Source organism: Hibiscus syriacus, unplaced genomic scaffold, assembly GCF_006381635.1.
Source record: "Hibiscus syriacus cultivar Baekdansim isolate YM2019G1 unplaced genomic scaffold, ASM638163v2 tig00112742_pilon, whole genome shotgun sequence".
In the NCBI taxonomy this organism is placed as follows: domain Eukaryota; kingdom Viridiplantae; phylum Streptophyta; class Magnoliopsida; order Malvales; family Malvaceae; genus Hibiscus; species Hibiscus syriacus.
The window spans coordinates 1-117,867 of NW_024063394.1; the positions used below are offsets into that span (position 1 = coordinate 1).

The following is a 117,867-nucleotide window of genomic DNA, read 5'->3' on the forward strand; positions in this document are numbered from 1 at the left end:
AAAGGAGGATGTGAAGGGATTTGATTATTTCTAAAACACCCTTCTCCTTGTTAGAAAACTTCGCGAACCTTTTGCTGGCTCACTTTACTTTTATCTACTCCCCTCCATCCAACACACTATGAGATATTTTCCTTGATTCCCTGAGCGCCTAAAAAATAAGATTAAATGAAAATGTTCTTGGGCAGGTTATCAGGACTCTCCGATTCAGAAAGCTGACAACTTATGAGATATTTTCTAGCTTCATATGCTGATCAATATAGTTGCTTAATATTTTTTTTTAAGGTTGTGTTATGATAATACTAAGTCTTAAACCATCTTTTTGGTGAAAAGATTTAAGTGGATACTTTTTTCTCCGTTAAATTACACTTGCTGTCAATAAAATGTCTCCATAGAGCGGATAGGGGAATTGCTGAATTTTGACTTTTCATGAATGACATCCAAGGGCTGCTAAGGATGTCAAATTTGTTTTATTTGCTATTTCTCTCTAATATGCCAGGGAAGGAAAAGTCTGCAGATGAAAAGGAGCAGCCATATAAGTCCTTGCCTTTGACCATTTCATCTGCTCAAGAGTCAGCATATCATATGCACCTCCATTGCCTGATATTGGGAGATCAGTGCTTGGTGAGCAGCCTTTGTTGTATGGCAGTCAAGCAGCAGATCCTGCAGCTGATTTTAGTGATCAGCCTTTAGATTTGCACCTAGGTATAATAATGATCATGAACGACAAATGCAATCCAATTATGCTACTCATCATGAACCATTAGGGAGGCATTGATCCCATTGCTATTTCATCTTCGTTTAACTCCTGGACTCCTCGGTTGCACCTGATGCAGTTTATCCTCCTGTTCTTCCACCTGGATCACAGGTCTTCCTTCAATCCTTCTGTTATTTTTTATTTGCAAGTTTTACTAATACTATCACTGATATAAAATCCATTTCTCAGTGTGATCCGATATCTGCACCTTCCCCCGTTTCTGGACACGCACCTTCATTTCCAAGGTTTCCTGGGCCTAGTTTTCAGCCACACATTCCATCTGCAACTGCTCCATGGTCTTGGTGTGGGACCTCAACTTCATTCTGCTGCAGCCTTTGCTGGTGATATGTATGGAGCCATTTCTGAACGACCTAAAAAGGTATTGAATACTTAACAGTTGACGTCACTGTCTTAAATGTGAAAGCTTTCATGATGTTGTGCGAGTTCTTCTCATGGAATTTTATCCAGGGTCCTGTGCCTAATTGGCTTAAGGAAGAAATATTAAGGAACAAAGCTACTATAGCTAAGTCTTCTCTAGAACATCCAAAAGAAGAAACAGAACCCGTTGAGGATGAAGCTGTTGATAAATCCTTTGCTAAAAATGATCAAGCAGATAGTAAAAGCATTGATTCTTCTAGATCAACTGAAGAAAATGATGATGATCAGGTTTTACTATTGCTGCCTTTAACTCATTTATATCTGAATATGCCATAGATGAGTTTTTCTCGTTAAAATTTGATTTTTTTGAGACATGACCTACTTCATTTTATTTCTTCAGGATTATGTTGAAGCAGCTAGAACTGCAGCTATTAACCAGGAAATAAAACGTGTGCTAACTGAAGTCCTTTTAAAGGTTGCTACTGTTTAAGCACTTATGGTTGTTTTATTGTGTGTTTTTGTGAGTGCGCTGTAGATCTAATTCATGCCTTTGATCAGGTCACAGATGAGTTGTTTAGTGAAATTGCAACCAAAGTTGTTAACGAAGATGACTCAATGGTTGAAGGTAAGTGGAGGCTGGCATCTGGATAATTTTTCCTGGATATTTCTTATGCAAGGACTCAAGTCTAACTTAGTCTTTGATATATATTTTTTCTCATGATGCTATCTTTTCTTAATTTCACCATTTTTTTTAATAACTGCTGAACTGCAGTTGACCACAGCACTGTTGCTTCAATCACAAGGTATCACCATCTTCTTCGCTTGTCCCAACTCCTAAGGCTTCTGCAAGAGTACTGGTTCCAGGTAAAGCGAAAGAATCAACACTGCTGAAGAAAAATCTAGTTCAAGCTCCCCTGACAATGTGCTAGGCCTTGCAAACTATGCCTCTGATGATGAAGATGTAGATGGTAAAACTCAAAGTTCCAGGATGCCAGATTCAAGGGGTAATGATGCTGTTGTGCAGTCCAGCAGTAAGAGCTTTCACAAGACAGTGATGTAACAGATAATGGCAATCCACAGGCGGTACTTGATGAGCACAAGGGAGTTGGAAAGAATTTGGAACTGATATGAAGTCAAATAACAGAAGTGACACTACTGATGATGGTGCAGATAGGAACTATGAAAAACATTCTCTTCCAAGGTGGTTTCTGGATATGAAGTAATATTAATAGTGGAAAGCTGCAAGATGGAAATAATGGTTCTAAGATGAATGATACTTTAGTGGGAGGGGTGACCAAAAAATCTGATTCCAAGCTGCCTGATGAATCTGCTGGTAAAAGATCAACAAAACCTGAATCTCAAAGTAGGGAAACGAGAGTAAAATCAGATAAGAATGATCGACATGAAAGTAGAAAGAGTTCTTTCAGTAAATTCCCTGGTAGTGGTAGGAGTTGGAGGTCATTAAGAGTAGGGTAGAGCAGAAGGGAATGAGAATTACATGAGACAGGATGAGAGGCTTAGAAAGCAAAAGATAGAAGATCGGAGTGGCTCAAAAGAGAAAAGGAGCCTAAATCTGCAGAGAAAGCCAAGGAATCTGATTCAAGAAAAAGATCCAGTCATCATGATACCAAGGATGACAAGAAAGATGCAAGTAGATCTAATAGAGCTGGTGCCAAAGAAGATGTTGGCAGGAAAAGAGAACGGACAAAAGAAGAAGATAGATCAAGACATAAACGTGGAAGTGACTCAAGCAGGCACAAGAGAAGAAGGTCCTTGTCCAGTAGCAGTAGAGGCAGAAAGAGCAAGGATAACTCCAGTGATCATGGTAATGAATCAAGTGATGAAACATCTGACAGTTCTAAGAGGTTCGTCATTGAGATCTAATGATTATTTTTCCTTTTTGCCCTTAAATTGAGCTATTTAGCTTCTTGGTTTCTGTTGTGTACTACAGGAAGTCACGTTCAAGAAAACGGTCATCACCTTCTCCTGTCAAGTCTAGAAGAAGGTAACACATATCGGTACTTGATCACTTCTATTCATGTTTTGCATCTTTTTATGCAGACTGAATCCTTGTCAGGTTTGGTCAGTTCTATTGTTTGCAGATATTGTCATGATAATTAATAGGAACTTAAATTAAAGAAACATCTTGACCTTTTTCAAATGCTACAGTACTGAACTATGACTTTTAACTTTCAGGGTGCATTATCGCCCCATGAAGCACCTTGTTCATATTCTGTTCCATTTCAGTTGTACTTCTGATTATTTCCTTTTCTGCCTGCAAGTTCCTTTGTGATTTTAGTGGATGGTTTCCCCAAGTATAGTTTTTTTAGTTTAAAATTTGTTCCTTGTGTTGTCAAATTATGTGTTTGTTACTTTTCTATATGAATGTTATAGTTTGGTTGTGACTATGGAAACATTAAGTTTTATCCTTCTTCAAGTGACCTTTGTTCCTTTTTATGTTATATCTTAACTCCTTTTATAGCTACACCGATCTTTATTATTATTATTATTATTATTATTCACTCTGACTTCTGTTTGTATTCTCTAATTCTAATTAGATGGAAATTTTGACATCAGTAATGGTGCTATGTTGAATATTCCGAAGCTCTTGATCTTCTATGATTTATTCAATAAGAATCGGTTGTCACTTTCTATTTAACCCTCTTTCCTAAGGGTGTCGTTATTTTCAGTTTCTTATTATTTCTTGAAGGTATCCGTTTTCCATTTATCACCAAAAGAAAACAATAACTAAGTGGCTGGTCATTATCGAGTTTGACTCTGCACAAGGCTGAGCATTTTTCTCGATTTATATATGTTTTAACTTACCAAATCAGTATGATGTATGTTTTCATTTCTAGACAAGTTTCGCGGTCACCACATAGCAAGCATTCTCAGCGCAGGCATTCTCCTATTCTTCTGAGACTACCAGGTATGTTACCACACATTCCGTAGAATTAGATTAAGTGTTTTATGAGACGCACATCAATCGTCAATCCAAACTCAGGTGAAAGTGTCGGAGGTTCGAATCTTTAACTCTTTATGTTTCTCTACTTCGTTTATTTTACAAAACTTCTTTTTGCAGGGGGAGGTCGAGGTCGAGGTCGAGATCACCTGTTCGGCAATAAAGATGCTTGGAACAAAGAGTTTCATTTCATTTAAACAGGTTGACGAGCATCTAAAGACATTTCTGCTCCGTGATATCCGGAACACCTCTAGAAATCTGCAAGTCACTCATTATCCAGCAACAAATGAGATGCATGATGAAGAGGAAACCGAGATAGGTATGCCGTATGATGATATATTTCAATGAATACTTATCCCGATGCTCACGATTCGGTAGTCAAACCCGTGATTTGGTGCTCCCTCATGAAATATTTCGTGCACATATATTCCTTCTCTTTCCATTGCCTAGTTTTTTTTAATCTTTCCCCAGTTTGTGTTGGTCATAGGCATGCAATGTGAACTTTTGTACCATTTCATCTAATTTCAGTTGGCAGCCTGTAGTTTAGCTTTCTAATAACCTTCAACCTGAATTTTATTCATATTAACTCAAAACTTGTTTAAAAACTTCAAATTCAGGACTCGGATTTCGGTTTGAACTGATTAAAGCTCGAGTTTAATTGTTTGATTAAAATCAAGCTCATTTGGTTAGGTTTGATTACGACCATTTATTTGTTAGAAGATTAGATTAATTATTTAAAATTCCATTAAGACCATTTGTTGATCAGACGACCATTTATTATTTATTATTGATTAAAACCATTTATTCGTTACAAGATCGTACGGTCGTCGAAGGAGATTATTGCAATAGAATGTCAAACATTTTGGGGTATTTGAGTTTCATGGAAAATTAATTTGAGAAAAGGGACCGAAATACAAACTTTTTAAGGCCGACCTCGTCGCAAATGAGTTTCATGGAAAATCAAATTCCGACATCGTCGCAAATGGAAAATCAATTGTTGATTGTCACAACTGGCCAACAGTGACGATCAAGGAAGTTGATTTTTATTAAAAGAAAGAAGCAAAAATCTCATCACGTTGAAGACTAACAATAAATCAAACTCAAGTATTTACATTGAAATATTTTTAAACTTCAATGCTAAAATAGATATAAAGTATAAATCTTAGTGACTAAGGATGTAATTTACCCTTATTTATATGGAATCATATTACTAGGGGATTTCTTCTTTACTCTTCTAGAAGGATAAGAAATGGATTCAGCTAATATATATATGAGAGAAATACAGTACCAGTTCGAAGTGCGTCTTAGCTTATGGCCAATCTTCCCCAAGTGCCTAGATTCAACATCCAGGAGGTGAAACTGAGATCATCCTCCGGCGGCCGTAACATGCCGGTGATCGGCATGGGAACGATGGCGGATCCGTTTGATGAAACGGTTTTAAAAGGGCAGTTTCTAGAGGCCATCAGGGCTGGTTACAGACACTTCGACACGGCCTCCCTTTACAAATCGGAGAAGCCATTGGGAGAAGCTATAGCGGAAGCGATTAAAGTTGGGCTTATCAAATCACGCGATGAACTTTTCATCACGTCCAAGCTATGGTGCACTGATGCACATCACGATCTTGTTCTTCCCGCTCTCAGAAATTCTTTAAGGTAAACATTTGGCTCGATCACTGTAAATTTAGCTCTTATCACTATAAAATGATAATTTAACTGATCGAATTATTATAAAATAATTATTGAATTTTATTAAAATATTATAAAATAATCATTAAATTTATCAAAAATTTAGTATTATTGTAACATTGCAATGATTATTTTGTAATAATTTAATTAATTTAATGATCATTTTGTAATTTGTAAAAGCTCTATGGTTAAAACAATCATTTGAGCATAATTTAGTGATCTTTAGTGTAGTTTACCTTAGTTATTATCGTGTATTTGTATACTTTAGAATAAAGGGTGATAACAATTCGGTTCGAGCCAAGTTCCTGCTGTTCAAAAATGTTTGGCCCATTAATTTTCTAAAATAAAAAATCATTTTATATAGTATTCTTTTAAAATCCATAGCTAGAAATAAAATATTTGTTTAGAAACTATAAAATAGAATTTGGTTTAGTTTAAATAATTATCACTCTTAAATAAAATATAAAAAAGAATTTGGTTTAGTTTGAATAATTATTATTTCTAACTTACAAACCGAAAATGGAATAGAATACAGGGTAAACTATGGCATTTAGTACCTAAATTATCATTTTTGGTCTATTTCAGTACTTAAATTGTTAATTTTCCCCAAATCATACAATGTTTAGTTTTCATTTTATTTAAACCCGCCGTACAAGACTTAACTCGTTTAGTACCTAACTATATCGGTTTTGGTATGTTTTAGTACCGCTTCAACTTTTTTTTAAAACGTAACGTTAAATTTTGAATGGGGTATTAAAATGAAACAAGAAGTAAACTTTATGATTTTGAAAAAATGAAAATTTAGTTATTGAAACAGACCAAAAGTGATAGTTTAAGTACTAAACACGTAATTTATCCTAGAATACATTGCATTATTCGAACAAATACCAAATTTTTATTCCATTTTCTCGATTTATTTGTCAACTTTAATGGTCATACAGGGTGCTTGGGTTAGAATACCTGGACCTTTATCTCATTCACTGGCCTCTAAGTGCTAAAACTGGAGAAATTGGATTCCCTGTGCCCAAAGACGAACAACTACCTATGGATTTCAACTCGGTGTGGACAGCCATGGAAGATTGCCAGAGATTAGGCCTCACAAAGTGTATTGGAGTCAGTAATTTTTCATGCAAAAAGCTTGAAAGCATACTCTCTTTTGCTACCATTCCACCGTCAGTCAATCAAGTAAACTCTCTTACTCCCTCCTCTTACTTCACTGTTTTCGGATAAATTTAGAATTACACCTGAAGTTGATTGGTTTGGATGTAGAATGTGCCTTGAGTGCTTTGATTTGCAGTAGTTGTATATATGAAACTTTGATTTTTGACTCGATTTTCTCGTATTTTTATTATTAGGGTAAATTACATGTTTAATCCCTAAACTATTAATTTTGATCCGTTTTAATATTAAACTTTCAATTTTTTTAAATCATACTTAAAGTTTAGTTTTGTTTCATTTTAGTATCTCGCCGTTAAAACTTTAGTTTTTGTTTCATTTTAGTATCATCGTTCAAAATTTAACGATAAGTTTGAAAAAATTGAAAGTTTGGGTATTAAAACGGACAAAAACTAACACTTTAGGCACTAACGCGTTTGATTTGCAATATAAGCAAGCGAGTGGATTGTAAATGGAGAGAATATGTTGTTTTTTCAGGTGGAGATTAGCCCTCTATGGCAACAACAGAAGCTAAGAGAGTTGTGCAAATCTAAAGGTGTTGTTGTAACTGCTTACTCTCCCTTGGGAGCCAAAGGGACTCGATGGGGAACCCACGAAGTTATGGATAATGAAACACTCAAGGAAATTGCTAAAGCTCATAACAGGACTGTTGCCCAGGTTCTAATTTCTTCTTTTCAGCTACCTTCTGCAGTTGCTGATTTTATTTTTTCAGGGTAAAGTACACAAATAACCTTCGATTATAGAGTATTGTTTTATTAAGTCTCAACTATTAAAAGTTTTAAAATTATCCTTCTATTATAGAGTGTTGCTTTGTTGACTTTATCGACTGTTAAAAGTTACAAATGATCAACCGACTATTCATTATGTTCCAAACTTGTTGACTATGATATGAGAAAATTTGATCCTAGAATTTCAAACGATTATTATATCCTAGTCATCATGTTAAAGTCCAACTTAAACTACTATCGATTTTTAATGGAAAATGACGAGTTTGGAACATAAAAATAGTTGGGTCTCATTTTGTAACTTTAATAGTCGAGAGACTTAACAAAGCAATATTCTATAGTCGAATGATAATTTTGTAAGTTTTAATAGTCGATGACTTAATAAAGTAATACCCTAGTCAACAATAACCTAAAGTCAGGAGATCATTTGTGTATTTTACCCTTTTTTTTTAATAGTTTAGGTGATTACGAGATAATATTATTCAGAATTTTCTTAACCTATTGATAATGATGACGCAGCTAATCGAATCCGGTACTGGGAGAATAACCTTCCCTTTTAACCCTTATTTGTTAGTTTTTCATAGATGAAAAACGAAACATACCAATTCGATGCATTTGAGTGGGGATGGATCGAGGGTTACTAGGGATGTGATAGTACATCCTAAAAATTTCATACCTCTATATAGTTCAAGTATTTTTTTTATATTTTCTGTTGATGATCTAATTTCGTACCTTCCAATTTTATAATTTCGCACTCTGAATTTATTATAGAAATTTTCAAGTTCATATTTTCTGACATAGAAAAAATCATGTGTCTTTCTCTGATTCGAGTCGTGACCAATCTTTTCTTGAAGTTGCCTTCATAATCCCAGAAACTTCATTGTAGTAAGCTCATAATCCCTGTTTTACAACAACAAACCTACTAACATTTTGCACTCCTTTTTTTTCTGGAGTTACGGTAAAGAAGTCATCTATCCGATCTGTTGCTTAACCATCCCTACTGTGGATTCCACATGGTATATATGGACTAAAATACTGTCAATTCTCCTTTTTGGAAAACTGACAGGTTTGTTTAAGATGGGCATTTGAGCAAGGGTTAACTTTTGTGGTCAAGAGCTTCAACAGAGAAAGGATGAGGGAGAACCTGCGGATCTTTGACTGGGAATTATCGTCAGACGACTATAAGCGGATCAGTGGAATAAGCAGCACAGATTAATGCCTAAGCCTGAGATGGTATCACCCAATGGACCCTTCAAGTCCCTGGAAGAACTGTGGGATGGGGAAATTTAATCTTCCTAAATTCCCTCTTTTCCACAGCTGTTGGTAACTTTTCTGCTTAAAACTCATCTCGTTCTTGTATATTTTGTTGTGTTATGATCGTGTTCGAGAGATTTTGCACTTGTATAAATTTTGGGTTAAAGTAGACGTTTAGTACTTAAATTATTAATTTTTTTTTTGTTTTAGTATCTAAGCTTTTAATTTTTTTTAAAATCATACATAAAGTTTAGTTTTTTGTTTTTATTTTAGTATCATGTCATTAAAAACTTTAGTTTTTATTTCATTTTAGTATCTCATTTAAAATATAACGTTGAATTTTGAAAAAAAAATGAAAATTTTGATACTAAAGTAGATCAAAATTAATAGTTTAAGTACTAAATGCGTTAAATTTTTAACGATTGGTACTAAAATGAAATGAAAATAATGTTAGTATGATTTTTTTAAAAAAATAAAAAATTTAATACTAAACGGATTAAAACTATAATTTAGGTAATAAAAGCATAATTTATCTTACAATTTTTTTATGTTATTAGTCCGTATAACGTAGATCTTGAGGTATGTTCTCATACCTTGATTTCTAAAAGTAATAATGTTATAATGTGTGTTTCGTACTGTATTTGTAAGGAATTACTATTAAATTTTATTTGATCTGATTCGAAAAATTTATGGAATAATATGTTTCATGAAAATTAAATTAAGAGAAAATTAAAATATATATGATTCATATACATAAGGATTTTATGATCAGTGTCTCTTTTTATATTTCTTTTCTAATATTACTTGGTTCCTAATGAATTCTTTTAGCTTTGATCGCATTTTTTTCATTCAAAAATTCACGTAAATTGTGTTAATTTTTTATTTATAATCGAATATTTGTTATTAACTTATATAATTCGTAATTTTATTTATAAAAGCCCAAAAAATGTGCTACAATGGACAGCCATCCATACCCCCGACAAAATGACGAGCAGAGTAATATTAAATCGAAGTTTTAGATATGGAAACAAATGGTTAAAACTATTGAGTTAATTGATTTTGTAAAATCAAATCGGCTCAAGTGATCATAATCCATTATAATCTATATGATAGAATTGAATAGTTAAAAAATTAACATAACTTATGTTGTTTAGTTCGTTAACCAAACTAACTTGGGTTAGGCAGGTTGAAATTGGAATTAGTGATTTTTGGATTAATAGGTTGGTGGGTTACTTAATTAATTGGGATTTAGGTTTGAACTAGTAATGGCGGGGATTTTAGACAGAGAGCGGAGATAAGGAGTGGATTGGTGGTGAGGACTTGTAAATGTAGGGTGAGGGTGGTGACTGGAATATGGCAGGGGATTTGGTGGTGGTGGAGACTTGTAAATGTAAGGCGAGAACGGTGAATCAACCGATGGCTAAAGAGGTAGCCATTGGTGATGGCGGAGACCTGTAAATGAGATATGGGTATGGTGAATGAATTGGTGGTGAAAGTGACTTGTAGATATATGGGAAGGTACATAGTTGATTGGTAGTGATGGAGACTTATGGATGTAAAAAAGGGGTGGCGAATAGATTGGTGGAGACTTGTAGGCATATGGAGGTGTATAGAGAACTGGCGGTGGTGTTAAACAAACTGGCGATGGTAGTAAGCGAACTGATGGTGATGTAGATTTATAAATGTAAAGAGCTTCATATCCCAAATTTCAAAATTAGGCTGCCAGGATACAGGACGAGACGCCGAAGGAAAGATGGTGACTGACACTTCCAACACGGCGGAGGCAAAATTTATGCTTAAACATTATAAGCAAATGTCATAGCATTCTAATTAATATAAGATCAGGGGGCAATGCTTTCTTTTTCTAAATTTCACTAATATTTTATGCGATGCCGTCCTGGTACTCGAAGATTACAAAATATTCTACCGTCTTTGACAAATGTACCATGCTAAAATAATAACAAAGAGACAGACTCGGTTAAATTACCTGTTGTTTTCGGAGACAAAATCGCTAGTGCTGCAGGTTGGACCCATCATAGGCAGTCCTCATGATGTCAATTCCGAGTCCCCCAACGATTGGACAATACCCTGTCCAGTACTTTTTCCTGGCTACGAACATTTATTGGTTGGTTTGGCACTCGGCCTTTTTCCCTCCCTTATAGCTTTCGAAAAAAAGAATCTTCATTTGTTAAATGCACAGATATGATGCAGTTTCGATGAAGCTCGACAAGAATCATCAAATTATGAGAAGAAGAAAAAGTGGCTATCATGCTTTACACATACAAGGAGATAGGGGATTTTCCCAAAGGTCGTAGTTAGGGAAGGTCTCTTCCGGCAATCCGGTTCGGGTTTGGTGGGTGACGACTACATCTTCTACAAAAGATGCCCATCCCATGTAAGGATCCCCAAAAGATTTAGACATAAGTCCTTTGTCTGGTTTTATTGATTTTTGACGATGACCCATGTACCTTCTAGCCCCAATAATCAATTTAGCAAAGTTACCTCCATGGGTCATTACGAACACGTCAGATTTAAGACAGACCAGGAAGTCAAGTGCAGCTAAGCTTGTTACATGCTTCCGGAAAACCGCCAACTCCTCCTTACTCGCTAACTCTTCCTTGGTAACCTGTTATTCAAGCCTTATGATGAGCATCTTTACCAAGCAACATTTATTTTTCCTTGAAAAGAGAACAGCACATGACAATCAATTTTGTAAGCATCAAGTCGAACTAATCGCATTGCAGGGTCTGAGTCTCTGAGATAATCCCGGTTTGTTAAGTAACATAAGCAAATGTTACAATTTAAAGGCTGCCTGCTACTTTTTTAGTAGAATACGGAGAAGTGGTTCTGGACAATGAGATTTTGTAGGATTCATTTTTAGAAAAGATTAAAAAAGCATGTACCAGATTTGGAAACATGTTCCTTAAGGGTGCCATCCGGTTCTGACCACCATAAACCTGACCAGAAGCAACATAAATTTGAGTCTCCTTGGATATCCCATTGCCCGAAGAATTACAGCAACTTCCCCAGGTTCAAGAGGACAACGACCCTCCTTCCGCTTCTGCAATGCGAGCTGCCATAGATGGGATCCATTCTGCCCAGCCAGTTACTACAAAGATAAGAAATAATCCGGGGCCAAATTTTGACTCTTACCAATCAAACAAGCTGATTATGTAAGTTGTTATGGATCACCTTATAACGTCGAGGCCATTCTTTTTTTCTGTATTCTGCCATTTTAGCTTTCTCCTCCCTAGTCCCAACAAAATCACAGAATGATAGGCCCACCATCCCTTTCTCAAACCTAAGATGTAAAGCCCTGAACGAAACGAGCTTTTGGTTAATTTGGATTCAACATAGCAGCAAATCAGCATATCAATAGTCATAAATGAAATGCTGCATACATGTAAGGATTTGGACTTCCTGTGCGGTTCCTCATCCTGGTGACCAATAAATCTGACATTTGCTCAATTTCGGGAAGAAATTTAAGAGCATGATATTGACTCTACATCTTAACCTGTTGATTTCTGGAGGGACATTATCATACCTGAACATTATCCAAGAGAAATTGGAAAGGAAATACAAAGGGATAAATAGATGATCCCATGTTTCTTATCTGAAAATATATTTTTGAAAGTAGTTGTCACGGGCAGATACATGACATCCATGACTTACCCAAGTCTATCAACAAACGGTTTTAGGGCCATTATTTTCTTCTCTTTGACCCGAGGCAGCACATTGTCAATATAAAATTGAGCTGGTGCATACTTTGGAATGTTCTTCACAGTGCGTCTATAACACATCACAAAACCTCTACAGGTGAATAGAATTTATATTGTAGAAGGTTGGAATAAATCTGTATAAGACATGCCTTATATATCCTCAGATTGTCATATCAAGTTTGAAGTGCAGAGACATCAATAAACCTATGATTGACTGGCTACAAGTTCCAACCCACATATGACATACATTTAGCAGGATGAGGGTCTACAGTGAACAATATGAACAAGGACATGAGCAATATACTATTTTAACATTTTCTTTTCGAAGAAAACCAGAAAAGGCCAAGAAGTTACCATTTTTTCCAAAATTAAATAAAGCCAAAGATAAACACACTCTATTAGTTAATATAAAAAATGAAATGAAAATTCTATTGTGTTGTCTATTAAAGTTCATTATGAAAGAAGTCAATCATTCAAAGTCCCATAGAGGACCCACATTTCCTACCTCTAGCTTTATGTCTACAAGCGCTTCATGTCAATAACTAATTTCACAATCAAAAGGTTGAGGAAATTCTCAATGCTGACACGATTGAAGCAAATCCATAAAAGCAAACAGATTCTAAATTGGCAGTTCAAATCTGGCCAATCATACAAGCAAATCCAGCATGGAGACAAAACAAAGAACCTTGTAAAAATCACCTTATACTTGTAAACAATTCTGATTTGTCAGTAAACCACTCAGGTATATAACGGACAATTCGCACATCATCCTTCAAGTAGTCAATGAAATGATCAACATCAAAAATGTCTTCAAATTTCCTGCAAATGATTTTACAATAGGATATGTATTAAGTTGGGAGCTCTAGTTTAATCTACTTTCTTTCTACTTCATTTCTTCTATGCATATAAGACAATTTATTACAAAGGTTACAACAATTATGTGCGCAAGGCCAATAGCACATGAGGTTATTGAACAAGAAATCACACGTTTTATCTTTCCATATCTGGTCCTGTTTCAACACTGGCAGGATAAGTGTTGCGTTCATAATTTTGGCCACAGCCACTGCGTTGCATATCTGCATTGAATACACAATAAGTTCATAAGTTTGTTGCTCGCCATTGAAGATACCGGATCACTAATATTTTCGGAAATCATTCAGCGAAGTTATATTTAAGAAAATCTAAAAGGTGCTGAGAAATCATCAAACAAGAATAGAACCAAAAATAAGATAAATAAATCATGATAGACCAAACAGCAAAAGAACTTTTAGAAATAATTTTTTCTATAGATTCTCATTTTAGGCGGGGGGTTACTTGTAATCATCTTTGCTCTTTATTTAATTACATATTTTAAGAATTTAACTCCAAAAGAAGTCCACAGGATACAAAAGGCAAGAAAAATCAATAAAATAATAGAATTTTAGTGTCTATAATCATAGGTTTTGATGTTACAGCCATCAGCATGACAACATCATAACACTCTGAAAATGTAAGGTGAGACATGATCTTTAACTTCAAGTCAGTTACACCAAATAAAAGCATCAGTAATTTTATAGTTCAAAAAGGACTTACAACCTCCTACCAACTCCATAAGATATATTTGAAAAATGATAACTCAACTCAATCAGGTTACAAAAAGAAGACAAGAATATATACCGCAATTCTTTGCTGGTTTAGACCACCCTCAGCATGAATAAAAATATAACCACTTGTTTCATTCTCACGAGGAAGATCTGCAGATTAGTTAAAGAGTCAATAAACTAAGTTGTGCTAACATGAACAAGAAATGAAACAACTTGACACGCCTGAAAAATGTTCGAGTGAACTAGGTCTCTATGACCAAAATCTATAACCATGGACTTCTATGCTGCGGCTATATATCTAAATTGTTGGCCAAAGTGCTTTTCTCCAACCCATAACAAAAGTTAGCACACACAATTCAAACTATCAAACATTCCTCAAAAGCATTTAACAAAATATGGGTGATACCAAAAAACACATTACTAATAAAGGAAGCCATAGATACCCGACATTCCACCATCATGGCGCTCAGCACAAGGTTTCCAAGAAGTAGTTGCAGATATAGGATTCTCCCAAAGTGAAGCATTCTCCTTAACCTAAAACCCAAGAAACACAATTTACAAATAGCTCGGGCCACTGTTACAACAAGTAAGAGAAACAACCACAACTAGAACAAGATCCATCAGAAACTTACATGCGGACAGCGAAGAACAATTCCATCTTTTTTACATAAATACGGGGAAGTCTACAAATAGATTGACAGAAAAATTAAAATTAGTGACACAAAAACCAAATCCAAAAAAAAGGCTGGCCTCACAATTCCCATAAAAATAAGCTAAACTTTACTACTTCTACTTAAACAAGCTAGTTCACTCTATCAATAATGATATTTAACAAAATTACAACAATAATACTTTAGAAACTAAAACCAGACATAGAAAAATGAATTGACGAGTAATTTCAACTATTTGAAAACAAAGTGAACCAGTTCCTTACTAATCGCTGTAAGATCGAGTAAACGGAGATCAAACCAGAAACGGCTATGAGAAGGAGCAAGAAAAGCGAGATCCTTGAGGAGTGTTGAGAAAACCTAGGATCATCATTACCGAAAGGGAAAAACGAGTGAATTTGAAATAAAAACGAACGGTCACGGTCTCGTGAAGCATGGCGAGGATGATCATATTCATCTTCGACATCTTGAGGGATGTGATCGTGGATTAGAGGAGAAGCGTCCTCGTCGCGTTTCATCGGAGAAGAAGAGGCTCGGCTCCCGAGCGAGCTGCCCGAGTGCCTCAGCTCAACCATGGCTCGCTTCGGACTGTAATCCAGCTTCAGAGAGCTCGGCTTACGCTTCTTCGACTCGGTTTTAGCGGCTAGTGATGGCGGTCCCGGTGAACGGTGATTATGGTAAGCGACTGCATAATGAAGACCTTTCAAAGTCATATATTTCAACAACTTAACATGGCTGAAAATTGCACCCTTTAGCAAGGGTGTTTTTGTCTGTTTATTTCTTATTGAAAATTAAAGGTTTAAATATACCAAATGTCCATGTATTATTTCAAAATTAAACTTTTATCCTTATATTTTATTTTAACGAAATTAAGCCATAAATATTTTTTTACGGTAAACTACAAATTTAGTATTTAAACTATCAGTTTTAGTCTACTTTAGTACATAAACTTTTAATTTTTTTTCAAAATCATATCTAATGTTTAATTTTCATTTCATTTTAATACCCATCAAGTGACGAAACTAAAGAGAGGCTAGTGGGGGCCATCCTCCCTAAAATTTAAAAATATTATAATTTGTACCCTTAAAATTTTCCAAAAAAAAATAATTTTCCCTCTTAAAAATTTTAAAAATTCAGATTAAATTTACTTTTTTTAATATTCTTAATTAAATCTCCTCCCATAAATTTTAAAAATTCTCATTAAGCTTATCAAAATTTCAACAATTTTTGTTAGACCCTACTTTTTTTAAAAATGTAAACTAAATTCCTCAATTTTACAAAGTTTAATTTAAACCTCTGATTTTTTTTTTAAGTTTTAAGTTCTCCAAATTCTATCACAAAGTTCTGTCATCGTACCCATCATTAAAAACTTAGCACCTTTAGTACCTAAACTATCAGTTTTTGTCCATTTTAATACCTAAACTTTCAATTTTTTAAAACTTAACGTTAAATTTTGAACGATGTACTAAAATGAAACAAAAACTAAAGTTTTTAATGACGGGGTACTAAAATGAAATAAAACTAAATTTTAGGTATGATTTTAAAAAATTGAAAGTTTAGATACTAAAACGTACTGAAATTGATAGTTTAGGTACTAAACGTACAATCTATCCTTTTTTATTTTAGTCTTCTCATGAAATTTATCTAATTTTACATTTAATTGTTGACCTGATAATTATATAAAAGATAAACTATATATGGTTTAAAATGAATAAAAAATATATTAGTCAAATAATAATAATATATTATTTATTGATAAATTTTAAGAGTCAAATTGATAAAAAAAAAATTATAAATGTATAAGTTTAAAAAAGCTATTTTACTTATTTACATTTGCTTAATCAACAATTAATTGTAAATTTCAACATAAATCAGAGAAAGGTCGAGATTTTTAAATAAAAAACAGGGTAGATTATGTGTGTGCTTAATATTTAAACTATCGGTTGTAGTTCGTTTTAATACCTAAACTTTTATTTTTTTAAAATCATACCTAAAATTTAGTTTTTATTTCATTTTAGTACCCGTCGTTGAAAACTTAACACGTTTAGTAGTTTTTGTCCATTTTAGTACCTAAACTTTTATTTTTTTTCAAAACTTAATGTTAAGTTTTTAACAAGGGTTCGAAAATGAAACAAAAAAAACTAAACGTTATGTTTGATTTTAACATATTTGAAAGTTTAGATACTAAAACGGATCAAAACTGATAGTTTAGGTACTAAACACACAGTTTTCCTTAAAAATAATACAAAAGTTCAATTTCATAAAAATAAAATATAAAAACTAATTAAATTCTATAATTATACTGGCCTTTAACATACTTAAACTAAAATTAAACTTAGTTAATAATACATATTTTTGCTAATCATCCAATCTCGAATTAACTCAATCAACAAAAGATAGTATCTTAAAATTCAGTTAGTTTAATTCTATCAAGTTAATTAATTATAATTAGTGGCTGATAATGAAATACAAACTTACAATTTCTCTCTAAAAGAAATCAAATGAGCTCGATAGCTTGAGTCGTTGACTAATTAATTTAGATCAAATATTATATAACCTCTTATAAGATAATCTTTTTATTCTTATTTTTTTTATTTTCAACGTCAAAATTTAAACATTTGATTTTGCTTAAAAAATACAACGTAAAAAGTAACCGATGTATCTATCCACAAAGATCATATACCTTACTTGAATAACCGGGCAAGGTCACAAGGAATCCATAAAAATTTGAGAAACACATGGATCAAGCCATATTTGTAAATAAAGGGATGGTTAATATCCTTAAAGATATTAGATTTGAATATCAGCGACTGCAGAGTATTTGAGCTTTTATTGTCAAATGATTGAGTCTTTAGAACAGATACTACCACTTATAATCACCTTAGATTAATAAAAAATATACATAAACAAACATTAAAGCTTAAAAATTTAAACATCACAATCCAAACAAAAAGTTTAAAAATTTAGAAAAGAAATGCAACTAAAAGAATGTAGTATGTTGATGACCATTTTCTAGTAATCAAGCATCACCTGAGGCATTAACAAAGCGACCTCGGTGGTAAAGGAATTGTTGTTACTTCTTGAGATCTCGAGTTTCAACACTAGGAATGTCAAGGTTGTGAGCATCCATGAACATGAATAGTAGTAATAATAATAAGCATCACTTAAGTCATATATTGTCTTATACTAACCACATATTAATAGTAATAATAATAATAATAAGCATCACTTAAGTCATATATTCATGAACATGAATCTTTATATGAGATGTCTAAAATATTGTTCGTCTCAACGATGATAATTTTCGGGTACTTCAAAGTTAAACCTTACATATCTACATAATTTTTTTTAATTAAACGTTAAATTTTGAACAGAGTATTAAAATGAAATGAAAACTAAACATTAGGTATGATTTTGAAAAATTGAAAGTTTAAATACTACAATGAATAAAACTAATAGTTTATGTACTAACTGCATAATTTACCCAAACAACTCATTGGGCCTCCAAAATCGTCAAAGCCCATTTACCCCTACACCTGAAAACAGCTTCTCTCTTTACACACTCCTCTCCAGCCGAACTCTTTGGTTTCTTATATTTTTATTAAAGCCAATGGTCCTCTCATGTCGATTCTGATCGGTTTGTAACCCATTCAGCTTCATCTGATATGCATTTGAGTCTGATATGTATCACGTTCTGGGCACGCCTCGCCTAATATACCGTGCCCACATCTCGAGGCTCGTGAAAACCGGCCTCATCGACCAAGCCATCAACCTGTTCGACGAAATGACTCGATCAGATTGCCGGGTCTTCGGCATCGACTATAACCGCTTCATCGGCGTCCTCATTCGTCATTCCCGTTTCGACTTAGCCGAACACTACTACTTCCAAATGCTCCCTCAGGGTTTCTCTTTAACTCCCTTTACTTACTCTCGCTTTATCTCCGGTTTGTGCTCCGTGAAGAACTTGAATCTGATTCAGCTTCTTTTGGATGACATGGATAGATTGAATTACGTTCCTGATATGTGGGCTTTTAACATCTATTTGAATCTTCTGTGTAGAGAGAACAAGGTAGAGTTAGCTTTAGATGTTTTTTATAGCATGGAAAAGAAAGGGAGAGACCTGGATGTTGTAACGTATACGATAATCATCGAAGGGATGTGCAAAGCGGGGAAGCTCGATAATGCTATTCGTTTTTGGAGGGAAATGGTTGGAAAAGGCATTAAACCGGATAATAAAGCATGTTGTGCGGTTGTCATTTCGTTGTGTGAAGGTGGAAAGGTTGATATGGCGTATGAGCTTGTTATTGAGGTGATTAAAGGTGGAGATATCAAGTTTAGTTCATTGATCTACAATGCTCTAATTAATGGGTTCTGTAGAATGAAGAGAATCGATAAGGCACAGGCGATAAAGCTGTTTATGACGAATAATGGGTGTGAACCGGATTTGGTTACCTATAATGTTTTATTGAATTATTGTTGTAATGAGCTTATGTTGGAGGAGGCGGAGAAGTTGATGAGGAAAATGGAGAGGAGCGGGATAGGACCTGATGTGTATAGTTATAACCAGATGATTAAGGGTTTTTGTAATGCTAATAGGCTGAATAAAGCATACTTATTGATGGTGAACAAGATGGAGGCGAATGGGTTGGCTGATGCTGTTTCTTATAATACCATTATCAAAGCATTTTGCAAGGGTGGTCATACTAGAAAAGCTTACAAGCTTTTTGAGGAAATGAGTAGGAAGGGGATCGCACCTGATGTGGCGACATTGACGACTCTTATAAAGGCTTTTCTTAATGAAGGTAGTTTTGGTGCAGCTCAAGAACTTATTGATTACATGTCAAGGATGCGTCTGTTGCCCGATCGTATTTTTTATACTACAATTATTGACCACCTATGCAAAAGTGGAAAAGTTGAAAGGGCTTGTGGTATTTTTGATGACATGATAATGCAGGGAGTTAACCCTGATGTGATTTCATACAATGCCCTCATAAATGGGTTTTGCAAGTCTAACAGAGTAACTGAAGCTTTACGTCTATATGAGGAAATGCAAACTAAAGGATTCCCTCCAGATGAAACGACATACAAATTGATAATTGGAGGGCTCATAAGGGAAAAGAATCTCTCTATGGCTTGCAAAGTATGGGATCAAATGATGGAGAAGGGTTTTACTCTTGATGGATCTGTCTCTGAGACACTGATCCATGCTATCCATTCAACAGACTCTGCATGAACTTGGTAATATTTTGCATTTCAAATTCCATTACTTACATCCATGTTTCTTTTGGGTGGTTTCTTCTTCAATTGTTATGGAAATACTTTGATTTTCTTTGAGAGCAGCACATGGTATTAATGATTTTTTTTGACACTACTAGTGCAATGCAATTCCATATTTCTTGATATCCTGCTGGAAGCTGTTTCCAATTCTACCATAGCCTTTTTTTGTACCACTTTTGTAAACTTAAGAATTAGATACTGGACACTCTAAAACGACTTAATATAAAGTAGCCAGAAAACTTGAGATTTTGCATTGCAGGTAGAATACCAATTGACATCTAGATCACTACTGTTACAATGGAATTATCATGTGGTATTTTATTATTAAGTCGCTGGGTTGCAACATCATTTCCAATTGCATGGTAAAGTGTGTCAATTTAATCTCGTGCTTTCTATCAAAAAAAAAATTTAATCTCGTGCTTGCACATTTGCTTGAAAGTTTAGTTAACTGATTTATTTAAGAGCAGCTTAATGGTGGTTATTGCTTCTCTAGAAATAATTATATGTCCCTGGTTGTCAGAGCATGAGTGTTTGGTTGACTCTTGCTTCAGTTCTAGCAACAAAATTGTCTTTTTTTTCACATTTTCAGGTGAATGATTTGGTATTGGCGTTGAGTAGCCATATGGACGGATTGTTGGGTTTAAGCTCTTCTTATGATCCTCTTCTTGCCACTGTTTTCCCTTCCTGCTGCCGCTTAGAAAATAAATCTCAGGTTTGAGCCATTCACTTTCTTGAATATATTTATAGACAAACTGTATACTAATATACTAGCAGAAGAAAATTCTACTTAGTCATTTTTACAATTAAGAATGCTGCTAGGAAAAAATGGTATGTTGCCCATACAATTGGGGGAAGGTCCCTACATTTGAAGATCATCAACAAGTTTCTAGTATGAGAACATGGTTATATCATCAATAAAAGTGACAACTATCCCATCGTACAGATTTCTCTGTTCATACTCTCATCTATATGTTTATTTCACCATTCAATATCCTTCTCTGTGCTTGTGTTTTGCAGGGGAAACTCTACCATTGCTTGAAATTGGACTGGGTGCTTTCAGAAGCTGTGAGCCTAATATTGTATGTTACATCTCTCTGAAACCAGTAAATGCTTTCTCCTCATGATTCAGATATTCAAATGACAATAGGGTAATCCGACTCTTAATTTCTTTTGAAATACCTTTGTCCAACATATTTGGACATGGGTACGTGAATCCGACTCTAGGGACTTTTTAAATATACGGAAAAACTTTAAGAAACATCATGTTTATGTCGTGCATATACCTAACCCTGCCTAGTTGTCAGAGCAGTAGTGGATTCCTTATGCCCATTATGTAAAGGAAGAAACAGAGATAATTTTTCATCTCTTTTTAGGTTGCAAGGTGGCAAGGGACGTATGGAATCGGTTCATAAGGTATTGGGAAATTACAATAGTGTTCCCAGGCAATATCTCTTATTTTCTAATTTCTTGGCACAATGAAGCAAATGCCAAGTCAAGTGTGATATGGAAGTTCATTCCGTTTGCTGTGTTTTGGTCCATATGGAAAGCCAGGAATGAGACAATCTTTCGGAACCGCTCTATTGATGCTGTGATGTTATTATTCTTAACAAAGTTTCGACTAGTGTCATGGTTTAAGGAATGCCATCCTTCGCCAACCATCCCTTTTGACAGCCTGGTCAGCAACCCATCTCTGGCTGACAACACGTCAGTAGCAGCTAGCCAAACTACGTTGATTGAGAGATGGTCGCCACCACCTCCTGGTTTTATCAAGGTAAACATGGACGGAGCTACGAAGAACTCTTGCAGAGGAGGTGACATTGGTGGATTGTTCCGAAATCAGAGTGGGCTCTGCCTAGCTTCGTTCTCAAAGGCTGTTGGGCAAGGACCTCCTATCCTGGCAGAGTTATTAGCTATTAAACAAGGCATCTCTATGTTCTTGGATATGGATGTTAGCAAGAAGAACAGGATGATTGTGGAGAGCGACAGTAAGATAGCAGTAGAATGGATAAAAGACCCTCTTTTATGTCCTCCTTTCTCTGAGATGGTAAAAGGCATTGTATCTATCATCAAGGAAAGGGCTTTTGTACTTCGTTGTGTTAGGAGGAGTGTAAATGTGAAAGCAGACGAATTAGCAAAACAAGGGATAGGGTAGAAAAGTCTGTTCTCCAGGGGGTTGTGTATCATTGGGAGGTCTTATCCGACCATTGATTGAGGGAGGGATTCTTCTTGTTTAGGAGAGTTTGATTGATGATGTTGTACTTGATATCCTTGTATTGATTTCATGTGGTAATAAAATCCGAGATACTCTTTTCCTCCTTCCGCTACTTTTCGGATACTTTGACTGTATTCTAAAAAGCATGAAGGGTTTTTAACGAGACCTCCAACTCTTATAAAAAAAAAAAAACCTGCCTGGTTTTTTCATCTCCTCTTTCTTCAGCTGGAATCTGTCTCATTGTCAAATCTACATTGACCATTTGTAGTTTTGCTTTGGGCAATGGAAAAGCAGGGAGGCTTCACGTTTATGGTAAGTTCTTTTATCTAATCATTACCCTTTTCTGAAAAGAATGCTACATTTCATCTCATATCATGTAGTCATGCACATGTACGCACACAAAATGTTGCATCAGATCTGTCCGAGGCTGAGCTACCTATACGGCCTGTCTCGGCCATACCTTGGATGAAGCATTTAGTAATTCCAGCCAGCCCAAATTACTATTTAAATTTTCTTTGAATATAATTATAAAAACATTTTTAATATTTAAATGAATAATAAATCCGGACGTATGGGCCAAGCCTGGTCAAAATGGGTCTTGACCTTTGGACAGGACTTGTTGCAATGCCCAAAAACTAATGTCATGGCTTTGCAAACAGTATATCCAGGCAAAGTTCCAAGTGGCAAGAATCAAAGCCTCCCTTTACGTGGCATCTAGAGAAGGAATCATCAAAGATTACTTGCCTCAGTTTTTGTCTGATTCTTTGCCTTTACATGAAGTTCCCATGGAGTTTATCGTTTTCCACTAATTACCCTGCTTCATCGCTTTGTTTTACTTCATTTCTAGTCATATATTCATATTACCAGAATGACTCATCGACATGTTGAAACCAACCCACATTTTATTGAAGATCCTGATGGTACAACACCCGAGCAACGCCATTATCTACCTGCTTCCTTGCTGCCACGACGCTGTCACAACCGCTGTGCCCCGCTAAGGGGTCCTGAAGATCAAGACCAACATCCTCATCCACTCGGTTCATCTCTGCCAGAGCCACATCATGGAAGCCAACATCACCACCATTACATGTTGGGGTGCCGCCTCCAGTACAAAATGAGGATCGACACCCCCAATTATGACCACAACCCTCATCGATTCAAGGTCCGATCCCAAAAGAAGAAATGCTGCAACCCCAGCTTCAAGACTAATAAGACCGTAGCGTGAAATCACCGAAGGTGACCAGCGCCACGGCAGGCATCCCCAAGATCATCATCCTCACTCTAGTCCTTTTCTCCCAAGGGACCATCAAACCAGCCCTATGGCATGGCCTGCGGCAATTATCTGTGTAATTCTTTTGCTGATCATGATACTGGGAGGCCTAATCGTTCTCATAGTCTATCTCGTCTATCGACCACATAGTCCATTGTTTGATCTCTATGGCGTCACCTTGAATGCAGCCTCTCTCGACTTGGGTTACCTGCTCAATGCCGATGTAGTCTACTGGCTAACTTCACAAATCCAAACGAGAAGGTTAACATCGATTTCAGACACATGTATCTTGGTCTTTACTTCGAGAATTCCCTGATTTCTACTCAATACATAGAACCTTTCTCGGCTGCAAAAGGTGAGACCAAGTTTGCAAATATTCAAACGATAACCAGTCAGGTTAAGCTTTCAAGGGAAGAAACAATTCTGTTTCGGAACCAGATTGCGAACAATCAAGTGATCTTTACAGTCAAAGGGGTGTTCCGAGCTCGATCGAAACTTGGATGTTTATTTAAAAAGCCGTATTGGTTGCATGGTTATTGTGGCATCATAGCTTCAAGCCCTCCAACAGGGTCTTAAGAGAGAAAAAATACAGAACCAAACACTGATGAAGAATCCATATGTAATTATTTGTTTTATCACACTCTTCTTTTGGTTCAAAACTCATGATAATGTAATCTTAAAATAATTTTGCATTTCTTGAAACAAGAAACCTTTTGATGTCATTTTGGTGTTAAAGAGGCCTGGGCGACCAAAGTTCTTGCCGGAGGCCATTCGCGATAGGTCTTCGAAAATGCTCCGGTACCGAAGTTGATAACAATTTTTATCTATATGAGTAGTTTGAATTAAATTTAATAGATTCGAACCCGAGACTTCAAGTGGTCGTGACTCAGTCAGTGGATGGGTCTAGTTGCCATGCCCCAAAATAAATTTTATGGCTTGGAAAATAGTATATCTAGGGAGAACTCCAAGTAGCAAGAATCAATGCCTCCCTCAGCCAGTTTATGCTTGATTCTCTGCCTTTACGTAAAGTTTCCATGAAGCTGGTTGATCCTCTTTTGGCTAACTTCCTTGTATCATCCCTACATTGTAATCGAAGATCCTGACAAAACAATGCCCGGCAACGTAGTTATTCATCAGATGTTTGTCGCCACGACTTGGTTACAACCAGTATCGAGACCGACATCCTAGCTCATCATCACCGTTAACAAGACTGCGTGTAGGAACCATCGGAGGTGAATAATGCCACTAGGGATGGGCATGGGGCTCGAAGTCGACGGGTTCCGACCCGATCGGTCGGGTCGGATTCAAGTTTAGGATAAAAAATAACCGATCCGACCCAAAAAATATATATAATTTTACTTTATATATTTAGAAATAATTACAATAATATCCCTTTATATATATTATTTTTCAATTAAGTCATTATTTTTATTGAATAATATAATATTTTTATTATTATTTCGGGTTGGGTCGAGTCGGGTTAGGTTTCGGGTGAAAGATTCTTTGTTCTCGGATCAAGTCGGGTGGACCAAAAACCCGACCCATACCCATCCCTAAATGCCAGACACCCTCGTCACCATATTCGTTGCAAGGAACCAACCTCTCAAACTATATTGTAAACATATTTATAATAATATATCATCATTGAAATTTAATTATACCTCCTAAAAATACATTAAAATTAATTATAGATTTTATCTTCTTTAAAAAAGCTATTTTTTAAAAAAATCAATTGAAGTGTCCCTTATTAAAATTTTAAAAATTGTTATTTGAATACCTTGTTATTTTATATAATATTTAGTTCTAGAGATAATTGCACCATAAGTCCCCAATCTATGACCCCTATTTTAAATTGGTCCCTAAACTTTTAAGCATTTCAATCTCATCCTTAATCTATGATTATCATTATAAATTAGTCCTCAAACTTTTGAACATATTATTTTCATCCCCAAACTATGATTCTCATTCTAAATTGGTCCCTAATTTTTTTGAATATTTCAATTTTATCCTAAATTATATGTATATACTAATCACATCTCTTGTTAATAAATCATTAGGCCAAGTTATATTATTAAATGTTTGGAAAAAAAATTTAGGTTAAACTATGGTTGAAATGAATTACATATTCAGATGAATTTGGGGATGAAATTGGAAAATCTAGATCAAGTAGACTTCCCCAATCATGATCTCCGGAATATACATTTTGTAGTATGAGTTCTCCGAGATTAGGCAATGCTTGGATGTGTGGGAGGAAATCATCCCCTCAATCTAGACTCGCCTAGAGACAATCGACTGAGGCTTTCGAGCGAGTTAAACCAGTGCGGTACGTTCTCCAATTTCCCAGCTAACACGAGTTTCTCAAGATCAGGGGAGCTGATTCAAGTGCATCCATTTTCAGTTGCCTTCATCACATTGGTAACGTGATGCCTTCTCAATTGTACCATCTCGCTGAGTTGTATGATGAAATCGCCTCTTGCGAGGTCAAAACATGTAAGTTGCTTAGCAAACAAGTGTTGGATGGAACTACCTTCATCACCTCTTGCGGGGCCAAAACATGTAAGTTGCTTAGCAAACAAATGTCGGATGGAACTACCGGGCCAATCGCACCGCCGGATGCAGTGTAACCATAAGCAATAAGGTGTTGAAGATTTTTCAGCCTCACAATGCAGGAGGAGCTTAGAGACAAATCAAAGCTTCTTGCTGAAAACACACAAAAATAGCAGCAAGACTTGAGGCTATGATCATAGCCTCATGTATAAAAAGCAAATAATATTATCAAAACCAAGAAAACAACAGCAACATATAGAGAAAGATGACAATTTTACAGCAAAACACAAAACATTCTTCAAAACATAAGACATAAGCCCTGGGCTTTATTCTGCAACAACAAATGAACAAAGGCTCTGGAATCATCAATCATGGATTGCTTGCACCAACCTGAAATAGAAAAGGAAAACATTTTCAGGCAGTTAGGTAGAGTAAACCGAATGAATGAATATTGAATGTAGTGCTACTTACGTCTCGAAGGATTCTTCAAACCATCCCGTTATTTTGAATTCGGCTTCAGTGTCTTCTTGTCTACCTAATTGGATGGATATAATTTTTCGCTGATCCATCCCTTTTGATCTGCATATGTTCTGAATAAGCTCAGGTGAGACCCCATACAAATGAACTTGGTTTAGGTCAGGTAGACTTTCCCAACCATCCGGCAATGTCGTGAACTCCTGGCATTCGACCATCAACAACCCCTGAAGACCAGGCATCATTCCTTTTTCGATCACAATTTCTTTCAATCTGGGGCATTTTCCAATTCTTAAAACCTTAGGCTTTTGAAATCCTTCAAGGAAGTCTAATCGCTCTCCCTCGTATGCATTTGGTAGTCCGAGATTTCCAAGATTAGGCAAAGCTTGGATGTGAGGGAGAAAATCATCCCGGTCTCTAGACCAATATAAATTCAAAGTTGTGAGGTTATCGAGTGAGTTAAACCAGTACGGCATCTTCTCCAATCTCCCAGTTAGTGCAAGTTTCTGAAGGTCAGGCAGAGCTGACTCAAGTGCATCCATCTTCACTTGCTCATCTTCATTACATGATATAATCTTCAAGTCTCGAAGGTGTATCATCTTTTAAATGGCAAAGCACAAACTTTTCTAGTCACTTTCCCTAACATTGGCAACGCTAACCATTCTCAATTGTACCATTTTGCTGAGCTGATTGATGAAATCACCTCTTGCTTCCACCAAGGTCAAAACATGTAAGCTGCTTAGCAAACAAATGTTAGATGGAACTACTATGCCAAACCAATAGTCAAATGCCAATGGGTTTACATTGTAGTTGGAGCCATAAGCAATAATAAGTCGAAGATTCTTCAGCTTCACAATTCCTGCAGGAAGCACTTTGATTTGAGTCTCCTTCATCATTAGATACTGTAAATTGTAAAGCTTGCCCATGGATTTCGGAAGCTCTTTCTCTTGTTAGGTTAAGATATCTCAGATTGAATAAATCCACCAATTCATCTGGGAGTTCCTTGATTGGAGTGTCTTCCAAATCCAACACTCTCATCAATTTAAAACCAGATGGCAGTCTATTGAAGGAGGATTTAGAGGTTTCGTTGACAGTAAAAACAAATAATGAACGAACCCGAGATAGTGCAGTGTCACTTGCAACTTTCATCTCATTCTCCTTTGCTTCAATTGACCAACGACGGGTTCCATCGTCTTCCACTTCTTCTTTCCCATCAAATTTGGCAACAAACTTTATGGATTTTGATATGGAAATAGCGAACTCCAGCAAAATGTCATGCATCTTAAATGCTTTGGGTCTCCCTGATTCATTTCTGAATACAACTTGAAGTAAGCCTCTGTAAATCAATTCGGATAGGTATCTCTCTGCAACAACTTCTGGAAGTGTTTCGTTTAGCGGTTCAACAAAGCCTTCAGCCATCAAAAGTCTGATGAGCCTTTTACGTCTTATCACATAATCTTCCGGGAATATGCAACAATATAGGAAACACTGGTTAAGTGTGTAAGACAAATCATGGTAGCTAAGAAATGAAATATACTTGAGCCTTTCAAAATATGTATCATTTTCACTTAGCTCCCCACTTCTTGTTATAAACTCCATTCCATTCAGCAATCGAGTTCTTGGAAGCCATCGAACCGCCCAAGGCCACAATAGCTAATGGCAAGCCTTGACATTTTGCAACCAGCTTTCTTGCTGAAGGTTCAAGATATGGTGGGCAGTGTCCACCTTTGCCAACAAAAGCTTTCTTCCAAAAAAGGGCTATACTATCATCAAACGGCAAGTGTTTAAGGGGAAAGATATGCTTTACAACTCCAAATTCGAAGGAAGCAACGTCCTCCTTCAGCATAGTGAGCAAGATTCGACTTCCCTTCGTATTGGCACGAAGTGCTATGCTGATATCTTGCCACAAATTGGTGCTCCAAACATCATCGATCACAATAAGATATCTCCTTGGCTGCAAGAAGTTCACAAGTTCCTCCAGCAGTTTTAGATAACTCATGGTGTCTCGGTTGATCACTGGATCGATTTTTTCTTTCGACTTGTTGTAGAGCCCTATGATTATGGACTTGTTGTAGACACGTTGGAATGTAAATTACACTAATAGTCGATGGAATTTTAGAATGCTTTCACTTTGGTCACCCAAATTGAAACTTTTTCATTAGATTCATCATTGTAATAAAAACTTTCATTTTAATCATTATATCATTAACGACAATTGTCATGACACGTTAAAGAACTCTAAAAAAACTAATATTTACAGTTATCATTTCTGTAGTCGTTTGATGATTTCTTTCAGTTCAAACTCGTTGAAAAACTTTCAAAATTTATTTGATATGAATGTCTGACGTATCAATTTTTATTTTAAATATAATAAATTATAGTACATAAAAACATTCAAATACAGTATGAGCATAAGAATCTTAACCCTTTTCTTCCCCAGAACATTTGGGCATCAATAGAGTAGCTTTGTACTCGTATGTGCTTTTGGAAAACTCTTTACAAATGATTTCTCAGCTCGATTCGTTCAGAAGTAGTTCCTACCCTGTTGATAATACGACGGGGCCTGGTAATCCGAGTCCGGCACCATTACACTCGATAGCAAAGAACCCTGCAAAGTCCTTCCCTCTGGTTCTTCAAGGAATTTCTTGTCTTCCAAATAGGATTGAATTTCGGCCATAATCGGCCTCAGCTCCGGATCTTCTTGTGATCTCAAGGCACTTAGAAAGTTCTCCAAGACGATGTTCAGCAATTTCACGAACTGTGATTTGTATTTTCTGTAGAGAGCAAAACCTGTCACCTGTAAAAACAAATATATCTACCGTTAATCCGAAAGAAATTTCTCAGTGAGCACGTTAGCTCTGTATTAGTTTTATTAGTACTAAGTTTCCGGTATGATGCAAAAAGTAAACCGAGAGAAATCCAACTAACTTGTAGGAATGCGTTCAAAGCCACAGCAGTATAAATATTGGCAGGGAGTGCATTTAGGAATCTAGCAAGCCATGCCCAACCTTCCTTTAGGCCATGAACATTTTGGCGACCCTCGGTCTGCCATTAATGAAAAATCCCAGTTAGCAGGTTCGTTTTTAGTGAGTCACGATGCTACAACCATAGAGAACAAAAGAATCCATGTGCTTTATAAGGAGTGAAACGAAACTTTCTTTTGGATATGACCATTAACATACCTGAACCAGTGCCCCATACAGCTTCATGTAGGATTCCAGCCGTTTCAGATAGTCCTTTTTACTTTCAATCTTGCCATCGTCCTCTCGGAATCCAAGAGCCTTCCAATAAGCTTCTTTGGATTCAAATGCTGACTGAAATAGCAAATAACAACTAAGAATTACATATAACATTAGGAGCGGCAGCAAAAAGAATAGTGGGGACGCACACCAGACACAAATCAAATTATTCATGTTTAACCTTTCCAGAAGATCAACTAGGTAAACAAGGCTTAAAACTAAACAGACCGAACCAGATATTTCAGCCAAAAATTAACATGTAAAGGTCAAAGGTGTGTAAATTCTTAACAGTGTGAAAGCGAGTAATTTGGATGATTACACATGTCAAAAAAGCAGAGCTAGTGTATGGCACATCGGCAAGCAAAAGGATAAAAAAATATGCCCTACAAATGTTGAAGAGTTACCTTGGAGTATGATATATGCTTTGGGACAGTGTAAATGCAAGCTCTTTGTAGCTCAGCAACAACTGCATCCGCTGCTTGTGGGAACTGGGAAAACAAAGATTATTTTTATTTTAAAATCAAAATTTCCGAATTTAAGATCGGTGGGAAGCCCCAACCCCTCCCAAGCCAAACCCAAAAAGAAAGGAACTGTAAAAGATATACCTGTGATGTTACGAGGACAATGACATACCCACAGGCAAAGGGAGAATTATCAGGGCTTTCACAGTGAGAAACAACCTAAAGTGTCAACACAGAAAGGCATGTCCATAACCATAAGGATTTTCAAAATACAATCTGGAAGCAGAATAATTATTTGTTGCGGTCAAAACATTAAAGAACTACAATTGTTGATCCACTAACAGATAATATTTAGATTTGAGATTCAAGACTGAATTAATTCCACACATGGTCACGGCTACATTACTTGGTTATTTCATTAGAGAATAGGCCACTTTCTCAAGTTGTGTGTATTTGGTTTCATTGAAAAGGATTATATAAGCTTTCTAAGTAGAACCAGATTCGAACTTCGCATTTTTAATGGTTAAGACGTTTTGTACATTTACTTGAGAATGACGTGTCATTTAGTGCTGAGAAATTGTCATTACCTTCTTGGCAAAAGACGCAATGCTTATGGTTTGAGGGCAACCAGGATTGTTGAAAATCTTTACAAGCTCACTGGCTTTTGTGCTGCAAAATATTGTTTACATATAGAGTTATCAATCTAACAGCATTATGGAACTGCGGATTCTAAAACTCTACTTGAAACAAACATAAGTCACAATGCAGAAAAATATAACAAACTTGACAGAGTAACTACCACAAAATTTAACACAACCAACTTACCTAACATTATCTTTAGTACCCCTTATTTGTCTTATCAACCTACCAATATGCCTTTCGGTGCTCCCAAAATCCTAAAAACAGAAGAAAAAAAAGGTTAACCAATCGATCAATGCATACAAACAAATTGAGACACTGAATAAATTCAGTGCCAGATACATTAATACGGATAGAGAAAATATGATAACAAGTCTAAAGCACTTTCCAATGGTATAATACAAATACATGGCCCACATATCTACATAATGACCCTGTTTTTTTCCTAGTAACTTACTTCGTACTTTTTTGACAAGTACTAAAACAATAATTTACCTTCCAAAATTATAATTTCAACAATATCCTAAATGTAAGTAGTTTGCAGTTCAATACCAGAAAATGAAGGAAAGTAGGAGTTTACAGAATATTTATAAACTTACAAGGTAACAGAACCCAAAGCTGCAAATCAAACATGGATGGAAGAAATACCTGATTTAAACTTGATCTCAGTGATTGGTTTATTTCTTTTAACTCTTTTAATTTTTGCATCCTTTCCCTCTCTAGGTTTAAAGCGCTCTCTGCAGCCCTGAGCATATTACCTGCCACATTGACAGTTGGCTCAGATAAATTATAGACATGAGAGACACATTAAAGGACTGCCTGGAACAAAAATCTCGTTTTCCATAACAAAGAAACACACATACATCTGCATTTACAAAGGGCATGCCGGTGATGAAATCTATGAAGTGCAAAAACTCGAACAAAATATGGACAGCATAAAGAATATGTCTAGAAACAAGCAACCACTCATTAGAAACATGGATAGCGATGAAATTACAAGAACAGAGGTCTTGTATGTTTCTGTGTGTTTAAGTTCAGGGTTCTGTAAGTATGCTCATTAGCAAATATGCACAGCTTTAGACTGAAAAAAAAACAAATATACCTGCTGATTGTGATTTATTTGTTTTATCATTCTCAGATCCCTTGGGCTGAGCAATTAAAGCTCCTGAACTAGTAGCATTTCGACCTCCTAAAGCTTCCATTTGTGGCACTTCAGAAGTAGTAGCTTTGGAGGCTTTAGCTGCTTCCTTTTCTGCAGCTTCTTTTGCTGCTATCCTCTCAGCTTCCAAAGCAATTCTATTGGCTTCCTCAGCTTTAAGTTTGGCCTGCACTTAATATATAAATTTCTTAATCATAAAGGAAATATCCTTGAAATAAGAAACCCTATAAAATGGAAATAGTTTCTAAAAGGATTAAAGTAATGAAAATATATCTGTTTCTAGACAAATAAATGCTTCTGCAAATAAATAATATTTCTGCTACAAAAAGGGCTCACAAATGGAAGCAGATATCTACTATCAGAAAAGCGTAAGAACACCATCAAAAACTACAAAGATAAAAAAATACAAAAATAACAAGACCATTTATCATATTGCTATTTTCTTATGTACTTATGCCATCAAATTGTTCTTTACAATATTACGACAGGATACAAAATAACAAGACCATTTATCATACATGGATGTACGTCAATGAATGAATGAATTGAACCATGTCATTTGTCATTTTTTATTTTTATTTTCATTTATTCTTTGAACTCTATAATAGCCAATTCCTTTTAAAGGTCAATCAGACAAGTTTTCTTCAAAATTCAGTTATATGCATGATAACCTTGCAAATGAGAGATTCCACATCCTACAAACATCCAGTCAGTTCAAAAATTGAAGTTTGCACTAAGTAACGCCCCTATACCATAAGGTTCAAGACCATAAATGCTAGAGGTCTAATAACTACATACTAGGGGTTGTGCAAACAAACCTCTGCCTCTGCTTTGGCCTTTTCTTGTCGTAGTCTTTCTTCCTGAAGAGCCTTTTCCCTTCTCTTGGCCTCTTCATGTGCTGCATCACTTCGTATTCTCCTTTCCTCGATTTGAGATTTGAATTCATGATCCCGCTGGACATCAGTCAAGTGATTATCAAGTCCTTCTGCACTGTAGTAATTTCATGAAATGTTAAGAAATGGTTTCCAAAACAGCATGTCTATAATAGAGCATTATATTCATGCAGCCTCAATAAAAAAATGGAAAAAAGAAAGGGGGTGGCAACAAGACCCAGTTCTGAAATTGTAATTCCGTAATGAATATCTGAGTAAATAACAAGAGAAATGCCTACTTACATTCTGCGCTGATACTGAATATCAAATTTCCTCTCCACTTCCCGCCTTGCATCTCTATATTTCTCAACTTTAGTATGTGCAGAGGAAGACTTCTCACTCTCATTCGTCAAATCTGTCTCTAATGCAGAGATTGCATTTCTAATTTCCTCCTGTAGTAAAGTCAATTCCAAATTCATATCATAATCCATAAATGAACTACAGAAAACAATGAGATACACATGAAAGAAAAAGATAAAGTTCAAACGAACACAATACAAAAAGCACAAAACTTAAGCTCTCTTCAAGATGAGTTAATTTGACAAACCTTAACTCCAAGTTGATGCGCATTGGTTAACTCATATAAGGCACTCTCCATCAACCCCACCTCATTCATCAAGTAGGGTCGGACATCAAGACAAGGCTGCTGATCATCAGTTTCATCCTCGCTACTACTGAAAGTTAAACAATTTTACAGGAAAAAAAATGAAAACTTATCTCCTTGATCAACAAACTAAGATAAAGTCTTCATTTCTTCAACAAAAATAAAAAGTCTTCATATTTAACAAATAAAAACAAATGGGTTATACCTAATCCATACCTTAAATAAACTTCATCGCACTGAAATCGAGAAGCTTTCACTAATCCTCGATCATGATCATAAACCTCCTCATCGTCACTTTCACTATCCTCAAACTCCTCATCAGATACTCTCATTACAAAAGCATTTGAGCTTCTCTTGGTACCTTTTTCTCCATAAAATTCTCTATTCCATCCATTGAAAGAAAGAAAAACAAATTGTTTAATTCAACTGATACAATAACATAGAATACAAAGACGGAAATGTAAAAAAAAAAAAAAAAACCTTGATTTGACTTTTGTTAAAGGCAAAGGAACGGTAGAAGAAGAGATATTGAGCTTCTTTTCCAAGGCATCAAGCTCCGATAACAGAGTACTGAAACTCCAATCCGGGTCGGGTTCAAGACCGACTCCATTAAATGATTGAGGACACCGAATTTGCAATTTAACTACATCCCTACAAACAATATCATGCATTTTATAAGTCAAATTAACAAACAAAAATAACTGATTTCAATAAAATGAGAAGAAAAGGAAAGTTACATTCTGATTTTGGGGATGTATTAAAACCCTAATGGTTCAATTGGGAAACGAAAAATAAGAGTAAAACCCTAAAATCCCAAAATTGTTTTTCTCCGAATTCAAAATTCCACGCGCCAAACTTTTCTAGACGTTTCTATTTTTCTACAATCAGTCTCTAGATATATGGATCGGATCCAGATGATCCGTTGATCAACTTCAAAGGTTATATTTTTAACTTCTGTTACGTGGGGTTTTTTGGCCCAATATGGCAGCCCGGAAAAAATGTGAAAAATAGGGCAGGGCAAAGGCACTTTTATTTTAATTTTAAGATGAACGTAATTTTTATTGTACCTTAAACTCGTCAAGGTGATGAATTTTAATAAAAAATATTTTTATTCAAATTTTTTATCTTGATATGATAAATTTTAATAAAAATATATTTTATTAGAATTCGTCACTTTGAGGTGATGAGTTTAAATAAAAATATTTTTTTACTGTAACTCATCACCTCGATGTTACAAGTTTCATGAACAACGTAAAAAATGATATAAATCCCAAAATAAAAATCGAGTGCCCTAATGGACCAAAAAACCCTGTTACGTGTATTAACATTTGGGGGCCGTTGTGCCATGGACTAGTTTTAATGTCAAAAGATAAAAATATTAAAAGCAAAAATATACACGAAGTCCATGTACTTTTGAAAAAAAAATAATGTGACATTCATACTATTTTTTTTTCAATGTGGTCATCCAACTAAAAAAACTCAATGTTGTCAGTTGACAAACGTTTTCTATCATTGACCAACGACTCCATTAATTCCTGCTGACGTGGTTGATTTCTCAAATCAGTTACGAAGAGAATACAACTTATAGCATATAATAAAATAATCAGTTTTCTGGTTGCATGGGCAGTTGTTGAAGGGGAATGAAAAGAATTATGGAGATGGTTTTTGCATAAACTTATGGTTGACTTAGAGCATCCTAATAGTAAATGACTTACACTAATGTTGGTAAATGACGGAAAACACTAATCAATGGCCACATTATGTTTTTTTTCTTCTGAATTTGAGGGTTATATTAAAAAAATAGTACGAGAATCACATTAATTCTTTTAAAAGTACAGGACTTCGTGTACCCTTTTATTAATATTAAGATATATAGAATAATACACATCTTATATAAATTTTATTTAAAATTTAAAATTTAAAATCACAAACCTTAAAATATTAAAATTTAAAAGTATAAACCTTAAAATATTACACTCTAAATATGAAACATGACATCAAAAAGAGATAATTGTCTAAATTTTAGTTTACACAATATTCATATATAATAATTTTTAATTATATATTTTTATTATTTATATGAGTAAGTTTACACAACTCTACCTATTTGAACAAGAAACTCTAAATCATAAACTCCTACGCATTATAAGTTCTAACCCTAAATTTTAAATCTTAAATTCTATATTTTAAAATAGAGCATTTAGGGAGGATAACAATCCAATAAAATCCAAACCCTAATTTTAATATACCAACAAGAAACTTCAATTATTGTTCTCTTTGTTATACCGATAATAAATATATGACAGTAAAATTCATAAAAGAATATGGGTAAAGTAAACAAATGGTCTCCCAATTATAAGGTATTATTTTATTACGTTCCTCAGTTATTAAAAGTTATAAGATGGTCATCCGACTATAGTGTGTTGTTTTGTTGACTCCCTCGACTATTAAAAGTTATGAAATGGTCATCCAACTATTCATAATGTTCCAAACTCGTCCTTTTCCATTAAAAAATTGACAGATTTTGAGTTAAACGTTAACTTGCTGATTAAAAATATAATCATAAAATCTCAAACACCTATCATATTTTAGCCATAATGTTAACGTCCAGTTCAAATGACCATCGATTTTTTAACGAAAAAGGACGAGGTTGGGACATAATGAATAACCGAATGACCATTTTGTAATTTTTAATAGTTGAGGGACTCAATAAAGCAATACTCTGTAGTCGAAGGACCATTTTATAACTTCTAATAGTCGATGGACTTAATAAAAAAAGTATCCTATAGTTAGGGGACCATTTGTATACTTTTCCCATTATTATATTAGAAAATTTAATTCTACGCTAACACAAATGGTGGTAGCGGTGCACTCCACCGCTGGCCAGAGATTAGTGAAGGGGGCGACAGGTTTGGGAAACCTGTCTTAATTTTTTTTAAAGTTTGGTTTCAATCCAATGAGAAAGAAATAATCTGGAATTTAAAATCCAGAATAATTAACTATAACACATATTTTTAATAAAATATATTAGAATAGTGCTCTAGCCTAAACGATAGGGCTTGGGCACTATTACTTCTTCTGTTCACGGGCTCAATCCCGTCAAACCCTTAGGGTGCGTTTGGTTCACGGAATGTAAGATTACCAGTGGGAATAAAAGATTACCAGGGAATAGGATTACTGGGAATGTTGTATTTTGTGTTTGGTTGGTTTAGCAAGAATGTAAGATTACCGTGTTTGGTTAAAGGAATAAAAGATTATTGGAATGTATATTTGACCAAATTGTCTTTATTATATATTTGTATAATATTACAAATTGTAAAATATTTATATATTTTCTTTAAAAAATTAAATTCATAATATTTATATAATTTTTTTTACAAAATTAAAAATATAAAAAATGTTTAATGAAAGGGTAAAATTTTTTTAACCCCTGAACTTCATATAAAATTTTAATTACAGACTTTTTTTTATAAATCTAAAATAATTTAAGGATAAATTTGTAATTTAACATTCGTAGAATTTTTATTATTCAATGACAGAAGAAGGATATTTTTGAAAAAAAATAAAAATTTAAGGGCATTTTAGTCCAAAACGCTGGTAATGTTACAATACCTAAGGGAAGGGAGGTAATGACATTCCTGATAATATATCCCAAAAAATCTACTATTGGTAATAAAACATTACCGGGAATAAGATTCCTGGCCAACCAAACATGGGAATGTGGGATTCCCATCCCATTGGAATCCCACAATCCTTGAACCAAACACCCCCTTATAGTTTTTTTAAAGTTAAAGACCGATGAGATAATTCCAGCTTAGGTCTCTGAGCTTCCTGTAATTATCAAAAATTGACCTCAAGTTTTCAAAAAATTTTACGATTTGGTCCTCATAATTAATTAAAATTTAATTTAAATCAAAACCAATGAAAATCATGGTGTGATAGTGACACATATGCAAGTATCTTTGTCCCTAACAAGGGATAGACAAAAGAAACATACTGGAATAGTCGTCGTTTTGAAAATTTAAAATTATTTTATATTTTAGATTTTATGTGTATATTTTTTTATTAAAAACATGTTTTTGTCTCTCTAAAATTTTATAAATTTAAATCTCTTCTCTTAAATTTTAAAAAATCAAATTCATATTCTCTAACATAAATTCATGTATCTGTATCTCTGTATCTAACATTTGTCACCATCATCAATTCCTTCGTAAGTACCTTCTTTCAGAACATGTTCGAACATGATCTTTGCAATGCCTTAACAAAACAATCATTATTGTTTTGATTGAAAACAGCATGGGTTCATGAATGTCAGAAAAAGAAAAGAAAATAATTAACTAAATTCCACTTTTTCCCAACATTACTATCTAAAACGTCAACGTTTTGTTCACACATTCAGTGACACCTTGCAGTCTTCATCTCCATGCATGTGTCCAGTAATTTTACGTTTAGTCTTCTTTGAAATTTTAAAATTATTATATATTTTTTAAGTTTATTTTTGTTTTTTAAAATTTTATAAATTTAAATTCACGTTATAAAATTTTAAAAGTTTAAATTCATTTCCTAACATAAAATCTTAGGTAGATCTCAATTTAGTAGGTTTCTTGTAAAAAAAAACAGCCGAATTGTAATCATTAGGGTTTGTAGCTGAACTCGAATTAATTGTGAGCATAATTTATATATGTTTGAAAACGTGGCGGAAAGCCAATGATACCACGATTTACATGAAACCGATTTATGTGCATTGAATTTGGAAAGGTTTACGGGGGAGGAATAATCCAGGGTGTGCTGGAGGTGACGAAAAGCGGTGGTTTGGGAGGTGGGAGGAGGACGGCGGTGGTGTGGTGGTGGTGGAATCATGTGGGTTGCCCATGTGCATTTGCGTTGGACAACATGCACTCAAAGCAACAAACACATGCAAACCAATAAAACTGTAAAATCATCTTTGGATCGGATGACAACTAGGGTGTGCAAAAATATCATATCTGATCAATTCGATATGTTGATCCAGTAATTTGATCTGAAAATTCGAATATTCGATCTGTTTTATGATTTTTCGGATAATTCAGGTATGATATTTGAAAAAATTTCAGATAATCCAAAAATATATTGAGATTTTAGATTTTACATACCTATAGCCTAATAAATGAATAACTCACTAACTCATTAAAAGCTCTAACCTAATAACAATTAGAATATCCGATTTTTCGGATTGAATACATATCACTATTTTAAGTATCTGAAATTTTCGAATATCTGAATTTTCAGATTGTATCTGATATCCGAATTTGCACAACCCTAGTGGCAACAAGCGATAGACCAAAGAGTGGGATAGTAGCTCCCTAAAAAATTTAAACTATCATATTTTTTAGATTTTTTAATGTATTTTTATTTAAAATTAGTTTTTATCTCTTAAAATTTTATAAGTTTAAATTCAACCTCTAACATAGAATATTGTGTCCGTCCCTGACCTCAACAATTTGATTTAATGTAATTTTAAAATATATATCGCCAATGTATATACTATTTTAATATTTTTTAAAATTAAATTAAACTTGATTAACGTGAACTAACCTTCATAATTAAGATTATTTTATTTATCAATTTTTTAAAAAAACATATTTTTAATTAATGATAATGATTAGTTCATTGAATAAAAGAGAGTACAACAAAATTATAGGAATGATAAAACAATTTAAAAGTTAATCACATTAATGGATCATTTTCATTAAAATCATTGAATTATATAAATTACTCATAAACATCACTATTAGCTATTAAAGATAATTATCATTAATGTTAATATAAAATTGTACATCATCGATAAACTAACATTATCACAATTCAATTATAATTTAACTTTAATTTTTATTTCTTTTTAGTATCTCACCATTAAAAACTTAATGCATTTAATACCTAAACTATCAATTTTGGTATGTTTTAGTATCTAAACTTTTAATTTATTCAAAACTTAAAGTTAAATTTTGAACAGTGTATTAAATTGAAACAAAAACTAAAGTTTTAAATGGTGGGATATTAAAATGAAACAACAACTAAATTTTAGGTATGGTTTTAAAAAATTAAAAGTTTAGATACTAAAATAGATTAAAATTAGTAGTTTAGGTACTAAATGTGTAGTTTACCCTAAAAAACATACAAGGCCCAAAAAATTTATCCACTAGGCTTTTAAACTTTTGGAGCATCATTTTTGGTAAGCCCTTCTCGGCTTCACTGCTTTGCTTAGGGCATTATCGGATCAGGCTGCATCGGCTTTTGCGCTTTGATTTCCCCCATTCTTTCCATTTTCAAGCAAATCCTCAGAGGGTAGCAGGTGTCTAACTTCTTCCCTCAGCTGTTCTTTGTTCAGATATCAAGGTTAGATTCTTGTTTTTTTAACCCGGAATTATATGTATATATGGTTTATTAAGGGAAATTTTATCATTTATTCAGTCCCAATATAAAAGGCATTCAGATTCTTTAGATAAAAATGGAACTTGCCCTTTATGATTGATGTTGTTAGTGCTATTATCGTGGTTATGATTTCACTGATTTTTTGTGTGAAATTAGCTTAATTGTTTCTAATTTTATGTTCTTGTATCAAAACCGGTGGCCGATTGATTCGATCTTCGATCCGCTTTTTTATTTGTTCTTTGGTAATAGGCTTAAGATAGAGTTGAAGAGAAGAGAATAGTAGAGGCAAAAGTAAGATAAATAAAAACCATTTAAATCATAATAATACCTATAGATCATGATGATCCGTAGCGGGTCTTCTTTATTTTTTCTTTCCATTTACTGGTTTTATTGTATTTTATAATTCTTTCCCTTTTTAGTTTTCTATCATGGTTGGTACCATTGACTTTGAGAGCTGTCTAAATGAAATTTATCTGTTTTATAGCATTCTATAACTTGGGTTTTTTATTTGTTTTATTTTTTCCCTATGGATTTTTTTATTACATTTGTTCTGGAATTCATGTATTCTTGACATGTTTGATATATATTTGAAGTTATGTTGTTCCTTATGTCTTTGGTTTCATAATGTTGGGATTAGGAATAACCACTTCTTTCTTTTTCCCCATCACTTTTGATGTGTTAAAAGTTAATTGAGCAATGGCTGAAGAGCAAGTAGATTTTGGAGACGAGGAGTACGGAGGGGCACAAAAGACTCATTATCAAGGGAGTGGAACCATACCTGCTCTTGCAGATGTAGAGATGATTGGGGAGGATGATGAATACGATGATCTCTACAATGATGTTAATGTTGGAGAAGGTTTTCTTCAGTTGCAACGATCTGAGGCACCTGCTCAACCAGCTGGCATGGGCAGTGCTGGACTTCAAGCTCATAAAAATGAGGCTCCTGAACCAAGAGGTGAAGCTGGGGATCCACAAGGGCTGAACATCTCCGGAATTTCAGTTCAAGGGAAGTACGCCAATGTTAGTGCCAGTTATCGTGAACCAGAGGGGCAACCAGCTGTTAACAGACCAGATATAGGATCTGGAAGTTATCCATTTGGGTCTACCAATTCACAAGGGGGCGGTGTCATGGAGATGAACCCCGATACCCAAGTTAAAAATATGGGTTTTCAAGGATTAACTTCAGCATCCTCTAAGGTTGGGAGGACCAGTCCTTCTGGTGTGCCTCAAACGATTGCTAACAACCTTGCTATATCCCTAAATTCAGGTGCTGGTGGTCCTCAAGGAGCTTCTCCAGTTCAACATAATCAAATGGGTATGAATGCAAATCATCCTATGATGAATGAAAATCAGGTTAGACCATCTATAGAAAATGGTCCAACCGTGCTTTATGTTGGTGAGTTACATTGGTGGACAACTGATGCTGAGCTTGAGTGTGTTTTATCTCAATATGGAAGGGTGAAGGATATTAAGTTCTTTGATGAGAGAGCTAGTGGTAAATCTAAAGGGTATTGTCAAGTTGAGTTCTATGATTCTGCGTCTGCAGCTGCATGCAAAGAGGGAATGAATAGTTATATGTTCAATGGACGAGCTTGTGTTGTGGCTTTTGCTTCACCACAAACATTGAAGCAGATGGGAGCTTCTTATACAAACAAAGACCAAGGTCAGCCTCAAGTACAGCCTCAGGGAAGGAGGCCAAATGAAGGTTTTGGGAGAGGTGGTAATATGAATTACCAAGGCGGGGATACAGGAAGGGGCTATGGAAGGGGTGGCTGGGGGCGGGGTGGTCAAGGTGTCGGTCGAGGTGGCGGTGGAGGACCTATGAGGGGAAGGGGAGCTGTAGGTGTAAAGAACATGGTTGGGAGCTCGGCCGGAGTTGGAAATGGTGCTTATGGTGCTGGGGCCTATGGACCAGTACTGGGAGGTCCTGGATTTGGTGGTCCTGCTGGTGGCATGATGCATCCACAGGGTATGATGGGTGCTGTGTTTGATCCAACATATATGGGTCGAGGAGGTGGTTATGGAGGTTTCCCAGGACCAGGTTTTCCGAGTATGCTTCCTTCATTTCCAGCTGTTAATACAATGGGACTAGCTGGTGTTGCTCCTCATGTCAATCCTGCTTTCTTTGGTCGTGGAATGGCACCTAACGGAATGGGAATGATGGGTGTTTCTGGAATGGATGGGCCTCGTTCTGGAATGTGGACTGACTCAAACATGGGTGGGTGGGGAGGTGATGAGCATGATCGTAGGACAAGAGAGTCTAGTTATGGTGGTGAAGATGGTGCTTCAGAGCATGGGTATGGGGATGCGAATCATGAAAAAGGAAGGTCAAGTGGTGCCACTCGGGAAAAAGAGCGAGTTTCTGAGCGTGAGTGGTCTGGAAACTCAGAGAGGAGGCATCATGATGAGAAGGAACGGGAAGTGGACAGGTCTGAACGGGAGCACCGTTACAGGGAAGAAAAAGACAGCTACAGAGAGAATAGACATCGTGGACGTGACCTGGATTATGGTGATGGCTGGGATAGGGGACAATCTTCTTCAAGATCTCGGGGAAGGTCCCATGCAACCCGAGAAGAAGAGCACAAGTCTAGATCAAGGGAGGCGGACTATGGGAAGAAGAGACGCCTACCATCAGAGTGACAAACTATGCTGAGAATGTTTCTTTACTCTCTATTATGAGATTTCTAATTAAGCTTTTGCTCTCAGTTTCCCTCGACTTGGTTGCTATATCATTCCAGCATTCTTTGTGATGATTGTTGATCCCTATGCAGAACGTGGCTTCTTAAAGGTAGTAGTAAGTGCTATGTGGTCATGGGAAGAATAGACTTCCCTTTTCGTTTCTTACTGCATTCTAAGAACGACTATTAGATGAAGAAACTTAGTATTCGTATGTTGGAACTTGGAAAACGTAGTATTTTTATTTAATGGAGATATTCTTTGTGGGGTTGGAATCCTAACATCCTACAGCTGAATATCAACTTTGTGTTTATAATTATCCTCAGAACACTTATTTGAGGGAATGCTTACTTGGCTTGTGATCATGATGCTTAGAAAATCTTCTTGTTCATATGATTGTTGGGATTTGTTCTTTAGAAACATTCTTGTGTTATGTTTGTATTCTTGGTGGATAAAAAATATTTCTAGCTTGTGATCTGGTTACTTCATCATTTTGTTCCTTAGTTCTTTTCTGCATGCATATCATTTTCTATATGCTTTCAATATTGCTGTTTGATTTTTTCTTTTCCCCTTTCAAATATTTGAACCTAAAGTTTTGGTGATTTATGATATATGTGAGATGGGTTTAGGTCTTCCCCATGCAAAGCCATTCTGTTGCAATTTGGTCTTGTGGATGTCTGTCAATTTTCAGCAGAAAAGGCATTTTTGTTAGAGCACCAATAGAAAGAAGGATGGCGTAGAGTATACCCTTATTTTGTTTCTCCTCTAACCCTTCTGTTTCCTTTCTTCTGTCTTTTTTTCACTTTTTTTGCTATCTTTTAACCATGGAATTTAAGGTTCATTGTGTTCTAAAGAACTGTATGATAAAGTCAATCTCTGAGACGGGGGCACTGTCTAAAAGACAATGCTTTACCTAGGATGCTATGGCTTCCAGTTTTAGTCATGCTCATAGTCATTGTGATCCATAGATATTAGGATCATGCCTATAGAACTATTCGTGTCGTCAGCTATTGTTTATTATTAAAATATAATGTGATTCTTGTACAGTTTGTGAGTAATGCATATGGATTGTGGGGTGGTATGTGGCTTTTTCTTTCTCTTCTTCTTTTCCACTTTAATGTCTATTGACATGGGGGTTTCTTTTTATCATCACATCCAGGGAGTAAAATGAGGCAGCTCATTGTTGAGGAAGATGTGTTAGTATGGCTGGCTTCATTGGCCTCTGATATTTGCTTTGGCCCTTTCAAGTGTGCAATATATATATATATATATATATTTGAGCCTGCTAGGACATTGTAACTTCTGGAAAGAAAGTAAATCCAACTGAATCCAAGAATTGGAATGTTGGTGATATGTAGTCTTCTTGTAAAGCATTTTTTTCTTGTAAATTCAATCTGTTGATTAGGTCCATATCTTGTAATGGCATCTTTCCTTGTTTCGTTGTACGTCCCATATTCAGCTTTCCATGTGTCTTGTAGGAGTTTTGTGCAGAAATTGAGGCCAACACTTGTTCATGCTTGTTTATACTTGTAACCATCATGTTAGGTTAGGATAGGCATAGATGAGCTAGATGAAAATTGTAACAGAGGGTCTCGCTAATCCAACTGTAACTGTTGATGTAACATACATATGCCCCAGTTTCTGTTTAAGCACTTGTAAATGCTTGTATATACTTGTAATATATATGTTAGCATAGAATAGGCACAGATGAGCTAGATGCAAATTGTAACATAGGGTTGCTGATCCAACTGTAGCCGTTGATGTAAAACACATTCTCCCCATGCTTGTATACACTGGTAAGTGGTAATCAATATGTGAGCTTAGAATAGGCATAGATGAGCTAGATGCAAATTGTAACATGAGGCTGTTGTTCCAACTGTGACTGGTGATGTAACATGCTCCCCGGTTTTTGTTTAAGCACTTGTTCATGCTTGTATATACTTGTAATTGATACGTTAGCTTATAACAGGTATAGATAAGCTAGATGCAGACTGTACTTAGGGTTGTTGATCCGACTGTAACCGTATATGTAACATACATATTTCTGGATTTCTGTTTAAGCTGTTTATATCCATCAAATTGTAAAGGGTTTCTGGAGCTTTCTTGTTTGTTTCTACGTTCTGTATTTGAGCTAGGCAGAGCTTATCGCTTGCTACTGCATTTTCTGTATTGAGCTAGGCAGAGAATTTCGGGTCGATTCAGGTTTTGTATCGTGGGCAATGACGTTTTTAGTCGTATATATGTTGGAATTAAGCTTGGGAAGGCTATTTTTATGTATTTGTTCTAATGTTCATCTCTTGTATGGATCATGTTTTCCATCTTTTACCATTTTTGGAGTAAACCAATGAAGCATATAATGTTGTATATCAGATCTTTTTGTTTGTCATCCTTTATACCTGTCGTTGTATCTAATGATTTCTATGTTTGAAGTTATTGTTAGGGATGGTAACTCAACCCGAACCCGATCGGGTCGGATTTTTAAAAAAATCGGGTTTGGGTCGGGTTTTTTTATGCACTGTTCGGGTCGGGTTTAAGGTGGAAAAAATCTGACCCGACCCGAAAAATAACTTTACCCTATATATTTAGAGATAATTACAATAATACTTATCTATATATAATTTTTTTCAATTAAGTCTGTTTTTATTGAATAAAAATATATTTTTTGTTATTGTTTCGGGTCGGGTCGGATTTCTAAGTCATATATTCGGGTCGGGTGAAACTTTAATTTCGTCGGGTTGTGTCACAGGTGGAGTACCATTTCTTCTCGGGTCGGTTTGGTGGCCCAAAAACCCGACCCATTGTCATCCCTAGTTATTGTACTTGGTGATATATTATTTTGGAAATTTCTTTTTTATGATATTTTTTATGAAAATCTTATTTTAGGAGAAGATAATTTGTCTTTTTGGTACTTTGGTGATTTAATTTAATTTTCTTCCTTTTTTATTGGTTGAAATATTTTATTGTCAAGTTTGATGTGCTTTGGAATTTGGATATTACAAAAATAATTAGATTTTAGGTTTAATATAAAAAAAGTGTTTAAATTATACTTAAAATTGATTTTTGGTGTCTAAAGAATTATTTTGTTAAAAATATGCCTAGTGTTTTTTTAGGTATAATTTTAGGTGTCTAATTGTCTATCATTGAAAAGGTTCGAGTATAGTTTAGAGATGGGCATGGGTCGGGTTTTTGGTTCACCCGACCCGAGAACAAAGAATCCTCCACCCAACCCGATCAAAATAAAATTTCATCCGACCCGATATATAACTTAGAAACCCGATCTGATCCGAAATAATAAAAAAATATTATTTTTATTAATAAAAATAGTGATTTAATTGAAAAAAAAACTATATATAGAGAGGTATTATTGTAATTATTCTTAAATATATAAGATAAAATTATATTTTTTTGGGTCGGATCGGATATTTTTCACTCTAAATCCGAATCCGACTCCAAAATTTTAAAAAAAATCTGACCCGATCAGATGGGTCGAAATTCGTCGGGTTCAGGTCCCGTGCCCAACCCTACTATATTTGCGCGCTTATTTTATATTAAGCCTGGATTTTATTTGTTACTCGGGCTTTATTTATGTTACTCGGGCTCTAGTATCAGATAAATTTTTAATGTTTTGATATGGTTATTGGCTTGATGATTTCAGATTGTGCTATACGTCGCCATATCATTGGTTGTTTGTTAATTAATTCTCAAATTTAATTAATATCAAAAGAACTTGATTGACTAATTTTTGTTAGAATCTTTTTACCATTTAACCTTTGCAATAATTATGTATGTTGTGATGTTAAAGATGGGTAAATCTTAAGGCACAAATGAAGGCTTTGCTTTAGGCTTATGAAAATAGATACTAACAACCGGTAGCTTTAGTGGGATGAGGCATTCGATCATTTAAGTAAAGTTAGGGGTTTGAATCCTGACAATTGTGAATAGAGTAAATTGGGTTGGGAGGGTATCTTTTGCCTCTGCAGTATCCGATTCGGATTTATCGATCAATAGATCGGATATCGGAAGTTATACAAAAAAATAGATAGCGTGGTTTGGGTACTTATAGAATCGAAGGTATATATAACTTATTTTGAGATAGTTGTTAATTTTTTTAACAAAAAAATATGAGTTTGAAACATATGAATAGTCAGATGATAATTTTGTTATTTTTAATAGTCGAGAGACTAACAAAGCAACACCCTATAGTTAGATGATAATTTTGTAATTTTTAATAGTTGGGGGCTCAACAAAGCATTGCTCTATAGTTAATGGACCATTTGTGTATTTTACCCTATATACATTTGAAGGACGTTATTTAATAATTTCAACCTAGTATTTATGGCGAAGGGCCCAATAGGGCAACTGATTAGGTGCATATACCTTAAGACTAATCTTTAAATGGACCACTTTCAAGTCCCTATTGCCACAATCAATACCATTTCATTCTTTATATGTCAAAATTGTCATTTTCATATCAGAGAAAACCAACTATCCATGTGGCACCCTCTTGTGTTTAACATGAACATTAACAAATTTCTTCTATATATTTTAAAATATTTTATTTTTAAGTTAGTCATAAAAATTCATGTGAAAATATAATTTTTATGAATCAGATCGGTCGAAAAACAACGTAATGAAATGTTAAATCTTTCAAATAAAATTAAGAGTTCAAATTTTGACGTTGTGAATAAAATAAAGGGTCATTTTTATAATGAATTCAGAAGTTATGTACAAAATTCAAATTAATTGATTACTAAGTTGGATATCAATGGTTATACAAAAAAGAAAAGTAGTAGTAAGGGGCTAGGCCTTTTGGTTAAATGGTACAATTGCTATTTTGCTCCTTCTCAATTATATATAACCAATTTAATCCTTCTTTAAAGCGATTAGCTTTGGCCTCCCCAAAATTTATACTTCTATTTTGGTCCCAAAATACAAACGATTATAACACGATTCAGTTGATTTAACACTGGTTAACAGTGACAAAGTTAGAAAATTTAAATTTGTACAAATTTGTTTTTCAAAAATAATTTGGGCTCTAGTCTATTACATAACTTCGTTAACAGCGTGACAAGTACTAAAATTCGAATATAAACATCAATCTCGTTTAACGAATGATATATAAATATCGGTTTAACTTCTTCGTAAAATCGATAATATACTCGAACCCTAAACCAGAATACCCCTCACCTAAACGTAGTTTCCAAATGTATATAATGAGATAAAAGAATGAAATGAAAAGCATGTGAAAATGGGGATTGAGTAAACGGTTGAAATTTTCCTTATCTCTACACATTGGTCCTTATCAACATCAGATATATCTTTAATGGTGCAATTAATTAATGTTTTTCTTTATTTTCTACCACCTTTATTTCTTTTTCAAATTTCCAATTAAAGTTTTCAATAATGTCGGGGATGACCAACGCTTTAGGATAATAATACAGGGACCGCTTTAGAAAGATAAATTTAAATGAAGGTTAAAGTAGTTCATGATTAAAAATATCGTTATGTTTGGATATCTCGGGTTCATACGGATAGTCTGTAATAATGTTTGAACGTTTATTATCAAATTATTAAGAGTCTTATATATATATTTGATTAGTCTGAGGTGATTACAATGTACACACACTTAGGGATGGCAATGGGTCAGGTCAGGTCGGGTCGGATTTTGGGCCACCCGACCCGAGAAGAAAGGGTCCTCCACTCGTGACTCGACCCGACGAAATTAAGGTTTCACCTGATCCGACCCTACCCGAAAAAAAAAATTATATTCAATAAAAACAGTGACTTAATTAAAAAAATATATAGAGAGGTGTATTATTTTAATTATCTCTAAATATATAGGGTAAATTATATATATTTTTTCGGGTCAGATTTTCCACCCAAACCCGACCCGACAAGAACAGTGCATAAAAAACCCGACCCGAACCAGATTTTTTTTTTAAAAAAATCCGACCCGGCCGGGTCGGGTCGGGTTCGGGTTGAGTTGCCATCCCTACACCCTACAGATACAACTGCTCGAACTCAAAACTTTAAAGGGGACCAATACAAACGTTACACTTTTTTTTTTGAATTAATATCTTGTATCCGATCGATTGATCAACTAATCCATATCAGGTATTACAAAGGCGAGAGTGATCCTCCCAACCCAGTTTATATTTGAAGTTTAAAGTTTAAATTTAAACAAATTTGAAACTTATATTATAAGTAAATATGTAAGAGTTATTCACTTGAAATAAACAAATTTGCAGTTTTAATCCTTCAAACTTATAAATTATAAGGTAATATTATAATATAATTACATTTCCACCAATTCAAAATAATAAACTTTTAATTTAATGGTAAAGTTATATTTTAACTCTTCAAAATTCATAATTAAAATTTGATATTCAAAGAAAAAATCTGACTTTGCCTTCAAAATTTAAAGTCCATATTTCAAACAGATTTAAATAAATGCGTATACCATGTTTGAACTATAAATAAAACTAGTCAGGGTGCTGGTAAGGATTTGATCACCTAAAATGATAAAATTACAATTCAAATCCCTCAAACTTATAAAATTATAAGGTAATGCTATAATAAAGTTACGTTTTAATACTCTCAAAATAGTAAAGTTACAATTTAATCCTTTTGAAGTTATAAAATTATATAGTGATCCAATAGTAAAATTATATTTTAATTCTTCAAAAGTTATAATTAAAATCAAATTCTATACATTTATATAACTTAATCCAGTTGATCTAGAGAGGGACATTAGATCACTTAGAGTAAATTGGATTGAGAGAGACAATCTTATAATAAATCTATGTAAAACTCGATATGAAGTAGTTAATCAATATATTAAATATCGATAATTAAACAAAAAAAAATCGAATAACTTTTTTTTTTTAAATTCTATTTCGTTCTAAAATCGAACCGATCGATGAACAGCTGTATGCATGTCAGCCTCTATAATAAAGCTGAATTAGTAGGAGCCAACTGGTGGCTGAAGGCAAAGTCAAGCTTGGGGGTGTGATGAAAAAAATAATGGGGTTTTCCCAAAGAGCAGTTGAGAAAATCATGAAGGCAAAGAAAAGAGAAGATTCGTTTGATAAAAGAGGAGAAGACATCCCTTTCTTTCCTTCAAATATCAAAGGTTTCAACACTAAGCAATCTCTCTCCCTTTCTTCTTTTAAAAAGAACCCATCACATTAGTCCACCAAATTCCCTCATTCCTTGAACAAAAAAACAAAAAGGAAAACAAACCCAGTGAGGCCCATCCATTTTTGCTTCGATTTTCCCTTTTGATTTCTAGAGAAAAGGGGGAGAATCAATGTTGCAGCAACAGCCGAGTAGTAGGTCTTCTTTCAAGGAATCTCTCAAAGCTCTTGAAGCTGATATACAGCATGCTAATAGCTTGTAAGTTTATCGTTTTTTTTTCTGGGAGAATTCCTGCTTTCTTCTGAAATTTCTGTTTCTGGGCATTTCGTTTTGGTTATTTGTGTATGATCGATGGATGAATTTTGATTGTGTTGAATAATCAGTTCTGGGTTTGTAGAGTTTGATATCTTTTTTTTATGGGTTGCTTGGTTGTTCCAGCGGAAAAGAACAAGGTCGAATTGTGATTTTGGTCCTTTTGTTATACTCAAATTTTCATTTTAGTCCGTATACTTCTATTTAATGGTCTCAGCTTATAATAGTAGAAATATTTACTCCTGTTAACTACTTTGGTTAAAATGTTGATTTTTCTTTAAAAGATTCAGTTGGACGGAGCTAAGATGATAGATTAAATGGGAAATATAAATAGTAATATAAAACAGGTAAAGGTCTAATTTTTAAGCTAAAATTAAAAAAATACGGATTAATGTTTAATTTGCTTTATTTATTAAGAAGTATTCATAGGATATTGCTTTTTTTTTGCCTAATATCAAAGTTCATAGGGACTTAAGAAGTATTTAACCAAAACATGGAGGTTGGAACTTAATTTGCCTTGTTTAAAAACTAGTAGGGATCTAAGAAGTAAATTAAAAAAAATACAGGTGTAGGGTTTAATTTGTATAGTTTCAAAACCTTCAAGGATGTAGTTGAACCTTTTTTATCAATAAAATTATAAAAATAGATGGGTGAAATTATATCATATAAAAATATAAGGATTAAATTCCAAATTTGGGCATGGTAGAGGTACCAAAACCGTAATTTGACTGAAGGAGAATGATTGCTTTGTACATGAAGGATTTCATTCCTTGTTACCTGTTTTTCTTTTTGTTATGTTTTTGAAATATGTCCGGTTCGGGTATGTTCAATTTTTCTTTCGAAACATATTCTACGATCGTGTTCAAAATCATGTCGAGCATGGATGTCGGAATAATGTAAACCGATTGTGATGTTTTGGGGTTGAAATTTGCAGGGCAGCTGCTCTACCGGGGGACTTTGGTGGGAATTGCTACCAAATGAGATTATCTTATAGCCCTTTTGCACCATTCATCTTGTTTTTGGTTGAATGGATGGATTATAGTTGTACAGATACCCTTCCTAGTTACTTAGGCCTTCTCCATATACTCGTATACAAGGTGAGCTATTACGATTCTTTTGTTTCGGATGTTTAAATACCCGTATCCGATGCTTACACCCGAGTTGGTTCAGGCGTATGTCGATGGAGTGCCGGCTTTATCCTCCAAAGATAAGAAAGCAACTCTAAGGGAATTTTATGGTATGTTTTACTCTGTTGTTTCTTGGTTCTTTGGCTCTCCTTTTATTTAACTTATTTTGTAAGGTACTCATTGGATCATCGTTTGCAGCTGTTATTTACCCTTTGCTAAGGCAACTTGGCGACGAGCTTATCGAATCAGAAGATAATAACAAAGGCAGGTGCGCGGAAGTTTCGAGCCGGAAGAAAGCTGAAGATCGAAAGAGAGTTGCTGATAAAGATTCGGAGAGAGACGACGAATGCGGAATATGCATGGAGAATTGCACGAAAATGGTGCTGCCGAATTGTGGCCATGCCTTATGCATTAGCTGCTTCCATGAATGGTATTCCCAGCCCTCCCTCTTAAGCCATTCATGTTGTTACATACGGTTAAACCTTTTAGTGGTCTTGATTTGCAGGAATGTCCGTTCGCAGTCCTGCCCTTTCTGCCGTGGCAGTTTAAAGAGAGTGAAGTCTGAAGATCTGTGGGTTCTCACGAGTTGCAGCGACATAATCGACGTGCTTACCCTTGCAAAGGAGAACTTGTGGCGCCTATACCTCTACTTCGAAAAGCTCCCTCTCGTAATGCCCGAGACACATTCATATGTGTCTGATTACATGATCTGACACCACCACCACCACCATCAGCCCATTGTACATACATACATTATCGTATGAGGTAGGTCCGGGTTTATCGATCAAAACCCTCCCGGCGGTTTGTTCAACGGCAGCTGTATATAGTACTTTGTTTGCTGCTTTCGTGTCCCAAGGGTTTTGGAACAAGCAAGCAGGTCAGTCTTGTGTAGAACAACCTGAATATTTATGTAGAAGATGAATAGATGAAAATCTGAGAATAAAAAGAGGGTAATGGCATTCAACTCAGTTTTTTTAAAAACCTGAGTGTTGTAATGTAAAAATATGAACAGATCCTCGTCAATGAATTCTCTTCTTAGTTACTCAAACTCGGATGTATCGTCGTATTCGTATTTGCTCGGTTGTCGTATTTGTGTGTTCGGTTCGTGTATGTTTAATTTAATATTATTTTCTTGTACATTTAAAGGATTCTTGGAGGGTCATATCCAATGGTTATATCTTCTTCAAATTGCAATGTTCTAAACTAACGCAAAGGTGAAATTGCGTTTTGGCCCCTAAAATAATAAAATTGCTGTTTGGTCTGGTAAAAAAGTAAGGTTATATGACCTATTACAATGGTGAAATTGTATTTTGATTCTCCAAAAAAAATGTATAATTCAATTTTAGTCCCTCAGAGAAGATTTTGTAGCTTACTTATAGGGTTAGATAACACTAGGAATATAGGGTTCTAAGACAAGATTTTAAGTGTGTCAATTTGGTATTATAATGAATTGAATCAACAGTAATCTACCCTTTCACAACAAGCGAAAGATTATGCTTATACTTGTTTGGGCATAATGTAAAAAGAATCCTTTAACTTTACATTTTTTACAATGTTGTCCTCAACATCTCTCTCTCTCTCTCCCCCTCTCTTTACAAATTTAACATCAACATTTCAGAAATATTTAAATCTACCCCTTTTAGACAATCAACTAATGGTGGTGACATGAATGAGCGACCTTGATGGTTAAGGGATTGTTGTTATTCTTTGAGGTCTCGGATTTAAGCACTAGGAATGTTAGAGGTGTAAATGTTCAATATCAAATAGTTGACAATTATCTTTGGATAAATAGTATTTTATACTTACTTCAGATTAATAAAAAAAATTAATAGTAGTTCAAGACATGCACATCGCCTAACATATAATTTTATTATTATATAGATCGAGTCAAAAGTTTTCACCTTAAATCTGGTTTAATATGATATTATTCTTAAAAAAATTAATACAATCTGTTAAATTCGAACCTAAATTTCTAAAAAGAAATCCAATTTGTAAAATTAAAATAGATCAAAGGGTAAGTTACACATTTAGTACCTAAACTATCAGTTTTAGTTCGTTTTAGTACCTAAACTTTCAATTTTTATTAAACCTTACCTAACGTTTAATTTTTGTTTTCTTTTGGCAATCCGCCGTTAAAAACTTAACGTGTTTAATACCTAAACAATCAGTTTTAATTGTTTTAGTACCTAAACTTTCAATTTTTTTAAAACATCAAATTTTGAATGGGTGTACTAAAATGAAACAAAAACTAAAATTTAAATATAATTTTTGAAAAAATTGAAAGCTTAGGTACTAAAACAAACCAAAACTGATAGAAAACACAATCTGAATTGTTGTTAATCCTTGAGTTCGTGAGTTTGAGCACCAAGAATGCTAAAAATATGAGCGCTCAATGTCAAATAGTTAAGAGTTATCATGAACATATATTACCTTGTATTTACCTCGGATTAATAAAAAATCATAAAAAAATTAATTTTATTTTAAAAACTTAAAATGCATATCGGTCAGGCCTTACGTTTCCTACGTTAGTAGTACTAGGTCTTGCGGAATGGGAACTTAAAACAATACTTGTCCATGAACACATAATCCATAATTCTAAACTGTAAAAGACTATAAAGAAACTAAATAATACTTATACGAATCGAGACAAACAAGCATAATCGAACTAAGTTGATTGAGAACAGTCAGGGTTAACTGGTGAATGATGTTGAGAAGCGTGATCACCTTTAGAAATCAATATCAGAAAGTGAGTCCAAAATTCCAAAATTTACTTAATTAAATCATGACTTTAAGCAATATACGATGTAAAATAGGCTTTTGGGGTCAGAATTTGACCAAATAGACTTGCAAAAAAGAACTCATGACGTCGAAAAACATAAATTAGGTTGTTTTGGAAAAAGTCAACCGTTAAAGTCAAAGTCAACAGTTAATGATCAACGGATCGATCAAATGGGTCGGATCAACGGGTCAGTGACCAGCCCAACCAGTTCGGTCCAAAGGGTAATCGGTTCAGCCGGTTCAATCTGTCGGACGAGTCCCACACACGTCCGGCAACACGTGGGAGCGCGTGGGGGACTTTATTGTGGCCGAAAAATACCAGAATTTGCAGAAAAATAATCCCAACTACGGGGAATCACTTACAAGGTCAGTTTGTGAAAAAAAATCGATGGAGATGGAGTTTTTAGCGAATTTCGAACATTCAAAACTTCACCGATTCTAAACGGCGATGGTGAACGAAAATCTAAGGACATTGGAAAAACGGGGTCAACGAGACGAACACAATGATACTGGAGGTATCAAACACCTCCTCTCAGTAAGCAACGAATCGAAGAAAAACCAAAAACATTTTGTTGAGAGAGAAAATCGACTAAGGTACCCATTTTTTTCAAAATACCAAATGGTAACCGTGAATATAGGTTTTGGGTATTCAAACCCCAAAATTTATGGGTTAATTACAACCCAAAGCCTTATATTTTTAAAGAGTTCCTAAATAGATTAGTATAATTTTTTTAACCTGTGTTTTGTTGTTATGATGTAGGATTTTATAGTTCATGGCGGGGATCCTACTAGGACTGGAAACAAAATGGAGAATCTATTTATGGGTATGATTATTATCCCTTTTTTAAAGTTAAATTGGAGATTGTCCATGAATTTTATTTCTTATTTGTCTAATGTGATTTAATCTTGTGCTTCTTTCTTTTGGATAATCAAGCTTGGAATTTACGTTGTAGTTGTTTTATTAATGTGGTTTAATATTGTGTTGGCATCTGTTTCTCTCTCTCTCAATATTTGGCGGTTTAAGAGAAAGTAATTGTGGTAATATCGTTAGAAGAATTAAGACTTTTAGTGACCATTTAATTATGAATTAAATATTTTTGTCGCAAAAAGTATATTTTTATGTCGAAAATTATTTTTATCAATTTTGAAATGACTAATTGTGACTTATTTTTATTTTGTTATTTTTTAGATAATAATTGTGACGACTTTGAAGTTCATCACAAGTAATTCGTCACTAATGGTGTTTTATTGTGACTAAAACAAGTTGTCATTATCAATTGGTCACTAATAGTGTTTCATTGCGGTGTTCTAAACTAATGCAATAGTGAAATTGTATTTTGGCCCCTAAAATAAAAAAATTTGTTGTTTGGTATGATAAAAAATGTAAAGTTATATGACCTATTGCAATAGGGAAATTTTAATTTGATTCTTCATAAAAATATAATTCGATTTTAGTCCCTCGATTAAGATTTTGTAGCTTACTTAGAGGGTTAGATAACACTAGGAATCTAGGGTTGTAAGATTTTGTAGTGTGTCAATTTGATATTATAATGAATTGAATCACCCTTTCACAACAAGCAAAATATTACGCTTATGCACGAATCGAGCGATTTCAGTGGTAAAAAAATTGTTATTTCTTAAGATCCCGAGTTCGAGCTCCAGAAATACCAGAGATGTGAGCGTTCAATGTCAAAGGGTTGATAAATATATTTAAATAGATATTATCTTATATTTACCTCAGTTTAATAAAAAAATTATGCTTATACTTGTTTGGGCATAAAAAGTAAAAAGAAGCCATTACATTTTTTACAATGTTGTCCTTAACATTTATTTTTTACAATTTCAACATCAACATTTCAAAAAAATTTAAATCGCCCCTTTTAGACAAGCAACTCATGGTTATGTTTAAAAAATTATTTTAAATCTTTAAATATATAAATAATAATTATAGTATTGTCTCGAGTTAGATCAAAAGATATCATCTTAAATCTAATTCAATCTAATACAGTCCTTCAAAAATCTAATCCGATCTAACTCAAAATATTGATCATATAAGATGAAAACGGGTCGAAATCTATTATACAAATTTTATGTCCATCCTTACATTACCAAATAGAAATTCATCCTCCACCCGCCATTAACTTCGTCTCCTTCTTTGATCTCCCACGACATCCTTCCCCGGTTGTATGTGCCGGTTTCCGTCGGTAACGACGACGGACACGAGCCGGAGTACGCAAAAGGGTCTTCCATTGTTTTCATCATTTGCTGCACTGTTCTTGCTGTTGGGAACCTGTCCCACGACTTTTGTTTATTTATTTATTTATTTACTTAAATTAAGTTAAAATAATAATTTAATGATTAAACGTTCAGAAAGTACAAAATAATTACTAAAATTTTTTAATGTTCAATCTTAATTTCACCATTGTTATTAATAATGAAATCAAACTCATGTTATTTTTTTTATAAAACTAAGAGTATGTTTGATAGACTGAATGAAAAATGAATTATATTTTTTAAAAAATGAATTTCGAAAATCATTTTTTAGTGTTTAAATAATGTTGTGTAAAACAATTTTCAGAATATGTTTTTAATAAAACAAAACATATTATAGATTTTATTATTTAATTACTTTAAATATATCTAATAAAATTTAAAATTAATATTATAATGTATAAGCTTGATCAATATCTAAAAAATTGTATGAACACAACATGTAATGTCCCTATAAATATCCAATATCAACTTATACCATTAGATACCATCCCTTCTTAGGTAGATAAACAACATCAAATCAAAGATGAAATTTGTTTCACCATAATAATTGACAAACAACACAATGTATAAGTACTACATTTTAAAATAATATAATTAATAATAAATGATTTTACAACATCAATAATAAACTATTTTAAACCAATAATATTGTTGAAGTGCATAAATATTGTTTAAGTTCATACTTATTAAGAGTACATCATACTTATTAATACATCATAATATCCAAATACATAATTAAGAGTACATCATAATAATACAATAATACCGTCCCAGTGCATGGTTAGTACTACAACATATTAATACATCATTATTGTTTAAGTTCGTACTTATTATCGAACAACACTTTAAAGCTACATATTTTTAACCTTGGGTAAACTTTTGAAGCCAAAGTTTTCTATGTTTTGTTTTCTTAGCCAGAAAAACTTTGGCCTCGTACTCATTCTTTACTAGAAAATCAAATATATTGCAAAGAAATTCGTCACCAAATCCTTCTTTCTCCATCGACATCACTTCTTCATAAAGACGTTGTGTCTTATCCTCAGTAACTTTTCTTAATGCTTCAGCAATTTCACCAAGTTTCCCACCCACGAATTGAATATGACCATCATCAACACTTTCTTAGCTTTTATGTTTCAATGATTCAGATGAAGTATTTGTTTTTTGTTCCACAAAATCTTTTTTCATATCTACATTAATAATCATATAAAATATTAATTCTATGACCAATACAAATTTAAAAGCAAATGCAATAACAATACCATATTCCAAAATCCTCAAATTTCAACAAATTCAATAATATAAAACTCAAATAACATAAAAATTTGTAACATCCAAAAATATAAAATATAAAATCTAATATCGTAGCACTTTTTATAACCATCGAACATAAAACAAACACTTTTAATACACAACAAACTTAAAACATAATACTCTCAATAGCTAACAAACTTATAACATAATAATTTCAATATCCAACAAACATAAAGCATAACAATTTCAATATTCATCAAACATCAAACATAATAATTTCAATATCAAAGAAACATAAGACAATCGTTTCAATATCCAACAAACTCACAACATTACAATTTCATCGTCTAGCATACATAACATGTAATACATCACATTAAGAACTCAACCTAGATTCTAAAACAAATTAATGTTTCCAGTTATATAATCACTCCATATAGCTTGTGCACAGGGGTGTGGCTGAGCCGGCGCGAACTGCGCGACGGCGCAGGCCCCACAAAAATAGGGGCCCAAAATACTACTGTAAAGAAACACATTTGGCCTTGGGAACACGAAAACATCACCCTTTTTAATATATTTGGTGTAATACAACTGTATTAGTACTTTGCTATTGTTGCTAGTGCTTTGCATGTGATTTCAACGACCTAGTTACTAATGCTTTGCTATTGTTCCAGCTTTTCAACTGCTCTGCATGTGATTTCCAGCTTTTCAACTGTTTTGCATGTGATTTCCAACTTTTTCAATTATAATATTGCTTAACAAAGGAAAAAACGCATGTTTCCTTCTTATTATAAACACGTTTCCTTCTTATTATTCCACACACTTCGATTCTTCTTTCTTAATTCCTACATATTTTCCCAAATTCAATCTCTTTAATAATTTCAATTTTGAGAAATTGAATATTCCATTTCCAGGAGAAATTAAAGAGATGGGTATTACTTCTTTTCAATTTAACGGTTCAACCTTTTTCTTAGTTTAAATTTTGTACTTTTAGTTCTTATATTGTATTTAAATTGCAGATTTGATGATGTTAATTTGAGGAGAGTTGTCGAGTTGAGTAGATGACATGCCAAATTGGAAGTTGAACTCAGAACTCTGGTGCTATCTTATCTCACTATATTTGTTTTTGATTTGTGTTAATTTTGTGGCTGTTTTTGCTTTGTGTTGATTTTGTTCAATATGATTCGAAAATATCAATCTAGTTATAAAAAGCGTCAAAAAACTAAAAGAGTAGAACAACTAATTCATTTCAAAAAGGTGCTTTGGATAAGTTTTTTTAAAAGGATACCCAAGTAGAGGAAAATGATGTTAATTCTCACTCTCAGGAATTAAATGGAACTAATGTTGATGGTGAGAATGTTGAACAAGAGGAATTGTGGATGGTGTTGTTAATAAGGAGAATGCCAATATTTCCCATAATTCTGATCATACTAACCACAATGCTGAACAAAATGAATCTGTTTATGTTGACATATATGATCCAAGAAAATGGGATTCTCTTTAGTCTAAATTGATTGACATTTTGGTTGTAAATGGCCCTAAAAGAGACTTGAGCATTGTGAAAGGTCCAAAGATAAATTTTCTCGTAGATTTTCTTCAACCTTTTATATAAGATATTTGTCGAATGGTGAAACTTGTGATAGGAAATGGCTTGTTTATTCGAAAGAACTCGACAAAGTGTTTTGCTTTTGTTGTAAGATTTTTAAAAAGGGGCCTGGTCCTAGGAAAGGTAATTTAATAAATGAAGGATATAATAATTGGATGCATCTTAGTACCAGAGTTACAAAACATGAAACAAGTATTGACCATGTACTAAACATGGCAACTTGGTGTGAACTTGGGAATATGCTGCAACAAAATGAAACAATTGATAAAGTTGCTAAAGAACAATTCAAGAAAGAAAAAGAGTATTTGAAAAATGTAATTATTAGAATTCTTGTTATTGTGAAGTATCTTGCTAAAAATAACCTAGCATTTCGGGGGGGGGGGGGAATGGAAGATTATATCAAAAGAGCAATGGAAATTTTTTGGGTTTGATAGAAATGTTGGCTGAGTTTGATCCTGTAATGATCGAACATGTTCAACGTATTACTAGTGGTAAGATTCATCACCATTATCTAAGTAATGACATTCAAAACGAGTTGATACTTTTACTTTCCTCCAAGATTAGATCTATTATTATCAATAGAATAAAAGAAGCTAGATATTTTTCTGTGATGTTGGATTGCACACCAGATGCTAGTCATCAGGAACAAATGACTCTAATTATGAGGTGTGTTGATGGCTCTTCTAATACTTTTAAAATTGAATAATTTTTTATCGAGTTCTTACAAGTTAATGATACAACTGACCAAGGGCTTTTTAAAGTGTTAGAAGATGTGCTTAAATCTCATGATTTTGATATAGATAATATTAGAGGTCAAGGATATGATAATGGGTCTAATATGAAAGGTAAACATCAAGGTGTGCAAAAAAGACTATTAGATTTGAATCCTAGAGCTTTTTATGCTCCATGTGGTTGTCATAGTCTTAATTTGGTTTTGTGTGACAAACACTTCAAATAAAGCAAGTGATTTTTTTGGATTAGTTCAACGCATATATACTATATTTGCTAGTTCAACAAAGAGGTGGGATATTTTAAAACATTATGTGAAAGAGTATACTACCAAATCAATGTCAGCCACACGTTGGGAAAGTCGAATTGATAGTATCACATCAATAAGATTTCAAATTATTGAATTAAGGGAAGCCTTACTTGAAGTAGCTACTGTTGATATTGATTCTAAAACTCAAAGTGAAGCAAAATCTTTAGCAACTAATGAGCTTGGTAGTTTTGAGTTTTTACTATCTAAAATCATTTGGTATGATATTTTATCTGTTGTGAACAAGGTTAGCAAATATCTACAGTGAGAAAATATGGTGATTGATATTGCTATGTGTGAGATAAAAGGATTGATTTCATTTTTAAGAAATTATAGAGATGTTGGATTTTCAAATGCCATTGAAATTAGAGTCAACCCTATCTTTCCTCAAAGGCGTATAATACGTAAAAAAAGATAATTTGATGAGGTTGATAGTGAGGAGACATCATTATCTCCATAGGAATCATTTAGAATTCAATATTTTATCTACATTGTTGATCAAGCTATTTCATCATTGGAAAAAAGGTTTGAACAATATGAATTATATGAGAGTGTTTTTAAATTTTTGTTTACTTATGAAAATTTGCAATCAATGGATGACATTAAACTCCAATCATGTTGTAGTCACTTTGAAAATACTCTTAGGAGAGGTGAGTTTTCTGATTGTCATGGAAATGATCTTTTTACTGAGTTAAAATTGCTTAGAGAGATGTTACCTAAGGAAAAGATGGGAGCAATGGATATATTAAGGTTCTTGAAATGCTTCAATTGCTTTCCAAATGTCACAATTATATACAAAATTTTATTGACTATACATGTTTCTGTTGCTTCTGCAGAGAGGGTTTTTCAAAACTAAAGTTGCTCAAGTCATACTTAAGGACAACCATGACGCAAGAAATACTAGATGGACTTGCTTTAATATCTATTGAGTGATATTTTGGAAGACGTTGATATTGAAACTTTTATAGATGATTTTGTTTCAAAGAATGTAATACTAGTATCACGTTTTAAGTGAATTTGTAAGTTGTATTTTTTTATGGATGTGATGTAATTGATGATTTGAAATTACTATTTTAAGTTAATGAAATTAGTCATTTATTATTTTAGAAAAATAATTTCTAGATCTAAGGGCCCTTTTACAAGAATTTACTCGGGGCCTCCAACAACCAAGTCACGACCTGCTTGTGCAATTTCATCTCTCTTAACAACTCATTTTATAATTTTCTCTCTCTTCGAGCCGTAAGAGTTGACATTATCAAATTAGACTCAGACTCCTCATATGGTTTTTCATTAATTAAATCATAAGATCAACTCCCATTATATGATCATGAATGATAGTACAACTAACACTACATCAATTTACTTTCCACGTTTCATCGTGTTTGATACAAGTGAAACCTCCGATCAACGTAATTTATTTTCCTAGCCAATGTTTTTTTCTTTTACTATCTCAATAAAGTGTTTTGCCATTTTATTTTCTATAAAATCAATTGTATAACTTCCATTGTTTCAAATTTCTTGCATTTTCTATTCTCTGTGCTTTACCATTTTTTAAGTATATTTTATTTTCTCCATTGTTATATAAAACTATTTAAATTTCTTACATAATTTGTTTGGATTTTTCAAATCATCCTTTATTATTTCAAATTTTTACTAAAATCTTGTTAATTACAAAGAATTTCAAGATTTACCTCATTATTGCTTTGGATATCTTGTTCGCTAATAGTTTTGTTAATCAATTTTTGTTTCTTAGCTCTAAGTTTAGATAATCATTGTTTAGGTTAAACTATTATTACCTATTTTTTCTTAGATTTGTATATTATAAGATTTGTTTCTGTTATAAAGAATTTTTTTTTAAATCATGTTAAAATATGTCTAATATTTAGATTTCTTATCAAATTGCTTAAAGATTAAAGTACTTAGGGACGTGCATGGGTCAGGTTTCGATCAATCCGACCCGATTTTTTGAGATAAAATTCGAATTTGATCCGACCCGAAATAATAATAATATTATTTTTAATCAATAAAAATAGGAATTTACTTGAAAGAATAATATATGAAGGGTATTATTGTAATTATCTCTAAATATATAAGCTAAAATTATATTTTTTTAGGTCGAGTCGAGTATTTGTCATTATAAACCCGAACTCAACTCGACCCGAACATCACATTTAAAAAAAACTGACCCAATCCAACCCGAAGCCAATTTTTTTTAAAAAAAATCCGATTCGATCGGGTTAGATCAAAACCTGTCGGGTTCGACTCCCATACCCATCCCTAAAATTACTTATATGCATGAAGTACTCGGCTGGTTCAGGCTGATTGTATTAGACAAGTCAATAACGGCAATAGACCATGGTCTTAAGGAGCGACAAATAGATGGTAAAGATCAAACACAAGGACACATATGGCTTGGATAAGAAAAAGTAATAGTGGTTACAAAGATAAGTTGGATAAGAAAAACTAACTAAAAACCTTATTTTCTCTCCAACTTCAAAATTATTTATTTATTAAATTTTAAGATAAATTACATATTTAATATCTATCAGTCTTAATTAATTTTAATGCTTAAACTTTTAATTTCTTAAAATTATACCTAAAATTTATTTTTTATTTAATTTTAACACATAATTTAAAACTTTAGTTTTTATTTTTTTAGTACAGTTCTATTAAATTTTGAAAAAGATAGAAATTTAGATATTAAAATGTGCTATAACTAATATTTTAAGTATTAAAAGTGTTAAGTATTTAATGATGGGTATTAAAATGAAATGAAAACTAAATGTTAAATATAATTTTAAAAATTAAAAAATATAGGTACTGAAACATATTAAAATTAATAATTTAGATACTAAATAGTTTACTTAAATTTTATTGGTATTGATTTTAAGATTAACTAGTTTAATCCCTCCTATCGTTTAATATTGTTTTCATCCGTCTTTGTAAAATCCATGACTTGGAGTTGAGTTTTAAAAAGTAGTCCGTAACATATACCTTCTGGTGCATCAGGACCAACGCTTGTCGAGTTGGATTCAGAGCCACGTGTTCTTGTGGGTTGTCAAGGTTCTCTCTTTTATCCGCCTCCCTGTCCGTATCATTGTTCTTCTTACGGTGACTGCTTTCTTTATTCGGTGAACCAAAGGGGTCAGAATCTTCACTTGAAAAAGCTTGAGCCATTTTCTCTTTGGAAAGTGTTGTTGCTGCTGCTGTTGTTTTTACACCTTTGTCGGCTTGTTTGGTTCGAGGGAAAATAAGGTGGGAAAATCCGGAGTGCTGCTGAGCTGTGTGAGCATGGCAGCCGGTGGTTTGATGTTTTCTAAAAGGGAAAAATGGAGATTTCCGGAGAAAAAGGGACAAAAAATTTCTAGATTTATCCATGGATCAAGTCTTTGTATTGGACAAGGTTTCACAAGATGATAGACCAGTTCTTATCCTCTAGTCGGACTGCGAATTTTATACACGTGTTCAAATTCATTTTTTTTGTTAAAGTAAAATTAAAGGTAAATTGTACGTTTAGGACATGAACTGTCAGTTTTGATCTATTTTAATACTTAAATTTTTAATTTTTTAAAACTATATCTAGAATTTATTTTTTGTTTTATTTTAATATCCCGTTAAAAATTTAAAGTTAAATTTTAAAAAATTAAAAGTTTATGTATTAAAACGGACTAAAATTGATAGTTTAAGTATTAAAACGTTAAGTTTTTAATGATGAGTTCTAAAATGAAATAAAAACTAAACGTTAAATATAATTTTAAAAAAATTGAAAGTTCAAATACTAAAACGAATCAAAACTGATAATTTAAGTACTAGATGCATGACTCACGTTAAAATTAATTTGTGATTCGGATGTTCCAATTTAATCTTATATTATAATTTTTATTTAATTTTTTTAACTTTTAATTTTTTTATTTTATTCTTAAATATTAATATATGTTACACTGTTAATCGTATTTTTTGTTAATAAAATTGATAGGTTAAATTATACTACTTAAAATAAAATAAAATCTAAACTAATCTATAATTAAAATTAATTATAAATTAAATAGATTTAAAGATAAAATTGAAATATCTAAAGATTTCAAATCAATTTAAAACGAGGATAATAGTTTAAAAATTAAATTAAAATATTTAAAAATTAATTTAAGATACAAATTAAAGTTAACATTAAGATATTTAAAATTTTAAAAACAATTTTAGAATAAAAATAATAATTTAGAGACATATGATATAATTAATTTTATTTTAAGTGAATAATTGATTTTTTCAATTTTAAAAATACTCTCAAATTAATTCAGTCTCAATTAATTTAATTCAACTCTACATCATTTAAATTATTTATCACGTTTTGGTTAATTTTGTTGATTAATTTGATCGAATTTCAATTTATAAATTTCACAATTTACTTCCCAGGCCAGCTTGATGATAAATAAATTATTATTATTATTTAAAATTTCAAGTTTAAACATAAATTTTAAAAAATATAAACGTTCAATATCATCACGCTCAATTTGCTTTATCATTTTCATTGCCTCTATACCCATCTAATTGTATTTCAGGTGGCCTTCGTAGAAAATAATTGTAGTTATTTATTAAGAACTCGAGTTCGAGCATCGAAAATGTCAAGAGTGCAAGTATTCAACGTTAAAAGGTTAAAAATTATCTTTGAACAAATATTATCTTATATATACACCCATATTTTGACTTAATCCCAAGAAAGTGATATATGAATTAAGCATCAAAATCTAGTGAACTAAACGATTTAATTTTTTTCTCGAATCGAACTCGAACCGAAATTTGAATCTCGAACTGTCTTACTGCAAAAACATTAAATACGTGCACGAATAAACTATTGGGAACTTTTGAAGTTGAGAATTATGCACAGTGAAACATAGATAGACGATGAACAAAACTTTGGTGCAGAAAGTTTCACTTTTTGCCCGAACACATGCAGCATCCAAATCCAGGTCCCACGGCTAGTCTTTCCTCAGCCTCCAACCCTAGCAAGTGAAATAAAAGTCGGCAAACGAAATCGTTCAAATCCATCGATGAATCAAGGGTAAGATAAAATGATAAAGACGGTCCGATATATACGAGTGTGATACGAATATGTTCATATCCTCATACCCTATGGTCCTATGTTCTGATATTTCATTTCGTTTTCAAGTATCTACGTCTAATACTCGTGTCCGAGAAATATTAGGACATGAGTACCATGATATAACTCACTAAGGACTTTCTAAATTCATAAAAGGAACTTAAAATACATACACTTACTCGGATAAATAAGTAACCATATCAGAAAATGTGCCAGATTCAGGAACTTCAAAAGAAAAAATGAACCGGAACAGTGTAGAAAATATCAATGGTACAAAACTTACTCGGCCTTTTCTGTAGATTTTTCGTCCGACTCGGAATCGGCAGAGTTTAGCGATGTTATCTTCCTGAACGACTCTTTTGCATCACCAAAGAAGTCTTTCACTTTATCGACCACGGTTTTAAGCTGGTCTTGTGCTGGAAGCAGAATTCCATTTGGAACATATATATATATATATATGTTAGTAAGTTGATAAAGGCTATCTTACTTGGGATCGGTAAGTGTCGTACATTGATATATGTCCAACACGGGTAAGTTCAACTTTCTTTTCCGATATCATCAAAAACGAATTCGTATGCTCACCTCAATAACATCATTGGTAGCAGCTGCAGCTTTGATATTACCATTTTCCTGCACGTTAAGCATAAAATCAAGACAACAAATTTCTTCACCATCTAGTTGCACTGAACAACAGTTCTACTAAATTATGTTATTTCGGCTCTTCATTTTTTTACAAAACAAAATATCTGTGACACTGGTATGCATCCCATAATTGAACATGGGCACGGGAACACGATCATTAAAAAATCCATCAAATATATAGAAAAACATAAAATAAATAAATTAACATACCGGTGTCAGACAAAAATATTCGGGATTTTCACCGAGTCTGAGTAACATTGTTGAAGATAATAAAAGGAGAAAATCAACTCTGAACTAAACTTTATATATAAGGGGAAAAAACTTTATCTGAACTCAGTAGCAGATTGCAAAATTCAGAATTGTTTAAATGCTGTCTTTTGCATCGCCTTCTCATCCTATTTACAAAAAAAGAACAAGCAGTCAAGAAAACCTGAGAACTCGGATTGAAATAGTGGAAAGTAATTAACATTGAAAAAGTCAAAATCCAAAAATATGAAACATTCATATGCTATGTTGCTTGAGTTTTCATTTTTGTTGAAGTACCTGTTTCCAACCATATTTGGAACATAAAAATGAAAATATTGGGAAATTGCACATATATATGTAGGATAAACACCCATGTCCAACAATCACACCGACTCCAGTAACACAGTTCATATATGTTATTTGATAATTGATGAGAGTTACTCGGCACAAAAACAAGTGTCGATCTAAGTTCTCTTTCCTACAGCATAGCCAAATTACAAGGGCCAAAATTACAACTTTTGACAGACCTGCAAGTTTAGGTTCAATGAATCCTTGACAGAGTTAGACACTAACATTATCGACTCGAGATAAGTAACCGTTCCTTATATCGGAATAACATCATGTCTCCATATTAACTAAGCATTAAAAAAGGGACAGGAAGTTCTTGACAAAGATAAAGATCACAACACGAAACAAAAAAGAAAACCAAATAAAAATCGAACCTGTAAAAGGAAAAGTGTTATTATAGAACGCAAACTAATGATATAATGGAGAGATACTATTAGGGTTGATAAAATTTACTCTGTAAATAACTGCTGCGAGATTTCTGGAAAGCGTATCCTTGTAGATGTATTTTCCGAGGAAATTGTCCTTTGCTGCAACCATGATATTTGCCGTGGTGCCACCAGTTATAATACTAAGCGGGTACCAAAGATTAACCTGCACAAGCAATGAGACTTTTAATAGTCAAGAAAAATGCAGCAACATCATTTATATTAAAACAACACATACCATGCATGCAAATGTATACAACTAGCCGAGCTACGTTCATGCAGTAAGAATCTCGAGCTAAAGTTTGACTTCAAATTTGAAGCTTGAAACTCAACATGAGCTCAGTCAAGTACCAATTTTAAAGCTCAATTGCCATGCTCGATTTCAAGCTCATTCATTTTTGCTTGACATCGAGTTTGGATTGAAGTCGAATTAAGTCTTAAGATAGTTGAATTCGATTGAATCGATAGCTTGAGCAGCTTTCCATATCAGTTAAAAAAATTACTCGAACAAGTCCATGAGTTACTCGAATTAAGTACAAACTACAAAGATACTCAAAAGTTAATTGACTAAATAGCTTGAGCCCCATTTCAAGCTTAATTATTTAAGCTCGAACTCAAATTCATCTAGCTCAAGCTACTCGAGCTTCAGCTCTATACGAACTGAACCCAGTCGAACCCGAATAACTTGTTAATATAGGAAACATAATAAATACTTTTTTAAGGGGAGTTCATAACAGGAAACAAAGCAGTTGTTAGTGAGGAAAAGAAACAAACATTGGCCATGCGTATGAAGATGACAAATCGAGGGTTGCCATCGTCTTCAATTTTAGGCAAAGGAGGAGGCGATGGCCTTTGGAACTGACGCGCCGCCATCCCTTTCTTCCCTTTAGCTTCGACCACAACTTCCCTCCCCCATGGCGCTGTCTCCGGCTCTGCGGCAGCCGCAAAGGCGCCGTTTTCGAACTGAACAACGAGTGTTTCACTAACCCATCGACCGGTTCGTGGTGGGTTCTCGAAGTACTCGACAGAGAGAGTCTCACCAGCGCATTTAGCGACATTGCAACCTCCAAAGAACTGTGAGGATGAGATTTTGAGAGAGAATTTATCTGTGGAGTGGCTCTTATCCACGCTTTAAGGATTCTCTGAGTGAAAATAAAATAAAAAAAAAATATTCACCAGGCACGTGGCGTTTTCTCGTACAACTATAATTTTGGGTAAACTACAAAAATGTCACTCAACTATTGATGTTCTAAAGAATAAAAAAAATTAGAAAAAAAGTATAGTTCGGTATTTGGTTGCTGAAAATGGAATTGCTTTTCTTTTTTATTTCTTCTATAAATCCCAGGGAGAGAGATCCTTGTTTACACTCTATGTGGGTTTATATAATACCCAAAAAATCTATAAAAGAAATTATATCCTTTTTGTTTGTTGTTTTGCATGTGATGCTGAGGAGCTCGATTTGCACCGCTTTGTTACCCCTGTCATAATCGTTTTGACAGAGGATAATCACGGGGAGGGGACCATTGCTGCTGCTCACGCGTGGAGGGACCAATTAAGGGCGCTCTGGTTTGGACCACTGTACGTGTGTGGCTTCGTACGAACTCTGTTTCGAGCACGTGTGTGTTGTTGGGACTGTTTACGTGGGATAAGAGGTGCTGAAATGTGAAGAGCCTCAACTGGGGCGGCGACAACAGCAAAGAAGTGGCTAGGGTTTACGGTTAGCCAAACATGTTCCCAATGTTAGGCTTGCTGGATCAATGGGACAGCTGGGCTTTGGATTTAAAACATTAAGTGGGCTTGGTTCATGGTTTTGTAGTGTAATAGATTTTAATTTATGAGTTATGGGTGAATTTGTAAGAAAAAGGTAAAGGGACTTGGGTATTTAATTTGTAAACTGGACTTTCATGGACTGTTTAGATGAATTTCATTTGGGTTTGTTGGGTAAGTTGAAGGGTCTAAAGGAAATGGATAAAGGTGAATGACCTGAGTAATTCACTACATGCCTCCTGAATTAATTAATGCATGAATAACTCAAATCGATCTTCAATCACGCTCGGCCCAATTTAAATTGAGTTACTCGAACAAAATTAGGGTACAACATGAACTGATGGAATGGAGTGAGATGCTGGTGATACTGATGGGGATGGATGATGAAAGTGATGAGAGGATGTAGATGGTAATATAGCAGCAGCTTGACTAGCTGCAGATGAAAGGCTCTGTTAGGGTGAAACTGATGAGTCAAAGGAAACAGACCGGCCATTATATAACAGGAATGGGCAAAGACAGCTTAGACAACCTACTCTTACCATGACTCGAAGTACTCAAAACAGACTGTTGTTTATTAAAGGAAGGAAAAACCAAAATTATAGTTTAGTACGAGAACGCCATATTTTCATGTCATTGTTAATGTTCTACCCCGAACAACAAGGTTCCGACTCCTGTTGAAGCGTTGTTGGCCATTTTACGGAACCGATGCACAGGCCGAGAACCGGGACCAATAGAAGGGGAATCTAGTTGCCAAGAGATTTGCCTTCGATGCTTTATCAACCGTGAACATCAGAGCCATATACAAACGACAAAGCCATCAATGCCCGAACAACTCGTGTCGAAGTGTTGTCGGCTTTTATTTGGAACCGATACACGGCCGCCGCACAACAAAAACGAGATCGAACAAAACCTTGCATGTTAACCCATGCAATGAACTTGCAAACAAGGACCAATCCTCTGCTTTCGAATCATCTTTTCGGGACCATAAGTCGGCCCGTGGTCGTATTCCCCCACGACATCATTCACTGGGCCTTGGAAAGGTAATACGGATGGCCCGTCTAGGTTGGAAATACTACTTTAATACTAAAACGAGTTATTTGAACAGTCCAAAGCTTGTATGTGCATGGCGTTTCGACTGATACCAATATTGATACAGCATTGAATACATAAAGATACTGGAAAAGAAAAACTAAAGGAATGAGAGGAAAATATGGTAAAAGAAAAAACCCGAAACGATCTAACTGAATAATTTCGAAACCGAATAAACTGAGAACGAAATATATGAAATAAGCACAAATTCAAGAAATATATAGATTAATTTAGCAAAAATGTTTTATTAGGTTTCACTAAATAAGCTGAACCCTACAATACACAATAATCTCAGATTGTCATATGCAAAGAAATTCACAATATATCAGTTCCACCCCAATAGAAAATCTGGTAATCTTGAAAACGTGTCAATAAAATATATAATCTATATATATATATATATATATCTAACCTGATGAGCCATTACCGATTGATTTGCGGGTTTCGAGCGTGCCTTCCCTACTGAAATCTTTCTTTTCTGCGAGTTCTTCCAAGCGTTTCCATTTATTTTCACGTTTTGCTTTGGTCTCTTCGTCTTTGGATTCATCTTCCTGGAACTTAAGCAGGCATTCCTTGTACAGCTCTGGATCGAGATCGTCGAAGATTTTGAGGACGTTTTGAGTCAAGCTATGTACAGCTTGATTCCAGTGATTCCTAGCATTTTTCTCCAGTGCTGGTAAAATAATCGGCAGTATTACTTTGCGGTTTTGAATGATTAAGTTCTCGATGTGATTGTTGTTCCACAAAAATAAAGCTCGCTCGGCAACCTGAGAAGTGGAAAAAATAGACGAAAATCAACAGTTGCATACGGCAAGGCAAAAATTATATGTTCCATGTAAGATCAAATTGGCAGAACCCCTACTCGGACTCAAATGCAAGTACCGGACATGGGTCCTGGGAAGATCATATCCCTACACCCATTTCTGAATATGCGTTGGAATAAAGAATCCGGACGATATAGGTGGAACCTTTCTTCAGGTACCACAATATCACCAAAATAAAAATGAATTCATAAATGAAATGAAAAAAATATATATACGATATCACAAAATAGAAATAGAATCTGGGATTTGTCGCTAGATCTTTCAAGGAACCTCTCTAAATACATGAAACCTATGAAGAAAACTTAACATACCCATGTCTGACACTTACACGCAAGTCCGAGTAACATAGGAGTTATTAGCAACAACTTTATTCCGGTTGTTTTAAGCCTGTTTCACGAGCTTAGGTATGACTGCTGAATACGGATACGTTCATTTTTCAAAGTATTTCCAAGTATTTGGGAAGTCTTGGGAGGGTCATATCCGGATACACTTGTCTAAATATGTGTCGAACTAAGATACTTCAAGCAAACGAAGAGTCGGATCAACAAAGTTAAGGGATTCTCACATGAAAGAAGATGCAAACCAAATTACTAATGAGATGTTAATGAATTCAGATAATAAAATTTTAGAAGATGCCCGTAGCTCTAACACTTGACCTCTAGGTTGCTTCAACCCATTTTTCTTGAAGAATCAGCGATCGATGCCCGTGTCTGATGCCTATTCAGACATGGGTATAGAGATTACTCTCCAAGGATCCTCTAAAAGCATGAAAAAACTTAGAAAACAAAAAAGAAACTCACGTAGGACACATACTCGTTTCTGACACTCAAACTGAACAACCGAAGTCCAAGTAACATACCCTCTATTGCAGTAATCATCATTAAAATAAGAGTTTGACTAAAAATACTTCCCAAGTACAAAATATGTTCTGAAGAAAAAGGAGTTTTTGTTTTAGATAATTAACCTTGCTGAGCTATTCCAATTTGCCAATAAGGCCACGGGACACACTCGAGAGCAGAAGCAGCAGAATCCCGAACCACACTACAATTCCATTTTTTAACACCGAGTTTATTTGTTAATTTCACCAGTGGAACCTCATGAGAAAAGCATTCAAAATAACATCTTATAGAGACTAATACACTTTTGGAAAGTGCTCAAGCATTTCCTGACTATACAACTAGGTTCTAACTTCTAATCTAAACAGTACATTCGACAATAAAAAGTTGACACCGAACGGAACGACACCAAACAGACAAATCAAAATAATGCTTAACATGAACTAATCGCAATATCAATCGGTACATACATGTCTTCCTGTAGCATTTGCTTTACTTATCCTTGCATTATACATGTTCAGACATGGGTACAGGATATGATGTATTCAATATTGGGTAAAGACACTAAGGTCTCCAGGTCAAAGATATGATGTAGACAGCAATAAAACAGAATAAGAAATAATGAAATTAAGGCAAAGCAGAACATAACTTTCAAAGTTTCTCACCTGAAAGTGCAGACTGTTCAAACATCGAGCAATTTGGTGAAATAACGGCACCATGCAGCGCTGAAACTCGGGTGGCTGAGTTGCTTCTAAAACTTCCTCTAATTCATTTAGGAACATGACTTCCTTTGAACTATTTGTGATGGGCCAGTACTTTAATAACCCCCTAATGACGGTATCAGCAAGCTTGCAGTCTTTCTCTACAAACTGTGTAATGCAGTAAGATAACTGTTGGTGATACATTGCTAAGCATTTCGGTTTATGCAAAGGAATTAAAACCCGAACAAGGAACACTTTATGCTCTTCTTTCAGTGGAAGTGCAAACCCGTTAATAATGCTGCCCAAAATTTCCAGAAGTTCAGCAATCCCATTGTGTTTCTCGGTCTCGAAAATAAAACGGAAAAAAACATTGTTTATAGCTTTCCTAATGAACGGTCGATGCGCCATGAATTTCCCGTAGATGCGATGAAGAATTGTTTTCAAATATTCCCTTTCTCTAGGATCTTCAGAGTCGAGCAAGTCAAGCAATTTCATGATGAAGGATTGATCGACATATCTTTTGGCCAATTTTGCATCGGTCTCAGGTGAGGATATAAACCTCAAAAGAAACTCGTATACAATTTGCAAGTGTGGCCAAGCCAGATCCATCGAAGGTTCCTCCTCTTCCAAATCCAGGCCTTCTATGACTTTATTCTCTCGTGGTTGCGGATTAAGGTTCCTAAACAAGTTTGCTGATACCATTTTAACAATTTCTTGCAGCACAGCATCCGGAAATTTCCCATTCGCAGAAGTCACATAGTCGACAAGCTCTAACAATATTTGCCGCTTGATCTCCTTTTCTTTGAGGTTCTTGGTGGGATCGGTGAAATCAAATACGACACAACACAAGTTAAGCTTCTTTATGAACAAGTTCTGCTTCTCAGAAGCCGGAACATATTTGAAAGCAGGCAATGCTTCAAAAGAGGAGAATATATGATTCCCATTTGGCTTCAAATCCACACCTTTCCATCCAACATCTGGTATAGAATTAGGTACAGCGAACGACGAAACACTCGAATTACCAGACTTGCCGGTTCCTAAATCGCTGCCCCTCAAGCCACCACCCGAAACACTAGAATAAGTACTACGGTGTCCACCGTGTTCACGATGATCACCTGACTTCGACGATTTCCGAGGAAGCTTACTTAGAATCTGTTTGAGCATGGTTCATTCCCCTTAATTCCGCAATGCAGATTCTGAGAATTTATGTCGAACACCTAAAAATTCTTATCACTAATCAGCAATTCATCGATAACCGAATCTACATTACATATAAGCCATAAGTAAAACCCGAAAATCATAAATCATAAGGATAACTTAAAAATATCATACCTACAGTGAAACCAAAATCAAACTGCTAAAACAAGAGAACTAATCGAAATTCGAAAACTTTCGAATCTTAAACATCCAAAACATAAACCCCTCTTCAGCTTCAACCTCCTCACTGTAAATCAACCCAACGACTTTGTCTAAAACAGTATAGATTGCAAAGAATTCAAACTACAGGGACTGAAAACAGCAATACTCAGAAATTTAAACTCACTAAAAAGAAAAGATCAGCACTAGTTTCTCTGTTCTTCCACGAAGGAAAGTTAAAAAATTCAAAATTTCAAATTTGAGAAATTAAAGAGAAAAAGGGGGCTGCTGAAACACTTACAGAGAAGGCAATTTCAAGAGAATTCCATTTTGGTTTGCTCGTGGTTCTTTGTTGACTATGATTAGCTCTTTCGTCCTGGTCAAAAGTTCAAATCCGAAACAGGAATCAGAAAGATCAACAACCGGTGTCTGGTAACGACGTCGTTAGGAGAGAAAAAGAAGAAGATTTTTGTCTTTCTGGGTAAATTACACCATAGTTCACTGAACTATTCTCAAATGATCATTTTAGTAACTAAATGTTTAAATATTACAAAATAATCATTAAAAATGGTAAAATGCACAAATAGTCACTAAACTAAGTAAAATTGATCTTTCTGGCCACTTATGTTTTAGATGTTACAAAATAACCATTACGATTTTGATTCAATTACAAAATGGTCATTACAAAATAGTCAATTTTCAATTCGGATCAAGTTGATTTTAATATTTATATGTGTATCAACTATTTCAAGTCCCAATATCTAAAAAAATATTTTAGTGGAAAACCCTTCTAAGTTATTGAAAAATCAATTAAGGAAAGGTGTGCCATAAGTGTACTAACATGTGTCAATTTTAACATCAATGATGTCTTAATTTTTATTTATTATTAATAGAGGATATGTTTATTTCATAAAAAGAATGTGTTACCAACGTTGAGTCACGTGGTAAGTAGCTTGAAGATCTCAAGTTCAAATCTTTGTGTAATAAAATATAAAATCGATCCAGTGGTCAATCTCGACTCTGTGACCTGCCGAGATACGGTGGAAGCACTGGTGAACTTCTTGCAGTCAATGAGATATCTTATTGTGATCGATGATGTTTAGAGCACCAATTTATGGCAAGATATCAGCTTAGCACTTTCCGACAATAAGAAGGGAAGCCAAATCTGCACACTACAAGGAAGGAAGCCGTTGCTTCATTTGAATTTGGAGTTGTAAAGCAATCTTTCGGCATAAACAATTAACGTCCGAAGAGAGTATGATCCTTTTTTGCAAGAAAGCTTTTGTTGGCAAAGGTGGAATACGCCCACCATATCTTGAACCTTCAGCAAGAAATCTGGTTGCAAAATGTCAAGGCTTGCCATTAGCTATTGTGGCCTTGGGCGGTTTGATGGCTTCCAAGAACTCGGTTGCCGAGTGGGATGGAGTCTATAACAACTTAAATCGGGAGCTAAGTGAAAATGATACATATTTTGAAAGGCTCAAATATATTTCACTGCTTAGTTACCATGATTTGTCTTACACACTGAAGCAGTGTTTCTTATATTGTTGCATATTCCCAGAAGATTATGTGATTCAACGGAAAAGGCTAATTAGACTTTGGATGGCAGAAGGTTTTGTTGAACGGTCAAAACAAACACATCCAGAAGTTGTTGCAGAGAGATACCTATCCGAGTTGATCTGCAGGGGCTTGCTTCAAGTTGAGAGGAGGAATGGATCTGGGAGGCCCAGAGCGTTGAGATGCACGACATTTTGCGGGAGTTTGCTGTTTCCATATCAAAATCCATAAAGTTTGTTGCCAAATCAGACGGGAAAGAAGAAGTGGAAGACGACGGAATCCGACGTTGGTCGATTGAAGCAAAGGGGAATGAGATGAAAGCTGCAAGTGGGATTGCACTATCTCGGGTTCGTTCATTGTTTGTTTTGGCTGTCGATGAAACCTCTAAATCTTCCTTCAATAGACTGCCCTCTGGCTTTAAATTGATGGGAGTATTGGATTTGGACAACACTCCGATCAAGGAACTTCCGGATGAATTGGTGAATTTATTCAATCTGAGATACATTAACCTGACAAGACTCAAGTGAAAGAGCTTCCGAAATCCATCGGGAAGCTTTACAATTTACAGTCTCTAGTTATGAAGGAGACTCAAATCAAAGAGCTTCCTGCAGGAATTGTGAAGCTGAAAAATCTTCGGTATCTAATTGCTTATGGCTACAATGTATACCCAGGGGACTTTGGCTATTGGTTTGGCCTAGTAGTTCCATCCTAAGCAAGAGGCGATTTCATCAAACAACTCAGCAGAATGACGCAATTGAGAAGGCTTGACGTTGCTAATGTAAGGGAAACCGATGAGAAAAATTTGTGCTTTGCCATTGCAAAATGATACACCTTCGATGCTTATGGGTGAAATCATGTAATAAAGATGAGCAACTGAAGATGGATGCTCTTGTATCAGCTCCCCCTGCTCTTGAGAAACTTTCAATAACTGGGAAATTGGACAAGGTACCGCACTGGTTTAACTCGCTCGACAACCTCAAACAACTGTCTCTACGCTGGTGTAGATTGAGGGATGATTTTCTGCCTCACATCCATGCATCGCCTACTCTTGTACAACTAGAGTGTTTAATGGATATGAGGGAGAGCAATTAGAATTCCTTGAAGGATTCCAAAAGCTTAAGGTTTTAGGAATTGGGGCATGCTTAGGATTGAAAGAAATTGCGATCAACAAAGGAGTGATGCCTGCTCTTCAAGAGCTAACCATCTTTGAGTGCCCACACTTCGAGACACTGCCGCATGGTTGGGAAAGTCTACCTGATCTAAACCAAGTCTATTTGGATGATTGAAACATAATTATTCGAATAAAAAAACAAAAATATTCGAATCCGTACCATTCATTATCATCCTTCAAAATTTTGTAATAAGATTAAAGAGGAGAGGAAGGCATCTTGATAAGTCCAATGGACTTAATGCAAAGACATTAGCATTGGCCCACCACATGAGAATCATATTCCCCATTGAAAGCAAAAGGGAACAATTCCCTATCATGCATTTGTCAATTTTGTATATAGATCAATTTCAAGTAAATCTATCATGGGATCTTAAAATATAGAGAGCTCACACATAAATGGCATTCAAGTCTGTTTATGTATAATGTTTGTATCCTAACAATATTTAGGTTTAAAGGAAAAATAAATTTTATTTGATTCTCGAGAAAACGATATAGAAAATTATAAACAAAATTTTTTAACAATATCTTTAATAGTTTTTCACGATAATTATAATAAAAGAAATCTTGTATATCCCTTATAATTTCAAATTTAGCAAATTAATATTTATTATAAAATATTTTATAAGTTCTCATCTTTAAAAGTAGCATAGAAACACCACATCATTTGGGAAGAGTATCAATTCAATTACATAACAAGATTGAAAAAGATTGATAAGATGATATTTTTTATCGACAACTTTTTTAATAATATAAAATAATTACAAATTTTTTTAAAAAAAGAATAACATTTAATAGATAATTGCACTTAAAGCGAATTCGAATATTCTAACTATATGTATGCATTAAAAGCATATGAAATTTCAATGTAAAAGTGCTACAAATTTGAATTAATTAAATTACCCGGTAACCTCGTAATCTACTTATAATAATAAACAGACGCAAAATTTTATACCAGGGATCGCCCCACTCCGACCCACCTACGTCCATCCCTGCCTATAATCCCCCATTAATCTACTGTTCCTAAAGCTGAAGGCACCTCAGAATTCTAGGCTACTTTCTTCATGGCTTGATAGTTCCTTCTTCTAAACCAAGTCATCCAATGATCAAAGACCCAAACTATGCTAACCAAGATTGCAGTCACAATTACAATCATCCAAGAAACCCAAGCCCACAACGGGATCGAATTCTCATCCTTCATATAAAACACCCCCATTTTATACACAAAGAAAGGTCCCATGATTCCCCTAACAACGGTATAAAAGGCATAGAACGGAAGCGACAAAACGTCGAACACCTTACCTGCAACGGGCAGATCAGCTCTCCGGAATCCGGAGATAGTCCATACGTTTTGACAGAGGCTGGTGACTTCAGCTAGGATCAAAAGCGCGAGAAGGGCGAACGACCCACGGTGGACGATGAAACGACAGGTGATAAACACGTAAAGGGTCGCTAAATGGTGGAGGATGAAGAGAGTGTCGTTGGGGAAAAAGATCAAGTAATGGAGAAGGTCGACTAAGAAGTAAGAGATGCTGAATTCGAGGATGGTGTTGTGGGAAAGGGGATTTAGGGAGGCGAAACTCGGGGATTGGTGCTTGTTAGTGCGTGAATCGCCATGAAAACAGCTGGGGTTCCGTGTGCTAATGAGATGAAACAGCTTGAAGCTTCGGCTCGGTGCTTGGGATCCCAATGGTAGAAAATCCGGAAGTAAGCGAAGAGATAAATGAAGAGAAACAGCAAGAAAAATGAAGGTAAAGCTGGGGTTTGAAAGGGTGATAAAATCTCCATGGAAACACAATTGAAGAAAGAATTCAATAGGTAAATTTTACAGTGATGATGAAATATTTTGGGTACTTGAAGACGAGAGTTTGGAATCTTGTAGATTTATGCTTCGCATCTAATTATGATTTTAGTTGGTTTATTACATTAATATTTTTCTATGAAAAAAACTGGGTGTTCGATAATTACATAAAAATAATCTTAAATATTCAATGAAAAAATAAATTTATTATAGATTAAATATAATTTTATAATAATAAGCGCAAACTACTTCACATACCACTGAACTTTGAGCTTTGTATCGTTTATAACATCGATATTTTAATTTTATCAATTTTAATATTAACATTTACTTTTAAGTGTAATTATATCACTTCACAGATAATGATTTAACGACATGATGACATGACGGATTTACATCGTGACGTTACTAACATGAATTCCTAAAGAAGCTTAAAACGATGCCATTTTGTTGATATAAATAATATTAGTTTTCTAAAAAAATCCTAAAATTTCTTTAAAATACTCAAAATTCCCAAAACCCTCACCAAAACCCTAAATTCTCAAAAATACCTAAAAATAAACCCTAAATCATAATTCCTAAATTCACCAACCATCGCCGTCAATAGCACGTCGTTGTCACAACACTAACGTCTCCTCTTCTTGCCGTGCACGTCATTCACTATTTGTCCGTCGATTGGTTGCCTGTCATGGTTCGATTAAAACATTTTATATTCGTGTTTTGATGATAAATTAGCACAATGTTCTTTGATTTCCGGTGACAAGATAGTGGGTAATTGGTGGTAAGAGTTTGCCGATGAAAGTGGTGGGCGGTGACCATTGATTCGACGACAACAATGGGTGAAATTAGAGATTTAGTATTTAAGGCTTTGAGTTTTGGGGGAATTTGGGAATTTTGAAAATTTTAGGTGCTTTTTGAAAAATTATTTTTTATGGGTGAAATTAAGATTTAGTATTTAGGGCTCTGGGTTTTGGTGGAATTTGGAAATTTCAAAAATTTTAAGTGTTTTTTGAAAAATTATTGTTTTTAAGAATATATTTTATATTGTATTTATATATTATATTTGTAAGAATATAACCAAGATCTTAAGTTTATTTAGTGGCTAAGCTTCAACCTTTGTTTCCAAGGGTTTAAAGTTTAAATCTCACTAAACTCAAATCTTAACTAAGTTTCTCCAAGTAAAATGACACCATTTTGGCTTTTTTAGGCATCAAAACAATCGTGCTAAAATAATATCGTTTTGGTGAGACATCCACGTTAACAATGTCACAGCGTGGAGCTTAAAGGTTATTGATTATTTGAAGTAGTTTACCCTAATAATAACATAATATTACAATTTAATGGTAGAAGTTATCTATTGGGATTCATTTCCAACTTTATAAAAGTAGAGTACTCGAGCAAGATTAAAGTATAAGGATTAAATTTTAAAACTTTTAATTTAATGGGATTAAAATCATAATTAAACCATCATTTTTATAAGATGCCGACAGGTGACTAACATCAAAGTGCTACTAAGTTCTGTGCATTTCCGTTTGCTTAATGTACGGGAAACCAGGTCCGTACACGTGACTAAGACTAGAGAAAAATATCTATATTTTAGAATTATATTGGGCTAGTAATTTATTAAAAAAAAAATTATATATACAAATTATATTTATATTTTTAATTTATATGAAGCATTTTCACAAGAATTATTTATAAGATGGATGTCGTTTTCTTACAAGACGATTTACGTGAAGACGTTTATATGAAGTTTTTTCATAGATTCTGGACAAGTCCTTTTATGAGTTGAAACAGACGTCAAGATAGTGGAACAAAAATTTGACAGATGCTTCAATTAGTGTGAGATATGAACAAAGCCAAACCAACCGAACGTTCAGCGAACAATTCGTGAATCGTTTCGTAGGAAGTTTATTTATGTATTAAACGAACGAACATGAATAATATTTTGTGTTTGTTTAATTAAATGAACGAACATGAACAGATGACTCGTTTGTTTATTTACGTTCTTGAACGTTCGGTAATATGTTCGTTCGTTTATGTTTAGCCCAATCTCTCTAGACTCATTTAAAATATTAAAACCCAATAAATTTTAATTTGATACCCATAAATATTTTAAAATTAAATTAATTTTAAATACAAATAAAAAGGTCAAAACAATTAAATAAAATATAATCCTAAAATTGTTATGAAAAAATATTTTTTCATTTATGTTTATTTATTGTGTTCGTTTACGTTCTTTCATTTATGTTCGTTTACATTCGTTTATTGTGTTCGTTTATGTTCGTTTACATCCGTTCGTTTATGTTTGTTCATTTGTGTTCGTTTATCATTTAAATGAACGATCACGAACAAGCTACATTTCTTAACGAACGAACACGGACAAAAATTTTCGTTCGTTTATTTTCGTGTTCGTTCATCTGTTCGGTTAAAGTTAAACGAACAAACATGAGCATACTCCGTTCGTGTTCATTCGGTTGCCTACCAACATCATTATTCTTTGTTCACAAAGAAGCAAGGGGATGATCTTTTAATTACGGACAATGCTGAAGGCTTGGTTATGATTTGAAAAAAATCTGAATCAAAACTTCAAGATAAAACATTTGGGAGAATTGAAATGTTTTCTTGGATTGAAGATTTTGAGGTTTAAGGAGGGCATACAGGTCAATCGATGAAAAGTATGTCTTAGAACTCATAGCAGACATTGGCTTAGGGGGAGCCAAAGCATGCTTCACACCATTAGAACAAAACATCAAGTTCATTTCTGCAGAATTTGACAAGGGCGTAAACAAGGGATTTGGAGACGAATACATGAAAGATAAAGTTGTATATAGGTAGACTAATATACCTGACACATACAAGGCTGAACATCGCGTTTGCGGTTCAGAATCTTAGTCAGTTTATGCAACAACCTAAAATCTCTCATTTTGAAGCAGCCCATAGGGCGATAAGGCCTGTTAAAATTGAATTGGGTTAAGGGATTTTTATGAAGGCTTCTAGTGATTGCCAAATGATTGCGTTTTGCGATTCAGACTGAACAACGTGTCCGATGTTTAGGAGATTTGTTTCTGATTTTTTTCATTTAATTGGGAAGATCACTTATGGAAGTCGAAAAAACTAAACATTGTGGTTTGCTCTTGTGTTGAAGCCAAATATAGGAGCATGCCTATAACAGTAACATGAATTGATGTCCCAAGTGAAAGACCTACGAAAGTTTATTGCGACAACAAGGTAGCGTTGCAGATTGAAACTAATCCAGTGTTCTACGAACGAGCTAAACATATAGAAGTGGATTGTCACTCTATAAGAGAAAAAAAAATACAAAAGAGGAAATATAAACAGAATTGTAACACCCTAAACCAGTATGACACACTGTCGACCGATCAGAGTGCCACACGGAACCACGAAAGTGGCTAATCAAAAATTATCTTTACTTGATCAATTAAAACAATCGTTTATAAATATTCATAATAGAATAATCGACAACATTTGTATAAAACAATTTACAATCGGGAACTCCTAAAATAATAAATCAAAATATACAGACCATGGTTTAAAAATAAGTCTGACTTGAATATACAAAATAGGTTTACAATTATACATGCCCTCTAAGAAGAACACGAAATGTACTCTGCTATGAAATATGGTTTGGATCTAGTCTAAACAAAAGCTCCTCTGCACCTCCACCTATGAACATGCGTAAGAAAACAAATTTTAAACGATGAGTTAACTAGCTCAGTGCCACACAAACAACTAAACCATACTAAAAAGAATTCATTAAAATGCTTAAGTTAACTGATAAAATGAAATGATGAGTATACTAGAATACTCACCCTATACTCTATGGTAGACATCATGGTGCAGCTGAGGGATTTCTGCATCTCGGAGATCACACAACCCTCTAGTCTACTAAAGATGAGGCCTGAAATCTCTGCATTGGGCACAACACCCTCAACTAACCTACCCCTTGTGAGTGTCGGACCTTGCGCCATAGTTAATCAGTTTAAAGTTCCTTGCGCACTACTTAAGGATATTTGGATTGGTTCTATACTTTGACACCCTTAATACTTATAAAGGAACTTGGGTGTTCGAATCGTTTTCCGAGCATCAATCAATGCTAGTTTTATGTCACCATAATTGATCTTCTTTCTATGTGGAATTAAACATTATTATCATTTCCACTTGTAGTCTTATTTGGGAGTAATTAGAGCTTTTTGGGAAACCTCACTTGCCTCTAAAATATCTTTTATTGAACCCTAAAATAGAACCTTGGTATCGATACTGGCCTTACAGTATCGATATTGTCTCTTAAGTATCGATACCCTACCCAAGGTATGGATACCTCAGAGCCAATGTCTATTGAAAGAAAAGGGGAGGCATCGATACTCTTATAGTGAGTATCGATACTTGGATCCTGGGTATCGATACTCCCTAGAGTTTCGATACCAAAATGATATTATGGAAAACTGGTTTCTATACCAAACACCCTGATCTCGATATCGAACCCTTAGTATCGATACTGCCCTCATGAACTTTAAAATTTTTAAGCCTAAAATAATAACAACATCGGTATTGTTCCTTCAGTGCCGATACCTTCCATAAAAAATGTCTTATTTGGGCATTTAAACTCAATCACATTGCTATTTTGAGGTTCCTAAATGTTTTTAGTGTTTTATGTTATCATAAAGGAGCATAAATAAGGCCTTTAAACATGTTTATAACATAAAATATAAAATCTACCATGTACATGTTCACTAAGCTTTAATCTCAACCTTTATACTATTTTACACTACTAATGACCCATTAAAGAGTATGAAATAGTTGTAAATGTGATTACCTTATCACTTTGGCTGTTAGAAATCTCCCCAATTCAACCAAGGGTTAACTTTCCTTTGTCTCTAGTTTTTGAGTTCTCTCCAACCTCCTTCACTAAACAAAGGGTAAGAAAGGACATTACTAATCCAATTAAATTCTTGGATCGAGGTTAAAGACACTTTCTAAGACTTTAATCTTACTAAAATGAGCTAGAATCCATAGATTCTCATGAACCCCTCAAAAACCCTTTTTTGATTCCAAAGCCAAAAACTTGTAATATGAAACTTAATTTGAAGCTAGGTGTAACATCCCCAACCTGTACCCGATCCGAATACAAGTCTGAGAAGTCACATCGACTTTTCAGAACATTTACTTGTACAAAATAGTGAATAATTTTAAACTTTTACTAAACACAACTGAATAATTTACATAAAATATAATCATATGATTTTACAAAACCAATTAAGGAATAACAGATTCAAATCTTTATTTACATGTCAACCACAATCAGTATTACAAAATACATACTATTCATTTCTCTTCTGATCTGACCTTCAGCAAGGAGAAACTGACATGTCTTGCTTTTCATCGTTCCATAAGCTCGTCCAAACCTACGTGTGAAACACTCACACGCTAAGTCTTTGACTTAGTGAGACATATAAAACATATAATTTAAACTCTTATTTATAACGATGTATGTACAATTGATACTATCATATCATACAAAACCATATAAAATTTCATATAATTAAATATATTCATATACATAACTCATCATTTCCATCTTTACCTCATTCCATTATCATTTAAATCTCTTAGTCATTCTTAATTAAATAATACACACAACAACTTATATTCTATCATGCATCAATTATCCACCTGCACATATATTATCATTCACAAAGAATCACACATAACATCATCTAATCCTTATAACATGTCACACATACACATATTACATACAATATATTTATATTATTGCTTTATTATCCCATGTATACTTTTGAGAACTTAAGGTATGTGAGTACATTGAGGTTGTGCACAAATGTTGTCACCACAACTCGTATAAATTGCACCGAAGTGCCACGTAGAATTTGCATCAAAGTGCCGCGTAGAAATATACCGTAGTGCCATATAAGATTGTCCATAAGGACCACATAGAAATTCCTTAAGAATCATATACATATACTAAGGATCAAGTAGGTGTCTCAAAAGACCTTATACATACTCCAAAGAATACATATATGTCTCGAATGACCACGTAGAATTGTCCCGAATGACCGCGTAGACCCTCTACTCTGGGCATGTCAACTATACCTCTAGCTCTCATGACACATAACATGGGCATTATTCTTTGTATCATTTCATATATTCACATAAACACACAGTTCACTTACACGTAAAATATTTCCATATGAGTCACATTCACATGTCACATGGCTTATATCTTGTTCTTATATCCTTTCATAGACATATATTCACATGTTCACATAGTTACATAGCTTATATTCTTTCTCACTTAATCACATAGGTCCATGTCATATAACATATATCACGTAGCTCATAGCTTATCACATATACCTTCTCTCATGAGATGTCATCACGTAACTTATGTCACTTAAATTGTATTTCATATACATATAGTCACGTAGATTACTTTTACCTAGCTTCTATCAACTTTTCATGTCATTTCACATTTATTGTATCTTATTCTTATGACTTCTCATAGACATATATATTAGTTTATAAACTTGCATTCACATAATTTATAATCTTCTTCTCATAATCAAATATATCATGCTTAATAACATATATATCATATAAGTATATACTAACTTATATCATTTCATATAATTGGACTTATATTAAAAAAATACAATAATATATTGTTGAATTATGCTTCGTTATAACAAATTTAAGGAAAGAAACATTTTTTATGAATAGTACTATACGGTATGAACAATACCGTGAACAGTAATGAACAATACCGTGAACAGTGCTACAGTGCACCGACGCACTGCTATAATGTACCGATGCACTGCTACAATGTACCGATGCACAAAAACATCGAATATAAATTGTGTATCGATGCACTGCTACAATGTACCGATGCACTGCTACAGTGTACCGATGCACTGCTATAGTAACTTCAACTCAACTTATATAAAACTCATAAAAATTTAAGCTTTCATTTAAAAACAAATTTTACCATATAATTTATCTTACATATTTATAAAATCACTTATGTCTATACCTCCTAACTTAAATATTGTTCTCATAGAGTTTCATAACCTTTCTCATGTATTCACTTATACCATATAGTATAAATTATACTTGGTCATCTTATGTTCACATGTTCATTTCATTCCTTATGCCTTTGTCACATAATTTACTTCATATTCTTATACAATCATATAGATCATTTGTATTATTTTACATGACTTATCACACTAACATATACTTATGTACACATATAAATCATAACAATCATAGGCTTGTGCTTATGGAATCATTCATTTAAACATGGGAATGAGACTCATCATAAGTTTTACCCAATTATGTATACATCATCTATATATAATATTATGCATGCATTACAAATCAAATAACATTGTAAGAGTCACTTCCTACCATAGTAACTCTGTCACTGGTTCATCGCAAGCCAATGTTTGTTCTATAACATAAGTACAAGTTAAATTGCACTCACCTTAGCCTTGCTTTGATTCAATCATAATTCTTTGATTGTTCCGGAACTTGTTTAGGCTAAATATCTACACAAACATAATTTTCGAGATGATTATCAGAAGCCTAAACCTTATAACTTGATGTTAATAACTTAAGCTAATTTAATGAACCCAAAATTCCTTTTTCCTTTAGGGGTGTATCGATGCACTATGGGTGCATCGGTACCCAAAATAGCTTCAAATTTCTCATGCATCGATGCATGCCGGTGTGTATCAATGCATCTTCAAAATTGATCTTAGTGCATCGGTACCCAATTATAGTGTATCGATGCACATGTCAATAATGAACTGGTTTCATCCGAAAATTCCATAACTTTTCATTAAATTTCCTCATATAAAACTCCTTTAATACCACTAAACTCAACTACAACCATTTTAATTAACTTTTATCATTCCAATACCTTACTATCTCATCCAAATTCTTAAAGCTAAGAATCATACCAAATTTTCCATGTTATCCAAACTTAATTCCAACACTTATATCTTCTTATTCATACTTATGACAAGTCAAATTCCATCTCAGAGTTCATTTATTAATTTTTTCTTCTTCATAAATTCACTTTGAAACCCATTCTCTTTAATCTTTCATAACTTCTTCATCTTTTGATTTTAAGACAAATTAAGTTTTCCTTAAGCTTAATTATCATCTAAAGATCAAAACCCATACTTTAAATCAACAAATTAGAAAACTTACCTTTGCAAGCTTGACTCCCTTTCTCTCGTATGATGAAGAAGAAGAGGAAGAAGAAGATGAAAGAATTATGTGGAATCAAAATGGATTCCACGTATGTTTCCCTTATCTTATAAGGGAAATAAAAACCTTTCATGTCAATTAACCATTTTGCCCTTCACTTCATTTAATAATTGCTAACAATTATTCATAAACTATTTCCAGATAAGTCATTGAACTATTCCACTTTAATCACCAAATTCTAAAATTTTAAAATTTAGTCACTAACTCATAGTTTGAGATGTTACACTAGGAGAATGGGGATTAATAATCTCACCTTAGTTTAGCCACACTAGAATTGAAATGCTTGAAATCTTAATTTTTGGAAAGGAAGAGGAAGAGAAATAGAAGGAATAAGAAGAAGAAAGTTTGGTGAGATATGGGGGAGTAGTTCATGTAACCTGATATAGAAAAGGAGTAGTTTTGTATATGATTTTCGGGTTGACTGAAACTACTAACTCGAGTTTCGGGGCATTACAATAATACATTTGTACCACATAACAATCGGCTGATATGTTGATTTAGGCCTTTAGGGTGCAACAACATTCTCATCTGCTGTCCAAATTGGAAGTTCAATCTATTTTAAACCTCCAACTAGAAGGGAAGTGTAGAGGTGTAATAACATATAATTAGTTTAGTTTAATTTGTTAAATAATTGGTTATGAGGTTATTAGCATACTTGTTTAAATATCGATGTAAAGTTATCATTTTATATATAATAAGTATTCTTCAAGTTTTAACATAAATTATTATAAAACAAGAATAAATATAACTTAATCTATAAAATTTGTAGACATAATCTATGAAGAAATTTAAATATAGTTATATAATGACTCATAATATTAATGTAATTAAAAATAATAATTTTTGATGTAATATATAAATTATCATATCATCATTTTAGATATATTAGGTATCATACCATCACTTACACAGACATGTCATGTGTCAAATTATCACTTATATGTATATAATAGTGTCACGTCATTTTTTTGGACATATAGGATGCGCTACATTGGTGCTTTGAACACATAGGATATGTCACATCTGTTCTTTGGACATATAAGATGTACTATATCAGTGCTTTGAACACATATGATATGTCATGACAATAAAAACATTAATCATTAGTCAATTAACGGTTATAATCCAAATATTTTTGACTAAAAATAAAATATTAAGATTGAAGTACAAACAATTTCATATGTTGTTTATCTTATAATATTATTTATTATTATAAAATTAAATTTATGTGTTTAGTAAAGAAAATATATGATATAAATGAATTCTTACATATTACAAATTTAGAAAGATAAATTAAATCGAATTGAATGATCAAAACATAACAAAAACTTAAGTTTAATGTGATTTTGAAAGAAAGAATAGTTGGGTAACCTAAATAATACAACAAGAATATTAAATGACTAAATATATATTTTATTTTTTTAACAGAAATAATTGTTTGAGATAAACTGGACAACGATTTAAACAAATGATAAAATAAACTAAAAATTACTTTAAGAGACGATTCGATAAAAATGATATAATTTGAATTTAAACCATAAGTATAAATTATATCAGGTTGGGTTGAGTCGGGCAGACAAAAAAAAATCCGTCCAGCCCATTGCCATATCAAGTACTAATTAGATGAAACCTTACCCTTCACAGTCTCCCATGTCATCACCATCTGGTGAAGTAACTTTCAGCATCCTTCAAAGTGTAAGTAAAACTTCAATCTTTTTTCTCTATTTGTAAAACTTTTCATTTTAGAAATCATAGCAGTAGTTAACGTAGTCAATCAAATCCTAAATTAATCTAACTGTGGATATGTTTCACGAGTTCATCATCATCTGCTATTACTGAAACTTTTAGTCAACTGTTGATTAGGCAGTTCAGATTTTGCTCCTTTTTTTTATTGGTTTTGAATCTTACTACGAAAAGTAGTAATCATTTTGAATCTTAATAAGAAAAGTAGTAATCATTTTACCAAATTAATACATCTTGATTAGGTGTTTTTGTGGCGGAGAAAGCTGTTTGGCTTTGAATTTGGATGAAAGAAGCTGAATAGAGTTAAAGAGAAAGAACAATGAAATTAACGCCAAGAGAAGTGGGGAAGCTTGTCCTTCATAATGCAGGGTTCCTTGCCCAGAAGCGCCTGGCTCATGGTCTTAGGCTCAATTACACTGAAGCTGTTGCTCTCATTGCCACTCAGGTGATTTTTATACTCTACAATTTTGTGTATATGTATATAGTACAAAGTCAATTTGTTATCCAGACTTGGGATAAGTGTTGGATACCGGTATATGTACTCCGATACAAACATGTATTAGGATTCAATTACATAATATAAAATAGACGATTTGTAAAACTAAAAAGATTTACATTGTGTAAGTAGATTCTAAATATATATTATGTCAATTTGTTATCCAAACATGAGTTGGTTGTTGGATCCATGTATTAGTACATGTCTGATAAGAGTATGTTCAAATCAATTGTTTCCAAGTGTTTTCTTATATATGAAATATCATGCCCTCGTACTCATGTTCGGGCATGTCTGGCATAGATGTCAGATATAAGTACGATTGTAAATGAGACGAAACAGATTGTAAGTTATTTGAGGTTGACTCGGTCAAAGTTTGTTCAACACTCGAATTGAATAAAACGACTCGAGTTCTCAACGAGCCGAAACGCGTTACTTAATATCTGAGTTGAAAAGCTCTAAGTAATTACAAAAAATAGTATATTCATTTTTTTTATTTTTAAAATTAAGTTATTAATAACATCAACAATTATATATATATTTTTTAAAAAATACAACATGAGATTTTCATGTATTTAAAGTTCAGGTTTGAGCTTGAGTTAAGCTTCAATCGAGCTAAGTTGAGAATGATTCGAGTTCAAGTTTCTTCTAGCTCAAGTCGAGCTTTATTTTTTATTTCGAGTAAATGAAGAGTCAAAGCCATGCACCTTCGCAAACCGGAGTAGATAATTAAGGATTTTGATAGAAATTGTTCATAAATAGAGTTGTTGGTTTCCAGAGCTAAGTCAATTACATGCCTGTAATTTGCTGTGTACCAGTCTTCCCTTTAATATTTTTTCTTAAAGTAAGCAAAATCAAAATTTCACATCCCTTTTGATATGTTCTTTTCCACCATAGATTCTCGAGTTTGTTCGTGATGGTGACAAGAGTGTGGCCGAATTGATGGACATTGGCAAACAACTTTTGGGAAGGTATGCAACCAGTTTGCTTGGATTCTTCATTTCTCTTAAACTATTGGTGACCAGCTCTTATATCCAAGGACGAACGCATGATTTTATGTTTTGGGATGAAATTGAACTTATAAAATTTTAGGTGGTGCAAAAACATATTTTCAATAGAAAATACATAGAAAAAATCTAAAATATATGGTAATTTTGGATTTTTAGGAGTGCGACCGCCCCCACTTGCCCCCGCCTAGGTCCATCCCTGCTTATATATGATACATTTTGAGACATGGATATGAGATATGATTCTAAAAATGACATTTCAAACACATGAAAAAAACTAGAAAGACTTAAACATACATGTGCGGGACACATACCTGAATCCAACACTCACATCGGTATCAGAATAACATAAGCATTGACAACGTTTTGCTTTGATCTCTCTCTCTCACACACACACATATATATATATATTATTTTTGTAGAAACAAATGTTAATTCTAATTAATGTATAAACAGGAGGCAAGTTCTTTCGTCTGTGCCATATTTATTGGATTCTGTTCAGGTAACTATGTTTTAGATAATCATAAATGACATTGAATTTTTCATATATGGAGGCCATATCCTCATTCATGTGTTGGACATGAGTGTCGTTATGGACGCTTTAAAAAAATAAAAGAGTTGGAGCAATACACCCCTGAAGAGCCATTGTTCCAGATTTTTCTTGGCTTATATTGTGAACTTTTTTTTTCTGTCAAAATCAACAATGCAAGTAAACCAACTGTTATTTTAATATAAGGTTGAAGGGACATTTCCAGACGGGACGAAGTTAATCACTATTCACGACCCGATCTCAAGTGAAAATGGAAACCTGCAGCTTGCATTATATGGTTCTTTTCTACCTGGTAGGTCATGCATATTTATATTTATATTTGGAAATACAAACTTTCTCAAAGAATATATGCATAATATATTAGTGATCTTACATGTTATTGACCCAAATGTGAGTGTCAGATGCTGATATGAGTCTAACACGGGTATGTTCTATTTTTTTCTAAGTTTCATTCCATGTATCTGTTGGGTATTTGGAGGGTCATATTCAAATATGTGCCAGACATGTATATTTTAAGCAAATATATGCCAGACATGTATAATCCTCCAAGGATCTTCCAAATACATGAAAATACTAGAAAACTTGTGCATATCGTATTGGACATACACTCATATCTGACACTTACTCTCCAGCTTAAACAAAATCATCAAATAAGTCTTTTCTTAATTACTTCTATGCTTGAAGATTTAGTAGATTGTGCAGATTAGTTAGAAATTGGAACTGGTACTACTTGAGAATATGAAGTATCCCAGTGGGAACTAAAAGAATATTGATAATGCAGTGCCTTCTAATGAGAAACCCAAAATAGAAGATAAAAATGTTCCCGGTGAAGTGATCACAAAAGGTGGGACGATTAGACTTAATTCCGGGAGGAGAGCAGTAAGCCTCAGAGTCACTAACAAGGGAGACAGGCCGGTTCAGGTGTTCGAAGCTCTCTTCTTTCCTTCATATTTGTTTTTCTCTTGTTTAGAGTCTGATCAATTTCACATCAGTTTCAGTCTATATTTTTAGGATTTGAGTGCAAGTGTTAGGTACGGATAATTATTAGGATATGAGTGTGTGTTAGATCTGGATATGATTAGATTTTCTAGGTGTTTCTAGTGAAAACTTGGAGGTCATAACTCTGAATCCATATGTTTAACATGAGCATTTCAAGAAGAATGTTGGGTGCCAACAACATAGCTTTTGGTACCAATATATATCTGTGTACGTAACTCTGTAACTTGGACACGTGTGTGTATGTTGGATATGAGTATGTGCTTTTTCGCGGGTATGTTCATATTTTTTACAAGTTTTTCCCACGTATTTGGAGGATGTTATCTCCATATCCATATCAGAAAATATGTTTGACATGTGTCGGACACAAGCACTTAATAAGAATGAACGGACTTAGTAACATAGGTACAGAGAATTGACCTAAAATACTATGCCATATAACTAACCAATAAACTTCTGTTAAAATTTTCCAAGGAAGAATTGAAAGATCTATGCTAACCCTTCAAATATTTTTCAGGTAGGAAGCCATTATCACTTTATTGAGGTAAACCCTGGCTTGGTTTTCGATCGAAGTAAAGCATTTGGCATGCGGCTAAATATACCAGCGGGAACAGCTATAAGATTTGAGGTTGAGCATTTTAACCTTCATCTGTTGATAAGCTTTTTTTTTTTTGATAAAAGATAAGCTTGTTTTTTTTATCATTTTTTAAGTCAAATAACGGTTATTCATTGATCATGAAGTGAGTGTCGGTCATGTATATGTGTCGAAACAGGTATGTTCAATATTTAATTATGTGCCTGAACCAAATTATTTCAATAGTTAAAGGAATTGTTGTTATTCCTAGAAGTCCCAGGTTTAAGCATCAGCAACTGTAGCATGAGTATTTACTTATGTTTTTCCATATATTCAGAGATTCATACTCTTATACCAAGTCTGAATGTGTCTCACACTCGTATGTTTAAGTAAAATGAAAAGTTGGAACAACATAGGTACAGATTTCCCTTTCTAGTAATAAAACCAGTGGTACTCAGTTTTTTTTTTCTTTCTCAAGAGCGGTTCTTATTTTCATTTATTTAGGAAATTCGCCCCTGGATTTGTAAGAAATTATAGATGCTTTCATAGGAATCGATGACATAAAAAGGTAGTACTGATGTCTTTTATTATACAGCTATGAAACTTATACTGGTTCGACTCTTCATTTTTCTTGGGAAGTGTATGTCTTACATAACTAGTGTATATTTGGATACGGGTATGAGATATGATCTTCCAAGTACATTAAAATATTGGAAAAAAGTTGAACATATCTGTACCAGACACATATCCGTGTCCAACACTCACACTCAGCGTTGTAAGAATTTAGAAGAGAGCATTTTGTTGATATAGGAGGGTTGTTTAAGTGTTTCTATGACATTAGTAGATATATTTGTTGGTTTAGGATCAGCACTTGGTCTAATCCGAACCTATTCTTTGACTGAAAGATGTTTTCCTTTTCCAGCCCGGAGATAGTAAAACCGTTGTGCTAGTCAGCATTGGTGGTAACCGAGTGATCAGAGGAGGAAATGGAATTGTTGATGGCCCTGTCGACACCGCCAATATCGAAACAGTGATGGAAACTATAAGGAGTAAAGGTTATGAGAATATGGAGGACACAAATGCTAGGTTTTAACTTGAGCTAGAAACTTATTATCGTCTTGTTTTACTTCAATCTTATTTCACCAAAAGAATTTCTTGATTAGCAAGCATCGTCTACTTAAATACAAAAACATTGATGCCTTGACTTATTTTGCAGCGAAGGCGAGACTGGACAAGATTCTGATTTTACCGCAACGATTTCTTCTGAGGCATATGCTAACATGTATGGCCCTACTACTGGTGACATGATCCGGCTCGGCGATACGAATATGTATGCTGAAATAGAACGGGATTTTGCTGTATATGGTGATGAATGCGTATTTGGTGGCGGAAAAGTTATAAGAGACGGCATGGGACAATCATCTGGGCATCCACCAGAAAAATCTTTAGATACTGTTATAACAAGTGCTGTGATTATTGATTACACTAGTATATTCAAGGCAGATATTGGTATTAAAAATGGCGTAATTGTTGGACTTGGGAAAGCGGGCAATCCGGATACCATGGATGGAGTTTCGCCAAACTTGATCATCGGTGTAAGTTTTTTCTTTCTTCATATGAATGCATTGTCCTAGTATAATTATACTAATGTCTGATACCATCGACTCTCAGGTTAACACTGAGGTTATTGCTGGAGAAGGATCAATCGTAACTGCAGGGGCTATCGACTGTCATGTGCACTTCATATGCCCTCAGTTGGTTCATGAAGCTATTTCAAGTGGTAAGCTACATTTTCAGGCATACTTGGCTAAAGGTGTTACCGAAATACGTAAAATGCATAAATCTTACATATCGTTATGGTGCAAGAGAGTTATTAAAGGGACAACATCCATGTTACATAAATACTTCAGGAAAAAAAGTGAAGAGTCGGATTAATATAGATTATAGAATCATGTATCTTTATCAAATATTTAATGTAGGCATCACGACATTAATTGGAGGTGGGACTGGACCGGCGGAGGGAACACGCGCAACTACTTGCACACCGGCACCGTCGCAGATGAAAATGATGCTGCAGTCCACTGATGACTTCCCTTTAAATTTTGGGTTCACAGGGAAGGTAAGATTATTATTTTTGCATAATTTATTCAACCCCTTTTTTTCTTGTTAATCCATGCATAACACAAAACATGTATGATACATACATGTACTCATATCCAGCATTCACACCTTCGTTATCATTAGAGTTTTCCATTGCAACCAAATATTATTTTTTCTTACTTAGGGAAATGGTTCCAAACCCGAAGAACTGCATGAAATAGTCAAAGCTGGAGCAATGGGATTGAAGCTGCATGAAGATTGGGGAACTACTCCTGCTGCAATAGACAATTGTTTAGCTGTTGCAGAACAACATGATATCCAAGTCAGACAAACAAGAACGCCAATTCTTTCCCTTTTTTTAAAATTACATTTTTAACGATAAACTCGTTTTGTATATCGATTGGTTTTTGGCAGGTTAATATTCATACTGACACCTTGAATGAATCTGGATTTGTGGAACACACAATTGCTGCATTTAAAGGAAGAACTATTCATGCTTATCACAGGTATAAATATCTTAGCTAATGGCTTTAAATTTTAGCTTGAATTCAGTCCTATTTGAGTATAAATATCTTTCTAATTTCAGAAGTAGTTAAGAGTCCTATTTGAGTTCTATTGATGTTCATGATTGATGTAATTTTCGGCAGCGAAGGCGCTGGCGGTGGTCATGCTCCGGATATCATCAAAGTATGCGGCGGTAAAAATGTTCTCCCCTCATCAACAAACCCGACACGCCCTTATACTTCCAATACAGTAGATGAACATCTTGACATGCTGGTATGAGAAAATAACAGTGATGTTACTTGAAGTCTTGAACTCGGATGAATGTCGGTATGCTCGATTCTTTTTCCATTCTCATGCATTCCTATCTTTGCAGATGGTTTGCCATCACCTCAACAAGGATATTCCTGAAGATGTAGCGTTTGCGGATTCAAGGATCAGGGCCGAAACCATAGCCGCCGAAGACATATTGCACGACATGGGGGCAATCAGCATTATATCTTCCGATTCGCAGGCTATGGGTCGCATCGGCGAGGTTCATTTCTCATTTTGCATGTGCTTATAAGACAAAACTGGGAAATTCCAAGATCGAAACGAGGAAACAAGTTCAAATTCTTTCTTTCCAGGTGATAAGCAGAACTTGGCAAACAGCGGACAAGATGAAATCGCAAAGGGGTCCTCTTCATAACGAAGAAACTTCTTCTAATCTAAGAATCAAACGGTACATTGCAAAATACACCATAAATCCAGCCATTGCTAATGGCATTGCAGAATTCGTCGGTTCGATCGAGGTATATCATTTTCTCTGTATATATGTTGAAAATATCCAGCTCTATAGATGATGACTGCATTCATATCCGTTGGATTTATCGTCACTAAATTTGACTTACATTGGCTATAATATATGAGTTTCATCTTTCAGGTGGGGAAGTTGGCTGATCTTGTTTTATGGAAACCGGCCTTCTTTGGGGCAAAACCCGAAATCGTAATCAAAGGCGGTATTATTGCTTGGGCCAACATGGGAGATGCTAATGCAAGCATCCCAACACCCGAACCGGTAAAATTCCGATTTCATACCTGTACAAATGCCGATGTTTGTTTTCGATTCGTATTTAGACATGAGCTCGAAGATATGACTCTTCAATACATGAAAAAACTTCCCAAAACATGGATTACATAACCGATAATCGCACCTGAATGTAATGAGATCAATCGAAGAAGATTACTTGAGCACTTTTATTAAAGATATGAGTTGTTACAGGTGTTGTCAAGGCCAATGTTCGGAGCATTCGGCAAGGCTGCAAGTGCCAACTCCATCGCTTTTGTCAGCAAGGCATGAATCTCTCTCTTTCTATCATTCATATATATATATATACAGGTTTAGGATCTACTTACACCTAGCGTAAAACCAAGAATTTTACACATTTTTAGGACCGTTTGATTGTGAGATATCAAAGATTGAGATTAACTCATTGTTTTTTTTCTTCTAGTGAATATCTTCTCATTTCCTCTTGTTAATCTCAACCTTTGATTTCTTTCATCCAATGGTCCTAAAAAAATAAAAAATAAATAAAAAACTCTTAATTTTACACTAAGTGTAAATGAATCATGACTTTTATATATATATATATAATTTTTGGATGAATTTAAATAGATTTTTCATAAAATTTTAAAAAGAAAAAAAATAATACTAATATACAAAGTTTTATTCTCAACCATCTATTTATTTAGTTAGATTCATCCAATTATATTTTCATAATAATTAATGAATTTTACACCATGTAAGTAAATTTTACCATACATAAACACATATCAACATTCACTTATACAATATAAAATGTAGAAATTTTACACGTTTTCTGGACCGTTTGATTAAATGAGTTTAATGCATGAAACTTTTAAATCTACTCTTTCTTTTTTTATACGAGAATCTCACTTCCTATTACAAATCTTAGCTATTCATTTTTATTCATACAACGATTCAAAATATGTATAAAACTTTTAAGTTTTATATTGTGCAAGTGCATACCAAACCAAACTATTGTCGTTTTATCAATGTTAGATACACATGTATATGTAGGGGTAGGATCCATATACATATATATATATATATATATATATATATGTCTATACACATACATGGATTAGCACTCGGTTACATCGTATAAAATTTAGAAATTTTACATGTTTTTTTAATAGTTTGATTAATGCCATAAATAACTGAACTGGTTTTGAAAAAATCAAATCAAACATTTTTGCATTATTATCCAAACCATTAAACCCGAATTTAAACCGGACCAAATATTACAGTTGATTTCAGTTGTAGGGTTTCTGTGTTACATTATAAGTTGTGTTGTGAAAAAACAGGCTGCTTTAGACAGCGGAGTTGCGGAGTCCTATGGAGTGAAGAAGAGAGTGGTAGCTGTCAGCAATACCAGATGTCTAAGCAAGCTCGACATGAAGCTCAATGATGCTCTCCCTCATATTCAGGTGGACCCCGAAACTTATGTCGTGATGGCCGATGGCGAGGTTCTCACGTGCGATCCCGTGGCGACAGTTCCCCTCTCCCAGAACTATTTCCTCTTCTAGATAACGCTCAAACTGTCAAAGCCATCGTTTCAATAGAGTTTTTTTGGTTCCGTTAGTCTGGTTATTAAACCTGACACAGACGTGAATTAAGTTTTAAACATTACGCCTAATGCTCAAGTAAACTTGATTAAAACGTTACTGATAATTTAGCAGCTCAATTAGAATATTTTGAAATTTGGGAACCAATTCAAAATCTAGACATAGTTTGGGAATATTGGGTGCAATTAACTGGATGATAAATGAATATAAGGGGAGAGGATAACGTATGTAAGAAAACCCTATCCTAGCCGTAAGGTTGTAGAAAGGTCTAATTTATAGTTCCAGCCCTCAACAATCTTCAACCTTGAGATTTAATCCCTCAACTTTAGTGCAATTTATGTCCAACTTTGACAGCAGCAACTAACAGGGTTATCAATTAGAGTTCTGCAAATAACATCATAAAAACAGCCGTAGAAAACTAAAATTGGAAGAGAAAATCTAAGAAATTGTAATAGACCAAAGTTTGCATGGTACCTCTACAAGGGACAAACTAATTGGAAAGTTTGATAAAATCCAGAATATGCAGGCAATCAACCTCCTCTACCTGCTTGCTTTGAAACTGAAGCTAGTCATAAAAGGATTCCAGACCTGATTATAACTTGGATCACCTAGACCATAAGTGAAATATATCAAAATCTATACTTTCTTCCCCAGAAAACCTAAAGGCCATGCTAAGCATAAAGACAAAATTTGAATCAATAATCTGTCAAGTGCATGCCTGCCATTTGGCTAGACCGGATAAAGAGGGCACAAGATAAAACAACAAATATTGAACACATAGTCACAGGGAAGAGAAACATTCGCAACATCTCAACTTAACTCTTCAAAGCTTCTTTCCAACACAAGAAAATACTGTACTAAAACACCATAAAAATAATAATCCCATAAGATTAAGAAACAAACACAGTTGGCACTGCAATTTTCATAAAGCAAAGGCAATCTCTCATAGATGGACAATATTTAGCTAAGCCCATAAAACATTCCACAGATAATTAATAAATTACCTTTGATGTATAATGGTTACTGTGAATTTCTTCATCAATGGAAGGCAAAGAATGTCCTCCCCACTCCACACCAACCGTCTCTTTCAAACACAATGTGAATATTAAAAAAGATGGGACTCACAGTAGGAAGAAGCCATATTTTTTAGTATTCAAAACCAGCTATAAAAAGAAGGTTTACATCATTGTTCCAACAAAATATGTTGCACAAGTCTCAGCTGAACCTGATTGCTAAAAGGAAACGTGGCTGATATGCCACAACTTGCAATGCAAGCAGTGTCGTATGCATTTTCATATGATGAAAAAGCTGGAAATCAGATTAACCTGCAAAGCATCTGGCTCACAGGTAGAGGTATACAATATCTCCAGACAAATCATCATCAGTGCCTGCTAAAAAAAAAGCAAGAATGATCTTCTGAAAACAAAGTTTGCACTTCCGTTGAATGCATCTCTCACCTCAATAATGTCCCTCTAACAATAACGTGAAAAATATAAAACATGAAGATTAAATGGCACTGATGGATGAACTTTCTTAGCCAAACAAACTACCAGTCCCCAATTCCCCTTGTTGCCACTCCTCCTTACGTTGCTCTTGCAAAGGATCTGGACTCTTCAGCACTCTTCTCATTCGCCTAACAAGATGCAAAAGACCTTATTTAAAAACTTAACAATAAATAAAACCCAAATTACAAAAATAAAACAGTAGTCATGATGTCTTTTCGTTTCTGTTGTTCAATACCTGTCTTGAGCATGTTGGGCAGGGAAAGTGGGCATGAAAGCTTTAGTCTTGGGAAGGGGAACTTCGCGAAACCACTCATGGTTAACAGCATCTCCAGCTGTTATACGCTGAAGGTGATATCAGAAGGCTCAATCAATCATACAAAAAAGGAATAATTACAAGGTAACTCCAATAAATACGCAAGCCAAGTTACCTTCTCAGGATCATAAGTAAGAAGTTTATTCAGCAAGTCAAATCCAGCATCAGAGAGAACAGGTGTACCCGTGAATGATGTGGCTGGGAACTTTTTGCGCAATAGATTATACCTGAAAGGAAATATATCAGTCATTAATACAATAAAAAATTAATGTTTTGTTACTGAACTGTCACCAATGGAGGCCACAAAGCCAGAACAGAATCACCCAAAGCTGGAAGCCTGGGAAAACAGTGGGAAAAATAAGACAACGTGAATATTGCACTCAACAGAATCTAAAATCAAATTATATAGATTTAATACTTACTGATGCTTGACAAAGTTGACCTTGACACCAGGCAACTTTGAAAAACCAGGCCATATTGTCTCATTTGGTGTGCCAAGTGTTCTGAAAATCTGCAATTAGTAAAACCCAAGCAACAAATCCAAGATCATTAACCACCATGTGCAGATTGAACTATTCCAGAAATAGTACATCCAGATGGTAGTGGTTAATAAAAAGTAAGACCAACTGCTTTAGTTCACCTTGTCAAGTTGATCAAATTCAGTTTTCCCACTGAAAAGTGCTTCTTTCGATAGTAATTCAGCCATGATACAACCCAGAGACCACATGTCAATTGCGGTGGAATATTGTCTTGCTCCCAAAAGAAGTTCTGGTGCCCTGCAAAACCAGCCAACATAAAGAAGTCCTGGCTACTTGAATCCCGAAATATAAATGCTCCGATAATTGGTCAACCATACTTGAGACAAATTAACAATACAAAAGCAAAACCTTCAAAACTTTACAAATGTAAAAAACCAGCTATCACTCTAATGTAAAAACCACCTTCATACTTCTCACTAACCACAAAGAGAGAAGTCCAAGTAATAATTCAATCAAGTAAACTTTAAGACATTAACAGTGCAAAAACAAAAGGTTAAGTCTTAAAAGTATATAAACAGTAAAAATAGGATTTGAATTTAAAAAAGTTTACAAAAACGGAAGTCCAAATAACATCTCATCAAGTCAAGTTCGTACCTTTTCAAAGCTTCCTCCAAGGAACTGTTACCTCAAAGACTTAAGAAGTTCTACTATTCATCACTTAAACAGATAACAATAACAAAAAGCGGGGATGTTTCCTTCAATAATTAAGATTCAACACTTACATACCCAAATTCACATTTCAGAATTATTTTCCATACATCCAATCACAAACAGCTTATGAAATTATAGTCTATAATGATGAAGAGAAAAAAATCAGTCATAATTATTTCATCAACAAATATGAGGATTAACACATTTAGGAAATGGCATGCATATCTCACCTGTACCAAAGAGTAACCACCAAATGCGTATATGGTTTTAACGGGATTCCATAATGACGAGCCAACCCAAAATCACAAATCTTCAATTCACCTTGGTTATTTAAAAGAAGATTAGATGTCTTCAAATCTCGATGGAGAACCCAGTTATCATGAAGATACTTGACACCCTCCAGTAGCTGCAGCATCAAGCATTTAACTTCACTTTGGCCGAATGGTTGTTTTATTGTTTCCATCAGCCCTTTCAGATCGTGTTCCATGTATTCCATCACCATAAAGATACTATCAAGGCTACTGCCTACAACTACTTCTTTAACATCTACAACCGATGGGTGATGAAACGAAAGAAGAAAGTTTATTTCCCTCAGAGAGGTCAGAGGAAAACCTTCTCTTTCTTTCTCCATCTTTACCTTCTTCAACGCCACAATTTCCCCCGTCTTCTTGTCCCTAGCTCTATACACAACGCCATAAGTACCTTCATCTATCTTATTTAGTCTCTCAAATTCATCTACACTCCTACATCCCTGAAGCATGTTTACACTTCTCAAAGGAGAAACTGGAGGTTCTGGCATTCCAGGTGAATCATTTTCATTCTCAGAATCTGTATCGGACTCCCTAACACTACTGTCATTTCTATCACATTCAACGTCAATCTCCATGTAGTCATTCTTCTCTGAATAATTACCTGGGTAATCATACCCACTTCCAGACCTGGAACGGGCAGCTCGTTCATCAGATTCAGATGATCTGGCTCTAGTTCCCTCTGAGCCTTCCCCGTTAAGCTCCTCAAGCTCTGGTGTTGTTGACTTATTCTGAGATCTTTCATGAGCAGTTTCTGAAACAGGCAACTTTTTCCTCGTTTTAGGCATTTTCTCATCTTCAAAAATTTCACCCTCATCACCAGGAGAACTACCACCAGATGCCCATCTAGAGGAAGATATATGTCGGGTTGGTACATAATCTTCTAGTTTCCCAGTATCTTGATTGTTAACCTGCTCTTTTGGTGGAGACAAATCCAAATCGACTGGAGACTCCAAAGCAGAGTATCCAACAATTTCAGCAGCAGCAGCAGCAACTGGCGAAGGAGATTGTGATTTATCCTTTTTGCTTTCTCTAACAGAAGAAGTCAGTACGGTCCCACCAGATATCTTGTTAGGTGAACTGCGATGAGCTTTAGGCACTATTGGTGGAGGAAAGGCTATGACTGCTGATGACTTCCTACTTTTCGATGCGGTGCTTAATTCCTTATCATCTATATCCCATACTATAGGTGAAAACTTCCTTTTCTTTCCCACAAGAGACTGAGCATCATTATCCATTGCTTTCACAGCCTCACTATTTCTAACCACCGACTCATACTCCATGGCATCTTCTGATTCGCTTTCACTAGACAACTCACCAGATTCCTTATCTATTACCCTAAGAGAAAACCCACATCGCCTGGGACCACGACTACCTCTGCCACCAGTGCCATCAGAATCGCTTCTACTCGAAGAGGGCCAATAGCCACCATTTACAGCTTCCCTCTCCTTAGTTTCCTTTTGTCTTACCCTAACTCTATCTCTTGCCTCCATTACTCGAACCCTTTCGTCATTACGGCTATCATTCCTAGATGACTCATAATCTTTAGAATTACCAAATTCTCGCCTCATCACCTCAAATTCAGAATCCCTCTTCCTAAACCCATTATCATTATAACCCCCATTCCTCCCAGCAGCCATGAGTAAACCTCAAATAGTCGGAAACCCAATTTCCAATTCAAGAATTTCCTTCTGAGTTGTTCGCTTATAAACCCTGAACCTTCGTAAACAAGAAGCACGGCCCCAATTCCAAGGAAAAGCAAAACCCAGTAGTTAATCAATACGAAATCATCCAATGACAAGCAATCAGAACATCCGAACCAAATAAAAGTATCGGATCCTCGATTTTCGAGATGAGTAACTCGAAAATGATCAGATTACAATAGAAAATAAAAGACAAGACGAAGCGGATAAACCCTAGAAGATCAAAATTTTCAACGATGCATCGATTATCCCTAATTCTCTCAACCAAATTACGAGAGAAAAGAGAATTGAGAGTATCTATGGCTTACCGGTGAGGAAAAAACATGGACGCAAAAGGTGAAAGTCGGCGATTGCCGGTTCTCTGGAGGGGTGGGTACGGAGCTTTCGATTTTCGAAATCTCGAGAAAGCCAAGGCCAGAAAACGCTGTGTTTTATTTTAGTTGGAGGCAAACAAAATTCCTTAAATTATTATAAATTAATTAATTGCAATTTTAAAATTATGGGTGAATTGCATTATAGACCACTGAACTTAACGTTCAAAATAGATTAAAAATATTTAATTCATTAAATACATCTTCCAACTTTAATTATAATAAATTAAATCATTTATATTACTATCGTCAATTTATTTAAAATAAAAATTAATATTAAATTGACATTTAAATGTAATTTTAAGCCTTTCTCACACTATATTACACCTCACATTTTATTTTTAATATTTTTCTTTCAAATTGAAGTGATTTATTTTTATACGACAAAATGATCCCACCTTTCATTTTTATTTATGGAAGTGATCCTACTAACTCAGCTTATTGGATTCAAATCCCGATCTTATTCTACTTCTTTATAAAATGAATGATGTAAAATTTTAAGGGTCGAAATACTAATTAGTTCTATCGAAATCTCACAATTAAACGTACTTGAAATCCGTATTAAAATGGGTGATCACCGGGGAAATCCTCGTATCGAGCTTGCTTTATTTGCTCTGTCAGATAAATTGTTTGGTTAAAGTTGCATCTCTTTAAACGATCATACCATTTCCAAGTCTATGATGACTTATTGTTGTTTCAAAAGATGAGGGGAAGTAAACATACATGGCGCAAGTTCTGAAGCTTAATAAATCGACGGAGGCGCTAGAAGAGGAAATAGTTCCGAGACAACGGAACCGTCGTCGCGGGACCAGAAGCGAGAACCTCGCCATCAGCTCTCACGACGTATGTTTCGGGATCTACGTCGATCTGCGGGAGAGCATCATTGAGCTTCATGTCAAGCTTGGTTAGACCTCTGACGTTGCTTACAGCTTCTAGTCTCTTCTTCAGTCCGTACGACTGTATGGTTCCGCTATCTAATGCAGCCTGTTTCGAGAAGGAAAGAAAAGGGTTGATGCAACTCTACTTATTCATCTTGCATGGTTGAAACTGGAAAACCCTAAAACACAAAACCGAACTCAACTGTAACGTTTGCTCGGGTTTCAGTTCGAGTTTTATTGGATATGATTCAGTTTTGGTCTGGATAATAATTCAACATATCTGGTTCGGTTTCTCTATAGGACTGTAATTATTAGAATCAAATCAAATTCTTTATTGTTATAATACAAAATCTTACTTTAAAACTGATGAACCAAATAGTTAAGCACTTTTTACTAAAGGAATTACATTATTTTTTTTCTAAAAATATATTTAAGTTCGGGTTAGATTTTTTAAGGAATATACCGGGTCGGATGCTGGTGGAGGGTGAAAAAGCTTTGATCTGTTCCAATGATAATAATGTAATTTCCTTTTTAAAAAATCATTTTTTAATTTAACCCTTATTTTGTACCCGGTTGGGTCGGATCGGATGAAGGAATGATTTATAATTTCAATTCGGGTCGGAATACTCTAAAATTTCGCGTTAGATCGGAGTAGGTATAAGATATATATTTTCAGGTCGGGTCGGATGAATTGACCAAAAACTTGACCCTAACCTGACCCTTTGTCTCTAGGTATAAGTAATATTTAAGACTTAGGGGCTGTTTGTTTGGCTCTGAATGGAATCATTCAGCGTTGAATGCTGAACCGTTCAATATTCAGCGCGTTTGTTTCTCAACTCTGAATGATTCAGTGTTGACTGATTCAGCAAAACAGTACTGAATGATTCAGCACAGAAGTACATTCTGAATGATTCAGAGCTATTATCAAACAACATGTCACATTTAGAACTTATTCATACAGAGCTTCTGAATCATTCAGTATTTAAAAATGAGATTATTTAAAATAATTACAGGTAGATGAGACTTCAAGTAAATTAAAAATGAAATTTGGTCAATATCGAATCGAGTTTCAAACTTTAAAATTTAAATCAGATTTAGAGTGGTTAAAACTACGGTAAAACTCGATTCGAATTCGATTTTATTTGGTGATAAATCTTAGCCAAAACTGAATTTGGCTGTAAAAAGAAATGTGAACCAGTTTGGTCCCAACTTTGAAACGAGATTTAATCAAAATGACTGCATGTGGATAAGGTCGCACACAAACTTGACGATCACGTTCCGGAAAAAGCTAAGCGATCGATTAACCAAGCCCGACATTTCGATCACACGGCAGTGGAACATGCTCGGAAGCTAGTCGACGAGGCTCGAACTGAGGGGCCGCAAGGAACGTTGCGCTATGCCGCGGGCGAGTACAAGCAGTTCTTTGCGGTATGCTCAACCTAGTTGTGTGTCAAACTTAATCACAACTCCGTTTTCCACTCGGTGACCGAGAAGGTCGTTCCGGTGGCGGCTAATTTGTCCGGTAGGTATAACGGTTTAGTTAATGACATTAGTGGCAAAGGGTACCTTTTGTTGGTTATAACAAAATCTTCGTATGATCATAGATCATATTCGAGTCATATTCAAGTTCGAGTTGAGATTAATTTTCTTGTTTTTGGTAAATAGAAATCTAAGTAAAATTGTGCATTTTCTGTTGTTATTAGTAGAGGCAAGGCCAAGTTTTCCATTGTAAATTATACGTTCGTTTTTAACTCTTTGCTTGTAAATACGAGTAAAATATGAATACCAGGTATAAAAACAGGTAAAGTACATAAATGCCTCTAATTATACGATATTATTTTATTAAGCTCCTTACTATTAAAATTTATAAACTAGTCCTCTAACTATAGGAAGTTGTTTTGTTGAGTACCTTGACTATTAAAAGTTACAAAATGATCACTCAACTATTTATTATATTTCAAACTCGTCATTTTTCGTTAAAAATTTGACAATTGTATGAGTTGTACGTTAACCTATTGATTAAGATATGATAAAATCTTATCTCATAATCTCAAACAACTATCATATCTCAGTCATCATGTTAACGTCCAACTCGTATGACCATTCATTTCTTTAAAGATTGATCGCTGAACGTAAATTATTTAACTTCTTAATTCGTAAATTTAATTGATTTTATTTCTCGATTTAAACATTAATGTGATATATGTATACACTAAAGAATTATATACATTAAAACTATAAAGAATAGAATAAAGCAATGTAAAGGAGTTATAAAAGTAATCAATTTAAATTTAAAAGTTTTTTTTTTTCTTTAAACAGAAAATAATAATAAAACTTTTGATTATTTAATAAATATTTATTTTATTGTTTCCATAATCAGGTGTTTGAGACCAGCTAGTCTGCATTAATTTGCTAATTATATAATAAGGTCATATAAGGTCATATGGTGCCCGGCTGGATGGCAGATTTTGGGTTATGACAATGGCAAAAATTCTAATTTGGTTTATTATATTTTTAGGTGTTTAAATTATATTTTAAAATAAAATTTTAATGTTTAAATAATTTTTTGTTAGAAACATGTGCCTAATGTTTTCTTTATTAAATTTTTAGTTGTTTACGATTAAAAAAATCGTTAAATAACACGTGTTAAATTTATATTTTTATATCCTAAAAATTATGTCGTGTGAAGCTTCCCTAAAACTTTTTTTTATTAAACTAATGTGATTACAAAATAGTATTAGTTCTAAATACTCTCAATCATTTGAGAATGAACGTTTAACCACCCTGATGCAATCGCTGGTGCTCGAACCCGTAACCTCTAGGAACAACAACGATTTCTTTAACCATTAAAGTAATTAGTTCGTGCAAAGCTTCGCTAAAGCTACGTAAGGTGCATATAAATGAATGTAATACTCAAATCAATTTCGATAGGGCCCAAAAATAGACCGATGACCATCTCTAATATTAACACAAGGATGGATGAACTCGGTAATAATTCAATCAAAATACCCTGAATGTTAATTATCTACAAATTCAAGGGTTGGTTTTGCCTCGGATTTACTTAAATCGAGTGGATTCGAGATCTAAAAACTCTTGAATTCAGGCCAGGTTTTCGAGTTAAGATTAAAATTGATATGTCTATATATGTGGAATATAAGCATGCATGCTTCAAAAAGAAAAACAACCTATAATCCAAGAATTAGAGCAAGGTCTAGCCTGATAAAATTTTCTGACACTTTCCCCAGAAAATAACACAGGGCCCTAAACTAATTAATGTCTTCAACTCAATTCAACAATTTTCAGCCTTTTTCCAACCATTTTCATGGGGAATCAAATTCATTCAAATAAACTGTACACACACATTTTTCGTAATCCACTATACTGAAATGCAACTTTTCTCGCTAAATTCAACAAGATTCACCAATTCCATAACCATGGAAGACAAAATTCATGAAAATCAATCATCAAGGAGAAAGAGTTAACTCGGAATTTCATATATTCATAGAAATTTCAACCCCAGAATTGTTAATCTTTTACAACAAAATTCTTCAAATTCTTAACGTAGAATTCACAACACAGTTGTAAAGATTACAATTCACCGAACTCTATGATCTTTTCACCGCTATTATATTACATAACTAAATTTCCAAAAATATAAGAGTTTATAGGCAAGAGTCAATACCAGGTAACTTAGAAGCCACGGTTCGTCGGTTGACGAACGGAAATCTGGACCGGAAGGGGACGACCGGAACCGGACCCACCGCAGCTGCTGCAAGCCATTCGACCCGACCCGGCGCAAGTCCGACAGCCGACATCTCTATCGGACCAACGGGAACAAGTGCACGCGATGCGACCCGTGCCGTTGCAAGTCGGGCATCTCGGAAACGGGCCGGCCATGGGTTTTTGATCCATGACGGATTTGACTAAGACGGCGCCGGCCAAGACGCTCAAGCCGGTGGCTACCTGAGTCAATACGTTCGGAAACATGTCGCCGGAGAAGATTTTTCTCAATTCAACTGGATATGGAGCAGTGAGAGGAAGACGAAAGGAACTAATAGCAGCAGAAGAAAATGAATAAATTTGAGAAATAAAATGGGAAAATATTTGAATTTTTTTTTTAGAAAAATTAAAATAATTGGCTGTGAATTTGAAGTAAAAATAAAATAAAAGCGGCATTCGAATTCTACACGTTAAGCCTTTGGGTTTTTGGTGGTGCATATGGGGCTTTGGATTGTAGCTGAGGTGATATATGATTATTTTCACGTTATCCCGCGTGATAGGACGGGATCACAATAGGTCGAGTTAAATCGATTTTTTATTAATTTAATTTAAAGTTTATTTTATTTTATTAGATTCAAAGATATATATAAAAATTTGGACTTAACTCAAATAATTTCTCATTTACGGCACAATAGTAGGACTATCGAAACCTAGATTCCCGTCGCACTGTGTCACCGGTGTTCCTCCGATCGTCTCAAGTTTCTCAACGGCTCAAACCTCTTCCTCTAATGGGTACAAATATGGATTGGCAAAAGCTCTTTGGATGCCAAGAGAGGCAAGAACTCCAATATTTTCTCCCAAAATCCAGCGAAAAAAAATCCCTATTATTCAACCTCCGCATGAACTTTTCGAGGCAGGCTCAGTGTAACATCCTTAATACCGGGTTAGTGACTAAATTATAAAATTTTAGAATTTGGGGATAAAAGTAGAAAAGTTGAATAGTTCAATGATTTATGTTGAGATATTTCCTGAAAGTTATTAGTAATTATTAAAGGAGATTAAGGGCAAAATGGTGTTTGTTATCTAAAGATAATTATCTTATCTCTTTATTAAGAGATAAGCTTGTGGGGGAGAGTTATCTGGAAAACTCTTCTCCCTTCTTCTTCCTCCTCCACGTGAGAGCTCAAGCAAATGTAAGATTTCTTGTTGTTGATTATTAGATGAAATTTAAGGTTGAGTTTTGATTATTAGGTAATAATTAAGCATAAGAAGAGCTTAAATTATCTTGAAACAATAAGATGAAGAGAATAGATAGAATTAAAGAAAAGAGAGGACTAAGTGAAATCTTGAAAGAAGGTTCTTTAATGAGGTTTTAGAGTGAATTTGACTTGTCATCAATCTAATTAACATGTATGAAGTGTTAGAATTGGATTTGTAACATGTTAAAATTTGGGTATGATTCTTGAATTTCTTAAGGAGAATAGGATATGGAGGTTAAAGAAGTGATTATTGAGTAGAAATGAGTGCGAATATGTATATGTAAGTTAGGAATATGATAGGGGATGAAATATGAAGCATTTGAGTTGAATTAAATGGATTTTCGGGCTTTAAAGAAGAAACATCGAATGCAATTGGTGCATCGATGCATAAGGAGTGCATCGATACATCCCTTTTAAAATGAAAACATCGAAGGTAATTTGTGTATCGATGCATGGGTAGTGCATCGATGCACATGTTAAAGAATGCATCGATGCACATGTTAAAGAATGCATCGATGCACTGTATAATGCATCGATGCACTTCAAGGGGAAATTGAAATAGAAATTTCTTTTGGTCTAAGAAATGATAGATTAGTGTATATCAATTGGATACTGATATGTATCAATGTATGATTATATAGATATCGAGCATGAACAAGTCCGGGTCGATTGGCAAGTTAAGATTCGATCGAAAGAGAGGAAAATCATAAAGTGTATTGGAACGTAGTGAGGCCAAGGTGAGTGCACATTAGATAGTGTATTATGTATTAATGGAAATAAGACTTGTGACAAGTCTATTTCCTATAGTAGAATGCATGAATTCATTAATGTGAGCATATGTTTGACATGTTATGTGTGTGTTATTGATTGTTACATATGTTAATGATATGAGTGAATAAATGTTTATATGATACATGTTAATTGTCCATGATATATGCACACATGATAATATGATATAAGTTAAATTATGTAATATGATACATAACTATGAGATAAGTGAAGAAATGTATATATGATAGAGATTATGTATGTGATAAATGAATGATATGAAAAGTGACATGAACTACGTGAAAAGAAGCTACCTGATTACAGGTACATGTGAAATAAGTTATGAGTTTATAAGAACATGTGATATGAATGTGTATATGTGATACTTGAAAGTGAATCATATTTATTATATGAATATGAGAAATGATATGATAAAAGCTATGAGCATATGAGATATGACTATGTGAAACGATATAAAAGAGAATGCCCATGTAAGTGTTAGGAGAGCTAAAGGTATAGTTGGCATGCCAAGAGTCGAGGGTCTACGCGGTCCTTCGGGACATAGTGGTCCTTTGGGACATAGTGGTCCTTCGGGACATATGTGTTATATGTAGTCCTTTGGGACATCTACGTGGTCCTTCGAGACAAATTCTACGCACCCCTAGTGGGAATTATACGAGCTGTGATGACAGCATAGTGCACAACCTCAATAGACTCACATATCTACAGTTCTCACATGTGTACATGAGCTAATAAAGAGATAATTGTGAAATCAATGTATGTGATATATATGTATATGAATTGCATGATATAAGAATTTGTTATAAGTTATAGAATATGAATGTAAGAGATAATATGAATAAGAAATAAGAGATATGAAGTATAATAGTATAGGAGCAAGATAAAAACATAAATGATGATATGTATGTATGTATGTAACACCCCCAACCCGTATCCGACCCGGATACGAGTCCGAAGTGTCACATTGACTTTTAAAACCTTGACTCTTAAGAAAAATCCCGGGAAATTTAAAACTTTATTTAAAACAAAATACAGACTTTATCAGAGTGCTCGTACTTAATGACTTATTACATGCCAACACTTTATACATAACCAAATACATACTTTGTCAAATACTTCTGATCTGATCTTTTAGTAGTGATACTGTCTTTGCCACTTCTATTCTTTCACTTCTCGTTCTTGGTACCTATGTGTAAATCACTTACACGCTAAGTTATAGACTTAGTGAGGCATATAAAACATATAATATAACCATATATCATTTCATATAAATAAAAGACATACATATACAAACACTATCAATAATCCTTTCCACTTACCATATACTCATCATATAACACATATAATTCATGTATGTGCATTCATATCATTGAATCACTACATATCAATATGCATGAATCTATGTCATGATAACAATATACAATCAGGTCATGCACACATGCCACTTACCTTCTTTTATCACTTTCGCTTTCATTTGTCTTTCAATTTCATTGCCCATGTATATTATTGAGAATAGAGGTATGTGAGTACATTGAGGTTGTGCACTAATGCTGTCACCACAGCTCGTATAAATATCCCGAAGGACCTAAACAGAGGTCACACAGACCCCGGTAACTATCCAGAGGTCATAAAGAACCTCGACAACTGTCCATAGGTCCCAAAGAACCTAGGTAAACTGTCCATATGTTCCTTAGAACATAGGTATACTGTCCATATGTCTCGAAAGACATAGGTAAAACCCTCGACTCTTGGCATGCCAACTATACCTATAGCTCTCGTATCATATACTATGGGCATTTATTTATACATTTCGTATCACTTGTTCTTTCTCTTCTGTCACATATCACATGTATGTGTAACCATATATCTCATATCATATCACATGTATTATATATATACATGTATTCATGTAAATCATTTCATGTAATTCATATCACGTATATCACATGTGCATATAAGCTTATAGCTTCTTTCACATATACATGTAGTCACATAGCTTTCTTTCATGTAACCATGCATGTCATGTCAACTAACATATATCATATGTTGCATTTTCACTTAAGCATATAATAATAATTATATTTTACTATGATCACATAGTTTATATCTCATATAATTCATAACCTTTCTTATGTAATTACTTATACTTTCTCACCTAACACATAAAAGAACAGATCAATCCATATAATCAAGCATACATACATGCATATTCAATTCATGCCTTTAATCATGCATTCATGTGTAACACTTCAGGAAATAGACTCATCGCAAGTCTTATTCCCATCGCACATCATATACTATTGAATATGCACTCACCTGGGCCTCGTTGTTTGAATCAATCCTAATCCTTAGTTTGTTCCGGAACAAGCTTTCATTCTATATCTACATAATAATACATTAATACTTATCAGTATACTGATTGATATATTCGAAACTATCACTCCTTAGTCTCAAAGAAAAGCCAATTTCATCTTTTAATGAAGTTATGCATCGATGCACTACACCATGCATCGATGCATAAATCCTATTCGATGTTTGTATTTAATGGGGATGCATCGATGCACTCCTTATGCATCGATGCATAAATCCTATTCGATGTTTTCTATTTAAATTCATGCATCGATGCACTGCATGTGCATCGATGCACCTTAAACAATTTCTGGTATTTATCATCGATGCATCGGTGCCCAATGAATGTGCATCGATGCACATTGCCCAGAACTGACATTTTAGCACGTAAATCATCAACTCTTCCCTTAATTCTTCTATTTTAAGCCCCTATTTTGACATTAAACTCAACTACTATAACTTGAACCAACTTATATCCATGTAAATCATGTTTAACCTCAAAATCCTATCTTCTTTATGAGATTCAAGAATCATACCAAATTTTCTATATGTTCTAAATCCAATTCTAACACTTAATACTTCTTAATTAAGCTGATGACAAGTCAAATCCAACTTTAGAACTTCAAAAACCTTTCTATAACAAAAGTTCATTTATAAACCCTTAATAGAAATTCCTTTCTAATTCTATCTCTTTGGTGTTTTAAGCTTATATAAGCTTTCCTTAAGCTTATATAACCCTCAAAGACTCAAATCCAACTTAAAACTTTCAAGAAATCATAAGCTAAATCAAACTTACCTTTGCTCTTGGCTCCACGTGAAGAAGAAGAAGAAAGGAGAAGAGAATTCTGGAGAATTCTCTCCCTCTCCACGTGTATATAATTCCCCTTTTTTTTCTTAAATGATCAAATGACCATTTTACCCTTTATTTCCTTTAATAATTACTGAATAACCTTCATCATATTTCCAAGAAGTCATTGAACTATTCAATTATCCTACTTTAGTCACCAAATTCTGAAACTTTACAATTTGGTCATTAACCCGGTAATGCGGATGTTACAATGTAATTGTTATATGAAAAGCATATGAGTGAAATGATTTGATATGATGTGTATGATATGATAATAATAGTTGTTCCTGCATGATTACAAGTTAGAGTTTACATTATATATTTATTCACCTCACTAAGTCATAGAATTAGCGTGTGAGTGTTTCACACGCAGGTTCTTACAAGCTTATGGATTGTTGAGGTGCAAGCTAGGTCAACATTTTTCCTTACAAAGTTTCAGATCAGAAAATAGATGATTTAAATGTGTTTTATGGTATAAAAGTCTAGTTGGCATGTATTTAAAAGATTTGAATTGTATAAGCTCTGAATAGTTCTGTAAACATTTTGAATAAGTTATATGTTATAAAAGTTTTTAAATTACTCACTATTTTATACAAGTAAATGTTTTAAAAAGTCAATGTGACACCTCAGACTCGGATCCAGGTCGGATTCGGGTTGGGGGTGTTACATTTAATGGTATCAGAGCTACGGTTTAACCGATTCTAGGCTAAAAATGAAGTAAAAAAAGTGTTTTTAAAAGTACACATGCCAACACAAAGTGGGAAATTTTCTGATTTGATAGGGTAAGGAGTGTGATGTCTTGTTAATAAGTTAAATTATTATGTTATATAAGATAAGTGAATACTTGAGAATGATTTATGAGATATATATGTTTATAGGATATGATAGAAGATATATGAACATATGCAAATGACATATGTTATATGATATGAATTGGATGATCATATGCACATGTGATATGTGATAGAAGAAATGATATGAGCACATGAATCTATGAGAGCTTCCAAAGTGAAGCACAAGGCGATAGACCTGAAGGTAATAGCATTCACCTGCCCTGGCCAGGCAGGGAGAAGAGCGAAAACCTTAGGGAATGTCTGTATATGATTAAAGAATGAATCATGATGTAGAAAGGTGTTCTAATGTGTTTTCAATTATATACTTTGTTAACTCATAGAATGAATGTATCGAAATAGTTAAAAGGGTTATGATCACCCGAGCTCAAGGGTGAATTTGAGGAAGGTTCTGTTGTTACAGACCTTTGGATAAATGATATTAAGGTAATGCTAGAAGGTGTTCATTTCTCCAAAGTGGAGAAATTAAATTGAGAAGTTCGTTATTATGTGGATAATATAGAATATGGTGAACAAATGTCACCATAAGAACGTTAAAAGATCAAGTGATGTGGTTAGAATTTGAAAACGGATTTAAGAATAAGTGCATCAGTGATACGTTTATAAGATGAATGAAATCAGAGTTATGGATATGAAACCAAGGGGTAGTACTGTGTATAAAGCAAGAGTGTGGAAATAATAAGGGTTTGTACTCTAGAAGAAAGAGTTAGCGTTGGCTAACAAGGTTACACGATTAAAAAATGTGTTGATCATATGAATGTGATATAGTGAAGGAAATAACGATTCTTATGTTTGAGGGAAAGTAAGAATTGAAAGAGAAGTATAAAGTAATATGAAAAGATCATGTGCCTTAAAGTACAGATAAGAATTAAGGAAATGATGAAAGGTTGGATGTATATGATTGGTTAATTAAGGCTTGTGCTCTAGATTGAACAGTTGTTATTAACTAGCCGTAAGAGTAAAGGTGATAGAGTTAAAAAGATTGGAAGAAAATATAAAGAGAGTTAATTAAGTATGATATGGATTTGAATATGGTTTTGTATTTGGATTATATAGATATGATGAAGACAAAGAGAAGAGTATTTACAAGTTTTAAAGAGAGCTTTGAGGAAGAAAAAATATAAGTGCAAGAAATGGTGAAGAATAAGGTTATGTATAAGTAAAACTGATTATTAAAGTTATAAAGATGGGATAAAGTTGTGAAAGCAACATAAGAAAATTAAAAGATATGTTTTTATTGGTATGTACAATGAAAATTCGAGGACGAATTTTCTTAAAATGATGGGAGATTTGTAACATCCTCAATATCGAGTTAGAGACTAAATTATAAAATTTTAGAATTTGGGGATAAAAGTAGAAAAGTTGAATAGTTCAATGATTTATATGGAGATATTTCTTGAAAGTTATTAGTAATTATTCAAGGAGATTAAGGGCAAAATGGTGTTTGTTATCTAAAGATAATTATCTTATCTCTTTATTAAGAGATAAGCTTGTGGAGAGAGTTATTTGGAAAACTCTTCTCCCCTTCTTCTTCCTCCTCCACATGAGAGCTCAAGCAAAGGTAAGATTTCTTGTTTTTTGATTATTAGCTTAAATTTAAGGTTGAGTTTTGATTATTAGGTGATAATTAAGCATAAGAAGAGCTTAAATTATCTTGGAACAATAAGATGAAGAGAATAGAGGGAATTAAAGAAAAGAGAGGAATAAGTGAAATCTTGAAAGAGGGTTCTTTAATGAGGTTTTAGAGTGAATTTGACTTCTCATCAATCTAATTAACATGTATGGAGTGTTAGAATTGGATTTGTAACATGTTAAAATTTGGGTATGATTCTTGAATTTCTTAAGGAGAATAGGATATGGAGGTTAAAGAAATGATTATTGAGTAGAAATTCGGGCTTAAAATGCAAATTCTGGGCAAGGTGTATCGATGCACATTCAATGTGTATCGATGCACTCTTTAAAGAAGAAACGTAGAATGTAATTGGTGCATCGATGCATAAGGAGTGCATCGATACATCCCTTTTAAAATGAAAACATCGAAGGTAATTTGTGTATCGATGCATGGGTAGTGCATCGATGCACATGTTAAAGAATGGATCGATGCACTGTAGAATGCATCGATGCACTGTAGAATGCATCGATGCACTTCAAGGGGAAATTGAAATAGAAATTTCTTTTGGTCTAAGAAATGATAGATTAGTGTATATCAATTGGATACTGATATGTATCAATGTATGATTATATAGATATCGAGCACGAACAAGTCTGGGTCGATTGGCAAGTTAAGACTCGATCGAAAGAGAGGAAAATCATAAAGTGTATTGGAACGTAGTGAGGGCAAGGTGAGTGCACATTAGATAGTGTATTATGTATTAATGGAAATAAGACTTGTGACAAGTCTATTTCCTATAGTAGAATGCATGAATTCATTAATATGAGCATATGTTTGACATGTTATGTGTGTGTTATTGATTGTTACATATGTTAATGATATGAGTGAATAAATGTTTATATGATACATGTTAATTGTCCATGATATATGCACACATGATAATATGATATAAGTTAAATTATGTAATATGATACATAACCATGAGATAAGTGAAGAAATGTATATATGATAGAGATTATGTATGTGATAAATGAATGATATGAAAAGTGACATGAACTACGTGAAAAGAAGCTACCTGGTTACAGGTACTTGTGAAAGAAGTTATGAGTTTATAAGAACATGTGATATGAATGTGTATATGTGATACTTGAAAGTGAATCATATTATTATATGAATATGAGAAATGATATGATAAAAGTTATGAAGTGTTACGAGAGCTAGAGGTATAGTTGGCATGCCAAGAGTCGAGGGTCTACGCGGTCCTTCGGGATATAGTGGTCCTTTGGGATATAGTGGTCATTCGGGACATATGTGTTATATGTAGTCCTTTCGGACATCTACGTGGTCTTTCGAGACAAATTCTACGCGCCCCTAGTGGGAATTATACGAGTTATGGTGACAGCATAATGCACAACCTCAATAGACTCATATATCTACAGTTCTCACATGTGTACATGGGCTAATAAAGAGATAATTGTGAAATCAATGTATGTGATATATGTATATGAATTGCATGATATGATATATGTGTGATATGGGTTATTATATCTGTTACATGAATATATGTTGATGTATATGTGAGTGAGTATAAATGACTTATATATGATGATATAAGAATTTGTTATAAGTTATAGAATATGAATGTAAGAGATCATATGAATAAGAAATAAGAGATATGAAGTATAATAGTATAGTAGCAAGATAAAAACATAAATGATGATATGTATGTAATTGTTATATGAAAAGCATATGAGTGAGATGATTTGATATGATAATAATAGTTGTTCCTACATGATTACAAGTTAGAGTTTACATTATATATTTATTCGCCTCACTAAGTCATAGACTTATAGTGTGAGTGTTTCACACGCAGGTTCTTACAAACTTATGGATTGTTGAGGTGCAAGTCAGGTCAATATTTTTCCTTACAAAGTTTCAGATCAGAAAATAGATGATTTAAATGTATTTTATGGTATAAAAGTCTAGTTGGCATGTATTTAAAAGATTTGAATTGTATAAGCTCTGAATAGTTCTGTAAACATTTTGAATAAGTTATATGTTATAAAAGTTTTTAAATTACTCACTATTTTATACAAGTAAATGTTTTAAAAAGTCAATGTGACACCTCAGACTCGGATTCAGGTCGGATTCGGGTTGGGGGTGTTACACTCAGTAGAATGGAAATCTTCACTCGTTGGACAATTCTTAGGTGCTGCTCCAAATTTCAACACAATGCAACGAATTATCGAGAACCTTTGGAACTAGCTTGCGAAAGGAGTTAGGGTTTAGGTAAGTCACGCTGGAAACAACTTGTATGTTTTTAATTTCAATTCTGCTTCTGCTCGTGATTGGGTACTTGAAAATGGGCCATGGCATATTCTCAATAATCCCCTAATTCTTAGAAAGTGGGAAAAAAATTGCAAAGACTTGATTTTGATTTATCTTGCCTACCAATTTGGGTACATCTGTTTAACGTTCCTCTTGAATTATTTACTAGAGAATGACTTAGCTACATAGTTAGTTCCTTAAGAGTTCCACTGACTATGGATTCATATACTGCTACAAAATCTAGACTTAACTTTGCTAAGGTCTGCATAGAGGTTGGAGCTAAGGATATAATTCCTAAAAAAATGGAGGTTATTCTTGATAATGGTTTTTCCACCACAATCTATGTTGAAGTACCTTGGTTACCCCCTAGATGTATCAAATGCAACACTTTTGGACATTTTGATAAGGGTTGTTTATTTAACCCTTCTCTTGCTCATAAAACTTCGAAAGTATGGAGGAAAAAGACTTCTTTAACGGGAAATTCTGACTCTAATCCTTCTGAAGTAATTGAAGCTCTATGGGACAATCATTATTCCTCTAGAGTAATTTCTGATCTTATTGATTTAGTGCCAGGAATTGAATTAAACTCAATCCCTCCTTCCATTTCAGACCAGACTTCTAAGGGTGATCCTTCTGATCTTCAAATCATTTCTTGTGATGAAAAGGCTAGCAATTTCACTCCAGCACCCTCTGTTGTTTGTGAAAAAGGTGAGGGTGAACCTTCAGACCTTCAACCTACTCTTACTACTGATAAA

General features: G+C 34.1%; 12 protein-coding genes, 1 long non-coding RNA gene and 4 pseudogenes across 20 annotated transcripts; 7 read left to right on the forward strand and 10 right to left on the reverse strand.

Moving 5' to 3' along the window:
• The first annotated feature begins 274 nt into the window (after positions 1 to 274).
• On the forward strand, positions 275 to 4,617 carry LOC120183289 (annotated as a pseudogene).
• A 731-nt stretch (positions 4,618 to 5,348) lies between these two features.
• Positions 5,349 to 9,034, forward strand: LOC120183240 (annotated as a pseudogene).
• Positions 9,035 to 11,102: 2,068 nt separating this feature from the next.
• LOC120183291 (protein PECTIC ARABINOGALACTAN SYNTHESIS-RELATED-like) lies at positions 11,103 to 15,583 on the reverse strand. Its single transcript, XM_039188018.1, is given in 13 exon segments — positions 11,103 to 11,560; positions 11,838 to 11,926; positions 11,929 to 12,028; positions 12,127 to 12,250; positions 12,336 to 12,432; positions 12,435 to 12,478; positions 12,607 to 12,723; positions 13,353 to 13,472; positions 13,641 to 13,729; positions 14,310 to 14,386; positions 14,680 to 14,770; positions 14,869 to 14,919; positions 15,171 to 15,583. Coding segments are annotated over 13 exon segments (1,668 nt in total). The 5' UTR covers positions 15,480 to 15,583; the 3' UTR covers positions 11,103 to 11,200.
• A 2,907-nt stretch (positions 15,584 to 18,490) lies between these two features.
• On the forward strand, positions 18,491 to 21,571 carry LOC120183242 (pentatricopeptide repeat-containing protein At1g13040, mitochondrial-like). 3 transcript variants are annotated; one of them, XR_005521932.1, is made up of 4 exons: positions 18,491 to 20,142; positions 20,771 to 20,893; positions 21,199 to 21,260; positions 21,555 to 21,571. XR_005521932.1 is itself a non-coding variant. In XM_039187974.1 (2 exons), exon 1 carries the CDS (start codon positions 18,587 to 18,589, stop codon positions 20,135 to 20,137), a length of 1,551 nt encoding a protein of 516 aa, XP_039043905.1. In that variant the 5' UTR covers positions 18,491 to 18,586; the 3' UTR covers positions 20,138 to 20,142; positions 21,199 to 21,260. The 3 variants fall into 3 exon arrangements, 2 of the variants coding, with proteins under 2 accessions (XP_039043905.1, XP_039043904.1); XM_039187974.1 differs by lacking the exons at positions 20,771 to 20,893; positions 21,555 to 21,571; XM_039187973.1 differs by lacking the exons at positions 20,771 to 20,893; positions 21,199 to 21,260; positions 21,555 to 21,571 and adding an exon at positions 20,441 to 20,469.
• Positions 21,572 to 23,120: 1,549 nt separating this feature from the next.
• LOC120183252 lies at positions 23,121 to 23,878 on the forward strand. The gene is made up of 2 exons (XM_039187988.1): positions 23,121 to 23,555; positions 23,615 to 23,878. The coding sequence occupies exons 1-2, from the start codon at positions 23,262 to 23,264 to the stop codon at positions 23,741 to 23,743; spliced, it is 423 nt and encodes a 140-aa protein (XP_039043919.1). The 5' UTR covers positions 23,121 to 23,261; the 3' UTR covers positions 23,744 to 23,878.
• Positions 23,879 to 27,310: 3,432 nt separating this feature from the next.
• Positions 27,311 to 28,747, reverse strand: LOC120183255 (annotated as a pseudogene).
• A 348-nt stretch (positions 28,748 to 29,095) lies between these two features.
• LOC120183267 (protein GLE1-like) lies at positions 29,096 to 34,560 on the reverse strand. 2 transcript variants are annotated; one of them, XM_039187995.1, is made up of 15 exons: positions 34,456 to 34,560; positions 34,199 to 34,369; positions 33,935 to 34,099; positions 33,662 to 33,788; positions 33,358 to 33,506; positions 33,001 to 33,172; positions 32,126 to 32,348; positions 31,672 to 31,781; positions 31,210 to 31,280; positions 30,972 to 31,053; positions 30,529 to 30,603; positions 30,328 to 30,411; positions 29,867 to 29,998; positions 29,613 to 29,729; positions 29,096 to 29,481 (listed from the first exon to the last, which is right to left on the reverse strand). In XM_039187995.1, coding segments are annotated over exons 1-15 (1,953 nt in total). In that variant the 5' UTR covers positions 34,458 to 34,560; the 3' UTR covers positions 29,096 to 29,208. The 2 variants fall into 2 exon arrangements, with proteins under 2 accessions (XP_039043926.1, XP_039043925.1); XM_039187994.1 differs by having other exon boundaries at positions 32,126 to 32,353; positions 33,000 to 33,172.
• A 5,360-nt stretch (positions 34,561 to 39,920) lies between these two features.
• LOC120183278 (cleavage and polyadenylation specificity factor subunit 6-like) lies at positions 39,921 to 44,573 on the forward strand. 3 transcript variants are annotated; one of them, XR_005521936.1, is made up of 3 exons: positions 39,921 to 40,094; positions 40,815 to 42,923; positions 43,965 to 44,573. XR_005521936.1 is itself a non-coding variant. In XM_039188007.1 (2 exons), the coding sequence occupies exon 2, from the start codon at positions 40,826 to 40,828 to the stop codon at positions 42,767 to 42,769; it is 1,944 nt and encodes a 647-aa protein (XP_039043938.1). In that variant the 5' UTR covers positions 39,921 to 40,093; positions 40,815 to 40,825; the 3' UTR covers positions 42,770 to 43,196. The 3 variants fall into 3 exon arrangements, 1 of the variants encoding a protein (XP_039043938.1); XR_005521935.1 differs by having other exon boundaries at positions 40,815 to 42,917; XM_039188007.1 differs by lacking the exon at positions 43,965 to 44,573 and having other exon boundaries at positions 39,921 to 40,093; positions 40,815 to 43,196.
• Positions 44,574 to 49,867: 5,294 nt separating this feature from the next.
• On the forward strand, positions 49,868 to 52,391 carry LOC120183268 (E3 ubiquitin-protein ligase AIRP2-like). Its single transcript, XM_039187996.1, has 5 exons — positions 49,868 to 50,200; positions 51,189 to 51,351; positions 51,425 to 51,491; positions 51,580 to 51,811; positions 51,887 to 52,391. Exons 1-5 carry the CDS (start codon positions 50,115 to 50,117, stop codon positions 52,092 to 52,094), a joined length of 756 nt encoding a protein of 251 aa, XP_039043927.1. The 5' UTR covers positions 49,868 to 50,114; the 3' UTR covers positions 52,095 to 52,391.
• A 5,205-nt stretch (positions 52,392 to 57,596) lies between these two features.
• LOC120183247 lies at positions 57,597 to 63,733 on the reverse strand. The gene is made up of 2 exons (XM_039187983.1): positions 63,321 to 63,733; positions 57,597 to 57,620 (listed from the first exon to the last, which is right to left on the reverse strand). Exons 1-2 carry the CDS (start codon positions 63,702 to 63,704, stop codon positions 57,615 to 57,617), a joined length of 390 nt encoding a protein of 129 aa, XP_039043914.1. The 5' UTR covers positions 63,705 to 63,733; the 3' UTR covers positions 57,597 to 57,614.
• Positions 63,734 to 65,146: 1,413 nt separating this feature from the next.
• On the reverse strand, positions 65,147 to 66,057 carry LOC120183249. Its single transcript, XR_005521933.1, has 3 exons — positions 66,007 to 66,057; positions 65,708 to 65,840; positions 65,147 to 65,326 (listed from the first exon to the last, which is right to left on the reverse strand). It is a non-coding gene; the product is annotated as an uncharacterized LOC120183249 (long non-coding RNA).
• A 325-nt stretch (positions 66,058 to 66,382) lies between these two features.
• Positions 66,383 to 68,231, reverse strand: LOC120183248 (protein HHL1, chloroplastic-like). Its single transcript, XM_039187984.1, has 3 exons — positions 67,860 to 68,231; positions 67,114 to 67,251; positions 66,383 to 66,461 (listed from the first exon to the last, which is right to left on the reverse strand). The coding sequence occupies exons 1-3, from the start codon at positions 67,956 to 67,958 to the stop codon at positions 66,420 to 66,422; spliced, it is 279 nt and encodes a 92-aa protein (XP_039043915.1). The 5' UTR covers positions 67,959 to 68,231; the 3' UTR covers positions 66,383 to 66,419.
• Positions 68,232 to 70,134: 1,903 nt separating this feature from the next.
• On the reverse strand, positions 70,135 to 74,051 carry LOC120183288 (serine/threonine protein phosphatase 2A 59 kDa regulatory subunit B' eta isoform-like). 2 transcript variants are annotated; one of them, XM_039188016.1, is made up of 3 exons: positions 73,960 to 74,051; positions 72,267 to 73,519; positions 70,135 to 70,708 (listed from the first exon to the last, which is right to left on the reverse strand). In XM_039188016.1, the coding sequence occupies exons 2-3, from the start codon at positions 73,464 to 73,466 to the stop codon at positions 70,349 to 70,351; spliced, it is 1,560 nt and encodes a 519-aa protein (XP_039043947.1). In that variant the 5' UTR covers positions 73,467 to 73,519; positions 73,960 to 74,051; the 3' UTR covers positions 70,135 to 70,348. The 2 variants fall into 2 exon arrangements, with proteins under 2 accessions (XP_039043947.1, XP_039043946.1); XM_039188015.1 differs by lacking the exon at positions 73,960 to 74,051 and having other exon boundaries at positions 72,267 to 73,786.
• A 3,292-nt stretch (positions 74,052 to 77,343) lies between these two features.
• Positions 77,344 to 78,201, reverse strand: LOC120183271 (annotated as a pseudogene).
• A 9,938-nt stretch (positions 78,202 to 88,139) lies between these two features.
• On the forward strand, positions 88,140 to 97,170 carry LOC120183250 (urease-like). Of its 2 annotated transcripts, XM_039187985.1 has the most exons (19): positions 88,140 to 88,192; positions 88,483 to 88,685; positions 89,631 to 89,704; positions 90,197 to 90,242; positions 90,477 to 90,582; positions 91,072 to 91,211; positions 91,804 to 91,914; positions 92,783 to 92,946; positions 93,077 to 93,455; positions 93,532 to 93,640; positions 93,840 to 93,979; positions 94,145 to 94,282; positions 94,375 to 94,466; positions 94,608 to 94,737; positions 94,838 to 94,996; positions 95,088 to 95,252; positions 95,384 to 95,518; positions 95,723 to 95,794; positions 96,829 to 97,170. In XM_039187985.1, exons 2-19 carry the CDS (start codon positions 88,560 to 88,562, stop codon positions 97,048 to 97,050), a joined length of 2,508 nt encoding a protein of 835 aa, XP_039043916.1. In that variant the 5' UTR covers positions 88,140 to 88,192; positions 88,483 to 88,559; the 3' UTR covers positions 97,051 to 97,170. The 2 variants fall into 2 exon arrangements, with proteins under 2 accessions (XP_039043916.1, XP_039043917.1); XM_039187986.1 differs by lacking the exons at positions 88,140 to 88,192; positions 88,483 to 88,685; positions 91,072 to 91,211 and having other exon boundaries at positions 89,632 to 89,704.
• A 1,276-nt stretch (positions 97,171 to 98,446) lies between these two features.
• Positions 98,447 to 102,329, reverse strand: LOC120183241 (cyclin-dependent kinase G-2-like). The gene is made up of 7 exons (XM_039187972.1): positions 100,328 to 102,329; positions 99,548 to 99,683; positions 99,330 to 99,418; positions 99,023 to 99,134; positions 98,830 to 98,936; positions 98,547 to 98,722; positions 98,447 to 98,477 (listed from the first exon to the last, which is right to left on the reverse strand). The coding sequence occupies exons 1-6, from the start codon at positions 102,043 to 102,045 to the stop codon at positions 98,623 to 98,625; spliced, it is 2,262 nt and encodes a 753-aa protein (XP_039043903.1). The 5' UTR covers positions 102,046 to 102,329; the 3' UTR covers positions 98,447 to 98,477; positions 98,547 to 98,622.
• Positions 102,330 to 106,828: 4,499 nt separating this feature from the next.
• LOC120183254 lies at positions 106,829 to 107,486 on the reverse strand. Its single transcript, XM_039187989.1, has one exon. It carries the CDS (start codon positions 107,342 to 107,344, stop codon positions 107,048 to 107,050), a length of 297 nt encoding a protein of 98 aa, XP_039043920.1. The 5' UTR covers positions 107,345 to 107,486; the 3' UTR covers positions 106,829 to 107,047.
• Between the last annotated feature and the right edge of the window lie 10,381 nt (positions 107,487 to 117,867).

Excerpts from the sequence above, each read along its gene's own strand:
- LOC120183254 (XM_039187989.1), bottom strand. The coding sequence starts at position 107,344 with ATGTTTCCGAACGTATTGACTCAGGTAGCCACCGGCTTGAGCGTCTTG.
- LOC120183252 (XM_039187988.1), top strand. The coding sequence starts at position 23,262 with ATGACTCATCGACATGTTGAAACCAACCCACATTTTATTGAAGATCCT. Across the intron at positions 23,556-23,614 it reads ACAACCCTCATCGATTCAAG|GTGAAATCACCGAAGGTGAC; the intron begins GTCCGATCCCAA and ends TAAGACCGTAGC.
- LOC120183241 (XM_039187972.1), bottom strand. The coding sequence starts at position 102,045 with ATGGCTGCTGGGAGGAATGGGGGTTATAATGATAATGGGTTTAGGAAG. Across the intron at positions 99,684-100,327 it reads GTGGTTACTCTTTGGTACAG|GGCACCAGAACTTCTTTTGG; the intron begins GTGAGATATGCA and ends CTGGTTTTGCAG. Across the intron at positions 98,937-99,022 it reads TTACTTATGATCCTGAGAAG|CGTATAACAGCTGGAGATGC; the intron begins GTAACTTGGCTT and ends TATCACCTTCAG.
- LOC120183247 (XM_039187983.1), bottom strand. The coding sequence starts at position 63,704 with ATGGATAAATCTAGAAATTTTTTGTCCCTTTTTCTCCGGAAATCTCCA.
- LOC120183242 (XM_039187974.1), top strand. The coding sequence starts at position 18,587 with ATGTATCACGTTCTGGGCACGCCTCGCCTAATATACCGTGCCCACATC.
- LOC120183250 (XM_039187985.1), top strand. The coding sequence starts at position 88,560 with ATGAAATTAACGCCAAGAGAAGTGGGGAAGCTTGTCCTTCATAATGCA. Across the intron at positions 88,686-89,630 it reads TTGCTCTCATTGCCACTCAG|ATTCTCGAGTTTGTTCGTGA; the intron begins GTGATTTTTATA and ends TTTCCACCATAG. Across the intron at positions 90,243-90,476 it reads ATTTATTGGATTCTGTTCAG|GTTGAAGGGACATTTCCAGA; the intron begins GTAACTATGTTT and ends TTTTAATATAAG.
- LOC120183288 (XM_039188016.1), bottom strand. The coding sequence starts at position 73,466 with ATGCTCAAACAGATTCTAAGTAAGCTTCCTCGGAAATCGTCGAAGTCA. Across the intron at positions 70,709-72,266 it reads TGAACAGTCTGCACTTTCAG|GTTGCCGAGCGAGCTTTATT; the intron begins GTGAGAAACTTT and ends TCCACTTCTCAG.
- LOC120183278 (XM_039188007.1), top strand. The coding sequence starts at position 40,826 with ATGGCTGAAGAGCAAGTAGATTTTGGAGACGAGGAGTACGGAGGGGCA.
- LOC120183268 (XM_039187996.1), top strand. The coding sequence starts at position 50,115 with ATGTTGCAGCAACAGCCGAGTAGTAGGTCTTCTTTCAAGGAATCTCTC. Across the intron at positions 51,352-51,424 it reads TCCATATACTCGTATACAAG|GCGTATGTCGATGGAGTGCC; the intron begins GTGAGCTATTAC and ends GAGTTGGTTCAG. Across the intron at positions 51,812-51,886 it reads ATTAGCTGCTTCCATGAATG|GAATGTCCGTTCGCAGTCCT; the intron begins GTATTCCCAGCC and ends CTTGATTTGCAG.
- LOC120183248 (XM_039187984.1), bottom strand. The coding sequence starts at position 67,958 with ATGGCGGCGCGTCAGTTCCAAAGGCCATCGCCTCCTCCTTTGCCTAAA. Across the intron at positions 67,252-67,859 it reads TCTTCATACGCATGGCCAAT|GTTAATCTTTGGTACCCGCT; the intron begins GTTTGTTTCTTT and ends TTGCTTGTGCAG. Across the intron at positions 66,462-67,113 it reads TCGCAGCAGTTATTTACAGA|GATGAGAAGGCGATGCAAAA; the intron begins GTAAATTTTATC and ends TTTTGTAAATAG.
- LOC120183267 (XM_039187994.1), bottom strand. Across the intron at positions 33,789-33,934 it reads TGCGATGAAGTTTATTTAAG|TAGTAGCGAGGATGAAACTG; the intron begins GTATGGATTAGG and ends TTTAACTTTCAG. Across the intron at positions 31,054-31,209 it reads GGTACTAAAGATAATGTTAG|CACAAAAGCCAGTGAGCTTG; the intron begins GTAAGTTGGTTG and ends AATATTTTGCAG.